This window comes from Schistocerca cancellata, chromosome 8 (genome assembly GCF_023864275.1).
Source record: "Schistocerca cancellata isolate TAMUIC-IGC-003103 chromosome 8, iqSchCanc2.1, whole genome shotgun sequence".
In the NCBI taxonomy this organism is placed as follows: domain Eukaryota; kingdom Metazoa; phylum Arthropoda; class Insecta; order Orthoptera; family Acrididae; genus Schistocerca; species Schistocerca cancellata.
Genome location: NC_064633.1, coordinates 458,801,240 through 458,945,418, shown reverse-complemented (window position 1 = coordinate 458,945,418; position 144,179 = coordinate 458,801,240). Strand labels below are relative to the sequence as shown.

At 42.4% G+C, this 144,179-nt stretch overlaps 1 protein-coding gene across 1 annotated transcript; it reads left to right on the top strand.

Moving 5' to 3' along the window:
* Window positions 1–56,006: 56,006 nt before the first annotated feature.
* On the top strand, window positions 56,007–113,439 carry LOC126095628 (UDP-glycosyltransferase UGT5-like). The gene is made up of 6 exons (XM_049910392.1): window positions 56,007–56,186; window positions 77,060–77,241; window positions 77,340–77,799; window positions 97,296–97,509; window positions 97,592–97,811; window positions 113,163–113,439. The coding sequence occupies exons 1-6, from the start codon at window positions 56,007–56,009 to the stop codon at window positions 113,437–113,439; spliced, it is 1,533 nt and encodes a 510-aa protein (XP_049766349.1).
* The last annotated feature ends 30,740 nt before the right edge of the window (window positions 113,440–144,179 follow it).

Here is a 144,179-nt window from a genome sequence, read left to right as displayed (position 1 = left end):
ACGTTCACTGAACGGTCATTGAGGACACGCTATTGGCACCCTTTGGTTCATTTTTGCCGTCAGCGCTCGACAGTTGCACGTCTATTCTCCCTTACACATCTCCGCAGCGGTCTCTCACTCCTGTCATCTAAGACCCATGGTATATCAGACTTGCCTTGGCACCAGTTTTGGATAGCGACATTTTTGCTACGTACGGTATACTATATCCACGACGGCACACAAACAGTTTACAAACATAGACGTTTCGGTAATGCTCCCTGTGGTATCGATAGCAATGCATAGTTTCAAAGGTTGGCACTACCACGAGGCACAGACGACAGCGCCCTCTAGCCGGTGCTGTCGAGTTCTACGACCTCAGCGACTGCTTCGCCCCATTTCATCAGGTGCAGACAGCCAGGACACTTCGCTTCGACTTGGCACCACCTTGCAAGGTATGTATTCTTCTTGCACCAGTAAACCACTTTTACCCACTGCAGTACCGTATTTTTCCTGCTCCTTCTCCTACCCACGCGGCGCCTTCCAGGAGGGATACAAAACACTCCCATCCTTAACCTGAAAGATAGTGATCTTGCTCTCTTGAACGTCAGATAAATCACTCCATTCCCTCATTACGACAACAACTGCACTATTTTGCGCAACCCCGACACGCTTTATAGACCCTCCACTGCTAGTGCTACCACCTGCTATCTGTGAGTAGTTACAACAAGCTGATATCAAACCTAGGTGGTGGTCACATTAATGTGGCTGGACCGTGTAATACAAGCATCAGTATCGTGGACGATAAATGGCAGTCTCGACAGGCCACGATACTATCGCTATTGAATTCTTACAAGAGGGACAACACAATCTTGTCACAAACAAAAATGATTTAACTGTGATTTATGAATGAGAAGACCTATGAATTCTCTTTTGTTGTATACAGACTGTAAATGGTATTATTCCTAGCTACTTTTTGCAGTTTTTCTGAAATGATAATCACTTATTTGTACAACAATCTCAATTTGAATTTTGTCACATGCCGACTTCACAGTACAAGAATTGTAAAGACCAGCTGTGTATTTAACAGCAATTCTGAGTGAGTGCTCAAGTGTTATAGGAAATTTGTGACTGTGACTAGTGGCTAACGCGCAGGGGTGTGACAAAAACTGGGAAAAACTGCGAGAAATTAATTCTTGAACACAGCAGATCATAGATAAGCCTGCAGGTAGTGCTGTTGCGTTTGCTGACGAATGGTACCTGTGCAATGTCCTCAATACGTTGCAATTGTCAGTCGTGATGAGAAGAGTGTTCTGTGCAGTTGTGACAGCATTATGTCGGAGCTAATTGAGCTCGAATGTGGGCAAGCTGTTGGTGCTCACGTGGCGGGTGTCTCCGTAATCAAGATAGCCGAAATGTTTGGTTTTCCAGGAGGCACCGTATCGATGATTTATACCACTTGCAAGGAAAGTGGAAAAACATAATCGGCTAGGCAACAAAGTGGACGAAATTGTGTTTGAGTGATCGTGACATACATACTTGAAGAGCATTGTGGTGAACAGCTGCATAAATCAATGCAGAACTAAATGTCGCATTTGCGATCCCTGTCAGCACCAAAACAACACAAAGGGAGCTCCATAAGCAGGGAATGCCAGGGAAAGCTGGGATTTTAAATCAATTCTGGACTATGAACCAATGGGAGAAAGTCATTTGGTCAGATGAGTGTTGTTTCACGCTGTTTCCAACTTCTGGCCAAGTTTATATCTGGTATACGCCGCCCAAGGCTTACGAAGCAGACTACTAGCTGCCAAGAATGAAATATGTCGGAAATTGGATGGCGACTTGGGCAGCAATATCGTGAGCAGTGTAGCAGAGCGAGCTCTGGCCAGAAAATAGTTGATATCAAGACTTTTTCCTGGGCTCATCACTCAGTGTGAGATTTCAAAATGGTTCAAATGGCTCTGAGCACTATGGGACTTAACATCTATGGTCATCAGTCCCCGAGAACTTAGAACTACTTTAACCTAACTAACCTAAGGACATCACACACATCCATGCCCGAGGCAGGATTCGAACCTGCGACCGTAGCGGTCACGCGGGTCCAGACTGTAGCGCCTAGAACCGCACGGCCACACCGGCTGGCTGAGATTTCAGCTGATGCAGTTTTGCTAGTTATATTCAAGGTCACTGGCTGAGTAATCAATAACAAAGGGGAATTTCGGTAAACAGTAAAACTATTTAACTAGAGAGCTGCAGGAGCGCACTTTTAAAAACTCTAGTGTATTTCAGTTATGCAATCCAGCATGCTCTAGACTGTCAACAAACCATATATCTATCGATTCTAGAAGAGAATGTGGATCAAACCGCTGGAGATGGCGCGCAAAACTCTTCTACCATCAGAAGAAAGCGTCGCTCAACTTTATAGTTCATGTTGTGCATCAGTGGAAGTATAAATGTATGAACCAGCTATGCCACATGTAGGAAGAGAAGTATCATCGGCCGGCCGGAGTGGCCGAGCGGTTAAAGGCGCTACAGTCTGGAACCGCACGACCGCTACGGTCGCAGGTTCGAATCCTGCCTCGGGCATGGATGTGTGTGATGTCCTTAGGTTAGTTAGGTTTAAGTAGTTCTAAGTTCTAGGGGACTTATGACCACAGCAGTTGAGTCCCATAGTGCTCAGAGCCATTTGAACCATTTTTTGAAGTATCATCTTAGCTATGCAAGCGTTTATAAATAAATAAATAGAAAAGTGTAGTTTGTGTTTCTCATTTTTTCTATAAAGCTTTGCTGTACGCTAATGAAAGTGCATAGTGATCACCACGACCAAATGGTTGAAGCATCTTCATCACAAGGGACTCGATTGGTCCTGCAATGACACCAGCAATTGGGAGAAAAAGAAAAATGGTTCGCTTCATCCCAAGAATATACATGCTCAGATTGTTGGACCTTCTGACTGTCATTGTTGACACATTTTGAGAGGATCATCTTCGAGCTGATGAACCATGGACCTTGTCGTTGGTGGGGAGGCTTGCGTGCCTCAGCGATACAGATGGCCGTACCGTAGGTGCAACCACAACGGAGGGGTATCTGTTGAGAGGCCAAACAAACGTGTGGTTCCTGAAGAGGGGCAGCAGCCTTTTCAGGGCAACAGTCTGGATGATTGACTGATCTGGCCTTGTAACACTAACCAAAACGGCCTTGCTGTGCTGGTACTGCGAACGTCTGACAGCAAGGGGAAACTACAGCCGTTATTTTTCCCGAGGGCATGCAGCTTTACTGTATGGTTAAATGATGATGGCGTCCTCTTGGGTAAAATATTCCGGAGGTGAAATAGTCCTCTATTCAGATCTCCGGGCGGGGACTACTCATGAGGACGTCGTTATCAGGAGAAAGAAAACTGGCATTCTACGTATCGGAGCGTGGAATGTCACATTCCTTAATCGGGCAGATAGGTTAGAAAATTTAAAAAGGGAAATGGATATGTTAAAGCTAGATATAGTGGGAATTAGTGACGTTCGGTGGCAGGAGGAACAAGACTTTTGGTCAGGTGAATACAGGGTTATAAATACAAAATCAATTAGGGGTAATGCAGGAGTAGATTTAATAATGAACAAATAAACAGGAGTGCGGATAAGCTACTACAAACAGCATAATGAACGCATTATTGTGGCCAAGATAGATACGAAGCCCATGCCTACCACAGTAGTACAAGTTTATATGCCAACTAGCTCTGCAGATGATGAAGAAATTGATTAAATGTATGATGAGATAAAAGAAATTATTCAGATAGGGAAGGGAGACAAAAATTTAATAGTCATGGGTGACTGGAATTCGAGAGTAGGAAAAGGGAGAGAGGGAAACATAGTGGGTGAATATGGATTGAGGGAGAGAAATGAAAGAGGAAACCGTCTGGTAGTATTTTGCACAGAGCATAACTTAATCATAGCTAATACTTGGTTCAAGAATCATAAAAGAAGGTTGTATACATGGAAGAATCCTGGAGATACTAAAAGGTATCAGATAGATTATATAATGGCAAGGCAGAGATTTAGGAACCAGGTTTTAAGTTGTAAGACATTTCCAGGGGCAGATGTGGACTCTGACCACAATCTATTGGTTATGAACTGTAGATTAAAACTGAAGAAACTGCAAAAAAAGTGGGAATTTAAGGAGATGGGACCTGGATAAACTGACTAAACCAGATGTTGTACAGAGTTACAGGGAGAGCATAAGGGGACAATTGACAGGAATGATGGAAAGAAATACAGTAGAAGTAGAATGGGTAGCTCTGAGGGATGAAGTAGTGAAGGCAGCAGAGGATCAAGTAGGTAAAAAGACGAGGGCTAGAAGAAATCCTTGGATAACAGAAGAAATATTGAATTTAACTGATGAAAGGAGAAAATATAAAAACGCAGTAAATAAAGCAGGCAAAAGGGAATACAAACGTCTCAAAAATGAGATCGACAGGAAGCGCAAAATGGCTAAGCGGGGATGGCTAGAGGATAAATGTAAGGATGTAGAGGCTTATCTCACTAGGGGCAAGATAGATACTGCCTACAGGAAAATTAAAGAGACCTTTGGAGAAAAGAGAGCCACTTGTATGAATATGAAGAGCTCAGATGGAAACCCAGTTCTTAGCAAAGAAGGGAAAGCAGAAAGGTGGAAGGAGTATATAGAGGGTCTATACAAGGGCGATGTACTTGAGGACAATATTATGGAAATGGAAGAGGATGTAGATGAAGATGAAATGGGAGATACGATACTGCGTGAAGACTTTGACAGACCACTGAAAGACCTAAGTCGAATCAAGGCCCCGGGAGTAGACAACATTGCATTAGAACTACTGACGGCCTTGGGAGAGCCAGAGTTTGATGCAGCTCTCCATGCTACTCTATCCTGTGCAAGATTCTTCATCTCCCAGTACCTACTGCAACCTACATCCTTGTGAATCTGCTTGGTGTATTCATCTCTTGGTCGCCCTCTACGATTTTTACCCTCCACGCTGCCCTCCAATACTAAATTGGTGATCCCTTGATGCCTCAGGACATGTCCTACCAACCGGTCCCTTCTTCTTGTCAAGTTGTGCCACAAACTCCTCTTCTCCCCAATCCTATTCAATACCTCTTCATTAGTTATGTGATCTACCCATCTAATCTTCAGCATTCTTCTGTAGCACCACGTTTCGAAAGCTTCTATTCTCTTCTTGTCTAAACTATTTATCGTCCATGTTTCACTTCCATACATGGCTACACTCCATACAAATACTTTCAGAAACGACTTCCTGACACTTAAATCTATACTCGATGTTAACAAATTTCTGTTCTTCAGAAATGCTTTCCTTGCCATTGCCAGTCTACATTTTATATCCCCTCTACTTCGACCATCATGTTATTTTGCTCCCCAAATAGCAAACCTCCTTTACTACTTTAAGTGTCTCATTTCCTAATCTAATAGCCTCAGCATCACCCGACTTAATTCGACTACATTCCATTATCCTCGTTTTGCTTTTGTTGATGTTCATCTTATACCCTCCTTTCAAGACACTGTCCATTCCGTTCAACTGCTCTTCCAAGTCCTTTGCTGTCTCTGACAGAATTACAATGTCATCGGCGAACCTCAAAGATTTTATTTCTTCTCCATGGATTTTAATACCTACTCCGAATTTTTCTGTTGTTTCCTTCACTGCTTGCTCAATATACAGATTGAATAACATCGGGGAGAGGCTACAACCGTGTCTCACTCACTTCCCCACGACTGCTTCCCTTTCATGCCCCTCAACTCTTATAACTGCCATTTGGTTTCTATACAAATTGTAAATAGCCTTTCGCTCCCTGTATTTTACCCCTGCCACTTTCAGAATTTGAAAGAGAGTATCCCAGTCAACATTGTCAAAAGCTTTCTCTAAGTCCACAAATGCTAGAAACGTAGGTTTGCCCTTTCCTTAATCTTTCTTCTAAGATAAGTCGTAGGGTCAGTATTGCCTCACGTGTTCCAATATTTCTACTGAATCCAAACTGATCTTCCCCTAGGTCGGCTTCTACTAGTTTTTCCATTCGTCTGTATAGAATTCGCGTTAGTAGTTTGCAGCCGTGACTTATTAAACTGACAGTTCGGTAATTTTCACATCTGTCAACACCTGCTTTCTTTGGAACTGGAATTATTATATTCTTTTTTAAGTCTGAGGGTATTTCACCTGTCTCATACATCTTGCTCACCAGATGATAGAGTTTTGTCAGGACTGGCTCTCCCAAGGCCGTCAGTAGTTCTAATGCAATGTTGTCTACTCCCGGGGCCTTGATTCGACTTAGGTCTTTCAGTGCTCAGTGAACTCTTCACGCAGTATCGTATCTTCCATTTCATCTTCATCTACATCCTCTTCCCTTTCCACAATGTTGTCCTCAAGTACATCGCCCTTGTATAGACCCTCTATATACACCTTCCACCTTTCTGCTTTCCCTTCTTTGCAAAGAACTGGGTTTCCATCTGAGCTCTTAATATTCATACAAGTGGTTCTCTTTTCTCCAAAGGCCTCTTTAATTTTCCTGTAGGCAGTACCTATCTTACCCCTAGTGAACTAAGCCTCTACATCCTTACATTTATCCTCTAGCCATCCCTGCTTAGCCATTTTGCGCTTCTTATCGATCTCATTTTTGAGACGTTTGTATTCCTTTTTGCCTGCTTCATTTATTGCATTTTTATATTTTTCTCCTTTCATCAATTAAATTCAATATTTCTTCTGTTATCCAAGGATTTCTTCTAGCCCTCGTCTTTTTACCTACTTGATCCTCTGCTGCCTTCACTACTTCATCCCTCAGAGCTACCCATTCTACTTCTACTGTATTTCTTTCCCCCATTCCTGTCAATTGTTCCCTTATGCTCTCCCTGTAACTCTGTACAACCTCTGGTTTAGTCAGTTCATCCAGGTCCCATCTCCTTAAATTCCCACTTTTTTTGCAGTTTCTTCAGTTTTAATCTACAGTTCATAACCAATAGATTGTGGTCAGAGTCCACATCTGCCCCTGGAAATGTCTTACAACTTAAAACCTGGTTCCTAAATCTCTGCCTTGCCATTATATAATCTATGTGATACCTTTTAGTATCTCCAGGATTCTTCCACGTATACAACCTACTTTTATGATTCTTGAACCAAGTATTAGCTATGATTAAGTTATGCTCTGTGCAAAATACTACCAGACGGTTTCCTCTTTCATTTCTTAGCCCCAATCCATATTCACCTACTACGTTTCTTTCTCTCCCTTTTCCTACTACCAAATTCCAGTCACCCATGACTATTAAATTTTCGGCTCCGTTCACTATCTGAATAATTTCTTTTATTTCGTCATACATTTCTTCAATTTCTTCGTCATCTGCAGAGCTAGTTGGCATATAAACTTGTACGACTGTAGTAGGCGTGGGCTTCGTGTCTATCTTGGCCGCAATAATGCGTTCACTATGCTGTTTGTAGTAGCTTACCCGCACTCCTGTTTATTTGTTCATTATTAAACGTACTCCTGCATTACCCCTAATTGATTTTGTATTTATAACCCTGTATTCACCTGACCAAAAGTCTTGTTCCTCCTGCCACCGAACGTCACTAATTCCCACTATATCTAACTTTAACCTATCCATTTCCCTTTTTAAATTTTCTAACCTACCTGCCCGATTAAGGGATCTGACATTCCCCGCTCCGATCCGTAGAACGCCCGTTTTCTTTCTCCTGATAACGACGTCCTCTTGAGTAGTCCCCGCCCGGAGATCTGAATGGGGGACTATTTTACCTCCGGAATATTTTACCCAAGAGGACGCCATCATGATTTAACCATACAGTAAAGCTGCATGCCCTCGGGAAAAATAACGGCTGTAGTTTCCCCTTACTTTCAACCGTTCGTAGTACCAGCACAGCGAGGCCTGTTTGGTTAGTGTTACAAGGCCAGATCAGTCAATCATCCAGACTGTTGCCCTGAAAAGGCTGCTGCCCCTCTTCAGGAACCACACGTTTGTTTGGCCTGTCAACAGATACCCCTCCGTTGTGGTTGCACCTATGGTACGTCTATCTGTATCGCTGACGCACGGAAGCCTCCCCACCAACGGCAAGGTCCATAGTTCATGGGCGCTCAATAGGGTACCACGAAAAAAATGTCACTTTCCCTCCAAGGACTCCCATCTGAGTTCCTGAGGCATCGCTGAAACACTTGCGTGTTGTTCGAACATACTAGTAACAAGTCCAGCAATCCGCCTCTGAATTGCTTCGATATCTTCCTTTAATCCGACCTGGTACGGATCCCAAACACTGGAGCAGTACTCATCAATAGGTCGCACTAGCGTTATTATGCTTTCTTCTTTATAGACAAACCTCACTTTCCTAGAACTCTCCCAATAAACCGCTGTCGACCATTCGTCTTTCCTACCACACTCCTTACATGCTCGTTCCATTTCATATCGTTTTTGCAACATTACGCCCAGATATTTATTTAAACAACGTGACAGCGTCAAGCAGATCACTGCTAATGCTGTATCTGGACTTACAGGTTTCTTTTTCATACTAATCCGCATTGACTTACATGTTTTACACATTTAGAACTAGCTGTCATTCATCGCACCAACTAGAAATTTTGTCTAAGTCATCTTGCATTCGCCTACACTCACTCAACTTCGACACCAAACCGTAAAGCACGGCATCATCAGCATAAACCGCAGACTGCTGCCCACCCTGTCCGCCAAATCGTTTATGTATATAGAGAACAATAGCGGTCCTCTCACACTTCCCTGGGGTACTCCTGATGATACCCTTGTCTCTGATGAACGCTCGCCGTCGAGAACAACATACTGGGTTCTATAACTTAAAAAATCTTCCAGCCACTCACATATCTATGAACTTATTCCATACGCTCGTACCTTCTTTAACAGTCTGCAGTGGGGCACCATATCATATGCTTTCTGGAATCTGCCTGTTGCCCTTCATCAGTAGTTTGCGCTATATCATGTGAGAAAGGGGAAGATGAGTTTCGCAAGAACGATGCTTTCTAGAACCATGCTGATTCGTAGACATAAGCCTCCCGGTCTCAAGAGAATTTATTATATTGGACCAGAGGATATCTTCAAGGATTCTGCAGCAAACCGATGTTAGGGATATTGGTCTGTAATTTTGTGGGTACGTACTTCAATGTAGTCTTTTGAGTAGTATTGTAAGGTTTTTTATTTATATTTGTCAGTGGGGTGTATTGCTTCAATTTTGTTTTTCTCTTTCTTTGAATTACGGAGAATTGTTTAGTTTATCTGATCATTGGCTTAACTAGCGCTTCACGCACTAAATCAGCTGATATTGAAATTGTTTTTTTATTCCTGTCTAATGTCAGACAGATTCAAATGTAACTTCGTTTATGTTATTTGAAATAAATGTGTTGGATTGACCTTAATGAATTATGTGCAATCGAAGTAAGGCACCCAGTCCTTCATTAGTGCTTAACAGTGGCGTGTGGTTCGGATTGTGAGTCCCGTGCTCGGACCAGTTCTGGTAGCAGAGCGTGGTTGCTCTGTGATTACTGCTATTGTACATGGTTCATGTTTTAATTAATAGATATTGTCTTTAAATTGTTCAAATGGTTCAAATGGCTCTGAGCACTACGCGACTTAACTTCTGAGGTCATCAGTCGCCTAGAACTTAGAACTAATTACACCTAACTAACCTAAGAACATCACACACATCCATGCCCGAGGCAGGAGTCGAACCTGCGACCGTAGCGGTCGCTCGGTTCCAGACTGTAGCGCCTAGAACCGCACGGCCACTCCGGCCGGCCTTTAAATTGTAAGTTTGTTGTTCTGCTGTGTGCTGTTCGTGCCCGTATTTTACAGAATTGTCGTGTCCGCACGTGCGGTCATGGGGATTGGGTGCCTGAAGAAGGACCAATTGCAATACGAGTTACGGATTCGAGGGAAGTCTGACGACGGTGGCGTGAGATCCGCGGAGCGCGTCGGTCAGGTGGGTGACGCCTTGTCGTCTTGTGCCGCCTCCCTGGATCAGATTCAGTCAAACTTAGATTTCTTAACGGGTAGTTCTCCCTCCCGCTCGCAAGTATACCGTGTGCAGGTACAAATCACTCACTTCATTAACCGACTTAGTGATCTTGTTCAGGTGGCTGTCGGCCCGGGTTTCAAGGATAAGGCAAACGAGCTACGGGAGCGGGTTTTGAAATTGCAAGTTCAGCTGAGAGCTTTGGAATGGGAAAGCGCTGCGGTGGAGGATGAACAGGGAGGTGACGCTTCGTTGAATTTGCCAATGGAGTCCTCTGGCACCGGATCCCGAGATCAGACTAGTGGGGATAATTATTTTGCTTAACTTCCAGACCCCTTGGTGTCCGTATTTCAGAGAGTTGAGTCCTTGTCGATTGAATCCATGGAGCGTTTAGTTCAGTTTTTGTGGTTTTTAGTTAAGTTGGAGAGGATTGCTGATGCGTTAAATGCCCCGGCAAGGGTGGTGTGTCAGTTGCTCTATCCTTTGTCCAGTGGTTCCTTGACTCAGTTAGTAGCATCCGTTCTTGAGAGTGACGGTAGCTTGAGTGGGTTGCGAATAAAGATCGTGCAGGAAAGGTTAACCGTTTGGGACAAAAGCCACCTAGCGAATAAATATGTATTCAGAGTACAGAGGAAGCAGGAGTCCCTAAGTGACTATATAACCGATGTACGAACAGCGGTGCTGGCCTTTCACACTCGCCTCCTGGAGCATGAAGTCGTTTCAAGTATAGTGCGGGGGTTGAAGCCGGAAGATCGGAGTCGTCTATTGTTCGGTGAAAGGTCGACTTCTTACGCAGACTTGGAACGGCTAGTTCATGAAATTGAGGGGGTTTCGCGAGCAGATGACATGCGGGAGTGCGAAGGCATTTCCGGTAGCAGTGGGTATAAGGAAAAGGGAAGGAACTACCAGCCTGCAAGTAGCGTCCCGGCTAAGGTCGTGTACTACCGTTGTAACCAACCGGGACATTTCGCACGTGAGTGCAAGGTCAAGGGGGGAGCAATGTCGAACATCTAACGCCCGCTGGCACGCAGGCGAGGTCGCCGCGGTCCCAAGCCCAGCGCCTGCAATAGAGTCCGGACGGTGTCGAACGCTAGATTACCGTTCGCTTGCGTAAGTTTGAACAGTGAGCCGGTGTGTGCTCTGATTGATTCTGGCAGTAATATATCTCTTCTCAACTATCGGTGGTATCAAAGATATAAGTCCATTTGTAAGTTCCCGGTGCTGCAGAGTGTTTCGGTAATCTGTTGGGGTGTGAATGGCCAGAGTTTAGATATGGTTGGCGAAATGAAGGTGGCGTGCAGAGCTGGTGATTTTTCTTGGCCTGTTAAGGTATATGTAGTGAGGAATTTGGGAATGGATATCCTATTGGGGTGTAACTTTTAGAGCTTACTGGGCTGGTATTGGATTACGTAGGTGGGGTGTTCTATTTTCGATTTTCTTCAGTTACCAAGTTTCAGTTTTGTAACCATTATACGTGGGATTTTCGGGTGTGTAGTGCTAGTAGTAACGCCTCTGGTTGTAACTTGAGTCATCTTACCGAGCAGCAAGCCTCGCAGTTGTTGCAAGTCTTGGAGAAGTTTCCTCGTGTGTTAACGGACGAGCTGCGGGTCACCAATAAAATTCAGTACTGTATCCGTGACACCGATAATCAACTGGTGAGGCAAGCACCGTATAGGTTGTCGCCTCCTAAGATGAAGGTGTTGAGGCAGGTAGTTGACGACATGCTTGGAAAGGAGGTTATTCGGCCGTCTACTTCGCCTTACGCTTCCCCAATATTCTTGGTTCCTAAAAGTAATGGAGGTGGCTACAGGCCGGTGGTTGACTATCGGGTATTAAACAAAAAGGTGGTCTTGGAATCGGTCCCACTTCCTGATTTCCACAACTGCTTTACATGGTTTTCGGGAGCGCGTTACTTCATTGTATTGGACCTCAATCAAGCCTACCACCATATTCCGCTGGCCGAGGAGTCTAAGCCCCTTACTGCATTCACGACAGATTGGAATCTATACGAATTTCACCGCGTGCCCTTTGGTTTAGCGACTGGAACCGCGGTTCTCTCTAGGCTTGTCCACTCTGTTCTGGGGGACATAAAGTTTCAGTTTGGTTTTAATTACTTGGATGACTTCGTCATCTATAGTAAGACCTTCGGAGAGCATTTAGGACATATTGATAAAGTGCTAGCTCGTTTGGAACAGGCAGGGTTAACTGTTAAACCATCTAAGGTCGAGTTTGCCTGTCAGGAAATATCCTTTCTGGGCCATGTGGTGTCCTGCAGTGGCATCAAGGTTGATCACTCGAGGACCCATGCCATCCGTGATTTTCGACCACCTAAGAGTAAAAAGGAGGTGGCTAGGTTGGTGGGTATGGTAAAATTTTTTAGGAAATTCGTTCCCCGTTTTGCGGAACTCCGTTGAACTTTCTGAGGAAGAAAGGGGTGCCCTTTAATTGGACTGAAAGTCAGCAAGAAGCCTTCGATGCTCTTAAAACTGCATTGAGTAATGCCCCTATTCTGGCCGTTCCGAATTTTGATTTGACCTTCATTCTTCAAACGGATGCTTCGGGCTCCGGTATTGCGGCCGTGTTGCTCCAGGAACAGGACGGAGAGCGCCGACCGATCGGTTATGCCTCACGTGCCCTTACTGCCACTGAGATGAAGTATTCCACCTATGAGTTGGAGGCGTTAGCGGTGCTCTTCGCCACCGAGCGATTCAAGTTCTATCTTGAGCATCGCGAGTTTCTTTTAGAGTCCGATAATCAGGCTCTCACTTGGGTTTCGGCGTGACCGCGGAAAACGGGTCGGATTGCCCGTTGGGCTGTGCGTTTGTCGGCCTTTAAGTTCGCAGTTCGGCATGCCAAGGGGACCGAAAATGAGCTAGCCGACACCCTGAGCCGCATGTTTGAGGAATCCGATGAAGAGGCTAGCGAGGATCAACTACGTTTCCAACCGGGCACGCTGTATTAGGGGAAGTGCCGGAGTTGTTTAAGAACCTGGAAGAGGAGCAGCATCAGGATACGGAGTTGGCCAGGACCAGGGAACGGCTGGAAGCCGGAGGTACTATTTCGGGTTACGAGCTTAGGAGAGAAATTTTGTGTTTTTGTACTCGCTATGATCAGAGGTGTAAGATTTGCTTGCCCAAATCCTTGATCCCGGCCGTCTTTAGGTATTATCACTGTTCGGTTCTTGGAGGCCATCTGGGGGTCTTTAAAACTATTAGTAAGATTAGAGAAAATGGTGAAGCCTGCAGGGAATGCAGTATGGCTAAACCCAATTCTAACGCTCGTCGGGGTTTGTTTCAGTCTTCACGTGCTGAGCGTCCTATGGAGCGCCTCTTTATTATGTGGGCCAACTGCCCCATACCCAGGCTGGGTACAAATATATTTTGGTGGCAGTTGATGCTTTCAATCGATTTGTCTGGATGTTTCCGAGCACCGCAGTCACGGCCAAGAATACTACTGCTCATCTCGAGAGGATTTTCTCCTTGTTTGGTCCGCCCAAGGTTTTGGTTAGCGATAATCCACCTAGCTTTGTTTCAAAAGAGTTTCGAAGGTTTTGTTTTCATCAAGCATTGACTCATGTCACGACGACACCCTATTATCCGCAACCTTCGTTCGCTGAGCATTTTAACCGAAACCTAAAATTAGCCTTGATAATTATCACGAGAAGAGCCAGACCAAATGGGATAGATCCCTACCGTGACTCAATCTGGCCTTCAATACTGCCCGCCATGAGTCGCATCAAACCACACCGGCCGCTTTGCTGTTGGCCTATTCTGTAAATTCTCCGCTTGTTAACTTGTGGTCGATCTTGGACCTGTTGCCACAGGAGATATCAGCAGAAATTATCCGCGAGAATTGGCAGAGAGCAAGGGCCAATACAGATCTCGCCCACAAGAGGGAGGCGACGCGATACAACAAGGGGCGTCGTCCTGTTAACATCAGAGGGGGTGACCTGGTTTTTGTTAGGCGTGTGCCAGGACGGGGGAAAGGACATAAAGCGTCATCTAAATTTGAGCTTCGCTTTGAGGGCCCCTATCAGGTTCTTCAGGTCCTCACACCGGTGACCTACCGTGTATGGCATCAAAAATCTGGCCAGAAAAAAAGAGTGCACATATCACAAATCAAGCTTAGCAAGTGTAACTTAATTTATGTTATTTGAAATAAATGTGTTGGATTAACCTTAATGAATGATGTGCAATCGAAGTAAGGGACCCAAACCTTCATTAGTGCTTAACAGTGGCGTGTGATTCGGGTTGTGATCCCCGTGCTCGGACCAAGCGTGGTCTGTTGGAATCACACACATATGGCTTTCTGGCTATAGATAAAACGAGGGCACTGAATGATTCTTGACATGGATGAAACTTCCAGGAGTTTCTGCTTAAAAAGTAGTGTACCAATACATAACTGTGGCAGTGTGTTATAGACTATGGACAAATTCACATGTATGTCATACACTCATTCCAAGGGTTTGAAGTGCATGCCAAATATGAGTCTACACAGTGATAAAAAATAGAGGAAATCAACACAAAGTTAACGGAATTGGATAGACTTATCAAGGCAGTAGCTGGAGAAGGTGAGCTGTTGAATGACAAAATCTATCAATATGACCTTTATGTCGACGTGAAAATTGAAGAACTCAATGTAGGCTAACAGATATGCTTGGATTTATCAAGGGAATAGATGTGGAAGGTGTGCCCCCTCACCAACAATAATTTTTCGGAGTATATATAAGTTGTATTCTATTTCAAAACCAATTTACTATATAACAAAATGTTGAAAAGCGTGAAGTTACCAAGATGTGGAAGGCTAATTGCCATAAATTACGATTGCGACATTTAGGACAGCTGCAACAATATTATTCTCTCCGAGAAACATTTAAACCAGAAACTGAATGAATGAAAAGGATCTCACTCGCTACAGATGAAAGTAGAAGATGTGAAGAAGCAATTGAGGAAGAAGAAGGAGGAGAAGGGTATGCTGTTACCGAATCCATTAACCATCAGTAATATTGAGTTAGAACATATGAGGTCAGCAGGTGTAAACCACATATGTTAGGTAAGTACCCTATACTTTTAACTGAGCATGAAATACAGATTGCTAACGAGTAATTTGAAAGAACATCATGTTTATTGAATGTAATATTCTTAAAAACTTCAAAGTCAGGGAAGTGTTCACTAAACAAGATAAAAACATAATTTTGAATATTACATATGACTAATGCACGGAGGTGACACAAGACCCCTAATGGACAAATAAAAGGCTCAAACAGTAGTAAATAAAAGATTATTATTAGACCTGTGTTAGCCAATGCACATAGTGTGGGCGAAGGATTTGATATTCAGTGTAAAAGACTGAACACTCTGCCTCTGGAGTACATATACTACGATGACCTATTCGAAATCATAGAACGACTATGACTACCCCCAGCATGGGACGCTGCAAGGAATACAGCTCACGCTAATGAAATAGTATCAATCATTTCAGAGCTTTGAGAAAGAATATGCTCGAACTATTAATGGGACAGTTGTTTATGAGCTCCGCAAACCTCGACGCAAAACATTCCCACGTAGTTGTGTTATTACATGAGCTGTTGATGATTTATGGTAGGTTCATCTCGTAGATCTGAACAATACTCACGATCGCGTAAGGATTTCAAACATATTTTACAGGTCATTGATACATATTCCGAATTTGCCTGAGCCCTGCCAGTGGAGGGAAAGACAGGGAAGGAATTGTGCAGGTGTCTGATCAACTGCTGTAGATGAGGACAAGTTGGTGTCCTGAGAACCTTTAAACCGACCATGGAGGTGAATTTTACTTTACACAATTCAAGTTGGTAGTAGAACAATACTGAATAAACCAGTGCTCGACATTCACCCACAAGAAACTGAGTATGTGGAACGTTTGAACAGGGCGATAAAAACCATATGTGGATGATATTTAATCCTTGAGCTTCATACAAATGGCTAGACATTCTCCCGCAAATTATTGAGAAGCGTTTTAAAACCAAGCACCATGCAATTAAAATGAGGCCAATTGATGTTCATGTTAATGAAATCCCAAGTGAAGTATACAGTCGTATTAAGATGGTAGATCCACATAAGCAGAAATTCAAAGTGGTTGATTTGGTACATATTTCGAAACATGAAACTATATTTGAGAAGTCTTTCCTACCGAAATGGTCAGTGGAGATATTTACAGTTTCTAAAGTGCGATGCACAAACCCGAGAACTTAAATGCTAAACGTGAAAACTGGAAGTTTTTACACAGATAAATTGCAGAAAAGCTTGGAACAGGACATGTTTCTCATAAAGTAGTTCATGAGACATTGAGGGAACAAGGTTTTTGTTAAGTGGGTCGGCTTCTCATCAAAGTACAACAGTTGAGTGAACATTCACGATTCGATATATAATAAGAAACGTAAATCTCAAACCATGCAGTAGCATGACATAAATACTAGGAAGCACATCAGAGATGGAAGCAGTATTCTCGATAAGTTACTAGTTGAAATGCGTATTCCTGGATAAAACTACTGTGGACCGAAAACGAAGCTGAAAATCTGGCCAATGGTGATAAGAGAATTAATATACTAGATGAAGCCTGCAAGAAGCGCGATTTAAAGTATGCTGAACATCAGTTTGGCAGACCATCACATTGCAGATCGAATTTTAGCTGGTAAAGACAGAGAAATAGTAGAAAGAACATACATATGCATAGTACAACGCATTTGCAATTGATAAAACAATGCTTGCCAAACTTAAATTGGCTACTATTAACTCAAATTACTATATACTAAAAATGCAGAAGAAAAAACCCGTAGGATGCATAAAAATTGCATTCAATCAGCGGTGACAGTATCTAAAAACGCCTTGAAGCAGAAAGGAATTAAAAACTGTGTTAAATTGCCTAGGCTCTGCAGTACCTAAGACGTGTTGTCGAATCATCCCTTTTTCCCATTTTTGATTCCTGTGCTTGGAGGGCTATGAGCATTTGGCTCATTAGCAGGATGGGCAGCTGCCATACCTCGGCCAGTGAAGTATGCACAAAACACAGAGGAGGCTAAAAAGCACACGAGGATGTTGTTGTCCTTGGCTATCAGTAAAGGATTTTATTTAATACCACACTGGAAAGGGCTTGAGCTGTTCATAAAAAAACTCAAAGTGATACTACAGGAGATGCTGCTTACAAATATAGATGTGCTTTAATTCGTCAGACATCTCACAGTCCCAAGATTACGTGTTTATGTGGAACATGCTGCCAAAGATGATGTGAAAATCCAAAGACTGAGGAATTGTCAGTTTAGATGGTCCAGGAGGATACGGGCCTCACTGGGTTGTGTGGGTTAAAAAAAAAAAGAAGGGAAATACTGGTTGGGGCAAATGAAAGTGGCCCGGACGAGTGGCAGCATTAACGGAGGAGGAAAACCCTATAGTTACTTGCAGCAATTCCAGCAGTCAGCTTTGATCCGCCCTCAGCAACTTGCTGACCAGGGCCCAAAAGTGCCAAGAGTTGAATAGTGGTCACTTTCAATGTCTGCTATAGTGAAGTTAATATTGTATTTCCTTTCCTCTGCTATGTTTCTTTGCGCCCTGGAACTCTTTATATGGACCGCTTTTATTTGGCCCATACTTCACCACCTACTGCTTCAGTTCATTTGATGATTAACCCCACCAGAAGAACTGCGCCATTACTTTACTAACAAGAACCAGGTTTTCTGCAATTTTCGGCGCTACCAACACTTCGAATCATATGTCTGCAGATATTTGTGACTAATGTTCCTCCTCACGATTGCATAAAACAAGCAACATGTACATTACTATTTCAGTTGATGTTAAGGTGCCATGTCGTACATTCTAACTTTAAAAGAATATTCATCAGTATTAAGAGCAAACTAATTTGCCTCAACAGGTCCAATCAAGGGCTTGTGGAATACTGCGATGATCGGTCTGGAAACATACGACAGCATACCTAATGTCGTTGAGGCAAGCAGTAAACGGTGTCTAGGAACTGACAAAATTGTGGAAATGTCACATAGCAATACTGACGTTTTGAATGTGTATATAAAACGAATTGCACAAGGCTTTTCAGTGACATGCAGACGTCAATACATTTAAAAGTGAGATAAAGATAACAGACAACAGACTTTAGCTACGGATGTTTCGTAGGATTACTACAAGATGTCTCAAGGAACCAAGCGTTGGAGAATAATACTGAGAAAATCTATGAATTGAATCAACAAAATTCTACCTGTTAGCACAGTCCATGTCGAATGTAATATCGCAGTGAACTCATATCATAATTATAGATTAATCTATACAATATACGGATTCTTTCCTACAGTGGGCACACATTATAAAATTGTTGATGTACTTAGCAATCTCATATACCTTCCACTGACTGTTCAGACGTTAGCCTATTTTGAGTTGAACATTGTAGATCAGCATGATGATGTAGTCCAGGGGCGGGCAGGAATCCTGCACATGTGCGGTGCACTTGCACGCGTGCAGTTAACAGGCATTCCGCGTGCACACAGGGGCAAGCTGGCCACCCGCTTATCTCTCATCCCCACCATACCTTCTGTCCTCCTTCCTCTGTAATGCGTTTTGTTTCCTAGCTTGCTTTATTGAGTGAATGAATAAGGTTAGTAGGAGTGCTTGAAAGAAATCATGGTTTGAAAGAGTACCTATTACCTACGATACGTTTTATTTAATTATCACAGGTGGAGTTTACAATACGTTTAATATCTGGAACAAAATTTCTACATACAGACAAACACAAACAGTTACGTAAATTTTCATCACTGATGTTTGCTCTTAACCGAGACTTATTAATTCAGCAAATGGTTTTCCAGCTCTCGCTATATTAAGCGCAGTCTTATAACTTGCACATACCGCTGGGCTATTATTGTTGTCGTCCTGAAAATTTGAAAACAGTGCTTCATAAAATGTTAAATCAGTTAGATGAGAGACATGACGAGAGAAAGTCGCAGATCTCTCGTGACAACAGCAATTACGACAAATTCAAATGGCTCTGAGTACTATGGGACTTAACTGCTGTGGTCATCAGTCCCCTAGAACTTAGAACTGCTTAAACCTAACTAACCTAAGGACATCACACACATTCATGCCCGAGGCAGGATTCGAACCTGCGACCATAGCGGTCGCGCGGTTCCAGTCTGTAGTGCCTCGAACCGCTCGGCCATTCCGGCCGGCCAACTACGACAGATTCATCTGGTATCGTCAGATCGCTCTTCTTAAGCTCAGTCAATTCCCCATCCGCTCAGAATCCGACAATAAATTGTACTCGTCCTTGTGAAATTTATTATAATGGCCTTCAATACTAAACTTTCGTTGACCAGCAAGAATACTGCCACATATTAAACATTTCGAATTTTCACGTTTCTGCACAAAGAAAAAATGATTCTCCCATTACTTTTTAAAAGATACCAAATCTCCACTTCTCCGTTTCTTGAAATACAACGTTCACTACATAGTGTTTGCTTCGCATCAACGTCCGCAGCTTAGCCTGGCACTACACTGTCGCAACCTGCCGGCTGTCGCCACAGCCCCGGTCGACGCCTGCACGCGAGCAGCACACGTGCAGCGCTGTGCGCTCATGAGCCGCGTGCAACGTTTGCCCGCCCCTGATGTAGTCGATTTCAGCGGTGAGGAAATCGTAGTACGACTACATTTGAAACAAAATTGGTATAAAGTACAAAACTGATGCACACACTCATCAGAGTACCACTTTCAGTGGAAGCAGAACACGACAGCAAGTGAGATTACGGGTTCCTTGAATCAATAGGACTGAAATCTGGCAATAGCGTCGCTTGATGTAAGAACTAGTTCGATATGACAGTCAGATCATTTGTCAGGGAAATTTCTTCCACAAAACCTTTTGCTTTTGTGACATTTAATAACAGCAACGAGATAAGTATTCTCATTCAACATCAAGATCATTTAACACTGCTTACCAAGAGCTTCCAGTATTTCGAAGCAAGGTTTGATAAGAAGGGTGCCATATCTCCAGCAGCAATATCACAACTTACACATTATGTGTCCACCTTTCTGTTTCATGATATTAGATGTGAGTTAATGGCTACGAGGTCTGCATCAACTTCGGACCTGACTGCTTTGCAAAATGCATGACGGCTCAGGGACTACTGATAAGATGCCACTTTAGCGTGTGCATCACACTCAGAACGTTAATAGGGTTAAGATATAAAAGAAATACAGATGTCGGCTGCAAGCGGGAATTGATTGAAATCAATGGGGAAAGTTGAAAATTTGGGCCAGCCCGGTATCCAAATCAGGGTCTCTTGCTTACTCCGCAGAGGCTCTGGCCACTGATCCATCCAAACACAGTGGTCATTGCAACTGCACAGACTACTCTACCAAGTCTGCTGCAAGACCTAAATTCTCAACTTATCCACACACTACCAATGTAGTACCCCTTGCCCATTATACTGATTACCCTCGGCATTTCACCGATTCTCGTAAGTGTTCCAGCCTGGTGTGCATTTATATATAAATATAAATTAAGGCACAAAGGAATTTCAGACATTGGCTGTATTGTTTCAAACGTTTTTAATTAATTTGTGTCTTATTTCATAATGGCTACTGGATCGAAATGGTGTCTGTTCTTTCACAAATGTCCCATTTGTTGATGGGGTTCTTTGAGGATGACAAGTACATCGTTATGAATACCAAATAGGAACCGATTCTGGTATGTGTATCTCAATAATAAACGAAGGAGTGCAAGAAGAAGTGAATAAAATTGGTGTGGAGAGTACATCCCGTATCAGTATCAGACAAGGAGCATCTGAATTTTATGGGTGTTGAGTGCAGGTGTTAAGCTGCCATTAACTTTCGGTTAATGGGAACTTTATGAGTATACAATGCTTCCAGAGACCTTCAAACAAATGTGGATGGTTAAGACATCAAATCAACAAGAAAACCCTCGATTTATTATTCTGCCGCTGCAAGTACACAGGAAGGGGACTGTGAAAAAAGGGATTGATTGTTTTGACACCCAGTGCTATAATGTACGTAAATTCTTAATATTTTTCATATTGTAACTCACAGCTTCACTGGGACAACAACAGCGTTCGTGTACTGAATGACAGGTGTTCAAGGTTTCCCTCTTCTTAATACGAGGTCAATGAATTTAGGTCTGTGCTCAATCCATGGAAGTTTAAACAGTTATTACCCATTGAGGAGACACATTGTTCAAAGCAAAATGAGGCAGTGGAAACTGGAACTGTGGATGTACCTATTGACTCTGAATTATCACGAAACTTCCCTCCAAGTATTGCAGCATATGCATCATTGCCATATGACTGTCTCGTAAACTATTCACCTCTCGAGTAATGGTACAACCTATAGTATAAATGTAGTATTGTGTCACATGCAAAGTACTTCATGATGATGCCTCAAAGACTCAAGCAAATGTAGCACATTTAAGTTTGCTTCTGTAATTTACAAATAGTTTTAAGTTGAGTTACCAATAAAGGATAGTCATTTAAGAAACTATATATTTATTTTTACTCAGCTCCTCCTACGTGTTTCTTCATCACATGTTGTCTATGCAGTTTGTCAAGGACAGGAAATAGAATTTTAAGTGCATCATCAATAAGATGTCAGAAGCAGCAGTGGCCGATGACTGCCTGTCCCCAGGAGCTCTCTGCATATAGAAAAATCGCTATCAGTTAACATGTGAAATGGTGTACAGTCCTCACTTGGAAAATGAAATTTCTTTGTCTTCTACATCTCCAAGTCCTATTTTTATTTTAGCACTACTGCGGCAGCCTCTCTAGGTTACCAATAAATGATATTGTCATGTGAAAAACAATGTATTTATTCAGCTCCTCCTATACTTATAACAGAGTAAGTATTCATCACATGCTATCGTGTGAGCTGTGGGCTGACATCGGTTGGGAGACACGATGGCTGCTCAGATAACAGTGTTGTGTCTCATTGCATGCATGTGCCATGAGTGTGAATAAGATATCAAGGCATTTTGCAGCATGTCTGTATGTTCTACATCCAGTTAGTATCTTCCTACATCAAGCGGCTCCCACAGAAAAATGCGCAATTTACAAAATCAGTGTGCATGTGATACATGTGTGCCTTCAGTGCATAGTGAGACATCAGATAGTGACATGCCTTGTGGCACGTTTACATCAACGATAGTGGCTTCCTGTGACACATAAAAACACATGATTTACAAATTTAGTGCACCTACATGTTTGGCTACTCAGGTGCTTTGTGACATGCGCAAAGGCCAGTACAGTGTTTAATAGACGTCCATTTACATGCACAGCCAAGATGTGGTGGTGAAAGACAGTTGCAGTAGGCATGCTGGTTTGGACTATAAATAAGCTGCACTGAACAGCTTCTTTTCACTTCAGTCCAATTTTAAATCATTGCTATTGCATCAATATGAAGTGGCAGTTTCACTCACCTAATGGTGAGCAATTGTTTGTCAGATGATGACAACAAGGCTGGTAACTATGGCTTTCCTCATGAATGACTCGCAGGAGGTTGACTATAAATACACATGTTTTCACTCATATGTGTGTGTGTGTTTTAAAAATATTGATTTAATTTTGGAAACAAAGTTTATATGATGGTTTCTGTTTTTTCTAGGAGATATGAATATAACATATGAGCGGGATGACAGTGTACTATCAGCATTCTTTGATGATGATACGTGGCTTTCCTAGTGAATTATTTGTGGGAGTGTGAACATAAGTATATATATATATATATATATATATATATATATATATATATATATATATATATATATATATATGAGTAACTTTTTAAAATAATGATTTATGTTTGTAAAACAATGGCAATAACATGCATTCTATTTTGTCCCTAGGTGGTCTAAATACCATATATGAGTGAGATGAAATTATTCCATCGCATTTCCCAACACAAAGTTGATGAGAATTTTTGCTCTGATTGTGGAGGATCAGTTTGAGATGTGGTACATAAGTAAGTAGTATTACTTCTCCTATTCTTGTTCTTCTTCTACAGATAATTTATGCTTACCTGCAATACCTATGATACATGTTCTTGTATTTTCAAGATGCGCTTGACGAGAACACAGCAAAAGATGTTGAGGCTCAACTGAGCATGAAACCATTTTAATACATGAATAATGATATATCCAGTGATGACAGCAATGTACAGCTAAAATTCCTCACTTGCTACTGCAATGTTGATGACTCAGTGTAAGTCTACAAAATCATTGATGGATGCATATGCCTATTGTGTGTGTTACACACAGGATACTTATCAATCTCGCATCTTATTTTGCTGGAATACTGCAGCCTTCTTGAGGTGGGCTTGCACCATCAATAACAGCACCATAGCCAGACTCAACTATGATGTGTTCGTTGCCCTGCACTGTCCACTGGTGATGATAGATGAGTTGTGCCCACCAAGACCTCATGCAGGCCGCTTGACATGCTGGTCTGACCTGACTATGATGTGCCCCAATCTGGGCCATTGACGATTATGTATTCGCCACAGATGGGCCCTTTCGACGACGACGCATTTGCCCCAGCCTCGTCTGCCACAATCAGTTTGTATCTAGCAGCAGCAGCCCTACAGCCTGCTCTGTTACAGATCACCTGGTAAATCATGCAGCCACAGTGGACTATTCTGTGCCTGCCGGTGCTTTTGAGAGCAAGATCTTACAAGTTCACATTGACGACACTAATTTGGGCTACTGAGTTCCTGCCCTATCCTCAATGTCTGTCTAGTCATTTTGGAAAGGGAGGGCCCTGAAATCGTCGATGACCCGCAATATCCCGCCTTTAGGCGGAAGGCATTTCTGTACTGTAACACCCCACCCCGTCCCCCATTACAAAAAGGAAGTAATGATGAGGAATAGAACATCATCAAAATTTAGAGGAAAAATGGCATGATGTAGTGGGGTTAGTGGATTGCAGAGTGGTTCAGAACTTTTGCCAAGAGCGCATATTTGACCATTATTCCAAAATGCAGGAAAGAGGGTCAGGTAAGGCACTCGGCCATATACCTGCCTCAATGTGTACCGACATATACCGATTTATCAATTCATGTTTATGGCTTGGATGCAGATAAAAGCAAGCCAGAGGAAGATGATGAGTGGGAGCATACTGTATGGAAAGAAGCGAGGCATAAAGTAATTGGACTCCTTTACTGATCCAAAGTAGCTGGTCTGCATCCCAAACATATAGGTTGGTTGCTATTCTCCAACAGTGAGAAGCAACACTACATCTGAATCAGAAACGTGTCCTGCATATTTTCCACCCAGTAGAGCAAATAAAAAAAAAGTAAAAGTTATTTTCGCTGTAGATGCATCAACTCTTTTACTAAGAGCAAGTATCCAGAAAGGCCTTTGACTGATCGCTCTAGCTAGGAATCCGTACATATGGAAATGCCTAAGGTGGCAAACAATTTCATAAAGTTTAACAATGCCCACAACCACGAGCCCGCGCGGGAGAATTGGCCAGTGCGTCCTCAAGACGCAAAATTGAAGAACCTGTGAATAAGTGAGGAGCTGTATAAGCCGTTTGAAGATTTCAGTTACGTCCTTTACTTGGTTAAAAAAAATCTATTGACATGTCACGCAGCTATCTCTGCAGTATGGAGGGTTCCGATGGCTGTCCAAAGTGAAAACGGTCAGATTTGAGAAAAACATCCAAGATGTGGCAGCGGATTCTGGAGAAGGATTTATGCTGGTGATAGACCTGGCATATCTTACTCATCTGCGTGACGTGCTCAGCATCTTGCCGCTAAGTCGAAAGTACATAGTTCTGCACAATGGTTTTGTATCCAAGTTGATGACAACACTGGGGAATAAGCAGGGATGTATTCTGCAGTACAGAAACCTCCATCAATGTCTTATTTTGGAGATAAAATTTTTTGTCATCCATGGTATCTGCTTCAAGTAGAATCTCTGTTTGAAGGAGGGCATTGATGTGAATACCGATAGGAGGGCTGTCTCGATGTTAGAGTTTGAAAATGATTTTTTCAGTTAGTGAACAGTTATGTTTTCGGAAAAATCATGAAAAACGTTAGAAACGGCCGCGAAATTCATTTAGTTTATCGGTGGGAGGGACTTTATGCCTCCTGAGATTACATCATGAGGACAAATTTTAAGTGGGCCATGGTATTAGAGGCAGGGCTGGTGTCTGTTGAGATGGCTAAGGTTTCAGTGGAGGCCACGAAGCCTGTGTGTACAGATGTATATAATCTGGACCTCTCTTAGCTCCACACGTACCGATTCCACTATGTGTTTGCAGAACAAAAGTTTGCTGATCCCAAGTTACTTTGCATGGATACAGACAGTTTCATCTACTTTCTGGAAGATTGCAGTCCATATGAAGTAATTACGTACAATCCCAACGTATTCGACACTTCTGTAAATGCAGCTGATAATAATTATGGCATAACACCTCAAAACAAGAAGGTTGTGAGGCTGATGATATGGTGAATGGATCACAGATGTGGAGTTTGTAGGGCTCACTGTCAGACCTGAAATGTATGGGTAACATATAGATGTGGGTGACACCCAAAGGTGGGTTAAGCCTGTGCTTCGTGTGATCCAAAGGCTCTCAAGATCTAAGATTACTAGAAATGCCTGCAAGAGGACATTAGCTGTGCTTCGCATGTGGTGCTCCTAGGTAGTCTTTCGATCATAAGGCCATGAGGTACATACTGAACTGCTGCTGAAAGTCAGCCTGTCGTCTCATAACTACATATGGTTCATATGTGTGGATGGTACTGGGACCCTCCCATTCTCACACTATTCACTTGAGTGACTGAGTATGTGGATGTGTATTTATTTGTAAATAGTGGATGTGTATATGAATGTATGTGGAATAGGTAGACGAACCATATGTCATAGATTTGTGTAAGTCTGAATGACTGCACGCTATGTGTGTGTATATGTTATATCTACTATGTGCATGACTGTGTGTGTGTGTGTGTGTGTGTGTGTGTGTGTGTGTGTATGTGTGTGTCTGTGTGTGTGCATACTAGTATATGTAATATGTATGTAGTTTTTCTTCACCTAATGCTGCTGGTCCACCCATTTCCCATGCGTTGTAAATATTGTTTAAAGGGGTGTAAACTGTATACAGAGGAAAAATTGAAGTGTATAATGATTCAAGCAAACATAGTGTATATAGATTCTTTATTACTTTTAGTGTAAATAAATTGTATCTCTGAAACTAACAGTATTAGTCCACAAAGAAATATATACACGCATATATTTGTCTTTAAAGTCCGAAAAAAGACGCTATTTAACTGTTGTATATGCACAGTAAGTCATCATTTAAAGTAGAAAAAAGAATGTTGATAATTATTGTTCATAGCTAAAACCATTAGTTATATTGTTATTATTTACAAAAGAACCAGACCCCTGCACTACAGAGTATAAAAGACTAGAAACATGCAACTGCTATAACGAATACCCAAACTCTGATCCCTTCACTGCAGAGTATGAGCGACTACTTCTTGAGCTCTTGCTTGACGATATAAACTGTAATGTTGAATACATTGGTCAGATGTATTGTTTTCACCAATGAGAGATAATTTATTCTGTATAACCATATGGATCACTGTTTTGGCGTCGGTGAATTCTTTACTTTGCATACTTCCTTTTGTCTATACTCTTACTGTGTGTCCATGACTCGATCAGATTTATATCAGGCTTACTTCATGGAATTTGGTCTCATTTTTTCTACATTGTGCTATTTGCTCGGACAACAGCAGTTAATAGTGCAGCGCTTTTGCTACTATCTTCCTTAGAATTTTCACAGAATAACAGGCAACGCTATGATACTCGGTTCTCCGACGAATGAAGTTGCAGGAACAGCTTCATTGAAATTTATAGGCTCTCCACTACACCATCTTACAGAGTATCAGATTTTCATACATTGAAGGTTACAAGTGACAAGAAAATTTGCCCTTCACGCGCTGATTCTAGGCAAGGCTTAATACATGATGATAGGTAATCATGCCGTGGTTGTAGTGTTCAAATCTAAATCTTTCAGGATCACTTCAGAATAGTCCCTTGTACTTGCCAAAGTTCTGCTACATACAAAGTACATTATTTAAGTCACATTGCGTTTCCAGGGAACCCTGTTCAAAAATTTTGGGGTTAATTTTAGGGCAAGCCATGTTTAAAGTATTACATGAACATCTAGCTATGCATTTTCGAAATGTACGATTTCAACATTGTTCGTACTTTTTGCTGAGTTCAAAACACCTTAGCAATAACGAAGAAAGACTTCAGTCAACGCCTCGTTGACATAGATAAAGACAGAGTTCTACAACAGCATTGCTATTTTTGTTTGTTTGTAAACTGGAACAAACGAACAGGGAAAGAGTAGATTAGCCTTTTAATTCTTGTCGGCGTCGAGGTCATTACAGACGTAGCAAAAGCTAGGATTAGGGAAGAATGGGAAGGGAAATTGAATATGTCCCCTGTCAAAGGAACCATCCCGACATCCGGCTTTCTTGATTTAGAGAAACCACAGAAAATATAAATTTGAAGTGCGGGATCTGAATCCCATCCAGTCGAACGCGAGTCTTGTGTCCTACCACTGCGCCACCACATTCGGTTTATGGGCAAGAAATATGCAAAAATGTAAATAATACCTTACGGAGTTTTCTTCCTATAAAGGCATTCCAGCACCCAACTGTCTAAACTACGAGTATCCTCCCTTTCCTGATACGTAGTATTAAGGGCTTAATTTTGGCCTGGACGCACCGGAGATTTAAAACAATACACGTGTATTAAATGTCAATGGAACTTGACAACTGTTGGCATATTGTAGTGTCGTTTATTTTCAAATGTCTTGCTTATTTGTAGTAATGAATATGAACTTTGATCAGTTCAACTGTAATACAACTCAATCACTAAAAAAATGGTTCAAATGGCTCTGAGTACTATGGGACTTAACATCTGAGGTCATCAGTCCCCTAGAACTTAGAACTACTTAAACCTAACTAACCTAAGGACATCACACACATTTACGCCCGAGGCAGGATTCAAACCTGCGACCGTAGCAGTCGCGAGGTTCCGGACTGAAGCGCCTAGAACCGCTCGCCCACCGCGGCCGGCAATCGGTAAAATACAAATGACATCTAAACGTTTACTAAAGATCTAATTCGGTGCTGCATGTTTTTCCCCTAATTCTTCGGGAAGTCGGAAATGTACGTGACCCCAATGGGCTAGGAATACCTTCGTCGTCATTCATCGTTAAATGCTTCATTGTTTAATACTGAACCGTAGGCGTCCGCAGAAATTTTCCCAGTGGGGAAGGCGGCATAAAGGAGGGGGCAAGACCCTAAAATTGCCATTTTTAATATGAATTACTTTATCTGACTTACTTTTGAGAAGTGTCAGGCCACAAGGATGAAATTTTGTAGGTAATACAAAACAATTTATTATAGTCCAGAGAATTAATGGGTGTCCACACAATATGTATATTTGTTATAGATAGATTACATGAATTCTTAAAAGGTAAGCATGACCCAGATAACCTTTAGCAAAGCATTCTGTGTTAAAATGATTATACACGTGACCCATTTCTGAAGTCGCAGACCTAAAATTATATCCTTATACAATTATATTTGACCAGTGTCCAATAGATGATCACAATATAGGAAATAAAGCAAAAAAATATTTAGAAAAGATATTTTTATTCATATACCAATAATGCTTATTGATATTGAGTGTGAAAAATCCGGAGTGGGAAATCAGAAGTGAGAATACTGCTGGTTACAAATAAAATAACCGTTCATAAAGAGCCTTTGACTAATCTTCCTCGAAAGCGATTATCAAGCGAACAAATTATGATGTATAACGGAATGCACACAGTACCTTTACACGGGACGAGCGCGGGGGGGAGGGGGGAGGGAGCGTTGAGCTTCCTTTTTGCCGCCCCCCCCCCCTCCTCCCCATCTGACGCCTATGAGCGTCATAATTTCCCAAGAACATCTACACCAATACTCCGCAAGCGACATTACGATGAGTGGCCGAGGTTACTTCTGGTACCCCCCATCCCTATTCCATTCTAGAAAACCACCTCCACTAGGACCTTGCCTAGTACGGCGGTGCGGGCCTCCCGCATCGTTCCCCTACGCTCTGTCAAGGAGTATGGGACTTCATCAAACGTCTGTGTTAGTTCAAATCTCTCGAAATTTCTCATCTCACTGAGTTGCAAACAAAAAAATAAAAAAATAAAAAAAATCCAATATATTGTAGAGATTTCTGTAGTCACAGTATTTCCCGTCGGCCTAGCAGAGCTAAATGTACAGTTCAGTGGAGTAGCCGATAATCATTGCTAGCAAGTGAGAAGCGCGTTCCCAGATTCCAGGAGGGGGGCTAGTGCTCCCTCTTGCGTCTCCCCCCACACCCACCAATTTTTGAGGACACCCATGTACTGGACGCACGTTCTCTCAGCTACAATGCAACTTTTTGATTGTTGCGGCTGCGAAAACTGATCCCTACCATACTTCCGCCACAGCACACGCCGAATCAATAATAATGTCGTGTGACGAGGGCCTCTCGTCGGGTAGATCGCTCGCCTGGTGCAAGTCTTTCGATTTGACGCCACTTCGGCGACTTGCGCGTCGATGGGGATGAAATGATGATGATGAAGACAACATAACACCCAGTCCCTGACCGGAGAAATCTCCGACCCAGCCGGGAATCGAACCCGGGCCCGTAGGATTGTCAGTCTGTCGCGCTGACCACTCATCTACCGGGGGCGGACGCCGAATGAATGAGAAACCAGATTGACGCAGCCAGTCGCGTAAGGCGCGCTTGTTTGCGGCTGGCAGCAGTTGAAAACATGACGTCACAGTAACGAAGACGAGGCCCACGAGAAAGACAGGCCGCGGTGCGTACGTCACGAAGGTAGTCCTGAACTCGCTCGCTCGCTCAGCTCAGCAGACAAAATGCGTTTCTAAAACTGTTAACTCGCAGCTGGGCTTGTAAGTACTAAGAGAATTGTATCTTCCACTGGAATCTGCTATTATGAAGTCTTACTGATTAACAGTACTACAGCAAAATTTAATTTAAGATCAATACTCGATATAAATGGCAGAACGCCTTGTTTGTAGCAATTAGTCTCTTCTGATTAACAGTACTCATTACATGCTGGAAGTGGTGCAGTATGCAACTGATTATCATTTTAGCATGATTTTATTTTACTGTACGCCAGTACAGCGGTAACAAATTACAAGTAGGCCCATGGACTTCCCATCATTATGGGACTAATAACAGTAAGATTCCATAGTAGCGGATTCCAGTAGAAGATTCAGTTTTCGTTTGTACGGACACGTCTAGTTACGAGTTAACAGGTGAAGAAAAGTAGTTTGTCTGCTGATTGAGAGCGCGAGCGGACGTAGGACTACCTTCGTTACTTAAGCGCCGCGGCCTGTCTTTCTCGTAGGTCTCGAACGAAGACCACCGACTTCTGCTGATATGTATCGAGCAGAACTATGGGAGAAAAGTGACACTGATAGGGGGACAGACGCCAACAACTGTTGTTTAAAATATAATTTATCATTGTAAGTTTTATCACAAGTTTTAAAAAATAGAAATCTGTGATTTTATGCCCTATGTAGGGGGGGGGGGGGGGAGATTGTGTGTTTGAAGAGGTGCGTTCCGACGCCTAAAAGTTGAGAAATTAAACTCTGTGTTATTATACCGTCTCTGCAAAGTTGAGGGAAGTAAGAAGAAGAGTTGGGAATGCAAAAAAAAGTGTGTGAAATCTTATGGGAATTAACTGCTAAGGTCATCAGTCCCAAAGCTTACACAATACTTAACCTAAATTATCCTAAGGACAAACACACTCACCCATGCCCGAGGGAGGACTCGAACCTCCGCCGGCATCAACCGCACAATCCATGACTGCAGGGCCTTAGACATGGGAATGCAGATTTTGTGGTCTCCGTGGTGATAACTTCAACAACCAAATACTCGCACAACGCAGGAAAGATACGTATTCTGAACTAGAGTTGTCCTGTTATGATGACTAATCTGTAATTTACACTCCTGGAAATTGAAATAAGAACACCGTGAATTCATTGTCCCAGGAAGGGGAAACTTTATTGACACATTCCTGGGGTCAGATACATCACATGATCACACTGACAGAACCACAGGCACATAGACACAGGCAACAGAGCATGCACAATGTCGGCACTAGTACAGTGTATATCCACCTTTCGCAGCAATGCAGGCTGCTATTCTCCCATGGAGACGATCGTAGAGATGCTGGATGTAGTCCTGTGGAACGGCTTGCCATGCCATTTCCACCTGGCGCCTCAGTTGGACCAGCGTTCGTGCTGGACGTGCAGACCGCGTGAGACGACGCTTCATCCAGTCCCAAACATGCTCAATGAGGGACAGATCCGGAGATCTTGCTGGCCAGGGTAGTTGACTTACACCTTCTAGAGCACGTTGGGTGGCACGGGATACATGCGGACGTGCATTGTCCTGTTGGAACAGCAAGTTCCCTTGCCGGCCTAGGAATGGTAGAACGATGGGTTCGATGACGGTTTGGATGTACCGTGCACTTTTCAGTGTCCCCTCGACGATCACCAGTGGTGTACGGCCAGTGTAGGAGATCGCTCCCCACACCATGATGCCGGGTGTTGGCCCTGTGTGCCTCGGTCGTATGCAGTCCTAATTGTGGCGCTCACCTGCATGGCGCCAAACACGCATATGACCATCATTGGCACCAAGGCAGAAGCGACTCTCATCGCTGAAGACGACACGTCTCCATTCGTCCCTCCATTCACGCCTGTCGCGACACCACTGGAGGCGGGCTGCACGATGTTGGGGCGTGAGCGGAAGACGGCCTAACGGTGTGCGGGACCGTAGCCCAGCTTCATGGAGACGGTTGCGAATGGTCCTCGCCGATACCCCAGGAGCAACAGTGTCCCTAATTTGCTGGGAAGTGGCGGTGCGGTCCCCTACGGCACTGCGTAGGATCCTACGGTCTTGGCGTGCATCCGTGCGTCGCTGCGGTCCGGTCCCAGGTCGACGGGCACGTGCACCTTCCGCCGACCACTGGCGACAACATCGATGTACTGTGGAGACCTCACGCCCCACGTGTTGAGCAATTCGGCGGTACGTCCACCCGGCCTCCCGCATGCCCACTATACGCCCTCGCTCAAAGTCCGTCAACTGCACATACGGTTCACGTCCACGCTGTCGCGGCATGCTACCAGTGTTAAAGACTGCGATGGAGCTCTGTATGCCACGGCAAACTGGCTGACACTGACGGCGGCGGTGCACAAATGCTGCGCAGCTAGCGCCATTCGACGGCCAACACCGCGGTTCCTGGTGTGTCCGCTGTGCCGTGCGTGTGATCATTGCTTGTACAGCCCTCTCGCAGTGTCCGGAGCAAGTATGGTGGGTCTGACACACCGGTGTCAATGTGTTCTTTTTTCCATTTCCAGGAGTGTATATAACGTTAAACGCGTTTTCAGGAGATAACTATTCCGATGTCCAGGTTGACTAGGTGGTGTATACCTTCAGACATACTTGACATATGACGTCTGTCAAGGCGGAGCAAGGGGATATAAATGCCACAGGGATCGCAGCTGTGGCCAGAAGCCGTCAAACTACTGCAGACACGAGGTCGACGACCGTTGTTGTCACCACCATTGCCAGCACACACACGCCTTCTGTTTCGCTGCTGTTACACCGTACACGAAACAGGTGACAGGCTTTTACATCACAACATAGCAATTATTTTTCTCTCGTTAAGGGTAGGCCGTTCTTTGATGATTGTGTTATAACGGAGACGCTCTTGTGTTGTGTTCGCTGTATTTTCTACTACTATTATACAACATATTTACGTGGGAGCTTTTCCTTGGTATGTTGCAACATGGAGTTTCTCTTACATTCCTTGCCCTTTTCATTGGGGCTTTCTGAGTTTCAGTTCGTTTCAACTGATAGGGAGAAAGCATCTCTACTGATTTAGTTTTACCCCTCATTGTGACCCCATTTGAGGGCGTTGCTGCTTAAGCTGGAATACTCAGGCTGTGTCGTAATTATATGTGGATTAGCTGCTGTAACGGATGCTATCGATAATGCAGTGTGGTTCGTGCAGTTTTGCCGACTGACTCGCCTTCGAATGCTCCGAGCGCGTACGTGCTCTGCGCAACTGAAGTCGTGCCTGTCCGCCGATTGCGCGGCGTACGTGAGTATGGCCCGTTAAAAACAAATGTTTACTTAAGACAAACACGCTTTTGCAGGCCTGTGTTTAACTTTCACGCTCCGTTTGAAACCATGAATGTATAGTTACCGAGCACTTCTCGACAACGTTGTTGTTGGTTTCAGCATATAGCAAAACGGAAGAACTGATTTGGTAAGCTGACAATTCCAGTAACTTGAATATTCGGGTAATTCTCTTACCGAGCACTGTGTGGTAGCGGTGACATCTCTTATATTTCCATCGCAATGTTTCAGTGTTCCCGGACGTTTTGACAATTTTACTAGAGATTACAGTTTCTTTTATCTCATGACAGTGAAAGTTGCATGCTCATTCGGCAGTTTCGTTTATTGCCATTATATATTACTTTTAGCAGATCGCGACAGTTATCTTTGCAATACTTCATGCGTTTCTACTATAGTCAGCATCTTTAAGAAACCATTTTGGGCAGTCACTGAGGCGGTTCCGCATCTTTGAGCAGACAGTTTAGTTTGTCTTTCGACCAGTAGAAAGCCATCACAGAAAACCAAAATATCAAAAGCGCAAAGACAATGTTAACAATACGGGAAACGGAGGTCAACAGCAGCGCTACAAGCGGCCTGGCAGTGAACTTCGAATTCGGAAAAATATGAGGCGATGATCTGTATTTTAGCTTTTCGAAATACGAGTGCTAAAATATTTTTCATTTATACTTTATGGGTGACTCTGGTGGTCAGGTGGTAAAGTGTATTTATTTGTAAAGCTCAACATTACAATTTCGACCGTGTGGCTGTTATCAAGTGGAAATCATGTTCCTGATTACGATCTTCTAGTTTGTATTACACTATTTGAACTGCACTCTAAATGTGTTGCTCGTGTTAGGCTTAATTTTCTCTCTCATCCGTAATACTGGGTGAGGCAAATGATTCCATATTTGTGTCATGTGAAACAGAAGCTGGTGTCGTCGCATGGTAGTCTGTGGACTCATGTCTATTTGTTACTGATTACTAGTCCGTGAGTGAGCTGCTTGATTTATATGCATTGCAAGTAATTGCTAATCATCTACGTTATTTGTATGCCCCATCCCTTTTTTGTACTCTTGCGCCGAAAGTTTCATTGGCTTCTGCTAAAATGTAGTGTTTGTAGTACCTGTTTGTAACGTGTGAAAACATTTGCGTACCTACCGTAGCATTTACAGAGAAGAATGCTCTAGACTACAAACCATACTCATCTATATGTACATCCATACGTGCCACTCTGAGGCAAGAAGCAACACCGTTCAAAGCAGAATTACATACTCATTTCGTGACAAGATGTAATAAAGTTGAATGCAATACCAATACTGTCTCCATTAAATGCGAGAAAGTACAGAAAACGGATGTAAACAAAAATGAAGTAGGATAAAAGTAATATATTTAATGCGCATTTAACTCGTACAGTTAATACGCAGATTCGTAAACATTAACAATTACACAAAAGTCCACAGAACACCATGCAAAGTAACGAGCTTGTGTTTTAAGTCGAACAAAACCAAATATAGCATCATTTACCTAACCCAGTGTTACGGATGTTAGCAGAACTGAATCAGAATACGAGCAACATATGTGGTGACAGCTTCTGTAAGTTCTGTTAACTACAAAACGAAAACAAAAACGGAACACTAAAAATCAGCCAATCTGAAAGCGAGATAATGGACTGACAAACCCACACCGCACTCCAAGTGGTCTAGCAGTGAACCAAGGTCGTGTTACCACAAGTTTATGTGAGATTCAACCCCATGAAAGCCACTACGGTTTAGACGCAACGAATCGGCCTTTTTTGAAAGAGCTTTCGTCGTTCTATTCCTGTGTTCCAACCTGGGAGGAAGACTCATTTTTGAAGACGATCAGTGCTGGTGTGGATTCAACAATGATTAGAGGAGTGGGTGATATAATTTCAATTCTTTGCTGCGGTAAAGTGTAGGCGAAGTTATTAGGTTATTTACAGAACTGCTCGTAAATTTCGGCACTGTTTGCTCAAGATTACTCTGCGTGTAATCATGTGACAGAACTTATACTCCGTTAAAATGGAAACTTGTAAGGCTGCTCAAACCTGATTCAATAGGAGCTGAGTATAGTGACAAACATTACTTTTTAGTCCGTCTGGCTGTAAGATTGAAGGTATCAGCTTCTCCTAAAATATGAAAGAGTTATTGCTTTGTTTAAAGTCGTGTACTGGGAACATAATACCCCGATTAGTCTTTGTGAAATTGAATTTTATACCTGCTGCTTCGAGGATCAATGTTAGCTTGTAAACCAATTCCTTTCGTTTGGTAACAATTATTAACCAACTTCCAACTGAATTATTTCGATCCAAAGCGAGTCATTCTTTGTTACTTGTGTACGAAAGTGCCACGTTGCATGGCAGTCATCTTGTGTTTTATGGATTTGACCAATAGTCTAAATGCATCGGAAACAACACACGGATCTGCAGTCACAGAACATTAGCGGTGAGTAACTTCTCTTTGCATGCTATTACTTTACAAATGCAGACAAGACAGGTCGAACCGAGTAAGCTGGTGCAGTGGTTAGCACACTGGACTCATATTCGGGGGACGACGGTTCAAACCCGCGTCCAGCAATCCAGATTTAGGTTTTCCGTGATTTTCCTAAACAGTTCCAGGCAGATGCCGGCATAGTTCCTTTGACAGGGCAACGTTGATTTCCTTCCCCAACCTTGACAAATCCGAGCTTGTGCTTCGTCTCCAATGACCTCGATGTCGGCGGGACATCAAACCCAGTCTTCCTTCCTTTGAGGTAGATCGATGACTGCTGACTCGATGGTCGTTGCTTGCTAAATGTGCTGCGAATTGATCTAGCAAATTACTGTGATGTTAGGTGGCAATGATATAAATTACATGTTGATTCTGATGGCTCGCCTATTCCTTTGAACTTAAAGTCAGGCCGGCCGAAGTGGCAGAGCGGTTCTAGGAGCTACAGCCTGGAACCGCGCGACGGCTTCGGTCGCAGGTTCGAATCCTGCCTCGAGCATGGATGTGTGTGATGTCCTTAGGTTAGTTAGGTTTAAGTAGTTCTAAGTTCTAGGGGACTGATGACCACAGCAGTTAAGTCCCATAGTGCTTAGAGCCATTTGAACCATTTTTGAAATTAAAGTCAATGATTGCAAAACCGAGGTAACGTCCTTCTAAGCATAATTGAAAAGTATACGGCAGAAAGCTAAAACTTGCTTAGTCCTAATCACTTTCTTGATGAAACATTACTCACTGCTTAGTATTCAAATAGTAGCTATACAAGCCTACTTTTCAGCTGCGCACGTTTATGAAAGCGTGCGTGTGACTTTCCATTAAACATTACGAGCCAGAGTGCGTTTCCAAATTGTTTTCTGGGACATAAGACTTATACTTATTGCAGACCATGAGGTTAGGTTTTGGCTGTGAGGCACGAAAAATAAGTGAAGTCTAGATTTTTGTTCTTCATAGAGGGATTGTTTTTATTAAAATGAGGGTTTTCCCACTTTACTATGCGCATATTCGTGTTCGAAAAAATTTATTTTTTCTTATAAAAAATTAAAAATGCAGCGGCAGCCTGCGTCAAAGTATGCGCCTCGCGGCACGATCTTGTTTGCGCGAAGCGTTGTACAGACTCGTGGCTATTTCTGAAACCCGTAAAAAATATAAAATTTGTAAATCAAAATGAATCGGCGATGGCAGTTATTTTGACACACTGTCAACACGCATTTAGAAAACATCATTCTTGTGAAACTCAACTAGCGTTTTACACACACGAAGTGTTGAGTGCTGTCGACAAGGGATTTCAAACTGATTTCGTATTTCTAGGTTTCCAATAGGATTTTGACACTGCGTCACGCAAACGGCTTGTAATGAAATTGCGAGCATATGGAATATCATCTCAGTTGTGTGACTGGATTCGTGATTTCCTGTCGTAGTGGTCACACAGTTCGTAGTGACTGACGCAAAGTCATCGAGTAAGACAGAAGTGATCTCTGGCGTGCCCCAAGGTAGTGTTATAGACCCTCTGTTGTTCCTTATCTATATAAACGATTTAGGAGACAATGTGAGTAGCCGTCTTAGGTTTTTTGCTGATGATGCTGTCGTTTATCTTCTAGGAAAATCGTCAGAAGATCAAAAGAAACTGCAAAAATATTTAGAAAAGGTATCTGAATGGCGTTGACCCTAAATAGAGAAAAGTGTTGTGTCATCAACATGAGTGCTAAAAGGAATCTGTTAAACTTCGGTTACACGATAAATCACTCTAATCTAAAGGCCGTTAATTCAACTAAATACCTACGTATTACAGTTACGAACAATTTAAATTGGAAAGAACACACAGAAAATGTCGTGGGGAATGAAAACCATAGACTGCGTTTTATTGGCAGGGCATTTAGTAAATGTAACAGATGTAACTAAAGAGCCTGCCTACAAGAGGCTTGTCCGTCCTCTTTTGGAGAACTGCTGCGCGGTCTGGGATCGTTACCAGACAGGATTCACGGAGTACATTGAGAAAGTTCAAAGAAGGTCAGCATATTTTGCATTATCGCGAAATAGGGGAGACAGTATCACAGACATGATATAGGATTTGGGATGGACACCATTAAAATAAAGGCGTTTGTCGTTGCGGCGGATTCTTTTCATGAAATTTCAATCACCAAATTTCTCCTCAGATTGAGAAATTATTTTGTTGACGCCGACCTACATAGGGAGAAACGATAATCATAATAAGATATGGGAAATCAAAGCTCGCACTGAAAGGTATAGGTGTTCGTTCTTTCCGCGCGCTGTTCGAGAGTGGAATAATACTGTGTAGGTGGTTCGATGAACCCACTGCCAGTCACTTAGGTGTGATTTACAGAGTATCTATGTACATGTAGATGAACATGTCAATTTCTTGGCATGTTTTTTCTAAGTTCAAATGTTTAAAAAAATATTTAAAATTCGAATACCAAAAAACCTCTCGCTAAGGCTCCCTACATTTAATTATCTTTCATAAAAAAATCAATGGAATCGGTTAATCTGTCGAAGCTCTAGAGCACTTCTCGAGCTGAAAAATGTTGTTTCGAGAAAAACGCGTTTTTTAAGTGTAAGTACTAACTAGTAGTACAAGAAAGAAACAGTACTTACATATCACGTATAAAACTAAATATCAAGCGATAAAGCTTTAGTCACAAAATTTTTAAACAGAATATATTTAAGGCAAGCCATAATGGGCTGCGCACACGCGCCGAGCTACGATAGTATCAGACTAAGACACCATCGTTAGTAAGCAATTGTGGGCAGGTGAACATTACACCAAGGGTGCCATCTGGTAGCCGCAAATACAAACAAGCTAGTTAACATTCAAAATAAGGACAGAGGAATGTTACGATGAACATTACTTTGTACATGAAGTAAAAGGCAATAATTTTATCTGACAGCAGCAGACACGCTAACAACATGAGAGATCATAAATACGGTTTAAATGCTCAAAACGCCTTTTTAGAAATACAAAGGGAAAAAAATGTTCAAATGTGTGTGAAACCTTATGGGACTTAACTTCGAAGGTCATCAGTCCCTAAGCTTACACGCTACTCACCCTAAATTATCCTAGGGACAAACACACACACACACACACACACACACACACACACACACACACACCCACACACACACACACACGCCCATGCCCGAGGGAGGACTCGAACCTCCGCCGGGACCAGCCGCACAGTCTATGACTGCAGCCCCTAGACCGCTCGGCTAATCCCGCGCGGCAAATACAAAGGTAGATGAGTAACTTAGAGAGCAGAAAAATGGTATAACATGAAATGCAGTTAATTTAAACCATTTAATAAACAAAAGAATTATGAGTCGACATGGGTAGAAAAAATATTTCGGTAACTGAACGAGGGAACACGAAATCATATATCAAGTAACGGCTTTATACCATTGAAGGAGCTTTTATTATGTAATTGTAGCTGCTTATTAAGAATGAGGCCATCATTACGAGAAAGATGTTTAAAAATTTGTAATTCTTCGAGAATATCTAATCTAGGGCCTTTCTTCTCAATGTGGAAAGTGTTGATATTGTGAACAGCTTTGGGAGCGTGACCTGTAATCAGAAGGTGGTCGTCAAAAGGCGAATTCTGGGTGCTAGTGCCATTTTTTCTTAAAAGATGTGCTTAGTATCTGACTGTAAAGGCACGTCTTGTTTGTCCTATGATTAAGAAGAGGAAGTGTCGCGAACAATCTTATAGATACCAGAGTTTTTCAAAGGGGAACAAGACGATTTTAAATTATGAATAAATCTTTTTCAAGCAATTATTGGTTGAAGAGGCGACGTTAAGTTGTATTTATTACGAATAAGTCGCTGAATCTGATAGGAGATGGGCTCCAAGAAAGGAACAGAAAAGAACCTCTTCTTTTAGCTGGACTCAATTATAGAGATGTCGAGTGAAGTAACTCTTTCAACAGTTTGCTTTTTAAGGATGTCGTCAATTGTGGCAGGTCCGTATTCATTATTAACTGCTATCGTTTTGATCAAATTAATTTCTTCCTCGAATTTTTCTTTCGAGAGTGGAATAGAAGTAGCTCTGTGAATAATAGATTGAAAGAAACCGTTTCTATGAGATGTGGGTGCTTGGAAGACACAGGTACGATCTGATCGGTATATGTATCTTTACGAAGAACATTAAATTTTTTTTCTTCTACAGTTAGCGTCAGGTCAAGAAAGTTAAATTGGTGTGCCTTGTTTTCAAGTGCACTGGGGAAGGATATTTTCTCGCGAAGTTCATTAAAGAGATTGAAAATACGGGAAGTGCTGTCAACAGGTCCTTTGTAGATGACTAAACTATCATCGACATATCTGAAAAAAGAGGGAATGCCCAGCGCTTAAGCTGAGAAACAGCTGAAGAACTTTTCTTTCAGAAAGTTTATGAAAATGTCAACAGGGATACCAGCCAACGTATTTCCCATAGCGAGACCATCGGATTGCTGATACAGTTGTTCATTAAATTCAGAGTAGTTGTGTTTGACTACGACTGTGATTAGATTCATAAAAACAGTGATTTTTTCATCTGAAAGTTCTTTTTTGAAATGACATAAATTTATTTCTACAATCCTAAGCGTTTCTTGCTCGTATGAAGATTTTTGATGTCTAGTGAAAACAACTCGGTATCTGGGCTGCGTTCTAAATCTTTTATTTTATGGTCTAAGGCGTGACTATTGGGGATGGAGTAATTGCTCTGGAAGACGAATGATTTTTTCAGAATTTCATGCAGAAATTTGGCTAAATCATGGTACTCGCTGTTCATACTATTAGAAATCGGGCGTATCGACATATCGGATGGTTAGACTTGTGAATTTTGAATTGTAGGAGTCTCTTGACAGGAAACTGTGGTGTCGTCCGAAGAATAATGTCCCAGGTTACAGTTGGTACTTCATCACGGATCTACAAGCTAAAGACAGATGATGCCAGACGCAGCCACGGATGAGAGTAATCGCGAAGACATGTGAAAGACGTTCCATACGCCGCTGCTGGCTGAAGACTACTTAAGTCAGAGCGCAGTGAAGGCTACATCAACACATCTCAGATCCAGAAGCTCTTGTATATTAGTCAGAACTGTGTGCCAAAATTTAACGTTAATTGTACTTTCATAGATAACTGTTCTTTAGCACTGATCAAGTTACTGCAGGTTATAAACAGTATTCTTGTACTCGCCGACATTAAGAAATATTTATTTTTATTTAAGTGGGCCTGGAAGCATCTAAGATAAGTATTAGAGATTAACGTGTGTGTGGTAACCGCTCGACTTCCTCCTGAAGTAAATCTAGATTTGCTACGATATACAAAAGAAATGACTAGCTGTGGTACGTGTTACCGTCCACAATGCATGTACGGTAGCTTGCGGAGTATGCATTTAGCTGTGAATTACTCATAACGTACAGACACAAAACACAGTGGAGGACTACTTATAATTTTATAGATACGAAGTTAAAATATAGTGATTACAGACTGAGGACATGGTCTGGGCGAAAAGAATGAAAGAGGAAGGTGCCTGGTAGAATATTGTGCACAGTATAATTTAATCATTTGTTATCACTTGGTTTAAGAATCATGTAAGAAGGATGGACACATGGAAAAGACGTGGGGATACTGAAAGGCTTCAGATTGATTATTATTTAGCAGCGACATAGAGCTTTCGAAACGATATTTTAAATTGTAAGACATTTCCACCGGCAGATATATACTCTGACTGTAGATTAAAATGGAAGACATGGAAAAAACTTAGGAAATTAAGGAGGTTGGACTTGGCTAACTTGAAGAAACCAGATGTTGTTTGCGAGTTTCAGATGGAGCATCAAGCGATGGTTGACTAGACCAGAGGAAAGAAATACATTAGAAGACGAATATGTGGCTTTGACAGATGAAACATTGAAGGCAGCAGTGGCTCAAATAGATGAAAAAAACAAGGCCTAGTATAAATCCTTGTGTAACACAGGAGATATTGACTTTAACTGACAAAAGGAGAATATAAAAGTACAGGGAGCACAGACTTCTGAAAAACGAGACTGCTAATATACAGGAAAATTAACAAGATTTTTGGAGAAGAGGGAAGTATCTGTGTGGATATCAACAACTCGGATGGCAAGCTAGTACTAAGAAAAGAGAGTAAACGTAAAAGGTGGAAATAATATATAGAAGGAAAATGAAGGCGATATTATAGAAAGGATAGAGGAATTAGTGAATGTGAGATGGGAGAAATGATACTTGGAAAAGAAGTTAACAAAACACTGAAAGTCCTAAGTAAAAACAAGGCCTCTGGAGTAGACTCCCTCTAAATGATTGAGATCCTTGGTAGTGGAAACTTTGAGGTTTGCTATTGACATTGTAAGGAACACAAAAAAGACCTAGGAGAGCAGTTGAACAGAACTGATAATATCTTGACAAGAGGAGTTATGTTCCTGCTGGTATTTCGAAGTTTGAATTCACTTTAGGCTGTGACTACTACAACTATTATTATGTTATTTGTCAATTTCTTGATAGGCCGTGGATAAAAAGAGAGCAGGCTTCTTTTTCTTAGTCTGCGGTTTATGCTGGAAGACAGTGATTAAGCACAATACCTATTTACTTGTGATAAATGGTTCTCACACACGTGTGCCACATATTTTTCATGTGATAAATAATCTTACAACAAGTACTTGTTCTTCGAGAACATTACCAACCGCATCATAATTCAGAATGTGACCAACAGCTTGCAATACTAATTACAGTATAATCTTCATTCGTCTTCTAAAGCGTATATATGGTCTTGTTTTAGTATGGCGTTTACTCCTGCGACGACCCTTCTGCAACATTGACTGGCGATACACAGAGTGTCAGTATCACTTTCGAACAGGTACTGTCTATCTCGAAGTTACTGCGATCGCATACCACTTCGAAGACATGCCCCGAGTGCGAGTCTAGTGTGCTAACCACTGCGGCACCTCGCTCGGTAGCCACTGTGTGTCTCATTTGGTCGGCTAGTCTAATCACGCTGTATCCCCATTTATGGGTCGTTTGGACAGTGACTTTATTTCGGGCTGCATAGGAACGTGAGGACATATATACTCTTCAAGTTTTCGGTCAACCACATCAGAACACTACAAGGGAGAATCGCCATATGGTGCACAAAACACATAGTAGCCTCTTCACATCAGCGCGAGCACTCTGAGAAAAAGTGAAGGAGTCCCGCACCACTGGTCAGAGACGAGAGCATCCATACTAGGGAATTACCATCCCTTCGTAGGCTGTTGTTAACATCACATCAAAAGTGCTGCATTTGGAGTGCTGCTGTGACCGGAAAGTATTGAATGCTGGCGAATGACGCCGCATTTTATTCAGTGATAAATCTCGGTTCTGCACCACCCAGGATGACCATCGCCAGTGAGTAACGCGACGACCTGGGCAGAGGTTCCATTCGTCCAAAATATTGTAGAAGCACAGCGGAGTTACTTCCGGTATCATGGTGTGGGAACCATTGCGTATGATTTCATGTCAAGGCTGCTGGTGATTGAGGGAACTCGGTATGTCCTCATGTGTTACCTCTCATGTGACAGAGCTTGGTGCTACTTTTCAAGATGACAATGCTCGTCCATGTATGGCTATGTCCGTGAACTGTACTCCCGCTGCTAGCAAGGTCCACGTATCTGTCCACAATGAAATGTGTGGGGGATGAGCTCGGATATCAACTCCATCCCAACGCCAGTGTCTAGGATATCAAGGACCGGTTGCAACAGCTGCTGACTGACTCATCTCAGAAGAGGATACAACAGCTTTATGACACCCTACCCAACACAGTCAGTGCATGCATTCGGGGCATCCAGCTCATACTGGTAAGTGGGTTCACACTGCCAAGCGTTTTGTAAATGTGTCTCGAATTTGTAATCACTGAAATAACACTACACACTCTCTCGAACCGTGAAGTTCAATTTCGTGTCCCCCTCCTCTTCTGAGTGCTTCACTTTTTTGTCAGGCAGTGTGTACAGCATGTACTGAAACAAAAACAGTATATTTAGGCATACAGTGTATCGTTATGATATTAACATTACAAGATAAATGAAAACACCTGAATGACATTTCACAAATACACTACTGGCCATTAAAATTGCTACACCACGAAGAATGACGTGCTACAGACGCGAAATTTAACCGACAGGAAGAAGATGCCGTGATATGCAAATGATTAGCTTTTCAGAGCATTCACACAAGATTGTCGCGACGTGACGACACCTACAACGTGCTGACATGAGGAAAGTTTCCAACCGATTTCTCATACACAAACAGCAGTTGACTGGCGTTGCCTGGTGAAACGTTGTTGTGATGCCTCGTGTAAGGAGGAGAAATGCGTACCATCACGTTGTAGCCTATCGCGATTGCGGTTTATCGTATCGTGACATTGTTGCTCGCGTTGGTCGAGACCCAATGACTGTTAGCAGAATATGGAAGCGGTGGGTTCAGGAGGATAATACGGAACGCCGTGCTGGTTCCGAACGGCCTCGTATCACTAGCAGTCGAGATGACAGGCATCTTATCCGCATGGCTGTAACGGATCGTGCAGCCACGTCTCGATCCCTGAGTCAACAGATGGGGACGTTTGCAAGACAACAACCATCTGCACGAACGGTTCGACGACGTATGCAGCAGCATGGACTATCAGCTCGGAGACCATGGCTGCAGTTACCTTTGACGCTGCATCACAGACAGGAGCGCCTGCGGTGGTGTACTCAACGACGAACCTGGGTGCACGAATGGCAAAACGTCATTTTTTCGGATGAATCCATGTTCTGTTTACAGCACCATGATGGTCGCATCCGTGTTTGGCAACATCGCGGTGAACGCACATTGTAAGCGTATATTCGTCATCGCTATACTGGCGTATCACCCGGCGTGATGGTATGGGGTGCCATTGGTTACACGTCTCGGTCGCCTCTTGTTCGCATTGACGGCACTTTGAACAGTGGACGTTACATTTCAGATGTGTTACGGCCCGTGGCTCTACCCTTCATTCGATCCCTGCGAAACCCTGCATTTCAGTAGGATAATGCACGACCGCATGTTGCAGGTCGTGTACGGGCCTTTCTGGATACAGAAAATGTTCGTCTGATGTCCTGGCCAGCACATTCTCCAGATCTCTCACCAAATGAAAACGTCTGGTCAATGGTGGCCGAACAACTGGCTCGTCACAGTACGCCAGTCACTACTCACGATGAACTGTGGTATCGTGTTGAAGCTGCATGGGCAGCTGTACCTGTACACGCCATCCAAGCTCTGTTTGACTCAATGCCCAGGCGTATCAAGGTCGTTATTACGGCCAGAGGTGGTTGTTCTGGATACTGATTTCTCAGGATCTATGCACCCAAATTGCGTGAAAATGTAATCACATGTCAGTTCTAGTATAATATATTTGCCCAATGAATACCTGTTATCATCTGTATTTCTTCTTGGTGTAGCAATTTTAAAGCCCCTTGTGTAACTCATTTAATGAAGAAGAAAAATAGGACCAAGTCGACCAGAAGAAATGCAAGGCAGAATGGTTAAAATGAAGTTCTTAAACGTTAACCAAGAGAAAGTTAAACCAAGTACGTTTTCAGGAATAAAGAAAATAACAAGTTCTCTTAAAACTAAACACTGCCATAATATTGATGATTCTTCCCAGTACAGTGTGAAGATTTGTTCCCAAAAGGGTGTAATATTCTAAAGGAACTAAGGAAGACAAAAATAAGTTGAGATGTCTTGTCTTTGGTTTAAAACCATGCATTATTAAGAAATGTGATAAATTAGACGTTAATAATTCCCGACTTCTTTAATAGCTGATATAATTTTTAATTATTTGTCGTGTTCTGCATGAGTATTTCACAGTTAAAATAACCATAATTTATTCGCTGACCTCTTCTTAAGGACACTCGTTCTCTGAATGTAACATTATTTTTCATCTTTCGCGATATGGCGTAACTGTCTCCGTAGCTTCATACCAGAGGTTGAAAATACCGCTTCAGTTGTAAATTTCTTTTATTATCACGACCGGTTGTGGGCTCTCATAAGCCCATCCTCAGGTGTCGCAACTACGTTGTGGCCCCCGAGCGCCGAGGTTGTAAATGAAGGAGCAGCGAAATATTTGTCTAGACAATGTTCACTCAGCCAGCTAGTGTACCGTATCATAGTCGTATATAGTTAATATGGCACATAGATCTCATCCTCGTCCAACTCAGTTTTTCGTCTCACAACATTGCCCGTCTCCGTCCTTTCCCTTTACTCTTACGCCTTAAAGTATCTGTTAAGATTCGACTTTAATAATACCAAATCTACACTCCTGGAAATTGAAATAAGAACACCGTGAATTCATTGTCCCAGGAAGGGGAAACTTTATTGACACATTCCTGGGGTCAGATACATCACATGATCACACTGACAGAACCACAGGCACATAGACACAGGCAACAGAGCATGCACAATGTCGGCACTAGTACAGTGTATATCCACCTTTCGCAGCAATGCAGGCTGCTGTTCTCCCATGGAGACGATCGTAGAGATGCTGGATGTAGTCCTGTGGAACGGCTTGCCATGCCATTTCCACCTGGCGCCTCAGTTGGACCAGCGTTCGTGCTGGACGTGCAGACCGCGTGAGACGACGCTTCATCCAGTCCCAAACATGCTCAATGTGGGACAGATCCGGAGATCTTGCTGACCAGGGTAGTTGACTTACACCTTCTAGAGCACGTTGGGTGGCACGGGATACATGCGGACGTGCATTGTCCTGTTGGAACAGCAAGTTCCCTTGCCGGTCTAGGAATGGTAGAACGATGGGTTCGATGACGGTTTGGATGTACCGTGCACTATTCAGTGTCCCCTCGACGATCACCAGTGGTGTACGGCCAGTGTACGAGATCGCTCCCCACACCATGATGCCGGGTGTTGGCCCTGTGTGCCTCGGTCGTATGCAGTCCTGATTGTGGCGCTCACCTGCACGGCGCCAAACACGCATACGACCATCATTGGCACCAAGGCAGAAGCGACTCTCATCGCTGAAGACGACACGTCTCCATTCGTCCCTCCATTCACGCCTGTTGCGACACCACTGGAGGCGGGCTGCACGATGTTGGGGCGTGAGCGGAAGACGGCCTAACGGTGTGCGGGACCGTAGCCCAGCTTCATGGAGACGGTTGCGAATGGTCCTCGCCGATACCCCAGGAGCAAGTGTCCCTAATTTGCTGGGAAGTGGCGGTGCGGTCCCCTACGGCACTGCGTAGGATCCTACGGTCTTGGCGTGCATCCGTGCGTCGCTGCGGTCCGGTCCCAGGTCGACGGGCACGTGCACCTTCCGCCGACCACTGGCGACAACATCGATGTACTGTGGAGACCTCACGCCCCACGTGTTGAGCAATTCGGCGGTACGTCCACCCGGCCTCCAGCATGCCCACTATACGCCCTCGCTTAAAGTCCGTCAACTGCACATACGGTTCACGTCCACGCTGTCGCGGCATGCTACCAGTGTTAAAGACTGCGATGGAGCTCCGTATGCCACGGCAAACTGGCTGACACTGACGGCGGCGGTGCACAAATGCTGCGCAGCTAGCGCCATTCGACGGCCAACGCCGCGGTTCCTGGTGTGTCCGCTGTGCCGTGCGTGTGATCATTGCTTGTACAGCCCTCTCGCAGTGTCCGGAGCAAGTATGGTGGATCTGACACACCGGTGTCAATGTGTTCTTTTTTCCATTTCCAGGAGTGTACTTAAGCAATGTGATCTTAAGTTTCTCCTGGTGTATTTGTTGATCGAACTGTCCACAGGTGTACTGCCTGTTCTTAGTGTTCAACGGGAACAATACGTCGGCAATCGATGCCATCGTCAAGTGCGCTGACGAACTGAGCTCTTGAGTCTCTTATTATTTTTTTTTAACTTTTCATTCCCGTTACATAAGGGGTCGGACGGGCCACAGGAGAGCATCTTTCTCTAGTGGGGCCTTAGAATGTGCAAAGCTGTTTCGACACATTTTATTTTTGTTGACCTTAAACTAGGATATGGGGATTGGTCTTATATCCTCCAATTGGGAATTTATCTGTAGGAAATTTGGGGAAAGCTCCGGGAGTCACCTTACGGTCTAAGGAAGGCCTGCGAAACTCCGTCAGAGCTCCTGGTCGCTTACCACCTTAACGGTTGTGCTCTGGTTTTGAGCTTTATCCTTGCTCAGTCTGCTTCTTGGCCGTATTCTGCTCTCTTCCTGGATTGCCGCGGGGGCCGCTGGCCCCATTGCCACGGTCGGTATTTTCAATGCTTCCAGTAGGGCTCCAGGAAGACAAGGCCAGGATGAACTTTCCTTGTCGCCTTGTCTGCTTAAAATGACTGCTTCCGTCGTTCGAAATCATATGGCGTCAGAAGCCTGCCGGAGAAGTCGAGGATCTCAGGATGATAACTTGGTCGACCATCTCTGGTTGGGTTGGTCAATCTTTGACTTCTCTAGTAGCATCTGTTTTTTTTTCCACCGTTGGCCACCATTTTCTTACTCTTGCCACCCATTGGCAGTGCTGTCTGAGTCCCATGGCGTTGCAGTGTGTGGCCTTCCGTTTGGGGCTCTTGAGGTGCCTATTGGCAAGTTTGTCTGTACATCTTTAGGCTCCATTTGATGCGCCGGAGGTATACCTCTCTCAGGAGGAAGTAAGCGGCCTCCATCTTTGCATAGAGCGCGATTTTGAAACGCGCTTCTGCATCCTTCAGGACGGCGTTGGCGTCCGGTTGCCTTGTTGTCCGTCTGATGTTGCGCTGTATTCTGTGTTTTGCTTCTCTCGGTGGTCGGGCACTGTCTGTTCCCGCTCTACAGGGCGCCGCAGGCCTTTCTCCATACCTCTGCCATCGGCAGGGGCGGAGGAAGTTGACCACATACGTCGCAGCATAATCGTTGGATTTCTGTAACTCTGGGTTTGTGGAGTTTGCCACTCCTAAGGCTTTGATTATGAAAACGCTTGTTGAAACTTGTTCTGAAACTCTTCTGGTAGGCAACGGGATTGCTGTTTACCTGTAAACAAAAGATTCAACATTTACGCAGATGGGGTATTAATCGTCCCTTTCGCGTGAGATTTATGTACAGGTGTACATCTGGTGGCACCTATCATCGTTGGCGTGGATTTCCTTCACGTTCGGCTACTGTTCTCTCTAGCCACTGCAGGCGTTTGTGATCCGTACTTTAGGCAGGTACGAATCACTCTTCATGTTGGTATGCGGGCCTTGTCTATTTAAGTTTGGTTCTTGGGAGTTTTGAGAGGTGGTGACCACTCGATGTCCGCCAGGATTCTCTTGCAGGTGTCGTCCATTTCTTCAGGTACCCTATGACGGATGTTGGCGGCGGTGACGGTGAATACTTGTGGCGCCTGCCTCACAGGAGAGGCGGCGCGGGTGACAAGCTGTGATATCGCGGTGTGGACGTCGTTGGGAGCGTCGTGGGACGATGCTGCTGTTTCCTGGGGTCGGACGGTGCTTGGAGGGGCCCACATTTTTTCTGCCGGCCCTTGGGACGGCTGCTGCGTCTTGGGAGCCATCTCGTCTGCTTTCCGCGGCTTTGCAGGGACACAAATGGTGTATTCTTTCCTGTGCTGCCCACGATTTCCTCCAACCTCTTGGGGGCAGCGCGATGTGGTGCAGTCTCGGTGGTGACGGCTGGCAGGTGTTGGAAGGCTGCTTCCTTGACGGCCAACAAGATACACTCCTGGAAATTGAAAAAAGAACACCGTGAATTCATTGTCCCAGGAAGGGGAAACTTTATTGACACATTCCTGGGGTCAGATACATCACATGATCACACTGACAGAACCACAGGCACATAGACACAGGCAACAGAGCATGCACAATGTCGGCACTAGTACAGTGTATATCCACCTTTCGCAGCAATGCAGGCTGCTATTCTCCCAAGGAGACGATCGTAGACATGCTGGATGTAGTCCTGTGGAACGGCTTGCCATGCCATTTCCACCTGGCGCCTCAGTTGGACCAGCGTTCGTGCTGGACGTGCAGACCGCGTGAGACGACGCTTCATCCAGTCCCAAACATGCTCAATGGGGGACAGATCCGGAGATCTTGCTGACCAGGGTAGTTGACTTACACCTTCTAGAGCACGTTGGGTGGCACGGGATACATGCGGACGTGCATTGTCCTGTTGGAACAGCAAGTTCCCTTGCCGGTCTAGGAATGGTAGAACGATGGGTTCGACGACGGTTTGGATGTACCGTTCACTATTCAGTGTCCCCTCGACGATCACCAGTGGTGTACGGCCAGTGTAGGAGATCGCTCCCCACACCATGATGCCGGGTGTTGGCCCTGTGTGCCCTGATTGTGGCGCTCACCTGCACGGTGCCAAACACGCATACGACCGTCATTGGCACCAAGGCAGAAGCGACTCTCATCGCTGAAGACGACACGTCTCCATTCGTCCCTCCATTCACGCCTGTCGCGACACCACTGGAGGCGGGCTGCACGATGTTGGGGCGTGAGCGGAAGACGGCCTAACGGTGTGCGGGACCGTAGCCCAGCTTCATGGAGACGGTTGCGAATGGTCCTCGCCGATACCCCAGGAGCAACAGTGTCCCTAATTTGCTGGGAAGTGGCGGTGCGGTCCCCTACGGCACTGCGTAGGATCCTACGGTCTTGGCGTGCATCCGTGCGTCGCTGCGGTCCGGTCCCAGGTCGACGGGCACGTGCACCTTCCGCCGACCACTGGCGACAACATCGATGTACTGTGGAGACCTCACGCCCCACGTGTTGAGGAATTCGGCGGTACGTCCACCCGGCCTCCCGCATACCCACTATACGCCCTCGCTCAAAGTCCGTCAACTGCACATACGGTTCACGTCCACGCTGTCGCGGCATGCTACCAGTGTTAAAGACTGCGATGGAGCTCCGTATGCCACGGCAAAGTGGCTGACACTGACGGCGGCGGTGCACAAATGCTGCGCAGCTAGCGCCATTCGACGGCCAACACCGCGGTTCCTGGTGTGTCCGCTGTGCCGTGCGTGTGATCATTGCTTGTACAGCCCTCTCGCAGTGTCCGGAGCAAGTATGGTGGGTCTGACACACCGGTGTTAATGTGTTCTTTTTTCCATTTCCAGGAGTGTAGTTTAGAACTGCTCAGTTAGCTGTTTGACAGTGTCAGCCATCTTCTTGCGGAACTGGTTGAGGTCGTGTTCCGCTGCTGGTTGAGCGATGTCTCCCCGTGGGGCCAGCGCTCGTGTTTTTTTGTGGAGTGGTGAGTGTAGTAGTCCATTCATGTGGGCGTTTCTCCCGCGTCTTTGTCTTCGTTTCTTCTGTTCGTGACGCCAGCGCAGGATATACTAGCAGCTGTGAAAGTTGGCAGGACGACCTCTGCTGCAGTTTACACAGGTCGGGATGGAGCTCTTTGCTTGGTGCAGGCGCACGTGTTGTGTGCTTGCGCCCATTTCACGCATGCCACGGCGTTCCCTCAGTATTTCGCCATGTGGCCCATCTGCTGGCAGAGAAGCCGGCCGAAGTGGCCGTGCGGTTCTAGGCGCTGCAGTCTGGAACCGCGAGACCGCTACGGTCGCAGGTTCGAATCCTGCCTCGGGCATGGATGTGTGTGATGTCCTTAGGTTAGTTAGGTTTAACTAGTTCTAAGTTCTAGGGGACTAATGACCTCAGAAGTTGAGTCCCATAGTGCTCAGAGCCATTTTTTGCTGGCAGAGAAAACAATGTTCTGCTCGTTCCATGTTTGGAGATGCCGGTGCGATTGAGATTTCGAACCGTAAAAGCCTCCACTCATGGAAGATTTGTTGGTTCTTCTTACGTCAGGTTGGGCCCAGCAACAACAAAATAGTTCAAATGGCTCTGAGCACTATGGGACTTAACATCAATGGTCATCAGTCCCCTAGAACTTAGAACTACTTAAACCTAACTAACCTAAGGACAGCACACAACACCCAGCCATCACGAGGCAGAGAAAATCCCTGACCCCGCCGGGAATCGAACCCGGGAACCCGGGCGTGGGAAGCGAGAACGCTACCGCACGACCACGAGACCAGCAACAACAGGACAGGCGGTCTGGTCCTGCTTGAGGACTGGCACATGTCGACGACACTGTAGTATCCGAGTCTCTTCAGTTCTTCTACAACGTCTCGCGATTTCACGATCCAGAGGAGGCCACAAGTGGTAACCTCCAGGTGTCGCGCCATCTTTTCTGTGTGGGAGGAGCCTCGGTGACAAGAAGCTCTGTACCTGCGTTGTAGGCCGCTTGGATGGCAAAGGACAAAGGCAGCAAGCCGCCATCACCCTCTTCCTTTGCACAGAAGGATGACCGCGGTGATGTCGGCCTCCAGTTCTGCCGTTGGTTCCTCTCCTGTGTATTCAGAGAGAGAGGAGGAACCTGGACATTTTAGGGTGAAGGCGTTGAAGATACAGTGTTCACAGGTTCTTCACTGACGCTGCCTGGTGTACATGCTGTGTCTTCGCAGTTGGTGGCCACTTCTTCTGCGAAGTCGCTGATGAAGGCTGCTGCTGCATCTTCTGGGTCGTCTTCTTTGTGGTTGGTGACGATCATATGTCGGGGTATGCTTATTTCAGTGGAGTTGTGCTGGCTTCTTCTTCCCTGCCACCGCAGGGTCGGACAAACCCGACGATTTTCTTTACAGTCCGACAGTTTGCTTAACCAGATGTAGTCGCAAGACGGAAATCGGCGCAGCGTGCACAACGGGGTTACCTGCACTGTAGCGCTCGGCTGAATGGGATGGGGGGCAGTCGCCCGCAGCTCCTGAGGGCGCGCGGCCGACTTAGATCCTTTCCAACTGCGAACCTTTGCCTTCGCGCTCCACGTCCACAGCCGCTCGCCGGCGGTCGCAGAGGCGCTAGCGTCTATGGTAGCATTGATGTAGATGCTCTCGTCAGGTCATTTCGTTTGCTGAAAGTGTTCCTAATTAAACTCATTCCCAAGCATCGCTAAGATTATGGGCGCAATCTCGGTTGATGAGATCGTCTCTGATGCGAATTTCTACGGCCTCCCTAACTTCGCTGTCCCAGTATTTGAAAGTCTGTGCCAGGGTCCTGGTACGTTCGTACACCATTGCTTGATTTTCGGACAAACAGTGCTCCACGACCGCTGACTTGTTGGGATACGTTACGTCAACTGACTGTGCCTCTGGTGTTCTCGGCAGCGATCTTCGACAGTGCGCACTCTCTGTCCGCTCTCTGTCTTTCCACATTGACACAGAACCGGGTATACGACGGCTTTTCCCAAACCAAGATCTTCTTTGACGCTTCCCAACAATACTCGTGTTTTATTGGGCGGGCAAAAGACGGTTTTTACTCGGTGCTTCTTCAATATGCGTCCGATATTTCCCGATAGTTCGTCAGTGTATGAAGGCAGTGGCTGCCTCTTCCTCCGTCATTTCTTCCGTCTCCACAGATTGTACTGTTGTGGTAAGGCTGAGAGCGCTCCTAATCTGCCATTCTGGGTACCCGTTCTTTCGGAATGCACTTCTAAGGTATTCCACGTCCTGTGGCTGACTCTCTGTGTCTGAGATGATGCGCGCCCTGTGTACTAGTGATTTTAGTACCCCATCTCACTGCGAAGGGTGGTGGAGCTGTTGCATGCAAATACAGGTCAGTGTGCGATTTCTTCCGATACACACCATCGCCCCGCATGTCATCAGTTCTTCTCTTGATATGACGACCAGGAATGGTAAACTCCCTTCTGATTCGGCCTCGATAGTGAATTGGTCTCGATAGTGAATTTGATGAGTAAGTAAGTCAAGAATTTGTCGCTTCGATGGGGCCAGATGACGAACGTGTGATCCACACAACGAAAAAACACGTGGGTTTCTAATTGGATGAAGCCAGGGCTTCCTCCTCGGAGAACTCCATGTACAAATTCGCGACCACAGGAGAGAGTGGGCTGCAGATTGCGACTCCTTCCATTTGTTCCTAGTATTCTTCATCAAATAGAAAATATGTAGAGGTCAGGAAATGTCTGAAAAGGTCGGTAGTCTTCTTGTCAAATTTCTGACCAGTAAGCTCCAGTGACTGTCATAGAGGCACCCTGGCGAATAACGAAACGACGTCAGAACTCACCAGGATATCTGAGTCTTTCATCCTGAAGTTGTCGAGGCGTTTTAAAAAAATCCACAGAACAGCGGATATGATGAAGGCATATACCACATAACAGCTTAGTATTTCCGCCAGGTATTTTGCTAGAAAATATGTGGGTGAATACGGAGGTGTCCCACAAATTTCCATCAAAAGAATTCACAATTTGGAGATACAAGACCCTCCCTTACCCCCAGATCAATAGTCCCAATACAGCTCTACACAGCCTGAGGCTCTGCTCTCGAGTGGCCCTCCTGGTTCCATAAGGATCTGGAGTGAAAGGTGAAAAAGAAAAGAAGATTCTCAGGAGTTCAGTTCGTCACCCAAAATATTGTGCTTGTTGGACGCTATGAACCAATAATATACCCATGGACTTCAATCTGCTTAAGCAATGTTCACTTTTCAGAATCGTTGCTCCACTGATCCAAGGAAAAAGAGATGGAGTTTCACAAACAGGTAAATTGGTTCCCTGTTGTTTATATATTGTTACAAAAATCATAATGGGGCATGTTAAATTTGTCACCTCCCCTCCGTTGATCTGTTATGCAGAAAACGCACGTGTCATAAACAATCCTGAAAGAAAGAACAGAGGAAATAGTAAATTTGTCTTTAGAACAATTATAAAGCGGTTCTCAAGGAATATCCCTCCTGCAGCTCCGATAGCAACATGATGTATATATTTGTGTATGTATGAGTGGTTTACGATTTGTTGCAGAAATGAAGTAAATACCAATTTTCTTTGCGGTATATTGCTTAGTGTTGTAGAATAACGAAAGTTAAGTATCCACTTGACTTAGGGATAGTTGAGTTTATATGCCTTTTTAAAGTATTTTCATGGTTTATGTTTGATTCAAAAGGATATCCTGGACTTTTATACCATCACAAAATACTTTGTTTTGTTCGGGTGATCGTAATAGAAAATTCATTCAATGCTGTGTTCAGGTTAATGAGTCTGTTCCATTATTTTTCAGAGTTAGGAAATAGATACCGGAATTCAAACGTCACTATTTATCTCTTCTAGCTAATTCTCGTAAAGTGCGTCCCAACAAAATTTCAACCACGGAAATAATAATTAAGGTCGCAAAACATGTTGCATGAAGGAGTCATTATAAAGCTGCAAATTTATTTTTAGGAAAACACAAGAAGTTTCTCACCAATGTTTAGACCACTTTAAGCAGGACCGCACTGAATTTGTTCACCGGTTTCGTATAAAACGTGGCTCAACTTATTCATGGTACAAACGAAACCAAAGCAACACAGTGATTGCAGGACAAGGTTTCTGGCGTCAAAGAAGGCGAAGCCGATTTCACTTCATGAATAAACTGTAGTAAATGGACCGCAATGTTTACCATGTAGGTTTGAAAGGCAAAAGTAAAGAGAAAATCGCGCATTATTGGGACAATGAAGTTTTTTGCTTTCATTCCACAAATTTGTCACCTTGCCTCCGTAGTTCCGTTTTGCAGAAAACGCAGGTGTCATGAACAATTCTGAAAGAAAGAACAGAGGAAATAGTAAATTTGTCTTTAGAACAATTTTAAAGCGTTTCTCAAGAAATATCCCTCCTGCACCTCTGAAACCAACATGACGTATTCAATTCTGTTGTCAATTGGGCGACAATGGCTGTTATAAAATAGTATCTACGTGTATTTCATATTGTTGTTGGCCTGAAAGATAGATGGATAAAGTCATACCTTTTTGTTGCCAAATGGAAGAACATTATGAGATAACTAATTGTTTATAAATAAAGATATAGTTACTTAACATGATGCTGTGAAAATAAAATATATGAAAATCACTAGCAAGTTTAACTTAGAACAGCAAGTAGACTCAAATCTAGATATCTACGTTTCGAAGGCAATTGTCTTAGCAACAATACTATCAAAGCACTCCTCATGATTCAGCTAATAACGTCAATATGACAGTGCCTTTCTTCTACTATTCCAGATTTCACTGACCTTCCGTCCCTTTGCTAGTTTAATATATCAGAAAAAATGCCTGTCGAAGAGTCGAAATGCTTTATGCCGTAGCTATTTATAGAATGAATCTATCCTTCTGCAGCAAGGTGTAGCTTTGCATGAAACGATGACAGAATGTGATGCTAAGAGCTGAGTTTCAGTATTTAATTGCCACAGAAACATTGTCTCGGCGTAGAACTTGGACTGTGTTTGCAGGTTCGCTGCCGACACGCTCGCCATGACTGCTGTGGCTCTGTTCCTGTTTCTGACTGTGGCGGCTAGAGTGACTCATTCTGCCAGGATTCTGGGCGTCATCCCGACGCCCTCCATCAGCCACCAGCTGCCTTTCAGACTCATAGTGCTCGAGCTCATCAGGAGAGGGCATCAGGTGACACTCATAACAACAGACCCGATAAGAGTAAGTCGATATCATCATCATCGTCAGCCAATTCATTCACTTGATGGTATGTCATCAGCATGCAAAGTGGACCCCATCCAGTACTTCGATTTATGCCGATCTTGAGCTTACTGTTACCAATTGTATCCATCTGTCTTGAGTGAGTCTCTGTTCCATTTCTCTGATGGTCTTCCCCTTAGTCTTTTTTGGTAAACTGGTCTCTAATCTAGTATTTGTTTTGACCATCTACTCTCATTTCTCTAAATACATGACCAGGCCACTGCCATTTCTAGGCATTTACTCTTTCCATTATGTTACTTCCCTTTCTTGTACGTCTGATATCTACTGCTTCCTTTCTGTGGTTCTTTGTGTGACCAAATACTAATCTTCTTATATTTCCTTGAACAACTGTGAGTTTTCTAACATTGAGCTCGTTTAGTGCTCATGTCTTGCCGCTGTAAGCTGTTATTGGTCGAAAACTGTTAACATAGCTCAGTCGACATGTTAAACTTGTAATATGGATGGTATCCTCCGTAAGCTTGCCAGCCTAATTCAATATATCACAATATTTCTGGTTTTAACTCTAGGTTCGTACGAATGGCGCACAAAATGTGTCACGATTTTGTTTTAAAAGCTTTACTGTCAAGACAAATTCAAAGGAACATGTACTGTCATGGAAAGCACTTTGTGGAGGATTGCTGTAACTCAGCACATGTCAGTATGCCCACCAGTTTGATTCCTAGTTTCGTTAGTTCGAAGAGTGATGTTAGCAATAACTCTACGGCACATGACTTCCGTGACTTCACTGCAAGCTTGAAGAATAAGGCGCTGAGCTCTATGTGGACTTCCGGGAAAATTATTTCCTTTGGTTGCCCCAAACAAAGAAGTCACGTGGGTTGGGGTCTGGACTATCGGGGGGACAAAAATTGTCCATCAATGACACGACCTGGAAATCTGAGTGAAATGACCCGCAAATTGAAACGCTCGTGTAAGAAATTCAAATGCATTTGCTGTGTTCCAGTGTGTTCCATGTATCTGATGACTGCCTGCCTGGAGGTATTGCAGGCCAGCCACGGAGGCCACGCCTGCCGGTCGAATGGGTCCCGCGGGACTGCACTATGCTCCCCCCCTCCCTTCCCCCTTTTTTGTGGGTCTTAGCCTGAAGGCCAGCCTTGTCGGACAGTGTCACTCGAGCAGTGAAACAGGCATCACGAATGTAACAGTGAAGGTTATGAACGTCACAATGGCAAGAGCGAATTATTCAATTCCACAACAAATATTTATTTACAATTTGTGTGGGTGTACGGAATCTGCTAGTACTATTCGGAGATTGCTGAACAGAAGTTTCCGGGTGTTCAAGTTCTGAGTCGTGATGCAGTTCACAAATTAGTGAATAAATTTTGTGAAACAGGAAGTATTCAAGACAATAGCGTAAACGACAACGTACAGTGCTCACAGAGGCCTGACTCGACTTTGCATATCGCCTGGAAAATACGCCTAAAACTCTCTTAGACGCTTTTGCAGTGAACTCAAATATCATGCACCTCTGTACAAAGAGGTATTAGCTGCTTGTGCTAAGGCCCTATAGACTATATGCAGTACAAGAACTTTGACCTGGTGATTCTGCACACAGGTTTAAGTTTTGTGAATGGGTTTTAAAACAAGTGCATGATGGTGAAATCGATCGTTACCTCATTATGTTTTCAGATGAGGCTTCATTCCATTTACTGGGTATTTTAATTCCCAAAACTATCGACACTGGAGTGCAGATAGACCTGTTGTGCTTCATGAGGAATCCCTTGATGATGAGAAAATAGCGGTGTGATGATGATGATGAAGTCCCATACTCCTCGACAGAGCGTAGGGGAACGATGCGGGGAACCCACACCGCCATACTAGGCAAGATCCTAGTGGAGGTCGTTTGTCATTGCCTTCCGCCAACTGTAATGGGGATGAATGTGGTGTGCAGTTGATGGTGACAGAATAATAGGCCCAATTTTTTTTAATGACCTAGTTACAAGTGAAAGATATGTGCAAAACATTTTGCGAGCGTTTTTCAATGAAGTTAGTGAAAGAGAACAAAGCTTTGCATTTCGGCAGGATTCGATAAGGGCTCATATTGTGGCCAATGTTTCTGTGCTTCCAATTCACCATGTGTTCGATGAAAGAGTGATTAGTAAAAATATCTGGCCCACTAGACCCCGACGATTTTTATTTGTGGGGTGCACTGAAGGACAAAGTGTACACAACAAATCTTCACATGATAGAGGAGCTCAAGGATAATATCTAAGAATCAATTAACTCACTATCTCAGAGAGAATTACATTGTGTGAATAATAATTTCTTGTGTGGATGTCAGAAATGCGTGAAAAATAATGGCAGGCAGTTGCAGCATCTTCTTGGGGGACACAGGTGAGTACAAAATTTATTTGCTCATATTTTAAATGTAGTCATGTGGTACCGCAGCAGTAGACAGGGGACACGGCATCTGATCTCCAGCGCTTGCGCTGCACTGCATCTACTGCGCCGCACAAGCGGTCATCAGATAAATGGAGCAAGCTCTACATAAGATGGCCATTTGACTAACGTAGGACTGCAGCTCCAAAGTGTACGAAGTCGCTATGTTGACTTGTTTTCCAGCAGTTTTGTTTGTGGTGTATAAAAGTGAATAAAGTCAGTATTATTGCTGTGTTTAGAATTGAATAATGTGACATGAAGTTGCTAATCAGCCAAGAGTATTTTTTACTTAAATTTAAAATGCATTAATTTTATAATATGTCGAATTTAGCAAATGGTGGACAAGTTTTAAGTTGCTGTGTTGATTAAGATACCGGTAAGATGATCAAGGTTTTAAATAACCAAACGGAGCAGAAATCGTGGTCTTTCGTCGTCATATTGCACAGCCAATGCGCTGCTTGGTGCCCAACAATTCCAAATTTAGATTACAGAACTCTTCGTAGCAGTGAACTTAAAATCACAGTTATATTATCAGTGACTGAAGATTTCTAGCAGCGGTAAACTGGTTACTGTTTAAATACTTCTGTGTTGTAGATTTTTAAAATTATTTTATTGCTCCATTCCAAGCCTTAGTTCGCGCTTGTTATTGACTGAAAATGCTCTGCTTCCCCGTCAAAGTATTTATTGTATGCTATCTTGGCACTGTATTGCATTCAGTTAACAAATTTTATGTGAGACCACTATTCGAATAAATCTGTGTGTTTACTTGAATAAACAGATATTCCAAGAGTAACTCATCTATTATTGACCACATTATCATGCTATTGGATTGTTTTGTGGTATTTATCCTTCAATGATTTATATTCGTTATCATTTATTCCATTAATTCTTTGCTAAAATTTTTGCTAATTAATGTGCTTTGCGAGTGAACCATACTTATAAAAGGGCTTAAAGCAACAGTGCATGACTGAACCACTTTTTATTAAGTGAGCTACTCTGAAACTCTAGGTCGTGTACTTGCCTTAAATTGGTGAAGCTGATATAGTTGATCACGACAGCAATAAAATCTAACTGGCAGGCAGAGTTGCAAGGATCACCAACCTGTCATTGAAGCAGGCGATTATATTCCTGATGCTTGAGTCAATATGTGTGACAGTAAGGTGATAACAAGTAAAGTCAAATTAGACGCACATTCGATTCTCAGAGTGGGAGCTGATTCAGTATCACAATATCTCAAGTCTACGAAACGAGATAGCAGTAAATACCGTATGGAATAAAGAACTATAAGTTAATCCTTGATTAGGCCCAGCAGATCATGTTTGCTTCTGACTGCCAATTGCTTTTGCCGGACCTCCACAACTGTTGCACGAGGCATAGTGAATCCTACTACACTCTTCCAACCAAGGAAAAATGCTTGTAAGTACTGAGGACTGGACTCTATTGCACTGTTCAGAGGTTGAGGTAGAAGCTTATTACATGACATTTTCGCTCCTAGAAATACTGTACATACCCATATCCATTACTGAGAAATTATTTAGATTGTTACCAATGTTGGGAGACCATCATACAAGCACATAACCTTAACACACAATATTTTGCATGATACGAGGTGCATTCAAGTTCTAAGGCCTCCGATTTTTTTTCTCCGGACTGGAAAGAGATAGAAACATGCGCATTGTTTTAAAATGAGGCCGCGTTCATTGTCAATACGTCCCAGAGATGGCAGCACCGTACGGCAGATGGAATTTTACCGCCAGCGGCGAGAATGAGAACTGTTTTAAATACTTAAAATGGCGACGTTTTCCTTACTTGAACAGCGTGCAATCATTCATTTTCTGAATTTGCGTGGTGTGAAGCCAATTGAAATTCATCGACAGTTGAAGGAGACATGTGGTGATGGAGTTATGGATGCGTTGAAAGTGCATTCGTGGGTGCAACAGTTTAATGAAGGCAGAACATCGTGTGACAACAAACCGAAACAACCTCGGGCTCGCACAAGCAGGTCTGACGACATGATCGAGAAAGTAGAGAGAATTGTTTTGGGGGATCGCTGAATGACTGTTGAACAGATCGCCTCCAGAGTTAGCATTTCTGTGGGTTCTGTGCACACAATCCTGCATGACAACCTGAAAATGCGAAAAGTGTCATCCAGGTGGGTGCCACGAATGCTGACGGACGACCACACGGCTGCCCGTATGGCATGTTGCCAAGCGATGTTGACGCGCAACGACAGCATGAATGGGACTTTCTTTTCGTCAGTTGTGACAATGGATGAGACGTGGATGCCATTTTTCAATCCAGAAACAAAGCGCCAGTCAGCTCAATGGAAGCACAGAGATTCACTGCCACCAAAAAAATTACGAGTAACCGCCAGTGCTGAAAAAATGATGGTGTCCCTGTTCTGGGACAGCGAGGGCGTAATCCTTACCCATTGCGTTCCAAAGGGCACTACGGTAACAGGTGCATCCTACGAAAATGTTTTGAAGAACAAATTCCTTCCTGTACCGCAACAAAAGCGTCCGGGAAGGGCTGCGCGTGTGCTGTTTCACCAAGACAACGCACCCGCACATCGAGCTAACGTTACGCAACAGTTTCTTCGTGATAACAACTTTGAAGTGATTCCTCATGCCCCCTACTCATCTGACCTGCACCTGGCTCCTAGTGACTTTTGGCTTTTTCCAGCCGTGCTGCTATTGCCTCAGCGATTTTCCAGTGGTCAAAACAGACTCCTAAAGAAGCCTTCGCCGCTGCCATGGAATCATGGCGTCAGCATTGTGAAAAATGTGTACGTCTGCAGGGCGATCACGTCGACAAGTAACGCCAGTTTCATCGATTTCGGGTGAGTAGTTAATTAGAAAAAAAATCGGAGGCCTTAGAACTTGAATGCACCTCGTACATACAGAGTGTTTCCGTAAGAGCATGCAAAAATGTAACAGTACATAGAGGATGGTCCACTGAACAATTTGAGGTAGGGAACATGGGGTCGGAGAAGCCAGCTTAAGGAGATACCAGGAAAAAAATCACATTACCGTCTACTTTTTTATTTACATTAGTTAATTGCAAATACCATCATTGACACAATGAATGTACAGTTTGTACCGTACCTTGTAAAACGTGCTGAAACTGATGGCCATTAGCCTCAATGCAAGCATGACATCGGCGAGCAAGATTCTGATGCACCATGACAAATATACCTTGTGTGTTTCGAATCACATGACGGGCAGCTGCAATTCTGGCAACTAGTTCCATATCTGATGTCTCATACACAAGTGACTGTAGATATCCCCATAGGAAATGATCAAGGGGATTCAGGTCAGGTGACGTCGCAGGCCATGGAATAGCATCTCCTCTTCCAATTCAGCGAGCAGGAAATACTGTACCAGTACTGATCCATCGTATTGTGCTGTACGTCTCTGAACAGCACTAATTAATGAATGGGTCTGTAGTTGATTAGTAGCACATTCTGTCATGGGAAAATGGAAGTACGACCCAACAGAGTCATCTTATGGACAAGTAAAGTAAACAAAACCTGCATCATGACTCCCTGGAAATCAGGCTCGTCCTCCTCCTTTCCTTGCAGGAAATAAGGGAGGTACATATAAATAAACAGCACAGTTTGTGTAAACTTGTACCCACATTAGTTGTAAATAAGCTGGAAAACAGTAATATTAGACAAAGCGGTAGACAAGTTTACTCCCACATCTCCTTAATCTGACTTCTCCGACTCCAGACTGCCTATCTCAAACTGTTCAGTGGAGCAATCTCTATGTCTTGTTACATCTGTGCACGCTCTTTTGGAAACACTGTGTATGTAGAGACAGTGGCCCCGAACGAGGATATGCTGAGTGCAACTCCTTCTATGTTGCTGTAAGCTAAGCCAAATAAAGTAGAGTTATGGCCAGTTGGTCATATATTTTACAAATATAATATTCAATAATTTTTTAATGCAGGATATAAACAGCCCACCCTTTGCACACATTCTATTGTAATGACCTGCATTCGATACCAACGAAGGGATCTTCAACTGAATAAGTTACAGGTGCTTATAATTTTTTAAAATCAAAACGAGAGAATAACAACCATATAAAAAACCTTAAGCAATATTAGAAGTATTAAAAATAGGTAAAGTATTATTTATATTAATTAACATTGCATGGAGATGTAATAAAAACATATGAGCTAATGTGCTCAAGTCACATAAGTAAAAGTTATCTTGTAAAGCCAACATTAAAAGCATGAGTGTACCAAGCCTCCAGGACTGACATTACACTGAAAGATTTGTCAACTGATTTTGCCGCTAAATGGAAACAGCGCAGTGCACACCACCTATGGGGCATGAAAAGCACAGAGTGGCACACATTAAGAAAACAGTTACTTTACGAATGGAAACAGTTATAAGAAGAGACCAAGTTTAACAACAGAAGTATAAAGATAGGTAATAAACGAAATAAACAGAAAATGCTGTAAAATGAAGCAGCAGTTATACGTGCCACATTAAAGTGCTTCAAGTAGCAGTATTAACGTAGTAGGAGTAATAGCAACGGGATACTATAAAAACAGTTAAAAGAGGAGGAAAGTGATGTTTGAGAAGTATGCCTACAGCCAAAGAACGGCAGTATGTCAAATAGTTGCGAATAGCGGTTGAAGGCCTTTGAAGAAAGTTTCATTTGCAGTTACAGCCATTAATTGAGACCGACTGTCAGTAACACACAGATGCTTAAAAGTTTCCAGTTCTACATGAAAGCTATAACCTTTCCTTCCTTTATGGAAGATAGTAACCTCATCTACTCCCTTAAGTTTCTGGCCTGTAAAAAGCTCGTGATCCGCGAAGGACGAATTATGCACATTGGTATTCTTTCTTTCTGATGAATGTTCCTTAAATCTGATACTGATGACTGTTCCAGTCTGTCTTATGTAACAAACTCGGCAAGTGTCACAGGTGACTTTGTAAACCCTTGAATTACACAAAGGAATATTCGAAGATGTCAAATTTTGAATTAGGTTTTTCTGCAAACTGCTACTTATGGAAAAATCAACTTTGCATCCATATCCTTTTTCTAGCAGACATGGAATTTTATAGAAAATAGTCCCTAAGAACAGTTTTGTGAAATTTTGTTACCTTCCTCATTGTCATTGTTAGCAATATTGGCTAAAGTAGTAACTCTGCTGCTAGTTTTCTCTTTGAAAATGTTATGGGATAGGGAAGGTATTAACTGCTATGGTTCTTATTAAATTCATTTTAACTTTACATTCTTAGTTTAGTCTTCAAGATTGTAATATTCAATAATTATAGATTGCAGCAGCCAGCTGGTCAGAAAACGGAGAAGAGGTGCTTTCACTATTCAGTCGGTTAGTCTCCAAAGAATTCACACACTGTCTGAAACACCTGTATTACTTCCTGTTCCTGTAGAGTTGTGGGGGGAGTGTGGAAAGTGTCCCCATGCAATGCAAATTATGTGCCCAATCCGACTGCCTCTCAATCTCTGCACGAATGGAGTTGCTGATGTGATAACGTTTGGAGACTGCCTGAACAATGCCGCTCGCATTGTTCCTAATTCGTCAGCTGGCACTATGGTCTGTCATCTTGGTTCATCAGTGGCTACCTGCTATTAGCTGTAGAAGATGATTGATACCATAGTGTAGTATCAGCAGGGTGCTGATGGAGTATCTCACAGTAACAGTAGCAGAACATTGTGATAACTGGAGTGGTCTCCATGGGCGTGGACAATATGGAAGAAAAGAGCTTCCGTGTTTGGGTGTGCCAATGACCAGAACGTGAGTGAGTTTCCCGATTGGTTGGTGCACCAAAGTGGACAGCCAATTTTGCCTCCCAATAACGGTGTACCACACTCAGCCATGTAACACGGAGTACGAACTAGGCATGGCGGTTATCGCTGAAACAACCGGTTTTCGGTTATATAGGTGTTTTTGAGCTTAAGTTTAACCTAACTATGAAAGCGGCACAAAATAACCGGTTTTTAAAATAATCGATTTTCGTTATTTTATTACTACTATTTTACGTAAATAACGTGCACTGAACAAAGACTGAAAAATTCTAAGACATCTTCACACTTTTGCTTTCGAAGGTTCAAGATACGTAGAATGTTAATATAAAATAAAACAATAAAAGAAAAATTAGTCTGTTCACTGTTACCGACTTGTCTCGAAAGATAATGATTGAGTGACTAAACTATTTGGGCATTACGAACGATCAGCGCTAAAGGATAAAGACAACTCTCTTTTACAAGGGCTGGTTGAACCGTCTAATAGACCACATCACACGGCAACAGGTACATCATTGTCTCAGCAATAGTGTACTGATTCTTAAGTGTTCACTGCTCCTTTCTACCTATCGGTTTTTCCTATTGTCTTTGATAATCCTATATTTAAAAACAACGGAAAATTTGCCAATAAACATTAATCATCCAGAATGAAATTTTCACTACAGCGGAGTGTTCGCTAACGTGAAGCTCTCTGAAAAATTAAAATTTCGTGCTGGACTGAGTATCGGATGTGGGACCTTTGCCTTTTGCGGACAAGTGCTCTACCCACTGAGCTACCCAAGCACGACTCACGACCCCTCCTCATAGCTGTACTTCCGCCAGTATCTTGTCTCCTACCATACGAACTTCACAGAAGCTCTCCTGCAGAACTTGCAGGACTGGCACCATTGTGGAGAAACGGCTTAGCTACAACCTTGGAGAATGAAATCTTGATTCTTCAGCAGAATGTGCGCTGGTATAAAGCTTACTGGCAGATTAAAACCGTGTGCTGGACCGAAATTCGAATGTGGAGCCTTTGCCTTTTGCAAGTGCTCTAAAGATTGAGCTACCCAAGCTTGGCGCACGACCCTTCCTCATAGCTTCACTTCTGCCAGTACCTCATCTCCGACCTTCCAAACTACCCAGAAGGTCTCCTGCGAAAATTGCAGGACGACTTCCGGCAGAAAGACAATTTTAAGCTTCCAGGGAGTTTCATGTCAGTGCACACTTCACTTCAGAGTGAAAATTTCATTCTGTTTATATCCCCCAGGCTGTGGCTAAACCTTGTCTCTTCAACATCCTATCTTCCACAAGTGCTAGCCCTGGTTCAAATAGGTCAGATGGTTATAAACACTATGGGACTTCACATCTGAGATCATCAGTCCCCTAGACTTAGAACTAGTTAAACCTAACTAACCTAAGGACATCACACACATCCGTACCCGAGGCAGGATTCGAACCTGCGACCGCAGCAGCAGCGCGGTTCCGGACTGAAGCGCCTAGAACTGCTCGGCCACAACGTCCGGCCTGCTAGTCCTGCAAGTTTCGCAGGAGAACTTTGCCTTAGGCAGTGCAGTGGTGCAGATGTGTTGTTTGTGTCCTCAATGTGGAGCGAGCGCTCGTGTTGTTTACTCAGTAATCGGCCATTTCGTGTGCGCCGACCTAGGCATATAGTTGAATACGGAAAACTGAAGCTCAGATTTATGTTCCAAAACAAATTTGCACGACCAAAAGCACTTGAAGTAGAACGACTTTTGGAAGAAGAGATCAAAATCTCAGCAGCATACATTTATCCTTAATGAGTAGTATAGTATATGTAAAGATAATCAACAACGCAACTTGGGAACAGATCATTTGGGAAACGAAACAAGACCTTAATTTTTGCCACGCTGAGGCCAACGAGGGTACTATGGACGTCGATGGTGCTGGTTTGGGACTCCGCACAATCAGCATATTTGTACTTCTATTGGACTCCTGTACGGCACAGTGCATATTCATGTTAAGGAAAGATGGACGCAATTCCGAACATATCCTGTCCTGAACGGAGTCCGACAGGTCTGAACTTGTTCTCACATATCTGTGTATTGGAGTGCCATCGTCATTTACCTCAGACAACCAAAATCCTGTTCTAGATGTGAGAAGGAGTGGCAACTCTGATCCGAATGCATCCAATGCTGGAAGACGCAGCTGCTGCTTACAGACATGGTACTGCCATCACAGCCGATGCAGCTTGCCATGACTTACGTTGCCGCCATCACGACTGCTGCCACTTCACCACAGCATGTGGCACCCTCTTATGATGTAACACAGCATCCTCCGATGTAGTCGCAATATGAAACGTCCGTTATCCGTGTTGCAGACTCCACTCTGACAGCACCTTCCCCAAAGACAGATGACAAGGTTCATGACGATAGAATGGCGATAGACTCACTGATCTTGCTAGCTGTGGCCTTTGTGCAAGAGCATCGTGAGTCAAGTCTTCACCTACCACCGATGGACACACCCAAAATCAACGATACCCTAAGCGTTGTAAGCAGAGGCGCAGAGCAACTTCAGAAAGACTTGGGATCATCTGCTGGAGGATGAGGTCTCCTTCTGCCACGACACGCTCCCATGGAGGCAGCCACCACTGGCTGCTGTCTGGGAACGCAGAATGGGAACGAGGAAGTTACGTATTACCCACAGCTGAGCGATTAGCCATCAGTCTACGAGATGGGTACTGTCCCCACCCCCTCCCCCCACGCAACCATCTTGTGCCCTGAGTAGACGATGAAAGATGGTCTTGCTGTACGTTCAGCAACGTGGGAGAAGGACGTTACACTGTAGGGGCCCGTGCCAGTGTTGTGGGCCCTTTAGGAACAGGTCCAGCCGAATTTGAAAAAAATGCAGCTTGATGCTCAACAGGCATTTCTGACCTAATGAGTTACATAGCACCTGAAGGTCGATGACAGGTTTATCGTATCACTACAGTTAACCTCAATACGACTGGAACAATGGTCAGGCTCCATATGCTGCAAGAGATGCTTCCGCTTTATTGCAAGAAGTTCCCATAGCTTCCCTCCCTGACTTCCATGGTAATGTGACATGACATCGATGGATTGGACTGGCAGCAGTTCGTGATACTAGTGCAGGATGATACTGAAATCGAAGATGTGACCTACCTCCCTTCAGCTAGGAGGATGGCGATCGTGGCACTGGGCACACGTATTATTAACGTTTACTTCCATCAGGAACCAACAAACGCTGGGAGAGATTGCAGTTCTACTTGGAGGAAATCGTCTCTGTTTCTTGGTTGTTACGATTAACATACACTCCTGGAAATGGAAATAAGAACACCGTGAATTCATTGTCCCAGGAAGGGGAAACTTTATTGACACATTCCTGGGGTCAGATACATCACATGATCACACTGACAGAACCACAGGCACATAGACACAGGCAACAGAGCATGCACAATGTCGGCACTAGTACAGTGTATATCCACCTTTCGCAGCAATGCAGGCTGCTATTCTCCCATGGAGACGATCGTAGAGATGCTGGATGTAGTCCTGTGGAACGGCTTGCCATGCCATTTCCACCTGGCGCCTCAGTTGGACCAGTGTTCGTGCTGGACATGCAGACCGCGTGAGACGACGCTTCATCCAGTCCCAAACATGCTCAATGGGGGACAGATCCGGAGATCTTGCTGGCCAGGGTAGTTGACTTACACCTTCTAGAGCACGTTGGGTGGCACGAGATACATGCGGACGTGCATTGTCCTGTTGGAACAGAAAGTTCCCTTGCCGGTCTAGGAATGGTAGAACGATGGGTTCGATGACGGTTTGGATGTACCGTGCACTATTCAGTGTCCCCTCGACGATCACCAGTGGTGTACGGCCAGTGTAGGAGATCGCTCCGCACACCATGATGCCGGGTGTTGGCCCTGTGTGCCTCGGTCGTATGCAGTCCTGATTGTGGCGCTCACCTGCACGGCGCCAAACACGCATACGACCATCATTGGCACCAAGGCAGAAGCGACTCTCATCGCTGAAGACGACACGTCTCCATTCGTCCCTCCATTCACGCCTGTCGCGACACCACTGGAGGTGGGCTGCACGATGTTGGGGCGTGAGCGGAAGACGGCCTAACGGTGTGCGGGACCGTAGCCCAGCTTCATGGAGACGGTTGCGAATGGTCCTCGCCGATACCCCAGAAGCAACAGTGTCCCTAATTTGCTGGGAAGTGGCGGTGCGGTCCCCTACGGCACTGCGTAGGATCCTACGGTCTTGGCGTGCATCCGTGCGTCGTTGCGGTCCGGTCCCAGGTCGACGGGCACGTGCACCTTCCGCCGACCACTGGCGACAACATCGATGTACTGTGGAGACCTCACGCCCCACGTGTTGAGCAATTCGGCGGTACGTCCACCCGGCCACCCGCATGCCCACTATACGCCCTCGCTCAAAGTCCGTCAACTGCACATACGGTTCACGTCCACGCTGTCGCGGCATGCTACCAGTGTTAAAGACTGCGATGGAGCTTCGTATGCCACGGTAAACTGGCTGACACTGACGGCGGCGGTGCACAAATGCTGCGCAGCTAGCGCCATTCGACGGCCAACACCGCGGTACCTGGTGTGTCCGCTGTGCCGTGCGTGTGATCATTGCTTGTACAGCCCTCTCGCAGTGTCCGGAGCAAGTATGGTGGGTCTGACACACCGGTGTCAATGTGTTCTTTTTTCCATTTCCAGGAGTGTATTTCGGCGGCGATTTTAACAGTTTTTTCCACCGCAATCACTGGATCCCTTATTTTTCGACTTGTCAAGAACTTCGGATACTGGTGCGGGACCTGCTTCTCATCGTTACTAAGGGGGAAGTACAAGGCGACCACCATGGACACACATATCTCACCAGTCACTGCCTTTCGTCTTGATCGCATCTACGTTTCACACGATCTTGCCCCAGGAGTGTTGAACGCCGAGCGATGGCCACTTGCCTTCTCTGACCGTAGTGCCTTCATATGATATGTGCGGTCACCATGTGATCTGTAAGATAAACGTAACACATTCCAGGACCCAGAATTCCGTCAGATTATCGCCGCCATATAGGCGGACCGTCAACGACGTCTTCTTTGATAGTTCTACATTGGCGAGGTGGATGGAATATGCAAAGCATGCGTTCTGAAGGACGCTAATACAATATGGAAAGGACATAGTTGCATGGTATCGTCTTACTTTGTTGGGCTTTTATTGCACGTTACTTCACGAACTAGCATCCCAACCGTTGTCACCAGACCCACAGATGGTAAGCCGCTGTATTAAAGCCACAATATGTTCTCTTACATGCCGAAAATTGGAAGAGGTTGTGTGGTCGTGCTGTCAAGACCGAGCGACCGGCGAAACCCCATCTTTGGGCAACATCGTGCTCGATAGCCATTGACGCCAACAAGAATCAATCAAGGACTTCACCTTATCGGATGGTCGATCCTTAACGATCCAGGCGGCCATTGAGAAAACCACTGAAGACCATTATACGATTTTACCGGGAAAAGAATATATTGGAGGGGGATGATAAAGACATTTTACAGCACATGTCACGCACCCTCAGTGTCACAGCATTTAGCGGAAATTATGCAGGAGGACATAGAAAACGAGTTAGACAAGATGCCCTGTTGGATCGCCATGCACCGAGAGAGATGATGACCCCCAGTTTCAGCATGCCAGCTGCCTTCGTCGATGGACTACTCATTCCTGTACGCAAGCATTCAAGAGGACGAACGATCGAGGACTACCGCCTGATTACAATGTTAAATTCGGACTACAAGATCTTTGCTTGGCTTCTGGCGGCGCGAGTAAAGAGTGTACTACCAATAATCTTTTCAATGGAGCAAACGACGCAGGGAGAAGAGACCAAGATGCAAACGGCCACGAGCGAATGTAGAAATTTGATAGCTATCTCCACATCCTATACCTTCTAGCTGCTGTGATCTTAACTGATTCAACCATGCTTTCGACAGAGTGCATCATAATTTTCTTACCTCAGTTCTGGCTTCTCACATGACTACTTCGACGTAGTTTTGCACCTTTCACGACATGGAGCATCATCCAACATACTGGTAAATGGACGTACAATGGGTCCCTTACCGATCTGGCGTCCGGTTCGATAAGGATGCCCATTCTGCATAACCTTTTAAGCGATCGGACTGGTACTGACCATAGGAGGGCTGAAACACAGGCTCTCGGTAATTACGTTGAGGAGCCACACTATTCACTGCAGAGTGTCTGCTGCAAAACTTCTACTGCTGGCCCAATCAGCTGATTAGGTGCACACCGTGCTTGAATGGATCAAGTCATGTGGATTGGCGGCGAGAAGCCACATGAACGTTGCCAAGTCGGTGGTGATGCATATTGGAAGGAGCCTCCAGGAGGACTGCATAGCTCCTATCCCACAGGTGGATGTGAGTAGATATTTGGGAATTACCTTCACACAGGACATGCAATGTACGGCTATGATGGTCTGTAGACGTCTACTGCAGGAGATATGCACAGAAGTCCACCAGAATCACCTCTGACGCACAGACCTACTACAGCTTCTTGAGCACCTTAGTTTTCACGTGGTGAACAAGCAGACATACATGGCTCAGGTTGTCCTGCTACCGACAGCGATGACATGCAGACTGAAGGCGGTGTTTGGATTAGCAGTGAGTTTGCTATTTAAATTCTGCTGACACACGCTCACCCTCTCACTCTCCCTCTGTGTGAAGGTCGACTGGAACTTAGAAATGTAAGAGCGAGTGGTGCAGCCCTATATTTGCACACTGGAGAAATTGTGGACCCATTGACAAGCTTCACTTCCCCTAGAATGTCCTATGCCTGGAGGATACTTCCAAACCACGAAGACTCTCTCACATGGTTTGAAGACACATCCATGCACTACTTGTTCCGTCACAAGGAGGAGACCTCAGCTATAAGTAAAACATAAAAATACTGTTATAACCAAGGCCTCACAATTGTGAAAAATTTCTGTTATTTTGAGCTAAAATACTGGTATCGGTTTTTACAGACAGGTTGACTTTTCCCATCCCTGGCAAGGAACAGTACTTGTACAAAGATGCTAATCAACAGAGATTGAAGACGAGTGTCATGCCTTGTCAAATGGCAATCACTTTTAAACCAGGCAAAAATTTCTACAGCTAAGGAATTCAGGTTCATCTCATCGAGAGTGCAAAGGAGCTTCGCAATGGTACAGTGGATATTTGGAGTGGGTATCTCGCAAGAGGCCCTTGATTGCAGCAATACAAAAAGCTCCACGTTTTCTATGGGACGGACAAGACAGAAAATGGACAGTTGCTGACTGACATGTAGTGTGCTGCTACTTCCTCTCCTTGTATCTTGGGCGTAAGCATGGCCATGTTGCCGACTGGCAAGGATCGCTATTTCGGGTAATATCTTTGCATACCAGCAGAAAGCGGAGCCCGTCTTCTTGGAAAAATGTTAGACAGCGGGAAGATACAATATTCTAAACGTAAACTTGAACATCATTCGGGGATTAGGCCTTAGACCTGCTGTAACTACCCGACTACGGCCTACAAGGTAGCAAGGGGAGCGGTCTATGACTGTGGGATATGTGATCGAAATGTCGCCAGTCCCTACAGCCGTAATTTCCATTAGACGAATCCTGATAATTCCACTGCTTTTTTATCCTAGCAGCTTCTCATTTGGCATCACAAGGGCAGAATGCATCCCGTACAAGACGTTCCTAACTGAGACAAAATCCGTGTAGGTGCCGCGAATTGAACTTGGTTTGTAGTTTCTTTGCCTGATGTAATAGTTGCAAGTAAATTTCTTCTTCTGTGAAATTAAGTATTCTGACGCTCTTAAAACAAAGATATACTTTCTTCTCGTAAAAGGATAGTCTTCTTGTAGTTAAAATTAATTTCATAAGAAAAAATAATTACTGACTCCTGTGCCGTTGCAGGGTAAACAAATTGGGTACTTTTCCCGGCGAGTAATGTGGCCACGATTCCCGATCGGACAGCTGCTGGCTTTAGTGGTTCACAGATGAAACTATCAGACAGGAACAAACAAAAAGGAACTACGTTTATAGCCCAGAAGACTTTGTTGAAACAAGTGGGTAAAAAGGTATTACTCTAAATATAAGTGAGGCAACAAGACTAGTATAGCTTGCTTACATCACATTAGATGACTAAAAATCAGAAAAGTTTTTACTAAAATATAACGGAACAAACTTCCTGTGTCAAAGTCACTGACAAAAATGATGGTGTATATTGGAACTAATTTGACCACTTCTCGATAGGCAGCAGCACTATTCAGGGCAAAACATATGCAATGGCCACTTTTACCGTCCGGGCCACGTTACCCTACCTGGCATTCCAACTGTCAAAAATCGGGCGAAATTATCTTTTTATTTCGTGCAATGTAGCAATTTTTTGTGCTCCACTTCCAGGTAATACCAGTAATCAAGACTCATTTCGATTTCCTTGTTAAGTGAGTAGTTGATGTAACTGGCTGGGCGACAGAGAAATGGGTTGTGTTTCATTATTGAATAACTGTACGTGGACGGCGAGGTAAGCGTTAAGATTGCAAATTTTGTCACGTCCATTGCCAAATTTCAGCTTCTCACAACATATTAGGCATTGACGCATCGCGTCAAAAAAAAAAAAAAAAAAAAAATAAAAAAATAAAAATAACGACGCGGCCACACCTCGAGGCTAATCCTGCTCTGCTACTGAACTGACCAACGGGTTATGGTTAATTGCCCATATTTTTCCCAGTCCTTGCAGCTATATTCAGTTTCAACATTGCTTGTATGTTGTCAGCATATTGCATTGTACACTGTGGTGACAAAAATCATGGGATAGCGAATCGTATATACACATGTGGCGGCTGTCTCTCTTTCACAAGCTATAAAAGGACAGTGCACTGGCAGAGCTGTCATTTGTACTCGGATGGTTCATGTGAAAAGGTTTCCGACGTGGTTATGGCCGCACGACGGGAATTAACAGATTTCGAACGCGGAATGGTATTTAGAGCCAGCTGCAATGGGAATTCCATTTCCGAAATAGTTGGGGAATTTAATATTCCGAGATACACAGGGTCAAGAATGTGCCGAGCATAACAAATTTCAGGCATTACCTCTCAAGTTGGACAGCGCAGTGGCCGATGATCTTCACTTAACGACCGTGTGCACCGGCGTTTGCATAGGGTTGTCAGTTCTAGCAGACTAACAGACTGCGTGAAATAACAGCAGAGATAAATGTGAAACGTACGACGAACGTATTCGTTAGGACAGTGTGGTGAAATGTGGTGTTAATGGGTTACGGAAGCAGACAACCCATGAAAGTGCCATTGCTGACTGCACATCGTCTGCTGCTCCTCTCCTGTGCTTGTGACCATATCAGTTGGACGCTAGATGACTGGGAAACTGTGACCTGGTCACAAGAGTCCCATTACAGTTGGTACAGTGTGGTGCAGACCGCAAGAAGCCATGGACCCAAGTTGTCAACAAGGCACTGTGCAAGCTGGTGGTTGTACCATAATGATCCATAACGAGATTTTCACTCTGCAGCGGAGTGTGCGCTGATATAAAACTTGCTGGCAGATTAAAACTGTGTATCGGACCGAGACTTGAACTCGGGACCTTTGCCTTTCGCGGGAAAGTGGTCTACCAACTGAGCTACCCAAGCACGACTCACGACCCGTCCTCACAGCTTTACTTCTGCTAGTACCTCGTCTCCTACCCAAACTTTACAGAAGCTCTCCTGCGAACCTTGCAGAACTAGCACACCTGAAAAAAGATATTGTGGAGACAGTTTTAATCTGCCAGTAAGTTTCATATCAGGGCACACTCCGCTGCAGAGTGAAAATCTCATTCTGGAAACGTCCCCCAGGCTGTGGCTAAGCCATGTCTCCGCAATATCCTTTCTTTCAGGATTGCTAGTTCTGCAAGGTTCACAGAAGAGCTTCTGTAAAGTTTGGAAGGTAGGAGACGAGGTATTGACAGAAATGAAGCTGTGAGAACGGGGCGTGACTCGTGCTTGGGTAGCTCAGTTGGTAGAGCACTTGTCCGCGAAAGGCAAAGGTCCCGAGTTCGAATCTCGGTCCGGTACACAGTTTTAATCTGCCAGGAAGTTCCATAATGATGTTGGCATCATTTACATGGAATGGACTGGGTCCTCTGGTTCAACTGAACCGATCATCGGAAGTACCTATGTTAGGCTCCTTGGAGGCTATTTGCCGCCATTCATGCACTTCGTGTTGCCAAACAACGTTTGGAGCTTTTATGAATGACAATGCGCCCCGTCACAGGGACATAATAATCCGCGATTGGTTTGAGGAACATTCTGGATAATTCGAGCGATTGATTTTTCCACCCTGATCGCCTGACACGAATCCAGTCGAATATTTATGGGACATAATCAGAGATCAGTTTGCGCACAAAATCCTGTACCTGCAATTTTTGCAATTGTGGCGGCATGGCTCAAAACTCCTGCAGTGGTCTTCGAATGACCTGTTTTAACCATGTCACATCGAGTTGCTGCACTACGCGGGCAGAAGAAGGTACGACAGGAATCAGGAGATACTTTCTTCTCAGGATAAAATTCAGGCATCTGTTGCAAATAAATTTTATTATATTTTACCGGTTTCTACAAATTAATATGTCATCTTCAGAAGCCATCAAAATTAGGGATGATATGAATCCTTAGACTTTGGCTGTATATTTACGTGATGCATCAAAAGTATATTACAGAAACATACTTTGTTTTGGTTTTGCAGATGTCAATATCTTCTTCATTGAAGCATAATTCCATGGCATGTCCAGAAATATACATACTGTATGTGATTATTTTAAATACTGATGGACAATTTACAGTAACTGAATGACATCTATGTATCTACGAGTATTGTGCTAGCAATAAATATAACTAAGGTATATAAAGAAGTTATATATGTATATATGTATATATATATATATATATATATATATATATATATATATATATATATATATATATATATATATATACTGGGTGATTAAAAGTCAGTATAAATTTGAAAACTGAATAAATCACGGAATAATGTAGATAGTGAGGTACAAATTGACACACATGCTTGGAATGACATGGGGTTTCATTAGAACAAAAAAAAACCAAAAGTTCAAAAAATATCCGACAGATGGCGCTTCATCTGATCAGAATAGCAATAACTAGCATAACGAAGTAAGAGAAAGCAAAGATGACGTTCTTTACAGGAAATGCTCAATATGTCCACCATCAATCCTCAGCAATAGCTGTAGTCGAGGAATAATGTTGTGAACAGCACTGTAAAGCATGCCCGGAGTTATGGTGAGGCATTGGCGTCGGATGTTGTCTTTCAGTATCCCTAGAGATGTCGGTCGATCACAATACACTTGCGGCTTCAGGTAACCCCAAAGCCAATAATCGCATGAACTGAAGTCTGGGGACCTGGGAGGCTAAGCAAGACGAAAGTGGCGGATGAGCACACGATCATCACCAAACGACGCGCGCAAGAGATCTTTCTCGCGTCTAGCAATACTTTTTTTTTTGGTTCTAATAAGACCCCATGTCATTCCAAGCATGTGTGTCAATTTTTACCTCTCTATCTACATTGTTCCGAGGTTTATTAAGTTTTCAAATTTATACTGACTTTGTGATCAACCGGTATCTGCATTTGAAAGAACATGACATGTAGTTCTAGTATATCAAAGGAATGGACTAATTTTCACGTTTTATAAGAGATACTATGCAATCAAAATAGTTGTGTTTTTAATGCAAATTGATCATTCAACAAATCTTTTGAATTTACGTGAGAATGTTTATGTTTTTCAAATTCTTCAAATAGATTCATTTTGTAGCCCTTGTCAACTATACGTAAAATTCGTATGTTAAGCATAGATGGCGGAGAAAATGTGTGTTTCTCTGTTTTGAGATGCTCTGCAAAAGTTGAGTTATATGAATTCTTGCCATTTTTGTTAAGCAGGTGCTCACGAAAGTGAATATTCCATGATTTTTGTCACTTCAGTGTTTATCTTCTTAGTTGCTGGATTTCGTGTAACTGATTATTCTCTATATCTGTACTCTACGAAGAATGGGCGTAGGTGTATGGCATGGGTATTGACGGGGCTAACATCAACTGGTGTTTCTCTACTTGGTGGCTCTACCTCGTTGATGATACAGCTGGTAGGACTGCACTCTGATGTTACAAATAATAATCCTCCTCTTTTATAGGATGTCTGCATTATATTGTGCGGAATTTTTAGCGTTGCGTCGTTGCGACGTTCTACATAAAACACCTATCTTTCGGCTACAGAGGCGATTTAGAATATTCTGCCTAACCAAAACCGATTTCATGTCTCTTACAAGTGTTCTGCAAGCTACGTTCTTTAAATTAGTGTTTGGCTGTTAATTGAATACATTTTCGGTATGGTTTATTGATATCTTACCAGTTCTTAACTTCATAGATAAACGAATGTTGCTGATCCACGTTTATAGCAATTTGTGGAAGAAATGTGTTTACATCTTGCAGTTTTACTATAAAGATCTAAAGAGTGCGAATCAAGCATGAACAGTACTATAAGAAGCAAATGGAAGTACGTTCTGTACAACTTTCAGATTACTGTTACTGGCTACTATACCAAAAAAGTCTTTTCTTTCCTGCAGGAAAATATCCATAATTATACTGAAATTGACCTGTCGATGTCGTATGATTACTGGAAAGCCTCATTCGACTTTACCTCAACCTCAGATGTAAGTCCTATTGAACTACTGAGCATCTGCGCTCTCACAAGAAAAGATATATGTGAAATGCAGCTAGGATCCCAACAGATGAAGGATTTAATTCAGTAAGTAAGCATCTATGTGAGGATATCCGTGATTTTTTTTACAGTTTCATAATCAAGAGGGCATTTGAAACAGTCCGATATCTTAATTTTGTTTGCAGGTCCCAGATGTCTTTCGACGTGGTTATCCTAGAGAGGTTCATGCATCACTGCTACTACGGCTTGGTGCACAAGCTGGGATTCCCACCGATGATTGGCTTCGTCTCTCTGGGCGCTCCCAGCCCGGCACTAGCAGCGCTGGGAAATCCCAACAACCCCTCCTGCTCCCCTGATATAATGGTCGGCTACTCGGACCACATGTCCTTCTGGGAGAGGCTGTATAATGCGTACGTAACAGCACGCTTCCATTACATATGGAATTATAAAATGATATCAGATCAAGAAGAGGTACTTAAAAAGCATTTCGGCGCTGATCTCCCCCCTATACGTGATTTTGAGAGAAACTTCAGCCTCCTTCTTGTAAACAATCACTTCAGCATGAACTATCCACGACCGAGACTGCCTGGTGTGATAGAGCTGACGGGACTGCATCTAGAAAAAGAGCGGAAGCCACTTCCACAGGTACGTATAAATTTAACGTTCAGCAATTTAGTCAAAGCTTTAATCTTTTTCTTCTCACGACTGTACTAAACACATCATTAATACGTATATACTAGCTTTTTACCTGCGGCTTTACCTGCATACACGTAAGTGTACCACACATTTATAGCTTACATCACCTCCTGACCCCTCTCTGTGTGCCTCTCCTCCTCCCTCTCTCTTTCCATCTCCTTCTTCTCCTATCTCTATCTCTCCCATCTCCTCCTCCTCTTTTCTCTGTTCATCTCCTCCTATTTCTGTCGATCTCCTACCTATCTCTTCATACATCTATGTTTAGTGGCTCTACCTCGTTGTGATAAAAGTTGTAGGATTGCGCTCTGATGTTCCAAGTAGTAATCCTCCTCTTTCATAGGATGTCATGGCCATCTACTGATGTCTGTCCATCCATCTTCTCCTCACTTTTTCTGTCCATCTCCTCTTTCCCTGTGTAAATCTCCTCCTTCATTCTATATCTCTGTCCATATCTCTGTCCTATATCTCTCCCCCTTTCTCTGGCGATCTCTTCGCCTCTTTCTCTGTCCTTCTCATCCTCGCCCCTCTCACTATCCATCTCCTTCCTTCTCTGTGCTCTTCAGGCATCCAAATGTTTATGTGTACCTCATGGATGCATTTCAATACTGCTCGCACAACACTTCAGTCATGCAGGGCAGCGTGGATATGAAGTGTTACCGCAAATTAATCACATCGACCCCAATCCTATGGGAGCTAGATGGAACTTACCTCCACAGCACTTCTTTCCGGATAGTAAGTAGGATATGTACCATAGTTGGTTGAAATCTATCCAGTGGTTTAGGAGTAAATGTGGAACATACATACACATCTGGTACCCAAATACCGAAAAGTTCTTCACTGATTTATTTCATATTTTCACATAATATTCTAAAAAACGTTAGGGCAGACATAGGCTACAATTTTTTTAAATACACACACAGGTAACAAAAGTCAAGGGATAGCGATAAGCTCATATAGACATGGTGCACAAGGTATAAAAGGGCAGTGCGTTAGCGAATCTGTCATTTGTACTTAGGTGATTCGTGTGAAAAGCTTTCTGACGTGGCTATGGCCGCAGGACGGGATTTGACAGACTGTGAATGCGGAATGGTAGTTCGAGCTAGATGCATGTGACATTCCATTTCGGAAATCGTTAGAGAATTCAGTATATCGAGATCCACAATGTCGAGAGTGTGCCGAGAATACCAAATTTCAGGCGTTACCTCTTACCATGGACAAGGCATTGGCCGATGGCCTTCAGTTACTGACCGAGGGCAGCGGCGTTTACATAGGGTTGTCAGTGCTAACAGACAAGCAACACTGCGTGAAATAACCCCAGCAGTCAATGTGGGACGTACGACGAACGGATCCGTTAGGATTTTTGCACAATACTCATGAACATTCGAACAGACAGAGGTTATATACTTGTTAGTGTATAAAATACATAAATACATGTGTAATGTACATAAGGGGGAAATGCTGTTACCGAAAATCTTGAAGAGATCTTCACCGATTTCCTTCAATATTTTAAACGATAGTCTAATGAACATTCAGACAGAGGCTATGTATTTTAATATATCTAATATACAAGTATAATACATAAAGGGAAACGTTTTTACCAAAAATCTCAAAAATTTCTATACTGATTTGTTTCACATTTTTACGTGATACTCTAATGAACATATGGAGAGCCGTGGCCTATATGTTCGTTAATATATAAATATCAATGTAATACATAGAAACGTTGTTACAGAAAGTCTAAAAAACTTCATAACCAATTTACTTCCAATTTTTACACAGTACTCTAATGAACAACCAGACAGACGTACACTACATATTTTTAATATGTATAATATATAAATATATATGTAATACATAAAGAGGAAACATTTTTACAAAAAATCTCTAAAGTTTGTCATCCGATTTACTTCAAATTTTTATATGACACTCAGATGAACATTTCGATTACCATAGGCTATATATTTTTAATATATGTAACATATAAATGTATGTGTAATATATAAAGGGAAAGCATTGTTACCAATCATCTCGAAAATTTCTTGATCGATTTAAGTCAGATTTTTATACAGTAGTCGAATGAACATTTGAAGAGGCTATGTATTTTAATATATCTAATATACAAGTATAATACATAAAGGGAAACGTTTTTACCAAAAATCTCAAAAATTTCTATACTGATTTGTTTCATATTTTTAGGTGATACTCTAATGAACATATGGAGAGCCGTGACCTATATGTTCGTTAATATATAAATATCTATGTAATACATAGAAACGTTGTTACAGAAAGTCTTAAAAACTTCATAACCAATTTACTTCCAATTTTTACACAGTACTCCAATGAACAACCACACAGACGTACACTACATATTTTTAATATGTATAATATATAAATACATATGTAATACATAAAGAGGAAACATTTTTACAAAAAATCTCTAAAGTTTGTCATCCGATTTACTTCAAATTTTTACATGACACTCAGATGAACATTTCGATTACCATAGGCTATATATTTTTAATATATGTAACATATAAATGTATGTGTAATATATAAAGGGAAAGCATTGTTACCAATCATCTCGAAAATTTCTTGATCGATTTAAGTCAGATTTTTATACAGTAGTCGAATGAACATTTGAAGAGACAGGCTAATGTAATGTATGAAGGTGAAGCATTTTTACCAAATATCTCGACAATCCGTTGACTGATTTACTTCAGATTTTTACATGATACTCTAAATAACATTCAGGCGGACATAGGCTACGTTTCTTCAATTTATGTATAGTATGAAAATATATCTAATATATAAAGGGGGAAATGTCACTATCAAAAATCTCGAAACGTTGATCGATTTACTTCAAATTTTTACACGATACTCTAATGAACTTTCAGATGAACATATATATTTTTTAATGTATGTACTGTAGAAATATATATTTAATGTAGAAAGGGGAAACGTTTTACTGAAAATTTCGAAAAGTTCTTGATCGATTTACTTCTAATGAACATTCGGACAGCCATGGTCTACATATTTATTTAATATATGTAATATATAAATGGGAAACGTTGTTAGAACAAGATGTCGAAAAGTTCTTGACCGACTGACTTCAAATTTCTTTTCGACACTCCAATAAATATTCAGACACACGTAGGCCTGACATTTTGTTAAACAACAATATACAGGTTTTTTTGTTAAAACCGACTGTAAGGAAGAAAATGCTATGCTGTGCTTCTCTGTTAAAACCGACTGTAAGGAAGGAAATGCTATACTGTGCTCAGGTGTGAAAATGTGCGTTTTGTTTTTATTCCTTGTTGTCTTTTTTATCTGTGGTAGTAGGATACTTAAATCATTCGACAATTTGTTTTCCCCATACATATTCTTTCTTGTTATATACATTTTAAACAACAACTGTTCTCTGAACAGTATGCTGTTTTGTTTTGCTCCTCGCAGTCTATGTTCACAGAAAACAGGGTAGTTGTATTTGTGGCTTACTGTCTTATGTTTAGAATACAACTACGGAATCGGAATTGGCAATACAATAGACAATGGTTAAGGTCAGAGAGAAGGGGGCAGAGGAGCTAGGCGAAGTGGTGGCTGAGGAAATGGACGTAGAGACAGTGAAGGAGAAGATGATCAGATAGACTTGGAACGAAAAGATAGTGAGAGGGGGGAGGAGAATAGGGATAGAGAGAGGAGGAGAAGGAGGTTAGGATATATATCCAAAGATGAGGGAGGAGAATATGGATAGAGAGAGGAGGAGTCAGACGTTAGGATGTATATCCAATTCCCATACCTATTTAGCAATTGCGAAGCATTGTTGGGTTCATATACGTGGTCGTCGATTTGCTTTGGACGAAGTCTGCGTACAATCGTGATTCCGTAGGCAACAGCAAACACTTTTTTTATGAAGGCATTGGCCGTCTTGTCTCACAGGGAGGTAAATGTGTTAACAGTTATGGCGATTTCTTTGGAAATAATAAACAGTTTACCTTCTTCTTTTCCATATGTCTCGTTTTCATCTGAGTGCTCCTTATATACAGGGAGTCCATAATTAAACTTACAGTTTAAAAACGCTGTAGAAAGAGAACCACTTCTTAGAATGGCGTCAAAATTTAAACAGCATATTTTTGACGCGGGGATAAACGTTGTTGTTGTTGTTGTTGTTGTTGTTGTTGTTGTGGTCTTCAGTCCTGAGACTGGTTTGATGCAGCTCTCCATGCTACTCTATCCTGTACAAGCTTCTTCATCTCCCAGTACCTACTGCAGCCTAAATCCTTCTGAATCTGCTTAGTGTATTCATCTCTTGGTCTCCCTCTTCGATTTTTACCCTCCACGCTGCCCTCCAATACTAAATTGGTGATCCCTCGATGTCTCAGAACATGTCCTACCAACCGATCCCTTCTTCTAGTCAAGTTGTGCCACAAGCTCCTCTTCTCCCCAATTCTATTCAATACCTCCTCATTAGTTATGTGATGTACCCATCTAATCTTCAGGGTCTTCTGTAGCACCACATTTCGAAAGCTTCTATTCTCTTCTTGTCTAAACTATTTATCGTCCACGTTTCACTTCCATACATGGCTACACTCTATACAAATACTTTCAGAAACGACTTCCTGACATTTCAATCAATACTCGATGTTAACAAATTTTTCTTCTTCAGAAACGCTTTCCTTGCCATTACCAGTCTACATTTTATATCCTCTCTATTTCGACTGTCATCAGTTATATTGCTCCCCAAATAGCAAAACTCGTTTACTACTTTAAGTGTCTCATTTCCTAATCTAATTCCCTCAGCATCACCCGACTTAATTCGACTACATTCCATTATCCTCGTTTTGCTTTTGTTGATGTTCATCTTATACCCTCCTTTCAAGACACTGTCCATTCCGTTCAGCTGCTCTTCCAGGTCCTTTGCTGTCTCTGACAAAATTACAATGTCATCGGCGAACCTCAAAGTTTTTATTTTTTCTCCATGGATTTTAATACCTACTCCGAACTTTTCTTTTGTTTCCTTTACTGCTTGCTCAATATACAGATTGAATAACATCGGGGATAGGGACAAACGTAGTGGAAAGAAATTACGAAATTTTGACCAGTAGATGCGCTGTAAGCATCAGAATATGTACACCTGCAGACGCTCGGCACACAGTTGTCCCTTAATTTGCGTCCAAGATGCCCAATATGACTGCCTTAATGAAAGATCGCGCTGCTGGTAAGGCTCTTTTACAAGAACGGTGACTGTGTGCCACTAGCAATGCAAAAGTTCCGGGCGCTCAATGGGAAAAAAAAAAAAAAAAAAAAAAAAAAAAAAAAAAAAAAAAAAAAAAAAAAAAAAAAAAAGGTCCGATATCTGCTAAGGGTCTGGAGAATATTATTACAATATTCGAAAAGGCAGGTTCTTTTGAAATGCAGTGTGGCAGAAGGAGGTAAGCAGTTGGTCTGACGTCTGTGAAGACGTGGCCACAACACTGCAGCAGCGGCCAGTCGGTGGTGTGCAAACATGCACTGCATGGGTAATAGTTCTAACGTTGTACGTCCTGTGAAACATCCTGCATTTTTGTCCTTGCCAAATCATCCAAGTTAAGGATCTGCTTCCTGCTGACCTGCCAGCAAGAGAAAAGTTCGTTCTGGAAGGAATGGCCAATTCTTTTCCATGTACAACGACAATTCGATATGCAGAATTGCAGAATATGGGCTATGAAAAATCCTCACGCACATCAATCGGTACCACTTTATTCCACAAAGATGACTGTGTGGTGCGGCTTGACGGCATGTTTATCGTAGGGCCGTATTTTTTCGAGGAGATGTGTCCTGCGGGTCCTGTTACCTGTACCGTAACTGGTAAATGCTTTGAGAGTATTTTACGCACCAACGTCATTCCAACACTTGAACAGCGAGAATGTGTGGATAGGATCATTTTTATGCAAGAAGGAACTCCTTCATACTTTTCACAGCTAGTGAAGTGGCTGCTGCAGAGGCATTTTGGGAACGCTGGAATTGCCAGTTGTCGTTTTCCTACAGTCTGGCCATCCAGGTCAATTGATGTTAATCCGTGTGACTTCTGGCTGTGGGGTCATCTGAGAAACATGCTCAACGCTCCAATTACCAACATGCGCAACGCATTCTGGACGTGACCCCTGAGAGACTCTGATCTTTTGTGGAATATGCAGTTTAACGGTTTCAGCTTATGGTAGAAAACGGTGGACAGCATACTGAACATGTGGAACGTCCCCTTAGAAAAAATTATAATTGACTGTTCTTAAACTGACACACGATATTTTAGCGCAACGCAATCTGACTTTGAAAAATCCCTACAAAAGAATGGCCCTGACTAACAATAACCTACACCTTTCATGAATCACTTACCTCACAAAAATCTTCGTTACTCGAACTACTGCAATATAGCGAGCGCCACTACTACCAGCTAAATAAAAGATTCTAACTAATGAAGGCACTAAATACTGATAGGCATAGTTAGCAAATGAAAGATTTTGATAGAGAACAAACAATGTATTTACCTTAATAGTGTTCAAAAGTCATAATATATAAAGGGTGAGTCACCTAACGTTACCGCTGGATATATTTCGTAAACCACAGCAAATACTGACGAACCGATTCCACAGACCGAACGTGAGGAGAGGGGCTAGTGTAATTGTTTAATACAAACCCTACAAAAATGCACGGAAGTATGTTTTTTAACACAAACCTACGTTTTTTTAAATGGAACCACGTTAGTTTTGTTAGCACATCTGAACATATAAACAAATACGTAATCAGTGCCGTTTGTTGCATTGTAAAATGTTAATTACATCCGGAGATATTGTAACCTAAAGTTGACGCTTGAAACCTCCGACGTTCAGTTGCGTGTTGTAACAAACACGGGCCACGGTCGGCGAGCAGCATCTGCAGGGACATGTTTACGATGACGACCGTGTTTACGAGTGTGGCTGTAGTGCACTGTTGTGGTTTGGTCTAGCTGTCGCAGTGTCCACATGTAGCGCTTGCTGCTATTGTTATTCTGCATTCGTCTCCGCACGCAGACCAACTGTAGTACACCGTGTTACCAGACGTCTGTGATAGTGTAGTGTTGTAGGAACTGTGACCATGGTGTATTCGAACTCTGAAAACGCGGAGATGATACTCATCTATGGCGAGTGTCGACGAAATGCAGCTGAAGCCTGCAGGGTGTATGCAGAACGGTACCCGAACAGAGAGCATCCAACGTGCCGCACATTGCAAAACATCTACCGCCAACTCTATGCAACAGGTATGGTCGTAGCACGCAAACGGGTCGGTAACAGGCCCGTCACAGGAGAAGCGGGTGCAGTTGGTGTGTTAGCTGCTGTTGCCATGAACCCACACACGAGTACACGGGACATTGCGAGAGCCGGTGGACTGAGTCAAAGTAGTGTCATGCGCATACTGCATCGTCACCGCTTTCACCCGTTTCATGTGTCGCTACATCAGCAATTACATGGTGATGACTTTAATTATCGAGTGCAATTCTGTCAATGGGCATTAACAGAGAATGCGTTGCAGTTCTACCTGTTTACCGATGAAGCGGGTTTCACAAACCACGGGGCATTAAATCTACGAAACATGCATTACTGGTCCGTGGACACTCCTCGCTGGCTCGGACAGGTAGAGTGACAGCGACCGTGGTCTGTAAATGTATGGTGCGGAATCATTGGCGACCACCTCATTGGTCCTCAGTTCATTGCAGGGGCCCAAACAGCTGCAACATACATCGCGTTTCTACAGAATGATCTGCCAACGTTACTCGAAAATGTCCCACTGGAAACGCGTCGACGTATGTGGTATCAGCATGATGGTGCACCTGCACATTCCGCAATTAACACTAGGCTGACCCTTGAAAGGATGTTCGACGGGCGTTTCATAGGACGTGGAGGACACATAAATTGCCCAGCCCGTTCTCCTGATCTTACACCTCTGGACTTCTTTCTGTGGGGTACGTTAAAGGAGAATGTGTACCGTGATGTGCCTACAACCCCAGAGGATATGAAACAACGTATTGTGGCAGCCTGCGGCGTCATTACACCAGATGTACTGCGTCATGTACGACATTCATTACGCCAGAGATTGCAATTGTGTGCAGCAAATGATGGCCACCACATTGAACATCTATTGGCTTGACATGTCGGGACACACTCTATTCCATCCGTAATTGAAAACGGAAACCACGTGTGTACGTGTACCTCACCCCTCATGGTAATGTACATGTGCGTCAGTGAAAAAGACCAATAAAAAGGTGTTAGCATGTGGACGTAATGTGCTGTACCAGTCTCTTCTGTACCTAAGGTCCATCACCGTTCCCTTTGGATCCCTACGTAATTCGGTGCTCTCCGATACACACGATCGAACAGCGGAGTGGTACTCAAGCGTCAACTTTAGGTTACAATATCTCCGGATGTAATTAACATTTTACAATGAAACAAACGGCGCTGATTACGTATTTGTTTATATGTTCAGATGTGCTAACAAAACTAACGGGGTTTCATTTAAAAAAACGTAGGTTTGTGTTAAAAAACATATTTCCGTGCATTTTTTTATGGTTTGTATTAACCAAATACACTAGCCCCTCTCCTCACGTTCGGTCTGTGGAATCGATTCGTCAGTATTTGATGTGGTTTACGAAATATATCCAGCGGTAATGTTAGGTGACTCACCCTTTATATCAGTTCATGATATCCAGTATTACAAATTAACTGTCTCTGATGGACACACGTCCAGATCATCCGCTCCCAAAACACCGCCATCTCTCTCCCCACATCCACCACTGCTGGCGGCTCACCTCCAACTGCGCAACGCTACGCGCTGTTAATAGCCAACTGCCCAACACTACAATAGCGACTATTCCAACAATGAGTCCAGCCACAGACTTCACACAGCACAGTCTCAGTGATTTTCATATAGAGCGCTACGTGACGTTAGCAACATAAAAACCTAAACAGCCTACTTACACATGTCTTGCACCAGTCTCACGACAATTAGAAACCGACGGCATTTTACTATTTACTGAGTTTCTGGTCTCAGGACAATTAAAAACGGACGTCATTTTGCTTTTTATGTTGTTTTTGGCCTCAGAACACTTAAAAACCGATTTCTCCCATCTGATATGGTACGACGTTGACGTGGTGGAAGCCATCTACTTGTAAAATTTCGTTAATTTTTTTGTTCCATGAGGTTTCCCCCTGCATCAATGATATGCTGTTCAAAATTGATGTCATTTTGAGCAGTGGTTTTCTTTCTACAGTGTAATCTGAAAGAAGTTGTGTTCAGGGCTCTAACTACGAACGTAGCTAAATTGAAGGCACACATTGCGCAACTCATTCTGGACGTGACTCCAGAGACACTCTGATCTTTTGTGGAACGTGCTATTTGTCGGATACAGCTTGTGGTAGAAGTTCTATATAGGACAGCTGAAACGTCAAAACAATCTAGCGAAATGCAGTGAGACATCAAGAGGACTGCCATTTGTTGCAGCCGTCCGGAGTGGCCGAGGGATTACAGGCGATTGCTACGGTCGCAGGTTCGAATCCTGCCTCGGGCATGGATGTGTGTGATGTCCTTTGGTTAGTTAGGTTTAAGTAGTTCTAAGTTCTAGGGGACTGATGAGCTCAGATGTTAAGTCACATAGTGCTCAGAGCCATTTGAACCATTTGTTACTACTACTACTAATAATAATAACAATGGTAATAATGAGTTGATCCTAAGTAACGTACTAGCCATTACATACTTACTGTTGTGCTGAGCTGTCAATTAGCTTAGTTATGTTCCCAGGTGAAGAGTGAAGCAATTTCTGGTCTGTTGCTGGAACTATGTTCAACTCAGATAAGACATTTTCATGACATATTTAAACATATCTAATGCATACGTCTCAATTATACTGTTGGAGATATTGTTCATACATTCGTTTCACTAGCTGTAACCTCCACCACATTGTCAAGCGTTAATGGTAGCACAGCACAGTCCCGATGATTCGAGTTGAACGGGACCGGGACCACCTCGAACTTTAAAGCCATATTCAAAGAGTAAACCACATGAAGAACGCCTCGCTAGCTTTTTTTCATCTTCTTCAAACTCCGACTTCTTTGTAATTTTTCGGTTGAGAGACTCTTCAGAGCATTTCTTTGAAGAAAAGTGTCTCAGTTTAAGTCGGTTGCTTGCTTAGCCACCAACAGTAACGTTTGTCGACACTATATTCGAAAGTAATTTTTATTTATTGTTTCTCCTTAATCGAGTCGTTTCAGTGCTTCTTACTTAACATTCGGAGACACGAATTTGCTTTCCTTTGTTGCAGATATCATGTTTAGGTGTAAAAGCAAAAAAGTCAACAAAGAAAACAAAACGCAACACTATATTTTACCGATAATGAGAAATCTAAAACCATTTTCAACAAAAGTGCGCTAATGTAAACAATTAAAACCCGGGAGAAGCGCATTTCTGGCGTCGTTGAACAGGTTTTGTGCCATTAGTGGATGGGGAAACGCATCGAGGTTCCATACACTGTATTAAGTTTTTTCAATTTTTTTTACGAGGCTCGGGTTTATGGTACAATCGTAATTCCGAGAATTGAAATATCGAGACTCTACTGTATTTAAAGAAAGTCGTTATTGTTAACTTATATAATCAGTATCACGAAATAGTGATGGTAGTAATGAACTTTTAAAAATAATTTACTTCGTTACTTCATCAGAAAACTTCATTTTACCCCACGTTGGGAACCATTGATCTAACAGTATAACTCTGTTCTCTACTGAAGTTACTGCACCATAATCGAATCTCAGTTCCCTCTTTTATGGAATAGCAATACTTACTCGCCTGGGCCAAGATCCTCTTCCCCTTAAATTTTGTACTGTGACCGATCACTACCATATGTATTTTTTCTTTTATGCGATCCCTGTGGTCATCACAGAATTCGGTGTCGGTGGGGATGGTTTGTAAATGCTGCCACATTTACAGAGAATACTTACTGCACGCACCTGGCTCTCCGGGTCCAAAGTAGTCTCTGACAGGACGTAATTTTCTCCCGATCTTCGGAGTTAAACATCAGTTAAAGCGCCGGCCCGCCGCGAGTGGGACATCGAACGTAAATACAGGACAGTTACTAGTCGCTAGAAGCGTTAGTTTCCAATATGGCACCTCGCACCTAGTGACACCATCGCATCCGTGGAGAGAATTTAGGAAATTTGTGGTAAGGTCTTATGCGACCAAACTGCTCAGGTCATCGGTCCCTAAGTTTACGCACTACTTAATCTGACTGAAACAACTTACGCTGAGGACAACATACACACCCATGGCCGAGGGAGGACGCAAACCTCCGACGGGAAAAGCCACGCGGACCGTGACAAGGCGCCCGAGACCGCGCGACTATCCCGCGTGGCCATCCTAGAGAGGCCAAAGCTGTGTCAGATTGCTTAGCGAGTTACACATCTTGTACCAATGTAATCAGTGTTCCTCTTCCTTTCTTCCTCCGTCCACGGATTAGCCGTGCAAGGAACGGCTGCCTGTGCGTTAACCAATGAGGCCGAGGTTGTTATACTTTGTCAGTGATTGGAAGGAAGTACTATGTTCCTTAGGTCCTTTTCAAAGTTGCGTTGGGAGCGTTGTAAGATAAATCCGTTCTGTAAACTACAGCTCCTTCGTTTTACTTTCCAAACATGAATCTCTTCTGGCAATAGTACCAAACAGACATGGGGCAAACTGGTTAATAAAAATTTTTTCACGATAAGTAGTGAATATTTAACGTATTGTTGGTACGGACTTTTTTTGTTTACGTTCCTGCAAGTGTGTATCTAGGTTTCGTTACCTGTTAAGTGAGGGCATTTAGAATATGGTGCACGCAGGTACTGCAGTCGACGAAAGCTACAACTTAAATCGGTCCACCAACTAATTATCAACTTCGCCTCCGTATACAAATATGCTGCGCAATGACAAAAGCGTTCGGGTTGTAGGAGGGAACATCGAGTGACACTAAGATTTTGGGCATATCAGAACGGATGCTGATGCATCGCAATGTGACATTGTCGAAAATATTTGACCTACAGACAGATTTAAGAATAAATTGGCTTCTAAGAAGGCAGAAGAAAATGTGTAACGAAAGTGATATCAAGTTGGAGACTTAAAGTTATATATATAAGTATAGTGTAAAAAATTACATGTACAGACTTTTGAAGTGTTTAGAGGAGATAAAGAGAAACACAGTTTCTTATGTGACAAAACATACCACAGGTTCACCGTGACACATCCGTTGAGGTTTCGTCACTTATGATGTTGAGAGACGGAGTTCAATTTGCCGTGTAATGGACATTGTACTAGAGATGTTCCTGCTAATGTCGTCCGTTTACATTAATGCACAACTAGCATCTGCACGCTAATGATTGTCTAACACGTTCAAAGCAACCAGGTGTTTCACGCATAACGGCTGCAGCTTCAGCCGTGAGAACGTGGTGGTTACGGTACTAGCCCATCGCTCCCAACCCAACAGTTGGGGAAAATATTTACTAAGTATTGTCTGACGTCAATGACAATGTGTGGTGGAGCTCACGGCAATGGATTTCTGTTTGTTAGGGGAGATGGTGTACGAGATACCGATAGACACTCCAGAAGAGCTGGTTGCCCGTTTGGATGAAGCTACAGCCATTCCTTGTCAAACACCTGGTTGTTTTGAACATGCGTAGCACTCACAAGGGAACTCCCCATCGCACCCCCTCAGGTTTAGTGGTAAGAGGGGCCCAGTGGACAGCGAATAAAAAACTGAACACAGACAAAGCATGAAAGCAGCAAGAAGGTGCACTGGACTGTGAGAAAAAGCAAAATAGAAACAGTGAACGGTCCAAGCTCAAGATGTGCAATACTCGTATAGAGCAGGGGACAAGACAGCCAGCACGGTAGCTCGACGTTTTCGATGAGAGGGTTAGCCACCCCCTGTAATAAAAAAACTGAGTTAATGGATCGACAATGAAGCTGAACAAGCGCCATGTGACGTCCACCACGCACAAACAGAACGAACGATAACGAATAAAAATGAGAGCAAAAAAAAAAAAAATTGTTACGGTGTAGGACCGCAAGCGACCGAGCCGTGCAAACCTCCCTCGTGCAAAATTAATTATTATTTTTTTCGCTTTTTTTTCAAATTTGTGGCTGTGTCGTGGCTTAACGTTGATTTGCAAGAGCGAGGTGTAATTGATGACAAGGCGATAAGTCAATCGAATCCTGCACCGGAGAACACGTCTGGTGCGTCACATACGGCATTAGTGACAGTACATGCATTATTTGACAGAAATCTCTTATCGACGCACCTAATTCGCACTACTGGTAAGTGAATGAGATATGTGTTCGTATGAATGTGAATGTGATCAAGGCAATGATGAAAACGTAATAGTTTGTCGCATAAGCTGCAACAAATGAACGCAATGGTTTTACAATCACACAGTTTCTCTGTGCTCTGTCAAAACATAGGTTTTTAACGTTTTTGAAGTTGCGTTCCTTTTGGAAGTTTTGACTCTTGAATTCCTTTGTTGTAATATAGTTCACACCAGTTTATTTGATGTTTTCATTTCTGTGAGACCTCTGTGGTATCTCGCCTGCTCTTATTATTCATCACATGTACTTGCGACAGTAACGTATTCTTACCACATGACTCATATTCTACAACCAATCTGTAGTATGTCAACAGCCAAGATTACAGAAAAAGAACAAACATTTCAATGACCGGATGGACGGTTCATAACGTTGTGAAAAAAAATAAATGGCAGGAGGGAGTTTCTAATACCGTTCGGCCGTTTGGCAGTCCAACACCAGGACCACTTTCCGACGAAGCTGTTGCTGCTTCAGGCTGCTCTTTATTGCACTTCTTATTCTTGGACCGTCCACCGTTCCTATTTTGCTTTTTCTCACAGTTCAGTGCACCTTCTTCCTGTTTTCATGCTTGATCTGTGTTCAGTTTTTCACGGGTTATCCACTGGACCACCTTACCACTAAATCTGAGGGGTGTGTGTAGGGAAGCAGCAGACTCACACCTTATAAAATTCACATCAGTCTTTCCATTGTGTGCCAGCCTAGTCCACTGTAACTAGCTCTGACGTCATAAATATTGCGCAGTACTTTAAAATGAAGTAAATAACCTGAAACGTTTCTAGCATGTCAGGAGTAACACAAAATCAATATGTGTTGGATATCAGTTCAGTAACTTTAACCATTCTCGAAATTTGGATGTTTTTCTGTAAAAATCATTGGCGCAACAGAAAAGAGCTAGAAACTTAAAAATTTATATTTAGATTCCTTTTGCATAATAATTTAGTAGAAACAGTATTCTGGATCTCACAAATTAAAATTTTAGTTGAAATTCATGTTTTTCTGGTTTTTGTCTTAGAAATTAAGGAAGCAAGATAGATTAAGTAGGCGAATAAATAAAGCTAGGATGTTTAAATTTAAGTAGAAGGGAGATCCGCTATAATCATAAAAATGTGAGAAGTTTCAACAGAATAACTATAAAACTATATCTATAGCGTATCTCCAAAGAGCAAGTTCAGAGCTCGTCTACTACGTGTAGTGTAATTAAATTAATTCTCTCGCCCAAAATATTTGACTTAGCCACGTCAGACTTTTATTATGATTACTTACTTGTGTGCTGATTGCACAATTAAATTGAAAGCTTCATCGGCCATCAGCAAAGGAAGCAATGATTTATTCGATAACTTAAAGTGGTGCATTACTAGCCCAGCGGCTAGTCGGGAGAGCAGATTTGATCAGGCGTTCACTTAGCCGTCCGTACCGCGGCTTTATATGTAAGAACGCTGCACGAGAAAGAAGAAGGCCCCAGTTCTCTCCAGATGCTGATTAGCGCACCACCTGTGCCGGGAGTGGGAGTCGCGTCGCGTCGGTATCGTTGATATAAACAGCCTCGGATGCAGTAATAAGTTACTCGGGATACGCGTAACCATGAAATCGTTTTCGAGTGAAGTGTTAATTTTGGGATGACGTTAATGATCTATCTTTAGTTTGCGTATGTCGTATTTTCACGTGCCGCTGCAGGACAGACATTCTACCATTATTAGCGTGGCGTTTGATGAACATTATCATCGAATTATGGCGAGAATTCACTTAAACATTTAATTTGAACAGTTACAGTGGCATCAGCGCATTAGACTCTGAACTGCTCTGGTAGTTGGATTGTGTGGATTCTTTTTGGTCTGTGACTTTTAGAATATAGTGAACATTTTAGAGAGAATGGTTTTTGATTATGAATCCCAGACAATCTCCTAATTCCTCAGAGCTATAAGCTGTAGCTATAAATGTATTTCTCAGATGAAGTGGGCACTAGGAATTCTAATTACAGACTTCACGTTTTGCTAATCACTTTCTGGTTGCCAATATTGTAGTTAGAGAGCCAGTGTTGAGAATGCCAAACAGCATAAATACAAAACATTTATTCTATTAATCCAGCCGCCGCCCCACAATAGGGAGCTTCAGAAGACACGGCAGGTCTGCTAAAGGGACTGCATACACTGCGATTGCCCATCCGCTTGTCGAGTATTGCTGCGTGGCGTGGGAAGTCTATAAGAGAAGATTGAAGGAGGACATCGAAAAAGTTTAAAGAACTACAGCTCGTTTTGAGTTATCTTGAAACAGGAGAGAGAGCGTCACGCGTATGACACGTGAGCTGGAGTGGCGATCATTAAAGCAAAGGCGTTTTTCGTTGCGACAAGATCGTTCCGTTAAATTTCAATCAAAAACTTTGCCGCACGGGCTTAGCCTAGCGGTCTTGGGCGCTGCAGTCATGAACTGTGTGGCTGGTCCCGGCGGAGGTTCGAATCCTTCCTCGGGCATGGGTGTGTGTGTTTGTCCTTAGGATAATTTAGGTTAAGTAGTGTGTAAGCTTAGCAGTTAAGTCCCATAAGATTTCACACACATTTGAACAATCAAAAACTTTCTCCTCCGAATGTGAAAATAATTTATTGAGGCGTACCTAGATGCAGAAAAATGATCATCGTAATAAAATAACAGGCTCAAAGCTGGCACGGAAAATTTAAGTATTCACTTTTCCGGCGTCCTATTCAAGAGTGGAACAGTAGCGAAATAGTCCGAAGGTTGTTGGATGTGACGTCTGCTAAGCACTTCAGTGTGAATTGCAGAATAGTCGTATAGATTGTGTACTTTACTTTCTACCTGTATGTCTGTCTCGCCGCCATTTAGGTATAGCAACAAAGGAAATCACAAAATTGTGGGATTAAACGCTCTATTAGACACCGTACATTAAGAGTATTCTGCCATTTGTCACTGTACTGCAGACGCGGAGTACTGAATAAATTTTGTGCAAATACGAGAAAATCATTTTCTTCGTCTGGATTTCGGGTTTGAATTACCTGGAATAGCAGTAAACACAGTGTGGAGAAGTACACTATTGGATCAAAAGTACTCAGACACCGCTGTGTAATGCGGGATTAACCACTGCATGTCGGTAGAATCGGAACCGCCATAATAAAAGGAGGCGCGGAGTATTGTGTTCTCAGAAGTGCACCATTAGGAGCAGAATGGGTCGTTCAGGAGAGGTAAGTGATCTAGAACGTGGAATAAATATTGGGTGTTACCTCAGTAACAGTTCCATCAATATCATTTCAAGCCTTTCAAAGCTGCCCTACTATACTGTCGGTCATCTGACTGTTAAGTGGAAACATGAAGGAACAACCAGAGACAAATCGAGACCAGACAGACCACGTGTACTGACGGACAAGAGACCGTCGAGCGTTGCGGAGGGTGGTTGTAAAAAGTCGCAGGAAATCAGCGGAAGGGATCACCTGTCAGTTCAAAAGTGCTACCAGGAGCCCAGCCAGCAACAATGCTTGCTTAGGGAGTTAAAAAGAATGGAATAGAAAGTTCGAACAGTTCTTTATGTTACATGTGAACTGAAGGTGGAGAGGGGAAGAGAGGAAAGTAAAGAGAATGTATCGCTGCTGTCAGCTGCATCGGGACGTGACGCGGAATAAGCTGCGACGACCGAAAATGAGTACCGGATCTGGATTCGAACCCGGGATCTCCTGCTTTCTAGGCAGGTGCGGTAACCACTGCGCCATCCGGGACACAGCGTTATCGCAACTGCGTGGACTATCTCGGCACGCCTCATGGCAGATTCCCAGTCCCATCGAGCGCCATCTATCCGCATTCCCTGTCCATTTCCTCCATGTTCGCTCTCTGAGATTTCCAGAGGAGGTCGGACGCATTTTTGCACCCGCACTGAAGAAGGTGGATCCATTGCTGAGCCAGGCCAATCAAATTATGTGAATGCATTCACGTAATAGTTCGTCATGTGTCACACAGGTCTGTAGTCAGTGCTAAGCGACGCCTGAAGTGGTGTAGTGTATGACGAAACGAGTGTTGTGGAATGATGAGCCACCCGATGGTAGAGTTTGGTTTGACGAATGCCTCGATAACGTTATCTAACATCACACGTAGCGCCAACAGTGAAGTACGGAGGAGGTGGTGTAACAGCATGGAGATGTTTTTAGTGGTTACTATGTGGTCTCTTTACTGCGCTTAGGAAAACGCTAAATGCGGAAGAGTATGGACACATTTACTAGCATTGTGTCCTGCTTGTACCAGAGGAACAGTTCGGAAACGATGATTGTTGGTATGAGCATGATATTGAATCCTGTCATAAACCGATATGAGGCAGTGGTTTGTTTACAATGACATTCCTGAAATGGACTGGTCTACCACGAGTCCAAACCTGAACCCAATGGAACGCCTCTGGGATGAGCCACAACGGCAATTTTACTCCAGACCCACAGCATCTAACACCACCTTCTCTGATTACAGTTCTTGTGGAAGATGTGGCTGCCATTCCTCCACAGACCTTCAATCACGTCGCTGTAAGTGTCCCTAGCTGAATTCAAGCCATACAATGAAGGCTTTCACGACCGGATGTTTCAGCTGCTGAGAATTCTTCCGGGTTGTATGGCCGTGATCCATGGAACTCTTCAATCCATGACGTTTCGTCCAAGGCTACGTTGGACATCTTCGGAGGTGCTCCTGGTTGTGCTGAGTCTGGCCGACTGACGAGTCGGACGTCGAAGAGCGGCCTAAATACCGTGGAAAGTGGCCGTGGTCTGGATTTCACGTGATCGCAGAGATAAACCTTGTCAAAGATAAAATTTTTTAACTATCGATCATAGTACATCAAAGATAAAAACTTCTCATCGATTATGTAGCTCCACAGTCCATATATCACTGAATTTCATGGTTTCTTCTTTTCTGTTAAAATTATCCCCATGTTTATGTATTCCGATGGTTTCTCCATAGAGCCATGGATAATAGTTCGTCATAGTACATAGAATATTAGTTTCCGAAAATTTCACTACCTGATCACCTGCTTGAAGAGCTTGTTCGACCACGGCTGGTTTGTCTGTTTCCCTAGTCGGCAAAGACTTTTATGTTCCTTCAACCGTGTATTAACACTTCTCTTTGCAGTTCCAATGTAGACCTTGCCACACGTAAACGGAATCTTATATACACCACTTACAGACGGAGGGGGACGTTTATCTTTAACGGAACGAAGTGCTTGGCCTATTTTCTTAGTTGGTGTGAAAATCGATCGAACGTCATGTTTCCTTAGAATCTTGCCGATTTGATCCGTTACTTATCTGATGAAGGGTAGAGAAACTGTGTTTTCTATCACTGTGTCCTATCGTTGTCCTTAGGCCTCCCGTTATTCGGTCGCAAAACTCTATTTATTTCCTTACTAGGGTACTAGAGTACCCATTCTTCTCAAAAGCCTGCTTTATATATTTTAGCTCGGCGTCCAGGTGTTCCGGCGTACAAATCATTTTAGCTCTGTCCACTAGACTTTTAATTACACCTCTTTTCTGTTGTGGATGCTGACTGGAATCGTTATGCAAGTATCTGTCGGTATGTGTAACCTTCCTAAAGACTTTATGTTTCAAGCTGACATCAGGCTGTCTCATGACGAAGACATCCAAGAAGTTTTTATCTTTGACGTACTATAATCGATAGTTTAAAATTTTTTATCTTTGACAAGGTTTATCTCTGCTATCACGTGAAATCCAGACCACGGCTACTTTCCACGGTATTTAGGCCGATCTTGGACATCCGACTCGTCAGCCGGCAAGACTCAGCACAACCAGGAGCGCCTCCGAAGATGTCCAACGTAGCCTTGGACGAAACGTCAGGGATTGAAGAGTTCCATGGACCACGGCCATACAACCCGGAAGAATTCTCAGCAGCTGAATTCAAGACGTCATAAAGGCAAAGGGAGGACGCTCCCCATACTGATAGTGTGTGATACTTTTGATCAGATAGTGAACGCGTATTGCATATAGGCAAGTACAAATAATTTATTTATTCCTAAACTGAATGACACGTTGGACACTTTACAGTAACCAACTATCTTGCAGAATATTCAGAGTTTCCTCGACGGTGCAAAAGACGGAGTGATTTACTTCAGTCTCGGTAGCAACGTGAGAGCTAGTGCGATGCCAGAAGACAAGAGACGAGCCTTCCTGTCGGCTTTCTCGCAGCTTCGACAGCGCGTGCTGTGGAAGTGGGAGATGGACAACCTCCCAGGGCAGCCGGAGAACGTCATGATAGCCAAATGGCTGCCCCAGCAGGACGTCTTGGGTAAGTTTCTGTACAGTTCACCGGTCCCGTCAGTAAAATTTCATAGAAGTTGTGTGTCTTACCTCCTTTTTCGCTTTTTCAGCACATCCGAACATTTGTCTGTTCATCACCCAGGGAGGACTCCAGAGCGTGAATGAAGCTAGCTACTTCGCAGTGCCCTTGATTGGAATTCCTTTCATGGGGGACCAGCAGCACAATGTAGCCAAAATGGTACAAACTGGAGTGGCATACCGGCTGCAGTTCAAGGATGTTACGACCGATACCGTTCTGAAAGCCATTCACACCATCCTTGGCAATAAAAGGTAAGAACATAGGACAATAATACGAGAACTACTTGAAAACTTCTCCAAGGAACGTAAGCGTGTTCGTAACAGTGGAATGATTACTTACAGCTTAAGTTGCCAGCTATACCTTCAGCTAACACCACGCGTTTTCAGTATTACGATAATTTGTGTTTTGAGTGAGAAATTGTGATTTGAAATGGAGGGAGAAAATGACTTAGTCAAAGCTCGCGCAGTGACCATTGGCCTTACACTAAAATTGAGAGTTTAAGGGGAAACACATCAACCGAAATTCACAATGCTCCAGTTGAGGTATGCGGGGATAGTGATCTGGATCGAAGCACATGTCACCGTGGGGTTACAGTTTTCACAAAGGCCGGACAAGGACTGTAGACAACAAAGGATGGGCGGTCAGCAACTGCAGCAGTCTACACTTCCGCTGTCGACAATAATTTGCAAGAAAGTCGACACAAAACATGCGAAGAAATTTCATCATCATCATCATTTTCTTTGGGCCATTGTCCCACTTCAACGCGAGATCGGCATTGTTACTATGGATTTGGCGATGTTGGTGTTGGAGAATGCCCAGATGTCCTTCCTGTCGCTACCTCATTCTCCTCCGGAACGGAATAAGTGTACCCCGGGTGTCTGTGTCTAGTGGAGGCCTTGAAATAGTGCGAGTCGTGTAACTGAGGCGGGACATGGAGACCAGCCAGGTATTCATCTAGTGGGATGTGGAAAAGCGCCTAAAAACCACATTCAGGCTGACTGGTACACCGACCCTCGTCGTTAATCCGCCAGGCGGATTCGATCCGGGGCCGGCGCGCCTACCCGAGTCCAGGAAGCAGTGCGTTAGCATCCTCGGCTAACCTGGCGGGTCTCATGCGAAGAAATTTCAAGCGAAGTGTTCAGAATCATTACCGAGAAACTACAGAAAAGGAAGGTCACTACAAGATGGGTTCCTCATCATGTAAGAAAAGAGTAAACTACAAATCGCAAGATAATTGCACAACAATGGCTTCAACGCTACGAGTCAGAGGAAGATCAGTGTTTAAAATGATTGTTGCCACAGAGGAAACATGGGTTCGAGATATTGAGCCAGAACTGATATAACAGTTCATCCTGCAGAAACATCCAGACTCTCCTCGAGCAAAAAGATTCCAACATGACGATGATTATGGCTAATGGCAGGAATTAACTGTTAGAAACAGATAGAGCGCCACGGGACATCACTATACGGACTTTCTAGAAATGTTTTGCGGCCAAAAATTCGTCAAAGATAGTCCTACACTTTTTCACCTGGGGTGCTCATTCTGCACGATAATGTGTGACCTTGGATTGCCGAACCTGTACACTGAGTTTTGGGAATTACGGATATGGAAAATCCTTCCCCATGTACCCTAGCGTCCCGACATCAGCCCAGTAGACTTCGGTTTGCTTCCTAAGCTCAACAAATCACTCCGAGGGAAACGTTTTCAAACCATTGATGAAGCTTCTGACGCTATGATCTGAGTAATCAGACAGATCAACAAACATGGTACCCTAACGGGAATACAGTACTTACAAAAGGACTGAGTCGCTGTTGTTGAGAAGGCTAGGGGTAACGTGGAAACCTGTAAAGCCATTTTGTGAAAAAAGATGAATATAACCATAATTTTACGTTGTTCTAACTTTTTGAAATGACCCTCGTAATTATTCCACCACTCCAGTTCCCCAAATGCCACATAGTACTGTGCACGAAGGGATTACCGTTTTGATGAAGCGTATGCGGATATATCCTATTATGAAACGTTTAATCTGCACTACATCTAGTGTTTGCGCAGTCCAAGCTGATACTCGGCGCGGTGGCTGATGGGAGCGACCTCTACATGCACATCAACATGGATCCTCCGCAAATCACACACAAGTGCCTGGCAGAGGGTTTATAGAACCACCTTCACAATAATTTTCTATTTTTCCAATCTCGAACAGCGCGTGGAAAAAATGAACACCTATATCTTTCTCTGCGAGCTCTAATTCCCCTTATTTTATTACGAAGATCGTTTCTCCCTATGTAGGTCGGCGTCAATAAAATATTTTCGCATTCGGAGGAGAAAGTTCGTGACTGAAATTTCGTGAGAAGATTGCGCTGCAACGAAAAACGCCTTTGTTTTAATGATGTCCACCCCAAATCCTTTATAATGTCAGTGACACACTGTCCCCTACTTCGCAATAATATAAAACGTGCCGCTCATCTCTGAAGAGCCGTTTTGCCATTTACTGTTGCTCCCACCAAACAGACTGGGCTGCGATAGTACTGCACACATACTCTGCAAACCACTGTGAAGTGAATGGCAGAATGTACTTACCACTGCATCATATATTAGGGTTTCTTTCCGTTCCATTTGTGAATGGAGCGAGGGAGCAATGACTGCCTAATTGCCGCTGTGCTCGTTGTAATCGGTCTCATATTATCTAAGGAAGCGATGTACGGAGGGCTGTAATATTTTCCTAGATTCCTCACTTAAACGTGATTGAGGAAACTTTCTCTGGATAATTGACGTCACTTTTCAAGGCTCATGCGTCTTTCAGTTAAGGTATTTCAGCGTTTTTTATGCTACTCTGCCGTGTGTCAGTGATGTAGCCATTCGTGCTGTCCTTCGTCGTATACATTCAATATCCCCGGTTAGTCCATTTTGGTTTGTGTCCCACAAATGTGACCAATACTGTACGGCATGTTTCGTAAGCATGTCAGTCACAGACTATCTGCATTTTTCCTGTATCAAGCCAATAGACTGCAATCTGCCTTCTGTGTTATTTACAACTGATCGCCTATCGTCATTCTATTTAGTATCTTCATCAGTTGTTGCATCCAGGTACTTGTATGAGTTGATTAATTCCAATTACAACAAGTAGATGGGTTGGGTTGTGTGGAGGAAGAGACCAAACATCGAGGTCATCGGTCTCATCGGATTAGGGATGGACGGGGAAGGAAGTCGGCCGTGTCCTTTCAGAGGAACCATCCCGGAATTTGCCTGGAGCGATTTAGGGAAATCACGGAAAACCGAAATCAGAATGGCCGGAGGCGGGATTGAACCGTCGTCCTGAATGCGAGTCCAGTGTGCTAACCACTGCGCCACCTCGCTCGGTCAACAAGTAGATATTGTGGTCATACAATACTACGTTTTAACGTTTTATCCTTCACATCGCAATCTTATCAAGGTCTGACTGAACAACTGTAAAGCTTGTTTTACTAATTGTTAAGGACTAACAATTAAGTGACGGCAGAGGATCTGGCATATGAACAGAAAACGCAGATGCTGCTATTGGGTGTACGTAGTAACAATATAGTCTCAAAGAGTTACAGATGTTAGCGGCTTAATCTGATGGCCACTCACTTCTAGGAAGCAGTTCTTACACAAAGGTACGTTGGTTTACATACTCGAGCAACTCACATAGTCGAGAATTTGGTGGTTTTTTTTCCCCTCGAGACTCCCGAACGGTGCGGGTCTCCCGCATCGTCCCCTACGCTCCTCGGAGTATGGGACATCATCATCATCATCAGACTCACGAACGAGATACACATCCATCTCTAGTTACGCTACAGATATTTACGAATCAAAGAACAATTAAATTCTTAACCGAGGTACAGAGGTTGAGCAAAAATATATGAACACAAAAACACTGCTCATTACCATGCCTCATATGGTGCAGGAAACCCGTTGGCATTGAAAACAGCTTCGAGTTGTCTCAGAATGTCTAAATGAAGGTCCTGTATGGTTTTCAAGGGAATCTTATTCCACTCTTCCTGCAAAATAGTAGCGAGTACAAGTAACGATGATGGAGGTGCACAGCGGTTACGCACCCTTCTCTCCACAAAGACCACAAAGCCTCAGTAGTATTGAATATGCTTACTGTTGTGGCAGATAACATTCGACTATTCATTATCGTGCACGCGGAAAAACTGGTTCTGGACGATTCGAGCTGTGTGAACATGAGCCTTGTCGTCTCAGAAAACAGTTTCACAATTGGGGAGCAAACCTTGTATTATAGGATGGGGCTGATCAGCTACAATGGTCACATAATCCTTGGCGGTTATGCGACGTTGCAGAAAACCATCGGGCCCTGGAAATACCATGATGTGGTTGCCAAATCATCATCGAACGCAGGCCATATTTTGCTCTTGGAACGTAAACTCGACCAGAATTTGAAAACAGTGTGAAAAGAAGACTCATAAGGCCAAATGACTTCCTTCCATAGCTCCACAGTCGAGGTCTTATGGCTTCCTCATCAAGTCTTCCTGTTATGGGCATTTGCATCACTGATGAGTGGACTTAGTATTCCAGTTCGTCCTGTAATTCCCAGATTATGGAGCTCCCTTCATGTTGTTTTGGTACTGACAGGCTTCGCGAATACGACATTCAGTTAACAAGTGTATTTTGCTGCTATAGTCTTCCTATTTTTCACGACAATCCTCTTGAATGACCATTTGTCACGATCACTCAACCACACTTTTGTTATGACAGATGGCCACATGTTACTACTTCTGCACCACTTGTTACGCCTTCTCGCACAATGCGCGCCGCCGATCGCACTCGGAGCCTCAGGCCACCAGTGCTCCGCTGGTCAGGATGCCCTGTGGTTGCCGTGAGGTCAGCTGCCGACGCCTGCTGCACCAGCAGCTGGGAAGCCGTCAGTCGTGATGTCCGCGAGGTCCCGTCATAGACGGCGGCGCCTGTGACCAAGACCGCGCTGCGGCCGGTCCTGCTGGAAGTTCTCGCTGTAGTTAGTCAGCCATGGTGCCGACCGAACTCGGGTCGACCCCCAGAGCTGAAGTTGACGTCTGGCGGCGATCGGATGACTCCTGCGAGCTGGAACAGACTTCCGGAATCGCCACCTACGAAGATTGAACATTCGGACACGGACCACGTGCGTCCTCAGATCCGAACTGCTTCCAAATGGCTTCTGTCTATTGCTGCCTGCGCTCCACTATTTATATCAGGCAGGAGGACGTTTTTTACCCTCGGTGGTAGCTTCTTGTTATTACTCCCGCAGTATATTGTAGCGTAACCTAGCGTGCTTGCCTCACTTCTCCTTACTCAGCACTCTCCAGGCTTCGCTCGGCGCTCAGTCTGTGTGCGTCCTTGCGTCAGCCAGTTGGTAGTGTGCTTCTGTCAGCAAGGCTATCTGTGCCACACTTACTTCACAATGCCTCAATCGCCTGCTGCCTCTGTTTCGCCATTCTCCACTGCGTGAAGCAACGCTTACTACATGTGGCCGCAACACTTTCGACTGCTTCGTGACTTAGCGGTCGATGTTCCCCCGCTTTCCCCATATGCGATATAAATCTTCGATAAAATGTGTCTTGAAACACCAAACACTTCAGCTCCCTTGGTTACGGCCACCACACGTTAGAATACACATAGCTCCGATGTAATACACTCACAATTCCACAAAACAATGTGACCGCGACTGACACTTGCAACGTATTGAAAACATTGGACAGGTGCCATTCGTAGTCAAATACAACAGCGCAATCTGCAGGCTTGGCCAGCGTCTGCATTTATGTTCAGCCACGCACTTCTTCTGGTGTTTCCACATCTTTGCCCGACCTCAGTAACTATGTCTGTTTCAAAAGCTATTAAGTCATATGCTATGCAAAAAAGGCGAGTTTTACGTTGTCCACCTGTGGTTCATTCTGACACGCTGATGGGTGTGAGATAAGAGGGGGACCAAAAACTTCCTGCGAACGGAGGAGCGGTATCCCTTCTATCAACTGTTTCGAACCAAGTGTCCAGCTGCATCTGTACTAAAGTGCTAGTTAGGAAGGAGAGGAAGTATATGTTGTTTCAGCTGTTCGGCGATTAATGATTCTTCGTTTGAAAGGCCATGAGGGGAAGGGGTGGTGGTCGATCTATTGATCAGGATGGATACGAAGCCATTGTTTATTGTTGGCCAAACAACACCTGACAGTAATAAGTCAGTGGAGACGTTGTAGTGGTAGAGAGGACAATGCTCTTTCGTGATGTATGGCTAAGCCGATGAACCTTTTTCATAGCCCACGATGAACATTCTTCATAGCCCAGGAATGCATTTAGCGGAACCAAAGAAACGCGACAGTACGAAACTTTCCTTTAAGATTGCTTAGAGCAGAGTGCTTGAAAGCCCATTTATGACATAAATTTGTTAAGTCTAAAGGCAACAAATTTTTATGTGGTTGGTTTTGCCAGCACAATGTGGGTTTCTGTCACCTTGATATCGATGAGGTCACGCTGATACATGACAATATATGTCTCTGAGACTTATGGGATGACGTTATGATACAAGAGCTCCGCCGTGGAAGAGAAGTTATTATGATGTGGGGACAAACTTACTGTACTATGTGGGTGGCAGGCAGATCACTCGAGAACTTCAGCTATTTATACAATGTGAGGTATGTCAGGATGTGAAGGACGCAGTGGAAAGAGGTGTGTTATATAATCCAAGTAAGTTTTAGGTTGGTTATTTGAGAAAAAATTGAAGTTTGATTGAAACTGAATCACATTTATAGGCTAATGTTTTCCCACACGCAGCATGAAGAGGTATAATAAAAAAAATCGATTGTCAGGTATTAATCTCTGTCCAGCGAGTGCCATCACATCCGGTTGTTACAGTTCTGGCACAGGTTTCACATTTATAAGGCCATGAAGGAAATGAGAACTATATGAATTAGCGTTTTAATGTTTAAGAACACAAATATTCATTATTTGCAAAAAAGGATGTGGTTACATACACTCCTGATTTGAGAGTGTGTTAAAGATGGTTGCTTTGGTGGAGAGACAGCAAAACTCTCGCCATATCTAACTGATCAGTTTGGTGTGTCACATAACTGGGATGTCGCCAGATTTAGTACTGGCAGTGAGCATGACAGTCGCACACAAGCTAAGTAAGCATCTCATCGTGGCCAGAACGTGGCCGCCCAACACAACGCACTGGACATTCCATCGCCGCGGCAGTCGTACCTCTGGGCTTTTCAAACCTGTGAAATCATAACCGAAACATGAGTACCTAGAGTAAAAGAAAATCGCCCCATAATTACCAGTTCGCAGAGATAGTACCATATTGATGACAGGGCTCACTGTCAACACTTGTGGATTGTAACAGCGGAAAGACCGGCCACATTGCAGCAAACCACTTGCCAGTTAAATTATGGGCAACAGCAACGGGGGTGCAACCACAGCATCCAAAGTCGCCTTAGAAATGTGGGGTACAGACGCCACTGCCCCACGTGTGTTGCCTCTGATCACAGACAGACGAAGGACGTAGAGTTCGGCATGGGTGCTACGACACCGCCTTCCGAACCTTGAAGCATCAGAATACATCGTGTACCTAATAGGGCACAGTCTATACAAGTGGTGACAGATTTCTCGTGTAAGGCATGTTTACAATGGAGAAATGGCATCTCTCAAAGATGTGCTTTCGACTCTCACCAATGCACGATACGTGAATGCATATATTCTGCACACCAGAATACAATGCGTGATGGGATACCTTCTTAACAACATTAGCCATTCATTGTGTAGTTCCAATAGCGTACAGAATCAGGGGAAAATACACTCCCTATGAACCATGGGCCTTGCCGAGGTGGGGATGGGTGGCTTGCCAGCATGAATGATATTGATAGCCGAACACTAGGTGGAACAACATCGGAGGAGTATCTGTGGAGAGGAAAGACTAACCTATGGTTGCTGAAGAAGGGCAACAGCATTTTCAATAGTTGCTGGGGCAACAGCCTGGATGATTAACTGATCTGACTCCATAACCTTAGCTTACATGCACTTGTGCGCTGGTACTGCGAATAGCAAATTTTTTCAGAAGGCATGTAACTCTACTGGGTGGTTAAATGATGATGGCATCCTCTTGGGTAAAATATTCTGAGGGAGGGCCATAGAAACCGTTCCGAATCTCTGGGCTAGGACTGCTTAGAAGGAAATTGAGTATATCGTCGTCAGGAAAAACAAAAATGGCATCCTCCGTGCCGGATTGTGGAATGCCACATTCCTTACTCGGATGGGTAGGTTAAAGAAACTAGAAAGAGAAATAGGTATGTTGAAGTAATGTGAATTACTGAAATGCGGCGATATCAAGAAAATGACTTGATGTCAAGGCAGTAATGGGTTATGAACACAAAATGAGGTAGGGGGAATGGAGGAGTAGGCTAAAGATGTATAAGAAAATAAGAATGCGGGTAAAATAGCATGATTAACATAGTAAACGCGCTATCGCAGTCCAAATAATTACAAAGAAAACACCCTCTATAGTAGTATAAGTTTAGATACTAACTCCACAGATGATGAAGAGATTGAGAGAATGTATGATGAGATAAGATAAATTATTTACGTAATTAAGGGAGACGAAAATTTATTACCTGGGAGCTGGTGTTCGATGATAGGAAAAGGACGAGAAAGGAAAAACAACAGGAAAATATGGACTGGAGGAGAGGAATGAAGGGGGAACCCTCCTGGCAGAATTTTGCACAGAACACAATTTAATCGTTGCTAAAACTTGGTTTAAGAATAATAAAACAAGGTTGTTTACGTTAAAGAGACCTTGAGACATAGAAAAGTTTCAGACTAAAGACATAACAGTAAGACAGAGTTTATGAAAGAAAAGTGTAAACTGTAAGACATTTCCAAGGGTAGCTGCAGTCTCAGACCACAATTTATTGATTATAAACTACAGATTGAAACTGAAGAAACTACAAGAAGGTAGGGAATTAAAGAGATGGTACCTGCATAAATTAGAAGTACCAGAGATTGCTGAGAGTTTCAGAGGGAGTATTGGTTAACAACTGACGAAAACAGGAGAAAGAAATGCATTAGAAAACGAATGGGTAGCTTTGAAAGATGAAGCAGAAAAGATAGCAGAATATCAAATAGGTAAAAAGCAAGACTTAGTAGAAACTCTTGGATAACACAGGACATATTGACTCAGTTGTCGCGAGAAGAAAATATAAAGATGCAGCAGATGAAGAAGGCAAAAGCGAATACAATCTAAAAAATGAGATTGATAGGAAGTGCTAAATCGTTAAGCAAGAGTGGCCAGAGAACAAATGTAAGGATTTGCAAGCACATTTATCTAGGGGAAAGATGGATACCGCCTATAGGAAAGTTAAGGAGGCCTTCTGAGAAAAAATGCAGCTGTATGAATATCAAGAACTTAGATGGAAAACCAGTACTAAGAAAAGGAAGGAAAGTTGAGAGGTGGAAGGAGTACATAGAGAATCTATGTAAGAGAGATGAAATTGAAAGGAATTTTATGGACAGGGAAGAGGACCTAGCTGGAGATGAGATAGGAGATAAGATATTGCAAGAAGAATTTGTCAGAGCACTGAAAGACATAAGTCGAAACAAGGTCCCTTGAGTAAATGACATTCCGTCAGAAATACTGGCAGCCTTGGGAGAGCCAACCATAACAAAACTATTCCATCTGATATCCAAGATGTATGAGACAGGCGAAATACCCTCAGAATTCAAGAAAAATTTAATAATTCTAATTCCAGAGAAAACAGGTGCTGACAGGTGTGAATATTATCGAACTATCAGTTTAATTAGGTATGGTTACAAAATACTAACACGAATTCTTTATAGAAGAATGAGAAAACTGGTAGGAATCGAACTCTAGGACGATCAGTTAGGATTTCGGAGGAACATGCGAGGCAATACTGATCCTACGACCATCTCGGAAGATAAGCCAATGAAAGGAAAACCTGCGTTTATAGCAATTGTAGACTTAAGGAAGGTTTTGACAATGTTAACTGGAATACTCTTCTTTAAAAACAAAATGTAGCAGAGGTGAAATACAGGGACCGAAAGGCTAATTACAATTTGTACAGGAACCAGACAGCAGTCATAAGAGTCGAGGGGCATGACAGGGAAGCGGTGGTTGAGAAGGAAGTGAGATGGCTTCGTAGCCTATCGCTGATGTTATTCAGTCTATACACTGAGCAGTCAGTAAAGGAAAGCAAAGAAACATTTGAAGTAGGAGAATAAATAAAAGCTCTGACGCTTGCCGATGGCACTGTCATTCTGTCAGACACAGCAAAGGACTTGGAAGAGCAATTGAATGGAATCGACAGGGTCTTGAAAGGAAGATAGATGAGCATCAACTAAAACAGGACAAGGACAATGGGATGTAGTCGAATTAGATCAGGTGATGCTGACGAATTACATTAGGAAACGAGGCATTTGAAGTAGTAGATGAGTTTTGCTATTTTGGAAATCAAAATGACTGATGATGGCCAAATTAGAGAGGATGTAAAATGTACACTGGCAATAGCAAGAAAAGCGTTTCTAAAGAAGATAAATTTGTTAATAATAAAATATAAATTTGAATGTTACGAACTCTTTTCCGAAGGTATTTGTCTGGAGTGTATCCATGTATGGAAATAAAACATTAACGATGAACAGTTTGGACAAGAAGTGAATAGAAGCTTTTAAAATGTTGTGTCACAGAAGAATGGTAAAGAATAGTTGGATAATGAAGAAACACTGAATAGAATTGGAGAGACAAGAAATTTGCGGTTCAGCTTGACTAAAAGAAGAGACCGGTTGATGGGACACATTCGGGGTATCAAGGGGTCACTAATTTATTATTGGAGGGAAGTGCGGGAGGTAAAAATTGTAGAGAGAGACTAAGGGTTGAACACAGTTAGCAGGTTCAAGTGGATGTACACTATGTGATCAAAAGTATCCGGACACCCCCAAAAACATACGTTTTTCATATTAGTTGCATTGTGCTGCCACCTACTGCCAGGTACTCCACATCAGTGACCTCAGCAATCATTAGATATCGTGAGAGAGCAGAATGGAGCGCTCCGCGGAACTCATGGACTTCGAACATGGTCAGGTAACTGGGTGTCATTTGTGTCATACGTCTGTACGCGAAATTTCCACACTCCTAAACATCCCTAGCTCCACTGCTTCCGATGTGATAGTGAAGTAAAACGTAAAGGGACACGTACAACACAAAAGCGTACAGGCCGACCTCGTCTGTTGACTGTCAGAGACAGCCGACAGTTGAAGAGGGTCGTAATGTGTAATAGGCAGACGTCCATCCAGACCATCACACAGGAATTCCAAACTGCATCAAGATCCACTGCAAGTACTATGAAAGTTAGGCGGGAGGTGAGAAAACTTGGATTTCATATTCGAGCGGCTGCTCATATGCCACACATGACGCCGGTAAATATCAAACGACGCCTCATTTGGTGTAAGGAGCGTAAACATTGGACGACTGAACAGTGGAAAAACGTGTGGAGTGACGAATTACGGTACAAAATGTGGCGATCAGATGGCTGGATATGGGTATGGCGAATTCCCGGTGAACGTCATCTGCCAGCGTGTGTAGATCCAACAGTAAAATTCTGAGGCGGTGATGTTATGGTGTGGTCGTGTTTTTCATGGAGGGGGTTTGCACTCCTTGTTGTGTTGCGTGGCACTGTCGCAGCACAGGTCTACACTGATATTGTAAGCACCTTCTTGCTTCCCACTGTTGAAGAGCAATTCGGGGATAGCGATTGCATCTTTCACCAAGATAGAGCACCTGTCCATAATGCACGGCCTGTGGCGGAGTGGTTACACGACAATAACGTCGCTGTAATGGACTGGTCTGCAAAGAGTCCTGACCTGAATCCTATAGAACACCTCTGGGATGTTTTGGAACACCGACTTCGTGCCAGGCCTCACCGACCGACATCGATACCTCTACTCAACGCAGCACTCCGTGAAGAATGGGCTGCCATTCCCCAAGAAACCTTCCAGCACCTGATTGTACGTATGCCTGCGAGAGTGGAGGCTGTCATCAAGGCTAACGGTGTACCAACACCATACTTAATTCCAGCGTTACTGATGGAGGGCGGCACGAACTTGTAAGTCATTTTCAGCCAAGTGCTCAGATACTTTTGATCACATAGTATAGGTTTCAGTACTTATTAAGAGATGAAGAGGTTTGCACACAACCGAGTGGCTTAGAGAGCTGCATCAAACCAGTCTCCGGATGAAGACCACCACCACCACCATAACAGCAACAACAATAACCCAGCTTATATAGAAAAATTGGTACTCTCTACCCGTCCTAGTCTCTGATACCTTATTCTCGGTATCCCTATGTAAGATACAAGCTAGTGGGAGCAGATCAGTCACTCACTCTTCCTCGAATTTACCCAACAAGATTTCGTGAGGACTATGCCGTCTTTTATAAGGTATTTGACTGGTCACGATGATACCAGGTGGGCGTGAGGGTCTTAGGGCGAGCCGGTGATCAGCATTTGAACACGGGCGAATAATTTACTTTAACTTTTATTAAAAACTCGTTACATACATACTCAGAAGCGGTCAGTGTCCTCGCAGCCTACCGACCCTTACGCGACGCGGAAGCCCGGTGTCTTACGACGCAGCAGGGTCTCTGGCGACAACAGCCGCCCGGCCGACAGAAAGACCCTCTTTTATTCTGCGTTGCTAGCTGACTCGCGCGGGCAGCGACCCGGCAATGCGGAATCAGCGGTGACGGAAATATGTGTACCGCGCTGGAGGGTGAACGACCACGTGCCTACTTCACCCGTTCTCTTATACTTTGTTGTAATAATTCCCGTTTAAGTTCTCCGAAACCTGTCTTCGGTTTTAATATAGGATACACCTACGAGCGTATTTCTGAATTCATTCGATGTCTATTTGATAAGAACTGAAAGCGCTCGAGTGGTAGCCAAGAATTAGTCTTAGCAGCGTCTTGTAGCAAATTAACTTTTTAGGTCCACCACACTTTCCCAGGACTCTTCCAACAATGTTATGCTACTGCTCACGTAATATGAGAAATCGTCTAAGTAATTGAGAACATTCGAGCGCGTAGATTCATTTTTACCATCTAGAGAATCATGTAGGTGACTGATAGCTTCAAGAAGACGATGCGCTTACCCACCAATGCCAGAAATGAGAAAAACCTCATGGAACTGGGGATGATTCTGCTCAATTCTACCGACCCCACCAAAAAAAAAAAAAAAAAAAAAAAGGGTCTGAGCACTGTGGGACTTAACATCTGAGGTCATCAGTCCCCTAGAACTTAGAACTACTTGAACATAACTAATCTAAGGACATCACAGACATCCATGCCCGAGGCAGGATTCGAACCTGCGACTGGAGCAGTCGCGCGGTTCCGGACTGAAGCGTCTAGAGCTGCTCGGCCACCGCGGCCGGCTCTACCGACCCCATTTTCCCCTCGCAAGCTACCCGACCCCTATCCTATTCAAGACATCTGTATCGCTACTGGGAGAGGGGGTGTGCCCTATTACTGGCTATGTCCCACTTCACAGTATGTGGTAGCGGCTGTTCGCTGCACTTTCCCAGTGTCGTCAGTTTCTCATGGAGTGTGTACCACGACCAGTCGAGGCAGTCATAATAGCAGGAATGGATGGTACACCTTACTAGGTAGATGCGTCTGAGTGAGTTGCTCACGAGTTTCAGTACAATAATCTGGTGATGAGGGGCAACATTACATGGAAGAATATAAAGTTAAACTTCGTCTAGAATGCCCCGTCACGAAAAATGTTTAGCGGATATTATATTTAAATTTAGAGCAGTTGTTCGAAAACTGTGTTCTCCAACTACACTGCAGATACTACAGCAAAATAACAATGTTTTCTGATTAGTTCCAGTAACTGGACTGTTATTTAGACAAAGACAAAGGCAATAATGGTTCGTACTGGGCATTTATCTCGTCTCTCTGTAGCTATCTAATAGCTAAGGCTTTTAACACCACAACATAAGAAAGTAACCGAAGTTTATCAGATAAGGTTGAAGCACTGGCAAGTGAATACAGTCTTGTATACCGTTGATGTTGTCCGTCTCCCACGAGATAGTCGTCGATGGAACGTTAATACTTAATATTCCTTCCATCCTGTACTTCATTTTCCACATCTCGATGTAGAACTGAAGAACTGTGATTTACTAACTTGAGAAGTCTATCTCTCAAATCACACGTCTCTCTCTAAATTATTCAAATATTTATCGTGCATGACCTAGCGCACTAAAAAATGTTCTTAAATATATGCTTTACGCAAAGTCCTCTGTGGCTTTCATACAATACTGTCTCATTTTCTTCACAGTTAAAAGTGTCAAAATACTGCAGGTTCCTATACAATATTTAATCAGCCCAAATAGCATCGAGACTGTATTAATAAAAAATAGAGAAAAGTTAAGATCGTGGTTTTAATGCTTCGTATGTGCTACATAATCTCCAGCCACTTGGGCACAACGCACAGAACGCTCATACAACCATTTGAATCTCTCGGAAAAGGCCTCATTTTGAATGTTGTTCATGTTGAGCGTCGAATTGGTTTGAATGTCGGTTATGTCACTAAGTCTCATCACTCGCGATAATTTCATTCCACAAGGGAATTTTCTGTATTTTTGGTTTCAGGCAAAACGTGGCGGGTGCCCATCTGCCGTTTTTGTTCGGGAGTCAAGGGGTGTGGGATAAAATTTGCACACACTTTTCTCTTCTTCAAAACATTCTGGTGATTGTAGAACACATGATTTAGAGATGTTGCTCCACTGCGATTTGTAACGTAACAACGCAGTACGGCTGCACGTCTGCAGTTTAAAGCTACATTCTCACAACTGACTGATCGAACGTACATTGTTGTTTACAGTTGGTAGTTCAAGCTGCCACTGCGCTTAACTGCAGAGTCGTCGCTTATACGCCAATAATAAAATAAGTCTCGGAACTTCTTGGATGGATGGTATAGATTCGAAAAAAAAACGTAAGGCAATATATCTACAGAATAGGTATCTATATCTCTGCCGCTATGGTATTTCCTACTGTAGTCTCTTTTCTTTACTATATTTATGAAATTTAATTACACGAATGGCAACTTAATATCATGGACGTAGTAATAAATTACTCTTCGTAGGTAGAAAGCTGGAATAACTATCTGTACTCATTGATTATCTTCCTCTCTCTCCTCTTGGGTTCATATCGGTGACGCTGCATTCTACGTATGTCTCCTTTGGTTTTCATCTTGCCATGCTTTTTCTTCTTCTGTTTCTCTTTTTCTCGGGGTCTTCTCTACCCCAGCTAACCACGCAACCTACGGTTCTACTCTTCTCGTTCTTCTCTGGGGATGGTACATCAAGAGCTTCTTTCACCATCTGTCATTCGCATTGTATGTACATACCAGGCGAGCTGTCATTCTTCAATCTGTTATGCTTTCTTGAGTCTCGGTCACTTCCATGATCATTGTATTCCTTACGTTATCTCGCCGAGATATTCTATAGGATCTCCTGAGATAGTCCATTTCTACAACTCTCATTTTATTTTTTTTTTTTCCGTAAGATACTAAGCTGTACCACTTTTTCTCAGCTACAAGGAGAACATGAAGCGGTTCTCGGCGGTATTCCGTGAGCATCAAGAGGGATCACTGGACAAGGCTGTCTGGTGGATCGAGTACGTGATCCGCCACAATGGTGCCCCACATCTGCGCACTGCAGCCCTCGACCTGAGATGGTGGCAGCTGCTGTTGCTCGACGTCATCGCCTTCATGGTTGCGACGGCGTCCATTTTGGTCTACCTGCTGTACAAGGCAATTTGTTACTGCAGAAGCTCACCACGTGCTTATATGAAACGGAAGAGGTCCTGAACATGCTGGAGGATCGTATTGACAAAACATACATAACTTTAAATGGGAAGTGTAAATTATTTTAACTGTCTATGAAATCGGTGATGAATAGTCTGATATGGTTGGTGCTACGTGGCTGAACATGTTTGATGATGTCATGTGAGAAACATTTCCTGCTGTGCATATGGTCAAAATATGTATTTACCTATTTATTGATTAATGAAACTAATTTCGTTATTTCGAAACTCAGTTATTAGTTCTACCCCTTTTAAAGGGCTTAATATTATGGTGCTTGTGTTTAATTATTTCTGTAATTGTGGATGCGACATTTCATGTCATAAAATGTTTTCACTCATTACCAGACGCAGCTGTGGTTACCTTCATGCCTGTTTCAGTTATAAAATACGTACAAAAGAGGTCAAAATGTAGTTAGACATGACACTGTACCTGATACACACTGAATGTTTGCAGGCTTAAAAATGTTATAACACAGTCTATTGGTTATCTGGCAGACAATTACCTGAAATGCATTGATTTTCTGTAGGCTTAAAAATGTTATTAAAATACCCTGTACGTATCTCTCAGACAGTTGTAAATTATTAGAGAATTGTGACCTAGTTAACATGAAAGCCTTGTTTCTATAAAAATAAATTGGATGTTAATGAAGCAGAATGGTATTTGATGTGGTCTCGAAATTTTGGAAAACAGGAGACCTAAATGGTATTTTCAATGTATTATCATCACAAAACTATCAATGAAGGCATAAACAGATAAACATGAAAATTATCAGAAGTTCAGTCTGACACCTAATGCTTGCCAACAACTGACTAGAAATCTTTACAGATAAAAATAAAAAAACGTTGAAGACATTCTGGACAATTTTCTTTCCTGGTTATGTAAAGGTACCAGAAAGCCACCACTGATTTTATTCCTGTTTATCGAAGTAAGAACGTAGAAAAGTCGGAATTTTCATAGCATTTGTCAACATAGATTGTGCTACGAAGCATGTCACCTGCAAATAGTTGCTCCTTATCTTCAGGGGAACAAATATACCGTGCAGAGACAGGTGCGGGTCATAAACTCCATCTAAAATCATGTGTGTGTAGAAAAGTGGACAACGAAGGCAGGAGACTATGTTAAGAGGGATGTGTCAATGCTACGGTTCAGAGATTTAAAAAGGTGATGAAGATCCAGACAAACATCTTTAACGATATTTTAATGTTAGTAAGCTGAGCTAAAGGAATCACAGTCAATGTCATTGCAAAGTTTATGGTGGTACTACACGTCATGGTTGACAAGGATTTTGTAGTGGGCTGTATGCAACTCTTTATATGCGTACAATCATGACAGACTATTCTTGGTGTTCGAATACGACTTCTCACATGCAGTTTTATATCAATATTTGCACAATGTAGTTCACAAGGTCACGAAAATCCATAATGAAAATTACATACGAATCCAGATGTGACGTTTCTTTAGTGACACACTCAGTGGGATACCAGAACCGTTTACTGTTAAATGTTGAAAAGAACAACTATAACCTGTTTTGCCTGAATAACAGAATATGAAGAAAAAATTTACGCCTAAATGGAACATTTGTAGCTATTTACATTTTCGTATGGCTAAACATCTTGAGCACCAATTGTATAATGACTGTCTGATACTAATGCTAGCACTGTGTAGATTGGGTATTAACTACTAACCCTGTGAGAAGTTCACAACAGTTCTTTATTCCTTTCAGCAGGGTACACCAAGAACAAAACTTACACAAAAATTACCTTCCGCTCCTCCTGCGGAATGACACATACACTGACCATCTGGACTCTGGCTTGCGGCCAAGAGTCGGACAGAAAATAAAGAATCTACACTGATAGCACTATGAACGGAGCTTCAGTTCGGATCGTCGTCTACTTCGCTGGCACGCCGACGGAAGCTATTAAGATGCAGTGCAGCCGGCTCCAGGAGGCGGCCAGCTCTTGCCGACGTGAACTGCCCCTTGTGATCGCTACGTCTGCTTAAAAATATTCGTTCTTCCGGAAGAGGTGTGCTGCCCTCACCGTACACGTGACCGGCAGGTGTGTGGTTAGGCGGTACTGCAGCGACCAGTGGCTACGCCTGTTGAGGCTCCTCGCTCCCAGTACGCCTCCTACGGCTCCCGGTGGTGACTTGCCAGTAACTTCGGCGTCCAGCGATGACGTGGTAGCGTGCATGAGCGGCGCGGTTCCCGGCCAGTGCAGCGTTGATGTCGTGCGGGTTGCAGATGGTACCCCTGGGCACGTTAGGACATTTAAAAAAAAATCCAGCGGATCGTAGAGCATCAGTTGGTGTTATATTTGCAGCTATGCTGACATTAATTAATAAGATTTAGCAACTAACTATTAATGATAACATAAATTTAAACAGCCAGGTGCACCATTTGCTTTATTGATTTGTCTACACTAATAATAAAACTGTAAACCCGTCGTGTCTGTCCTATGGACACGCTAATCTCCCAAACAACTTTACAGATTTCCATGGGATATTCACAGGTAGCTTGGGCGCAACTTGCGGTAGTGTATAAGCTTCATTTCATCAAAATACTATCACAGAAAAAAAAGATATCGTGAATTAAAATTTTATCTAAAGCCATCGTGTCTGTCTGTTTGAAACGACTAAACACCAAATCTACTAGGCGAATTAACTTTGGGGTTTTACAGGTAACTTGAGCGTAGCTTGGGGCAAGGTATAGGCTTCATTTCATCAACATCTATCATGAAAAATAGATATCTTAATTTAAAGTTGTAAAAGTCTCCTAAGCTTAGTTGTTGGATGTTTAATCATCATGGCGCAATACCCCAAGCAACCAAGAGATGGCGCTTTTGGTTTCTTAGTACACCAAAGAGCCAATAAATGGCACTGTTACCTTTTTTTTAACCCAGTGACAGTTTTATTTTCGGAAGTTTATGTCAGTGGCTGAATTAATCACCACAATCTTATCTTTACAAATACAAACTAACAGTGAATTTACTTGGCTAAGGTGTACGGGCTTGCTGATTTCGATTTGCGTATTAAATAGCAGGTTTTATAACTACAAGTAACGTGAGCTCAAATTTGTACCAATTTACAATGTCTTTCTCGTCGTAAGCAACACACAATCCCACAGAGTTACAAATGAAACTGTGGGGCCATAAAAGCGAAGTAACAGTCGTCTTAGGTTACCTGCGTAACAAAAGCTTCGAGTGTTATCCTCTTGCCGGGTCTGGTATACATGGTGTTCAGAAAGTCGAAAAAGCTTGTAGGGGTGTTGCAGGGCAAGGTTGTGCTGAGAAATAACCGTTAAGAAAAAAACCGATCCGTTGCGCCGTTTCCGAGTTAATTAACATTCAAGTTAACCAATCAGGCCGCTGCGAGCGAAAATTCAAGCGGCCCGCCAAAAACGATTAGCGTCAGTTGTTCCTCATAGCATAGACGATAATGCATGTGACTGTTCAGCTTTCTGTTCGCGTTCGATCCTTACTATCGTTTCACATCAAATTTTCGTATCGGTCTCTTGTTCGGTGTTAGGAAAACAAACGGACAAAACGTTTGGCAATGCTGCTTCTGGTGGGCCACTTGAATTTGCGCACGCTATGACCTGGTTGGCTAACTTCAATGCTAATTAACTCAGAAAAGGCGCAAAGTACCAATTTTTTTTCCTTAACAATTATCTCTCAGCACAATCTATCCTATAACAACTTTAAAAGCTTTTAAGACTGTTTATGACCACCCTGTAGATTTCCTGTAGAGGCCTAATGGCCATCACCATGCGGTTCATCACCAGGAGTCATAAGTGTCGAAAGTGGAACTATTTGCCACACAAATAACATCATTGCCTCTCTCCGAGTCTGCCTCCACGTAACTGGAGCTGTTGGATATTGTAGCGCTCCACCTTTTAAGCCGCACATAGAGGCGGTAATGTACGGGATGGATCTGGAATTGTTGATGAAAAGGATAAAGAGCCTGGTGTCCCTGCTAACAGCTCAGTGGCAAGGGTGTCGCTTCGCTTTCGCCATTCTTTGGTACCTCGCTTCCACCCAATCAACTGACTCGTGTCTCCTATGGGCGCCCCTCGCCATTCTTGCGTGACAGTGGTTGAACATGGCTACCATACTCCCAAAATTCTGACCCACTGCTCAAATAAAATACGCACTATTCTTGAATCTAAAGTCTAATTTAGATGCTGGTTGCATGAAGAAATTGAAAACTTTTTGGAGCATATTTCATGCTCCGTTTCAACCGAGTTATGCTTTTTGCACCACATAATATCAGAAAAAATAACACTTGATTATATTATCGTCACAAAGTTTCAAAGAAAAAGTAAACTGCTCACAGTTGTGAACAAAGCAAAATGTCAAATAAATCGTCAGAATTCCGAATGGTGAGTGATTTTTTTACTCATCTTGTGTAATACTTTTTCAGGTAGTTAGTACTACATACAGTATTAACAACATCTGTTTGGATAATGACTTTCTCCATCATTACAGAGAGCAACATCTTTAAGTTTAGTAGGTTTCTTCATGCACAGCAGAAATTGTTTTTATCAACAGAAAAATACGGTTTTGGGTGATATGGTCCAAGCTCTGATTAATATTAAATCACCTACGTGGAATTCTTTCAGTTTCACTAATGTATCAATCTCTTCTCCTGTCTTTTCTGACATCGCCTTCATTCTTTGCAGTACAGTCTTTGTATTTCATCTAATGCTGTACCCTTTATTTGTGGGAAAAACTCTTAATTTTCATAGTTCTTTGACAAGACCTCATTTGGAGATTTTCCTATTATTGACTGTGTCGATATGTTCATACCATTTTCCCCATTTCTTACCACATATTTATAAGATGCTGTGAGACAAGCAAAATTTTTAGAGACTTCCCAATATTTCATACACTTTTGTTTCCCATATTTCAACCAGAATGCTCCTGCAACATTTCTTTGCAGATATAGGTTCACAAATTTAGGACAATAAAGATGTGAACAGTTCCTTCTTTGGTTCAGAATGATGAGCTGTGTTGATCAACCGAGTTATAATCCAGTACTCTGCTTGGGATTACAGCATTTGTCCTTCAGAATTCATCTCCAAAAGCTTTGATCTTCTGCCACAGGTTACATATATTCAGAATTTTCTTTTAGTTTTTCCACGTAGCATCTGAAATTAAATAGTCTATAGCTCAAGAGGCTATTCTGGACAGTTCTTCAGTCCCATATTCAGTCAAATATGATTTCTAATTCTTCTCTACATTTTTCTAAATATTATCTCATTCTGTGCTAAATTGTCTTTACGTAATACATCATTTCTGTTTTTCCAATCAACTTTCACCATTTCCAATATTAAGAGCTGATTTCACTGCATTCTTTATGCATTTGGCAATCTGCACAGGGAATGTGTCACCACATTCACTATTTCTGATTGGTATTAGTCATCAATTATGCTATTACAAAACTAATGTCAGTCCACTATGTAGAATTCTGTAGTCTGGCAGGATAGACAATATCTTGTGGTCCTTATAAACATACATCTTATTACATCCATTAAATAATTTCAGAAATGATCCTCCAGTAGTGAACACTTCCATTTCTTTACATAATATTGCTACTTCAGTTTTCACTGTCATACCAGAAAAGGCAATGGGTCTCTTCCCCTATCCTTGGACAGTCTCAATAACTCCAAAGACTTCTTGTACTCTCCTATATTCGTAACTATTAGTCACTGCAAGGAATTCTCAATATGAAGTTTGGTGCCAGAAAATAATATGTAATAGCTCTGATGTAATGGGTATAGGCTGCTCATTACAATAATGTGTTTTTACCAATGCTAAATTTTCCTTTTTAACTCTAGTCACGTTTTGCCTAACTTACCAGATTCCTTCAAATTTTCTGTGAAAACTGTGTAATAAAAAATTAATGTTTTTAAAAGTTCTTTGTATGCTCCAAGACTACTTAGTTACCTTTATTTTTCTGAACTAGGTTTGATATGTTATGCTGATATGATATAGCCACAAAATTTTAGCGGATTTATATGACTATCATTTCTTTTAATGTCATCAATAATCTAGCTAAAATTTCTTTATGTTCTGTCTAATTCTTTGTGGTCATTCATGTGTCGTCCACATAAACCTACCTTGAGAGCTGCTCTTGTTCTCAGTCAGATGTAACATTTTAGAGAACATGGATACAAAATTGTTAAGCGGATGACAGGACTTTAAGCTGCTATTGCATACGTAATAAATAAGAATCGAATATTTGCAATACCAATAATGAAATGTTATTAAGATGACTTGAGCTGGTGATTTATGTTGTGATGGATTTGTTGTTAGGGTGGCAGTTATTAGTAATTAGGCGATCAGACTGCTGCAGAAAAATAATGGTCAGCTCATAGTCGCATTTACTTGCTGAAAAATTACGTTTTGGAGAATGCTTAAATTATTAGTAGTAGTACCATTCACAAAAATCTTGGTACTTAATTCCAAAGCTCTTAAATCTAAAGAACATATATCTATCCACCGGAACCAAGGAACGAAAAACAGTAATATGCCTATTATATTAACAGTTATCTTTACATCAGTTTCCTACTCGAGGATGTTAGATACTAATACGAATCGCTTCGAGGCATATTGCCTAGTTTTTACTCAGCTAGTATAGTGCTTCTTAGTATTATACAAGAGTAAGTACCCTGACAGCATTTGGTGACACATAGCAGTTCAAGCTGCGTATCTGAGAAAGCAGCGTCTGCAGTTAGTGGGTGTTTTGTATATGTTGACTGATAAGATTGAAGCAGGAGTGCAACAGCAGTGACTTTAAGTGTTATTGCTTACACTCACGACTAAAGCCTTATGTGCCCTATCAGCAGAATTCATAGTGCCTCACATCAGATGCAGAAACAAAGTGGCTCAAAGCAGCGGTGTGTCGAAGTCTGCAACAGTCTGCAAAAAAAAAAAAATTGCTGTGGATGTGCGTTGCTTTTGAGTGTCCAGCTTGAATTTTCGTCTTTACCAATCGAACGTTTCGTTAACATCTTTATTTGCTCTTAAGTAACAGCTTCTTTTCTAGTTTGCTTAAATGTTTTCCTCTTGATCATCCTACACAAATGATGGGAGTGAAACTGTTCATGTTCTTTCCCTGCATGTGAACCTCCTCTACCAATGATCCGTTTATAACATGTATGGACTGTAGTTAGATCGGTACCTGTAGTAACAGTAATACCACCAAGTTTTCTGTACTAGTTCCGCTAGTAGTTTCTGGCTGTCCGTTTGTTGTAATATACATGAATCATCTTCTGATGCATATTGGTCTTCTGACTTAAATACAGTTACATAGGTACGGTGAGAGTCAGTCAGTGACATTTGAGTCATTGCCATTTCTGTCTCTGCTTAAATCTTTCTCAGTCGGCACCAGTTTTTCTATGTAGGGTGGGCTATTTTTATTTTTGTAGTTTTTAGTGCAAAGACTGGTTTGATACAGCTCTCCATGTTACTCTATCCTGTGCAAGCCTCTTCATCTCCTAATAACTACTGCAACCTACGTCCTTCTGAATATGCTTACTGTGTTCATGTCTTGAGTCTCCCTCGAAGATTTTTACTCCCCACATTTCCCTCCAGTACTAGATTGGTGATCTCTTTACATCTCAGAAAGTGTCCTATCAACTGATCCCTTCTTTTAACCAAGTTGTGCCACAAATTTCATGTTTCCACAGTTATGTTCAACCCACCCTCCTTAGTTAGGCGATCTACTTGTGTTAGCCTCAGCATTCTGCTGTAGCTCTACGTTGCAAAAGCTTATAATCTCTTCTTAAATAAAATGTTCTCGGGTTTCCAACCACGTCAAGATATTAAAATTACACGACCTTTCGGCCAAGCACTCCTTGGCCACTGTCAAGTGGTATGAATGCCAGTGAGCTGCTAATACCCCACTTATATACACTAGCTGTCGGCTGTGACGTCACTGGTGCCCATGGCATTGCCATGTAAAGGTATAAGTTGACTGGGCATTTGATGCGCCCGCTTCAAATGCGCGATCGCTGGATCCCACCCTGTGCTGAGCAGCAGGCCACCATCTCTATTGTGAGTGTTATCGGTGATTTTTATTTCATTGACTTCTTTAATTAAACAATCCCAGAAACCATTAGTGTGAGCCACGACGGATGTTTCGTCAAATTTTATGTCACAGCTGCTTTCTTATATTCTGATCTTGTCTAAACAGTTTCACTTCCACACATGCCTACACCCCAGAGAAATACCTTCAAATAACAGTTCCTAAAACTTAAATCTATATTGATGTTAACAAACTTCTCTCTTTTACAAATGCTTTTACTGCCATTGCCAGTCTACATTTTAAATCCTCCCTGATTTGGCCATCATCAGCTATTTTGCTGCTCAAATAACAAAACTCGCCTAATATTTTTAGTGTATCGTTTCCCAGTCTAATTCCCTCAACATCATCTGTTTAATACGACTACATTTCATTATCCTTTTTTATTTTTCTTGATGTTCATCTTATATCTTCCTTTCAAGATTCTGTCCATTCCATTCAGATGCTCTAGCAAGTTCGTTGCTCTCTCTGACAGAATTGGAATGTCATCGACAAATCTCAAAGTGTTTACTTCTCCTTCCTAAACTGCAATTCCTACTCCTAATTTTTCTTTGGTGTCCTTTATTACCCACTCAATGTACAGAATGAATACCATCAGGGAGAGGCTACAACCCTCTCACTCCTCTCAACCACTGCTTCCCTTTCACACCTCTCTATTTCTAACTGCCATGCCGTTTCTATACAAGTTGTAAACAGCCTTCCGCTCCCTGTATTTTACCCCTGCTACCTTCAGAACTTCAGAGAGGTTCTTACAGTCAACACTGTCGAAAGCTTTCTCAAAGATCACAAATGCTATAAACGTAGGTTTTATTTTCATTAACCTATCTTCCAAGAGAAGTCAAAGGGCTTGCACTGGCTTGCATGTTCTAACATTTGTCTGGAATCCAAAATAATTTTCACTGAGGCTGGCTTCTACCAGTTTTTCTATTCTTCTGTACAGAATTTGTGTTAGTATTTTGCAACTGTGACTTATTAAACTGACAGTTCGGTGATATTTATGATTGTCAGCACCTACTTTCCTTGGAACTGTAATTATTACATTCTTTTTTCAAGTCTGAGAGTAATGCGCCTGCCTCATATAACTTGCACACCAGATGGAGTAGTTTTGTTATGACTAGCCCTCCCACAGCTGCCAGTAGTTCAGACAGAATGCCTTGTCACTCTCAATTTTTAGATGTTTGTATTCCCTTTCGCCTGTTTTATCTGTTGCATGTTTATGTTTTCTCTTTTCATCAATCAAATTCAAAATCTCCTGTGATAACCAAGGACATCTACTAGGCTTTGTTTCTCTTTTTCTCAAAGCTACCCATTCGTCCCCTACTGTGTTGCTTTCCCCTGTTCAAGTCAATCGTCGCTTAACACTCCCTCCGAAACTCTCAACTACCTCGCATTCTTTCAACTCTCCATCTCCTAAATATCCAACCTTTTCGCAACTTTTCCATTTTTAATCTATAATTGATAACTACATCTGTCCCTAGGAATGTCTTACATTTTAAAATCTGGTTCATAAATCTTTGTCTTGCCATTTTATAATCAATCTGGAACCTTCTATTATCTCCAAGTCGCTTCCACTTCTGAAACCTTCTTTCATGATTCTTAACTCAAGTGTTACCGATGATTAAAATATGCTTTGTGCAAAATTCTGGCAGGTGGCTCCCTCTTTAATTTCTCCCCCCCCCCCCCCCCCCTACCTGAGCCCAAATTCACCTATTATTTTTACTTCTCTTCCTTTTCGTCCTTTAGATTTCCAGTTCCTTAACATATTTGAATTTTCATCTCCCTTAACTATCTAAATAATTTGTCTTATCTCATCATACATCTCTTCAATCTGTCTCTCCTCTGTGGAGCTAGTAGTCTGGGTATGGTCTTCAAAAATTCATACAGCTTCTATTTATAATATTTCATTAGCTCAGGTTGATCAGAAAAATCTTTATTGGTTGTTAATGTGAATGTTTGCTAATCCCAACTTTCGTGATTTCATAAGCCTTTAATAACAAATGCCGTCACATCAGCAATATCTTCAGTTAGTGTTAACGTTACTAGTGCGGCTCTGAACAGTCGATCATTTAGCCTATATATTTCATTAATTTCGTGTTCCACATGGTATGTTCCTCTATAAAACATTTGCCACTTGGATTTTCTTTGGTGCAGCACATCCTACAAAATCAAGAACTCTTTCCTCTCCTTGTGCCTTAATTCTCAAGCTTTCACTTCCATTCTCACCATCGTTTCAAATAATAGTTAAATGGCATTTTACAGTCCATTTGACACGTTGATATCCTATGTGTGGGTATGCAGTTTAGAGAGTGTCATTTTTCTAATATGTTGAAGCCAATTTTGTTCTTATTCTTAGAGGAAACCTGGTATATGTGGTATCTTAAGTTCTTGGGATATGGACTTATTGCGTTTATAATCTAGAAAATGTTATCTTCAGTTTTTCCATGGAATTTCATTTCAGTGACTACTAAACGATTCCTTGATATGCTGTTAATCTTTTTTGTCTTTGGACTTTCATACTTTTGAAAAATTATTTAAGATTCTGAGTTGTAAATGTGGATTTTCCATGATAGAGCCAAAACATCTATGAAAGACAATTTGTAGCCTAATGTTCTGAAGGATTTATGTTGGTACAATGTCTATTCAGATTTAGCTGTTGATAAGGATTTTTCCCTTATAAGGTATAATTTGACTTTTCATGCAGGTATTACCAGATTACAAATTATTGCCATAATATTTAGTTGGTGAATAGTGTATTTCAATTCACATTCAAATCATAAAAAGGTTTTGATATTCAACAATGTTGTATTGTATACAATTGGTTATTAAGCTTATTTGGATTATTGATCTCCACTGTCGTACAACTGTACTGATACAAATGTGGTGGTAAGAGGCAATCTTATCAAACTCCACAATTTATTTGTTTCCATGCAGATGAATCTGTTCCTAATTCCAGTGAGACAATATTTTCTCTAGGCAGTTACCAGCTGAAGTTTACAATCTAATTAAATGTCAATTTTAGATCTGAATAAGTCTTTCTTGTTTATGTGAGGTGTTGGTTAGGTTGTTAAGTATCTTCAACGAATTTGGTGTAAATGTAAACTAGGAAAAAGAAGATTTTACAGGAACAAGTGAAATTTCTTATGCACATCAGGGATTTTTATCTGACTCATAGAAGCAAGAAGCAATTAGAGACTTCCCTGTCCCTAAGAAGAGAATGTAGTTTAGTTTAGTTTTGGGTTTGATCAATTTTTGCAAAAGGTTTATAAATATTAATTTATGGCTGTGCTACCTTTGTGTGCAGTGACAGCCAAAAAGACTGTCTGGGACTGGGATGCCAAAGCTCAAACAAAATTTCAGAGTATAAATCGCTTCTTTTGCAAAGCCCTCTTATTGTACGTACAGACTTTAGTCAGCATTTTTGGCTGAGTTATGATAGTTCTAAGATGAGTCTCGATGCTGAGTTATTACAGGAAGTTTAGATGGGGTGGTGAACTGTCATACTACCGTTTTTGTGAGCTAGACGCTCACAAATTGTGAATGCAAGTATTCAGTAACTGAATATCAGGTTCTATCCATTTTATGGGGCTTTGTGAAATTAAGTTGTTACTTATGTGGCCAGACTATTAAAGTTTATACTGACAAATGGCGTTGGAGTTGTTAATGTGTGAGAAATTGAGACAGGATCACTTAGTCAAGTGGGTACTGTTTCTTCATGAGTTTAATTTCGCAGCTGTATCAATTCCCAAATCGGAAAAAATGTTGGTGATTCGCTTTTGAGGTCTCCTTCAGGGCTGACTCATGGAACTAAGTATGATCTCAAGGAAAACAGATATCACTTATTTGCGAAATATCACATTTAGTAGTTTCCTTAAGGTTTTACTTGAAAACATTGCCCAGGAGCAATTGTAATGTATCCCTTTAACAATAAATAAATGTAAAGAGTGAGATAATGTGATTTGTGTAGTAAGTATTCAAGTGGTGGGACACATCACATTGACAACATTGTGGAGTTGTAGATTTTTTTTTGTATTAGTGATAAAATTGAAACTCCTATTGCATCAATTAATATTGGAATACCTGACAGATGAAGATCTTGAAATAGTCAGTAACAGAAGTTCTTATTAGAGAGTGGAAAAGCTTGGTGCCACATTAACATGCTGATCTTGAATTGCAATACGACAAATGACTTGCATGATAATAGCAATGATAATTCGACTTCATAAAAAATATTGGACTCTAGGCTCAACATTTGAAAATGTAAATGCACATTCAATAGTGTGCTGCTGGCGTGTGGTCATCATAGCACCAAATCGACTACTTCCAACAAGATTAATTAGCTGAAATCATATGAATGGTTTACAATTGATAGTGCAGTAATGAATAAAACATAATACATTTGTAAATGTAATGTATATTAGCAACATAAATACAGAACCTTCTCCTCTCCACAACCAATCAAGAGAGCCAATGAGCAGTTAATCACAAAAGTTGAAGGAAGAGTAAGTTTTACATCAATTTTTCTTCGAAACAAATGATCCACGAATTTTGCAGAGATTTTATAATATACACTAGTGATGTAGTCTCTATAGAATAATTACCTCACTGACATTAAATTATATTATAATGATTCATTACAATGTCACCTTGAATGGTGCAGACAAAGTTTACAATAGTTTATTTCGGTCATTCATCTTCAATTAACGTAGAGTTTGAGTATTTCATCGATTTTAGAATTAAAAAAAACATTATAGTACATTGACATATGAATTCGGTATAAAATATAGCATAAATGCAGTGTCAGGTAGTGTTTCTGACACAGTAGTTTTTACACAGTACATTTTTAACAAACATTCAAACTGTATATATCTCAAAGAGTCTTTGTTTGGTTTAGTATGGAAACGCTTTTGAGTGCCCTTTCTTGTGTGACATTAAGTAAGCAGCTGAACGCAACAGATTACTTAACACTCTAATAACAAAATCTTAAATTTCATGACTTAGCGTTAACGTCTGGAATTTTAGCTGTGCTCAGGACTATTTTGTCCAATATTTGCCCCCCCCCTCCGCATCCGGATGTAGTCGACAGATAAACCTGAGAAAACTGTGATGGAGGCTTCAGATATTACCACATTACGAGTGATAGATGGCATTGCTGGTTGAAAAAGTAAAGAATCAAACATTACTGATATGAAGATTGTTACATATAGTTCTTTGAAAGACAATTTTGTCATAATGTGCGATTTACTAACATTCACATAATATTTTTAACAATGTATGCTTTGGCAGCTTATGTTCTTGATATTAATTCTTCATTTATGATAATAGCTTCACATACTTTTAATCAAGGCGAGTACTTTTCAAGTCTCCTTTTTTTCATGAACGATGTAGTGTCTGTATGGTATGATTAAATAAGGTGGTAAAAGCATTAGGATGAACACAGTTTCTTTCTTTTTATATCAGTAGGTGTCAAAATTCATGAGACGCTTGGTTATGGGAATGGTTGTATGCTTCTGTAGGCGATGACCAGGTGCGATAGACACAAGGGTAAGTTTCAGGCAATGATGTCAGCTGTGGTGGGACCCATTTTGGAGGCCAGGTTCTTGAGATCTACAAGGAATCACTTATTATCCAATATATGGTGACTCAGACTACTGACATATACGATGAACGACTATGCACTTGTAATTAATGTCCACAACATGCACTAAGTGTTTCTCATGGACAGTTTTATATTGTTTTAAATATATAGTTTACACCAGAAATGACAGCATCCCCAGTACTTACAGTGACTATCAGGCCTGGTGCATGGCCCACAGAATGGTCAGCCACAACAATGTGTCGCAGTGCTGTAGTGCATCGAACACCTGACTTCTTAGTGTGTGTGAAAGTGTGCGAAAAGGCGACCCTTCTCCCACAAGGAAAGCTTCATCATCTTGGACTACACCAGAAGTGGATGGAGGATTTGTGATTTCATCTCAGGTAAGTGCAAAATTCCACACAGAGCTTGCATCAGTATTCTAGTTCTTATTGTCCATATCAACATGCCCTAACACAGTGCTAGTTTGCTGTGCCATAACTGTTCACGATGCATATTTATGACTGTCCCATATCTTTGTCATGTGTTCATTAACACAATAACCATTCAGGAACTGAGTTCACTATATCACAGTCCACTAATATATATTATTTACAGATCATGCTTTTGTATCACCCCCCCCCCTCTTCCTGTAGTGCCTTTTACTAGGCAAAGATAGGTAACATGATTGTAGAACAAATGTGTACTGGTCCATACTTTGCTACAGAAATAAGACTGCAATCATCAAAATAGTTTTCTTTTTTAAAACTCTGGCCTGACTAAATAAAATTCTACATTCTGATGGAAGCACTTTTACGTAGACCAGGATAACATTGCCTTGTCATAGGATAAAATTAGTCTTTGCATAGTGTTCAACCGAAATTACATGTGGAACTCCGCAAAACAAATAGGAAGAATGAAAACACATTCAGAGCTGTGCATAACACATACTTGGAACTTGTGAGTAGTTAGGACAACTGTAATGCAAAGCCAGCAATCATGGCTAATGCCAATATTTATGTAGCTTCAAATACTAAAAAAAAATACATTAAGCTCCAAACATTACCCTATAGTAATAGTACATATTAGGTATTTACAAATAACTGATGATAAAGGCAAGTCCTTCTTGGGCCTAGCTTTTGTCTCATTTGTTCTGTAAGTACTGGAAAAAAATGCATAAAGACATAGCGTTACAGCTAAATACCTAGTGTTTCAAATACGGTATGAGACTGTCCATAGAATATAAAGTCTAGGTGTAGAGATATAAATGTCTTCTTTTTCTACCCCAAATATAGATATGTTAATCTTCAATGGAGTAGTGTCATTTCATTTCTATCGAATAATTAGAAGTGGTGATACTTCTCAATATACCTACCTTTTATAGTGCACTCTCTACACTGTGTTCATACAAATACTTAAGTGTCTTTCAGGTTTACATTTCTAATGAACACCATTTGTAACATACATCAGTAAGTGTTTGAATAGCATAGTACAGTGCCAGGTAACTAATTTATTTGTCACACACACACACACACACACACACACACACACACACACACACACACACACAATACTATACTAACAATACTAACTAGGAATATTCAAAGTAAATCAGAAAACCAATTACATACATAAAACTAAGTACAAAATTAGATCTGGTGTTATATTCTTTAAAAATAATGGTCAACATTTCTTTTTTATGAAAATGCAGATTATATTCACGTATGATAATGGTAAATAGTTAAAAGTAACAAAATGAATTTAAGGAGGCAGATGGCAAAACAAGAGGGGAATTAAAATTATCCCAGCTTGCTTCGTCACAGACTGTGCTGATTGCGAAGTCACTTGCATCCACCATTATTGATAATGGTGCATGAAATAGCAGATGGGCCAAGATTGTCACATGTGTAAGGCAGTCCTTTAGGTGTTTGAAAGCTGTCTGCATGAGATTAGTCCACTGCAGTTTCAATTTGCCATTGGTATTTCTACCTTTTAGTGCCTCTGTTAGCAGGGCCTTTAAGGTAGCACTATGCTGTGTGATGCCTGTAAAAATTTACCATCCCCAGATAAGGGGAGGAGGGGGTTTATGGATGAGTGCCATTCAGTCGAATGTTGGGTGGTTTCCTGTGGTATTAACTCGTGGCCCAGGTAGACATTTTTGGTTTGTCGTAGTTGGGTGTCATTATATGGTGATTAGATGAGAATATCATCCAGGTAAGCATAGCAAAAGGACATCTTGAATAGGATACTGTCTAGAAACCATTGCCACATCTGGGCTGTATTTTTTGAGGACATACAGTGAAAGGTGGCTACACTGAGCCACAGCGCCAAAAATCGCGCCAGAGAGTATTGTTCCGCCGCCTCCACTGGCAGTGCGTGTTGAGAGGTAGCGGCAGGCAGTGCTCATTGAGAGTTAGCGGCAGGCAGTTCTTGCCGAGAAGTTGTGGTGGACACTGATTGTAGCTAAAGTTAGAGTGAGATGCGGTAGTGGAGAGTGTTGTTCCATGTTTATGCAGTTATTTGATGGGAGAGATAGCAGATGTTGATCCAATGGAGATATTGTAATGATCTGAGTGCTTTTCGTCAATATAAATTAAGGTAACTAACTACTGTTCTTTATTTTCTTATTATTTGTGTGTCCTGAATAATGTGTCATTACAGGTTCAGTCAACAAAGCATCTGGCTTGTGTTCTTGTATTAGAGTGTAATTCTGATTTTCTTGCACAATTATAGTATTTGTAATTTTCTTTTATCACGTCAGTAAATGGTATTTAAAATTTCTTGTCTTGTTGAAGAAGAACCGTGCCAGATGTGCGTTGAGTCACACTCCCACACACAGAACAGTTATACTTGTGCTTTGGTTTCATAGGTTTTATAGTTGCTGGGGACTTAATTAATTAATTGTGTTAACGAAAATTTCATTTCATTCTTTGTTGTCATTCTATGCAGTCAGATAGCGTAACAATTAGTCGTCAGGGCCAGCCGTTTACGAGACTTGCGTAATCGGACTTACAGCTACCAAAAATATTTGCATTTCATTTTATTAAGCCCCCATGCACGTGGCGACCGCTGCTTCGGATCGTCCCTTGGAATTCTTCTGATTGTAAAATAGTAGACAGTAGTATTGTTGTAGTAATTTGTAGTTTAGTAATTGTAGTCTAGATTGCATGTGTAGATTTTGTAATTGTCATTCTTCTAATGGTATTTTTCAAAATTTATTTTTTGTTGTCTTGTATACGCGTTTGACAATTTAGTGCAATTATTTCAATTGTTCGTCAATCGTGTCTGAAGGAAACATTTCGTGTGATTGATATTGTTGGAGATAAAGAGACATTGTGTGTAATTTTCGTACAGTGACGAAATTTCTATGTTTTGTAAATCATTACGCGGTCAATGAAACAGGCAAAAATGACGAATAGTCAGAACAACGAAATTGTTAACATGGCGAACTCGCCAACAGAGGAAAACAGTGTCATAAATAATGTAGTGGAAAACAATTTAATAAGCAGGGAAAATAGTCCGGAAACAGTTCAAAATTTTACACAATCGAAAAATTCTCAGAATACGAGATTAACGACAGAAGATATGCAGCGGTTGATGAGTGCAATATTAAATTTGGGATCTGAATTAAAAATATATAGGGAAACAATGGAAACAGGGATAGACTCAATAGGATCTGAATTAAGTGCAATGATAAGAGAGTTACGCTCACAAACAGGAACAAGTAAAACCGAGATGGAAACAATGGAAACACAGTTAGACTCACGAACAGGGACATGTTTCAAAAACATGCAAGATGAATCAAAGAAAGAAATCAGAGAAGAAGTACAACCGATTTCGAATGCTCACAACAATAGTTTAATTGCAGTAGAGATTAGGCAAGAGGAACAGGACAGAGAACAGGAAGATAAAGATCGCGTGATAGTACAAAAATTTTCAGAATTAAATTTACAACGTGCAGTCGATAAGGAAGAAATATTTGAGAGAATCGAGGAATCCGTACCAAATGACAGAATAAATAATCTAACACAACAATATGAACAGTTAACTACCAAATGTGTCAATACTGAAACCCGAGTCGCGACACTTACGGAAGACGTAAATAAACAGAAAGAACAAATTGGTGAGTTATCGGAAAGAGTTGAGGAGATCTCAGATAAACTGACAAGTCTTAGTTTAAATGGGGACATAGATTCGGATGATACAGCTCCATTGCCACTTTCAGAAACCGAAGAGTACCAGAACATAAATAAGCATGTTGAAAATCACGGAAAACTTAATGAACGCGTTAAAAGGGAATTTGAGGCATTAGGAAAGCAAGTCAAACAAATTGAAAGCAAAATCGTAGGAAAGGACAGTAGAAGGAATTTAGAATCACAAATAGCAGAAGGGTTTGAAGAAAGTAATTTATTTCATTTACGGGATGCAACAAGAGAGCGCCAGGCGCGCGAACTTGACAATAATCGACATTGGGACTGGGACAGACGCGGTAGGTCTTTGTCGCCACGAGGCGAAAAATTTGACTATAAACACTTTTTAACTGTTCGGAAATTTAAGATCTTTCGTAATTCTAAGAATGAGATACATCCATGTTCATGGTTAGATCAATTTACGTACGCACTTCCGCCAGATGTGCCACAAAGTCACAAACTAAAATTAATGTGCAGCTATTAAAGTCCTCAGGGGATTCACTATTCTTAAGTGAATATGTGCCGTAGCGTGCACAGGGCCTCGAGCTGTAGTGGTGCTATTTCTCTTTTAGTTTTCTGTACCGCTGCCTACTCTTTCACTATTCTTTGCATCTGTCAAAACAACTCTTCGACTATCAATCTATCTAGAGAGTAAGTAAACTATAACCTGATATGACTATTTTACCTAAAAGTGATTTTGGAATTTACCGTTTGGACTTACTGTATCTTCAGCAGCATTCATTCGTAGTTTAAATGAAATTTTACCCGTTTATCTTCGTGACAATATTACTTCATATGTTGACGATATTCTTATTGCTAAACATTCTTGGAGTGAGCACAACAAAATTTTGGATTCATTATTACGTATTTTTGCAAGAGTTGGCATTACGGTGAACTTAGAACAATCTGAATTTGGTCGTTCTCAGGTGAAATTTCTCGGTCACATTATTTCTACAGAAGGTATTCTTCCTGATCCAGAAAAATTAGACGCTCTTCGTAATTATGCTGTTCCTACCACAAAACGTGATGTTCGTAGTTTCCTTGGCGTCTGTAATTTTCTTAGACGTTTTGTTAGATTGGACGATTCGGCCACACCTCGTTTATGCAAATTATGTCAAAAGCCGCCAACTATTTCTCACAGAGCACCGTTGTTTCCTATCATTCCAGCAAAATTGAAGGACATGGCTGCAGTTGATTTGTTCGGTCCAGTGGTTCGATCTACTAATGGTTTTGCGTACATTTTCGTAGCAGTGGAGTTGACATCAAAATATGTGTGTTTTACACCGTTACGCAAAGCAACAGCTCGTTCAGTATCTAATGCTTTCATTAACCATTTTCTTAAAGAAGTGGGTCATGTTGATAAGGTTATATCAGATAATGGATCACAGTTTCGTTCTAAAATTTGGCTTCGTACTCTACAGCGTCGTAAAATTAAACCAATCTTCATTTCACTTTTTCACCCTCAATCTAACGCTTCAGAGAGATGGATGAAGGAAATCAATAAATTGTGTCGTCTTTATTGTCATCAGAATCACAGAACGTGGGATCAGTATCTTCATATTTTTCAAAACATTCTGAATGAACTTCCTAACGACTCAACTTCTTTACCACCTATACTGATATTAAAAAACAAAGCACCGACAAATCGCATTTCTGAAATCGTTCCTTTTCCGCCTTCACGGAAACTGCGGCATTCTGAAGTTGTCAACCTGGCTCTACAAAATATTGCATCTGCGGCTGCTAGAAGAGAGAAATCAGCTAAGCGTCCTGGTCGTTTAAAAATCCTGTCAGTTGGTCAGAAGGTGTTAATTAAGTCTCATCGTTTGTCTCACAAAGGAAAAGGCTTGTGTCTCAAATTTTTTCTGCTTTATAACGGTCCATATAGAATTCGCAAAATTATTCATGATAACACTGTCGAAGTAGAAACTCTTAAATCACGACGCTCTAAAGGAATACATCATATATCTAACGTAAAAATTTTTGTAGAATGACATACTTTTGAGAAACTAACAGCTACATGTAAACATGCGGAGAGTACAAGGATACCGCGCTGTGTTTTGGCGGCGGCGTATACTCAAAGCAACAGTCAAGTCTGCGCGCCGCACAGGGTAGTCGTTGACCGCAAACAATCACTTCCTACGTCACGCGCCTACAGCTGATCGAGCGCTCAGTGCGAATGCACTGACAGCCGTAAATAAATACACAGTCTAATTTCTCCGACTAAATTCAGTATAAAGCTATAGTGACTTGTTGAATTCTGTTATTAACATTCAGTATTTTTCAGGATACGGTTCTATAAAATATTTAAGAACTTCAGGTAAATTCTGTGCGTGTCCGACGTTAAGACGACTTGCTATCGAGAAAATTTCAGGAAAAATGTCATTTCGAAGAAGAAAGTAATAAACTAAAAAAAGGTAACTATTAATTGAGTTTATTTTTCAGGTAACATATTTCCACTTAGGTACGTACTTAAGACGTAATTTGCTGCTCGCGATTACGTGATTCATACTTTGTGCTAATTACATGTTCAATGAAATTACTTGTGAAGCGACGTGCTTGCGTACGTTAACTGATTTTGACAGTGATTATTAATGTACTGGATTGTAACTTGTGTATATTATGCATCGCTTGGCTGCACTGCTTTTTCACTGATGTCATATTTTTAATTATGTGCCTGCTGTGCCTATTTATTTAAATTATAATTATCACCTGATTAATTGTGCTGATGTGGTTAGGTATGTAAGTTATACTTTGTGATTTATCTGCTTGCGCCTTCATGTTTACTTATTTGCTTGCGCCTTCATGTTTATTTATTAGATTACATATGAACATTTATTTGCTTACGGTTATACGATGCTGATGACCTGTTTATTAAGTAAGATATGTTTGCTGCTATGCGTATGGATTGCATATTTATACATTTCTGTTTGTTGTCACAACTACTCTTTAATTTTGTATATAGAAATACTATTATACTGTGTATGAACATAGAGTTTAGGTTACACTATGGTACTATTTACAGATTGTTCGCTTGGCAGAGCCTTGTTATAAGATTTGTGCTGCATCCACTTGTTGACATTCTGTTCTCTACTGGTATATTTACTCGCTATTGCTTGTTTTGCTTACGCTCAGTGCTTTATATTTTAACATAAGAAAATGAACTGCAGTAATTCGACGAACGACTTTAGTACAAGAAACATCACAGAAGTCACATGAGCTGGAGGTTTTATGAAAGTTGTATAAATGTATGCCAATAGGAAGGTAGCTATCGACATGACATATCAACACAGTTATTACATTGCATTTTTCGTGAGCAGTTGAAATAGGAAGTGACACTTGACACAAGAAATACTCCACATGTTTGCTTCTGTTTGCCATAATTCTTGAAGTGGTGTACACACTGTGAAATATTAGCATCATTCACACTCCGTAATCGTACTTAATTACAGCGAGTTATTCGAACTAAGTCTGTTAGAGGTCATGTATGCATTCTTTGTTTATAATTCATAATGAGTAGAAGATTTTGGTCAGATGGATTACACAGAGGTTGTGTGTTGACAGTGTGTCTTCGGATTGTATGGGATGAGGAGGTTTGCATTAGGATTTTATCTGTACTTATTCGAGGAGACTGACTTGAGGAAAGAGTTGTTATGGAAGTGAAATGATATTGGTGCTAAGGTTTATATGTCGACGTATTGAAGATGTATTATGGAGGTATTGAGATTGTATGAAGTTGATTGGAGTATGGGTATAAGAGGTAAAATAAGTGAGGTGCATATTTTTTTTGTTGTTGGTCTATATGGAACAAGGAGGATGAAGATAGCAGACTAGAACACTAAAATGGAAGGAAGATTGTCTACACACACTTTGTTAAATCACTAAGCAGTATGTATTGTTTTTGGAGAGAGGAAGTTGCATATCTTGGCACACTGACAGTTGTTCAGTAACAGTACATTTTGATCTGGCTTGGCAAACATTGGTCTTGACATGATGACTATGACGTTGACTTAACAATTATTGACTGTTATACATTGCTGTCACTACTACTTGATACACATGATGAACATGAAATTTGACAGAAGTGGATTCAGACAGTTAACACTATACAATTACACAGTAGTACTTAATGTGGATGAAAGATGAGTGAGTGTGTTTTGTGTGTTTTCCTTTCCTAATCCTAGCCACCTATCTCCTAAATATTATTTTATTTGTTTGTAGTGGCTTGCACTGACACCCAAAAATATTAACTGATGTTTGTGTATTTGTAATAGTAATATAACAATTATCTGATATCATTTGTGTGTTTGTTATGATTTGTATGTTTAGTGTAAAAGCATTGTAAAAGCATTTGTAAGTGTATTCAAACTATTGTTCATGCTTGAACTGTCCTATTACTGATGATGAAATTATGGACTGTTACTTGTACTTTTTCTACATGATTGGTGCCACTAGGACATGTTTAATTTCTGCTAATGAACTGTGTGATCAGTGATAGTGAATATGATGGACTGCTCTCTGCATCTGCTCAACATTCCTGGGTGCCACTGATGGAACTGCTTCTACTGACATAATGTCACTTGATGGTGTCTGCACCTACTCCACAATGCAGGGTGCCACTGATGAACTGCTTCTACTGAAATGATGTTACTTCTTGCTGTCTGCACCTACTCAACATTACTGGGTGCCACTGATGGACTGATTCTACTGAGATGATGTCACCTGTTGGAGTCTGCACCTGTTCCACAATGCTGGGTGCCATTGATGGACTGCTTCTACTGAAATGATGTCACCTGTTGGAGTCTGCACCTGTTCCACAATGCTGGGTGCCACTGATGAACTGCTTCTACTGAAATGATGTCACTTGATGGTGTCTGCACCTACTCAACATTGCTGGGTGCCATTGATGGACTGCTTCTACCGAAATGATGTCACCTGTTGGAGTCTGAACCTACTCCACAATGCTGGGTGCCACTGATGAACTGCTTCTACTGAAATGATGTCACCTATTGGAGTCTGCACCTGTTCCACAATGCTGGGTGACACTGATGGACTGCTTCTACTGAGATGATGTCACTTGTTGCTGTCAGCACCTATTCAACAGTGCTGGGTGCTACTGCTGGAACTGTGAACTACTTGTTGTGAATATTTGTATTAACTGATTTTTTGTGTATTACTGTTTGTGAAAGTTATAAGTCTCTTACGTGCTCATATTCGTCATTGCTGACGTTATCGATTGAATTGTTTAACCACATGATATTTCTGTAAACTATTATGTAAAGTCACATGTATGAAAGAATTTGTATTGCTTAGTGTATTTTATTAGGCTATTGAAAGGTCAGTGCAAAGCCAAAATTTTATCTAGTTATATGATATTTACGTATTAATATGATCTTTTATTTTTGTCTGTATTTTTTTTGACGAATTTGGTGGTATTTTCACCACCAATGCTGGCAAAAATACCATCAAATTCTAGCCCGTGGAGGAAGGGCATATGAAAGGTAGCTACACTGAGCCACAGCGCCAAAAATCGCGCCAGAGAGTATTGTTCCGCCGCCTCCACTGGCAGTGCGTGTTGAGAGGTAGCGGCAGGCAGTGCTCATTGAGAGTTAGCGGCAGGCAGTTCTTGCCGAGAAGTTGTGGTGGACACTGATTGTAGCTAAAGTTAGAGTGAGATGCGGTAGTGGAGAGTGTTGTTCCATGTTTATGCAGTTATTTGATGGGAGAGATAGCAGATGTTGATCCAATGGAGATATTGTAATGATCTGAGTGCTTTTCGTCAATATAAATTAAGGTAACTAACTACTGTTCTTTATTTTCTTATTATTTGTGTGTCCTGAATAATGTGTCATTACAGGTTCAGTCAACAAAGCATCTGGCTTGTGTTCTTGTATTAGAGTGTAATTCTGATTTTCTTGCACAATTATAGTATTTGTAATTTTCTTTTATCACGTCAGTAAATGGTATTTAAAATTTCTTGTCTTGTTGAAGAAGAACCGTGCCAGATGTGCGTTGAGTCACACTCCCACACACAGAACAGTTATACTTGTGCTTTGGTTTCGTAGGTTTTATAGTTGCTGGGGACTTAATTAATTAATTGTGTTAACGAAAATTTCATTTCATTCTTTGTTGTTATTCTATGCAGTCAGATAGCGTAACAATTAGTCGTCAGGGGCAGCCGTTTACGAGACTTGCGTAATCGGACTTACAGCTACCAAAAATATTTGCATTTCATTTTATTAAGCCCCCATGCAACAGATTCAGAAGGATGTAGGTTGCAGTAAGTACTGGGAGATGAAGAAGCTTGCACAGGATAGAGTAGCATGGAGAGCTGCATCAAACCAGTCTCAGGACTGAAGACCACAACAACAACAACAACAACAACAGCATAAAAGGACATTCAAACAGGCCAAACAGTGGAATGATTGTTGTCTTTTGAACATCATCTGCATCCATCAGTATTTGATGATAAGCTTGATTAAAGTCCAGAACACTGAGTACAGATACACCCACAAGGTAGTGAATGAAGTTTCGTATATTGGGCATCAGGTAACAATCAATGACAGTACACACATTAAAGATTCTGTAGTCACCGCATAAGCATAAAGCATGGCCCCAACTGTCAGATCTAGAAAAGAATTAATAATCAATTTAATTAAAACAACTCATATAATATAAACATGATTAATCATTTATATAGCTACATTTTTTGAGATCGTGTTTGGAATATAATCATTCAACTTTACTGGTTCTATGAAAAGCCAGGAGACATTTACAACTTATTTTTCGAAGAAGTGAAGACTTTGACTGAGTTTTGGAAAGAATAGTTTCTCCTTCCCAATATTTTTTCATTGGTCGTAAGGAACAGTCACATTAGGCCCTCTCAAGTATGCTTATTCGGTGAGTGTGACTAAGACTTGTCTTACGTTTTCTTTCCAGGAACCTTCTTCTCTTTGAAGACGTAGAAGCGGATCTATCCAGTCATTCTTCTCTTTCGTCTTGCATATTATTTCAGCTGAAATAAATTGTATGGAGCACAGAGGCAAATTGTTTACCATCTGTTCAAACAGCTTTGAAAATTCTATTGAATACGTCTGTTGAGAATCTGTATGTTTTCATACAAACCTATTCAACTCACAGAAATTTCTCACTATGAGGATTCCTCCTGAATGAAATCGTGATATTGGTATCTGATTAATTTCATATCCACGTAGAAATGCTTTCCATGCTCAGCAAATGAAATTTGATATATTGTCTGACAGCAAGGCGACAGGATGCCCAATCATTGGTATATAATCATTTACTGTTCTGTTAATGATCAGGCCTGATGCTGTAGACTTTTTAACATAGTTTGTAAAAATATATAGTGCTGCTTTTACAGACCATAACCACCAGGGTAAGGAGCTGCAGTTGTAGTGCGCGCCGTTGCAATAGGGGGTGACGAAAAACTTGTCAGGTGAAGATTGAGAGAGTTATGCTATCCAACCTGGTTCCATTATTCTGAATGGCCTGTCCGAAAATTACCTCGAGCGGATAATTAGAGAACCAACTCATGAAGGTAACGTCTTAGACCCTCTAGCAATAAAACAGACCTGAACTTACCGAGACCATCTAGCTACAAGACAGACCTGAACTTACCGAATCAGTTAATATAGAGGAAGCTATCAGTGATCATAAGGCTGTGATAGCAACAACGACCACGGATATTACAAGGAATGTTAAGAAAGGTAAGAAAACATTTTTGATTAGCAAGAGTGACAGGATAAAAAATTGCAGAGCATGTGAACAGTCAGCATCAAATATTCGCTGCTGAGGACGAATATGTGGAGCACAAATGGGAAAAATTCAGATGCATCGTTCAATATGCCATAAACAAGTCTGTTCTGAGTAAAGTCAGGAGGCATGGAAAAGACCCTCCGTGGTCTAGTAGCCGTCTTAGAAAACTGGTAGTGAACAAAGCGAGCTTCATCATAGATTCAAGACAAGTCAAAACTTATCGTACAAACGAAGCGAAAATGAGCGTAAGGAGAGCAACGAGTAAAGCGTTCAATGACTCTGAAAGTAAAATTTTGTCAATTGATCTGATTAAAACACTAAGTTGTTTTTATCTTACGTAAAATCAGTAATCGGTTGGTAATCTTATATTCATTCACTCAATGACCATAATGACATAGGAAGTGAAGATAAAAGGGAGAAGGCCGAAATAATGAATTCGGTCTTCCAATATTATTTCACCGTGGAATGCTGTAACATGATCCCTCCTACATCGTCGAACGTTGAAATGGCTGATACTGAGATAACCGATCACAGAACAGAACAGAACAGAACAGGCCAGCAACTACAACCGCTTGGTATTGGAAAGGCATCAGCACCAGATGAGGTAGGTATAAGATTCTACAAAGATTATGCGAAAGAACTTGCTCCCGTTCCAGCAGCAGTTTATCGTAGATTGCTGGAGCAATGAACGGTACCTAGCGACTGGAAAAAAAGACGCAGGGCATTCCCACTTTCAAGAAGAGTCGTAGGACAGTTGCACATAATTGTAGGTCTATCTGTTGTAGAACTATGGAACTTATTTTATGTTCAAGAATTATGAAGTTATTGGAGAATGAAAATCCCCTCTATAAAAATGTATATGAATTCCGCAAACAGAGATCTTGCGAAATTCAGCTCACTCTTTCTTTTCGATGAGATCAGATTTGTAGGAATAATCTTAGGGAAGTGTAACTTATCCTAAAAATACAGTGTCATATAAGGAGTTTGTTCGACTGATTCTTGAGTACTGTCCATCATCCTGATATCCTTACCAGGTAGGACTGTTAGATGAGACAGAGAAGATTCAACGAAGAGTGGCGCATTTCGTCACGTGCACGTTTAGTCGGCTCAAGAGTGTTATAGAGATGTTCAAGCAAACACCACAAGAACGGTGCGGAGCATTACGAACAGGTTTACTATTGAAATTTCGAGTCAGAGAACAGTCGGACAATATACACTCCTGGAAATTGAAATAAGAACACCGTGAATTCATTGTCCCAGGAAGGGGAAACTTTATTGACACATTCCTGGGGTCAGATACATCACATGATCACACTGACAGCACCACAGGCACATAGCAACAGGCAACAGAGCATGCATAATGTCGGCACTAGTACAGTGTATATCCACATTTCGCAGCAATGCAGGCTGCTATTCTCCCATGGAGACGATCGTAGAGATGCTGGATGTAGTCCTGTGGAACGGCTTGCCATGCCATTTCCACCTGGCGCCTCAGTTGGACCAGCGTTCGTGCTGGACGTGCAGACCGCGTGAGACGACGCTTCATCCAGTCCCAAACATGCTCAATGGGGGACAGATCCGGAGATCTTGCTGGCCAGGGTAGTTGACTTACACCTTCTAGCGCACGTTGGGTGGCACGGGATACATGCGGACGTGCATTGTCCTGTTGGAACAGCAAGTTCCCTTGCCGGTCTAGGAATGGTAGAACGATGGGTTCGATGACGGTTTGGATGTACCGTGCACTATTCAGTGTCCCCTCGACGATCACCAGTGGTGGACGGCCAGTGTAGGAGATCGCTCCCCACACCATGATGCCGGGTGTTGGCCCTGTGTGCCTCGGTCGTATGCAGTCCTGATTGTGGCGCTCACCTGCACGGCGCCAAACACGCATACGACCATCATTGGCACCAAGGCAGAAGCGACTCTCATCGCTGAAGACGACACGTCTCCTTTCGTCCCTCCATTCACGCCTGTCGCGACACCACTGGAGGCGGGCTGCACGATGTTGGGGCGTGAGCGGAAGACGGCCTAACGGTGTGCGTGACCGTAGCCCAGCTTCATGGAGACGGTTGCGAATGGTCCTCGCCGATACCCCAGGAGCAACAGTGTCCCTAATTTGCTGGGAAGTGGCGGTGCGGTCCCCTACGGCACTGCGTAGGATCCTACGGTCTTGGCGTGCATCCGTGCGTCGCTGCGGTCCGGTCCCAGGTAGACGGGCACGTGCACCTTCCGCCGACCACTGGCGACAACATCGGTGTACTGTGGAGACCTCACGCCCCACGTGTTGAGCAATTCGGCGGTACGTCCACCCGGCCTCCCGCATGCCCACTATACGCCCTCGCTCAAAGTCCGTCAACTGCACATACGGTTCACGTCCACGCTGTCGCGGCATGCTACCAGTGTTAAAGACTGCGATGGAGCTCCGTATGCCACGGCAAACTGGCTGACACTAACGGCGGCGGTGCACAAATGCTGCGCAGCTAGCGCCATTCGACGGCCAACACCGCGGTTCCTGGTGTGTCCGCTGTGCCGTGCGTGTGATCATTGCTTGTACAGCCCTCTCGCAGTGTCCGGAGCAAGTATGGTGGGTCTGACACACCGGTGTCAATGTGTTCTTTTTCCATTTCCAGGAGTGTATAACTTCTTGCCACATACATCTCCCGAAATGACCACAACAAGAAAATTGGAGAAATTGAGCTAATACAGAGGCTTACTGGCAATCATTCTTCCCATGCGACATTCGTGAGTGGAACAGGGAGGGGGGGATCAGTCAGTAGTACCACAAGTACTCTTATCCATGCACCGTTAGGTGGCTTCAGGAGTAAGGTGTAGATTTAGATGCAGAAGTAGATGGGGGCACACTTTCTTTGATATTGGCATGTGTTAATAATTCCAGAATTTTTCTCAAGTACATGTACATAATTTAACAGAAATTCTTACAATTCTGCATGTCGCAAGGAGCCAATGTTAGTAGACTCTATAATCTCATATTTCACTAGATTTTCAATATCGTCAGCTGGATTACTGTATGAAGGTGTACTGTCGGTGCATCTTGGTTTTGTTTTAAGAAACTTTATCTTTAAGCCCTGACAGTATGTAGTATGCTCTGTCTTTGATTCCACTATGTGAACTACTATATTTTGCCTATCAGTGTTTAGAAAGCATATGTCTGGAGAGAAGTCAATCAGTGCAACCTTCTCCCTTAAACGTTTTGTACCTCTGTTCCCTATTTCAGTTTCCACCTGCGTTTGCATTTTGACATTTCGTTTCGAACTGCATTTGAATTTTGACATTTCGTGACTTAACACCAAAAGTTCCAATGATCTTACAACTTCATATAGCTAACGTGGACACTTTTGTGACCTTACAAATCTTATTCAATCGATCAGATGACATTATTTTAATGTAGTACGGCAGCTAGATTACATACTTAACAATTCCCCCCCCCCTTTCCACCGATTGGCCAACCTTTGAATGTGTAATGTGGTTAAACTTAGTTTGTGGTATTCGATGTTGGGGAGGGAGGGGGGGGGGAGGGTCAGGACAGTTCCTCTGTCTCAATAATATTTACGGGCGGATTCTGCGTCAGCCAGTCGTTTTCAAAAGTATGGTTTTGTACTGGAGTTTCTTGATTGGTATGATTTCTATGGATGATTGGTCGGTTGCGGTTTCCCATCTGGGGATTCCATCGATAGTTGTTGATGGTAACAGTTCTGCCAGTGACCTTTACTATTACCAAAGTAACCAGGTTGTTAACTGTTATCATTTCTTCTCTTTTTATTGAAGTTTACTGGACCACGATCAACTTGCTGTGCATTACGCATCAGAGGTGAACCTGGCTGTGTCATTTAATTGACCCGATTGTCTCTTGTCCCACCATGATTGAGCTATTGTATCCACTATGAAGAGAATTGTGCTGTGTCGTTATTGTGACTCTTATTCAATTCCCAAATCTTCATATATACGGTCAAGTGAGTCTAATGTGGATATGAAGAGTTCAAAATTGTACTACAACCCTTAAGTCCATGAGCAATTTTGTTTCTAATATTCTTAGAACGTCGCTATGGAGGTGTGATGGTAGACAGTTTAGCTTTTTGACAGAGTCTGCCAAACAGACAAAACTCTCCTAATTCTCTTTTCCATGTTGTTAAAATAAGAAGTCGTCCGAAGAATATGCAACGTTTTCTTGGGCCAAAATGTGTGTAATTGAAATGAATGTACCAGATGAGCTTATTAACAAATTGTCAGGAATTCGAAGTACCCATAGCTTGTCACCAACAATGCAACGTTTGAAGAATAGGTTATCTCTAACCAGATAATAATGACGAACTGCGTATGTGTCTTTTCATGCCATTTACTTTTAATATCTTTCCAAATCGGATCCTTGTCTTGCTCACGAGTAATGTCGTTTGAATAAGCAGTGACGAAGTTTTCTATGGCTACTTTTTGAATCTAAAGAATACGAAAATTTTTCACAAGGCTAGCTTCTGTGTTGGTTCTCTCAAAGATAGCCGGTGCACGTGAAAGTGCGTCCGCAACAGTTTTTTTCCGTGCGAGGAATGTAGAATGTTGTGAAGCGGAATTCTTGCAGAAATAATACCCAACGTTTCAAGCTGTCATGATTTAATTTTGAGGACATAAGAAATTGGATTACTCGATGATCACTATAAACTTTTATATGTTTGGCAGAAAGAAAGAAACGAAATTTGTGAAATGCACAATTGATAGCTAAAGCTTCCAATTCAGTAACGGAATAAATTTACTCAGATTTTGTCGGCACGCGGCTTGCAAAAGCGATGGTTTTCTGAACAGGAATATCATTTTCCATAGCTTCTTGAAATAAATGGGCACCGAGATCAACTTTAAAAGGATCGGTGTTAAGACTGAAATCCTGTGACAGATTTGGGTGAGCTGAGATTGGCGTGTTGAGTAGCGCTTCTTTCAAAGAATGAATGTCCAGCTGCGCCTGTTCATCCCAGTTCCAAATAGTGTTTTTGCTAGTGAGAGAACAAAGCTTTGGAGTTACTAGAATTTGCATATTCAGGAAACGATGGTACAAATTCAGAAGACCTAGAAAACTGCGATCTTGTCTTTTTGTGGATGGAACAGGAATAACTCTGATT

Bases quoted from the DNA above. Each gene is read 5' to 3' on its own strand.
- LOC126095628 (XM_049910392.1), top strand. From the start codon at position 56,007: ATGACTGCTGTGGCTCTGTTCCTGTTTCTGACTGTGGCGGCTAGAGTG. The intron at 77,800-97,295 runs GTACGTATAAAT...CAGAATATTCAG, and splicing joins AGCGGAAGCCACTTCCACAG to AGTTTCCTCGACGGTGCAAA. The intron at 97,510-97,591 runs GTAAGTTTCTGT...TCGCTTTTTCAG, and splicing joins GCCCCAGCAGGACGTCTTGG to CACATCCGAACATTTGTCTG.